This window comes from Thermobia domestica, chromosome 5 (assembly GCF_964235325.1).
Source record: "Thermobia domestica chromosome 5, izTheDome1.hap1.1, whole genome shotgun sequence".
Classification (NCBI taxonomy): domain Eukaryota; kingdom Metazoa; phylum Arthropoda; class Insecta; order Zygentoma; family Lepismatidae; genus Thermobia; species Thermobia domestica.
The window spans coordinates 88,736,400-88,880,578 of NC_137458.1; the positions used below are offsets into that span (position 1 = coordinate 88,736,400).

At 36.0% G+C, this 144,179-nt stretch overlaps 1 protein-coding gene across 1 annotated transcript; it reads right to left on the reverse strand.

Annotated features, from left to right (window-relative positions):
* Positions 1–5,764: 5,764 nt before the first annotated feature.
* Positions 5,765–57,671, reverse strand: LOC145685160 (uncharacterized). Its single transcript, XM_081757513.1, has 10 exons — positions 57,534–57,671; positions 55,521–55,566; positions 48,675–48,839; positions 34,106–34,246; positions 26,758–26,958; positions 17,802–17,909; positions 15,652–15,741; positions 12,623–12,712; positions 7,837–8,212; positions 5,765–6,201 (listed from the first exon to the last, which is right to left on the reverse strand). The coding sequence occupies exons 3-10, from the start codon at positions 48,771–48,773 to the stop codon at positions 5,765–5,767; spliced, it is 1,542 nt and encodes a 513-aa protein (XP_081613639.1). The 5' UTR covers positions 48,774–48,839; positions 55,521–55,566; positions 57,534–57,671.
* Between the last annotated feature and the right edge of the window lie 86,508 nt (positions 57,672–144,179).

A 144,179-nucleotide genomic window follows, 5' to 3' on the forward strand; every position in this document is an offset into this window, starting at 1 on the left:
GACATAAGTGATAATATTTGGGTTATGAATTATAATTACCAAAAGTTATAAAAAATTCCTTGACTGGAAGAATATATATTATTGAAATGACGATGAATGGAATAGTCAGGAAACATCACGAACACCACGTTCAGTTTTACCATCTAAGCAAAAGGAAACGTGTTTGGAAAAAGAAACATATGCGAGAATGTATAACTAGGGAAAGCAGAACGAATAAATTTAATGACAGAGGTTTGCTGGTGATAAGTTTTATTATTATTATTATTATTATTATTATTATTATTATTATTATTATTATTATTATTATTATTATTATTATTATTATTATTATTATTATTATTATTATTATACAGGAAGATTTACGGAAAACGGTAATAGTAATAATAAGAGAAGTGAGCCAAGTACTTCGAATCAAAGTAGAAAACCACCAGAACCATGAGATTATTGAAATGGGGCAATTGCAAGTGATATTAGTCGACACAGATGCCCATCTCCTCAAGAAAGAATTTTCTTCTTTCCTTTTCCGACAGGGGAGAAAAATGTTGGGATGAAAATGCAATAAATTTTGAACATGCCTGTAATAAAAATTAGAAAGGGGAAGTTTTAAAAAATGTTACTGTAACCATTGTGGTAACAAAATATTTTTATAATTTATGTCAGTTGCTGAAGATTGATAAATAAATAATCAGAGGAAATAATGGCATTCCTGTGTTGTGCAACTAATCTCAAGACTGTAAATTGTTCTGGAGTTAAATAACTTGTTAAATTTAGTAACGTAAATAGATTTAATGCAGTATTCAGAGGTACACACACGTTTTCACTGACAGAACCCTCCCTCATCAAGTGATCTTAATATTAATTTTGGTCCAAATCGATCAAGCAGTTCGTGGGAAATGAAAGTTCGATCAAGCAGTTCGTGGGAAATGAAAGTTCGATCAAGCAGTTCGTGGGAAATGAAAGTTGAGACATGAAAACTTCGCAAACAGATGAGACGACTTTATTGAAGACGTCAGTGACTGGCCTAGGACTAGGCAAACCATGTCCCTGGGAGAAATCTTTGTTTATTTGTTTGTTTAATATAATCCACCACAGTTTATTTAGTAAAATTACTCACATAAATGTGCGATTTGTTATAGAAGAAACACAATCATGGGAATTTAAAAACCTGAGATAAAAGTAGCAAAATGAACAACGAAGACTAAAATCATAAATGAATACGATGATAACAAAGCCAACATTAATATGGACAGTATTATTAAATAACGTTGCGAAATTGAAGTAAATATGAATTTAAATTATCCTTTAAAAATTGATAACCTTGCACAAACATGTAAAGATGCCACACATCCAACAAGAATGGTAACCTCAGTGTAACCAAGTATGGTACAAATGAAAGTGGGAGCAGTGATTGCCTGACTAATCATTTTTACAAAATGAAAGGGCCTTTTTTAATTACATATATGGAATATTTATAAGTTTCAGATTTTGCACTCTTCCTTGTATATATTCCATTTAAAGTTTTGCTCGTTTGCTAAGTTGCAAGCCTTAAATACATAATTTGTATTTAATTCAGGATGTTTCCTTTGTGACAGCTTTTACCGAAAATATAACGTATCCATTATTCTTTCGACTGTGGCTATTGCTTCTGTCTTGATTGAAAATTTGAAAAAGAAACTCAGCAATTTTGGGCGACTTTATTCTGTGTTTTAGGTTTTGTTGCGTCTACTTCTTGTTTTTGTCCGTAATTCCATATACACTTTACTTTACCACTCACAGAAATGAATGCAGTGTCTTGAATTGTAGTTATTTTGTCAATTCGTAGTACTATACACTGAATTCCAGTCGATACAAACTACAATAATATTTTCTGAAATATAGAACCATATTTGATTCTAAGGAAAGGAAAAGAAAACTAATTCAGAAACAATAATTTTATTTATTTATCTGCTTAATATGAAGTACAAATTCTGGTAATACTTGGTAATTGACATAATATTTTAAATCTTCTGGCTCTGATAATTGGATTAATTCTTGAATAAAAACTTAATCTAATTATATAAACTGATGTTTCGTTGCAATATAAACAAGTGAAATAATATTAATTACCGAATAACAATAGGAATACTGAAGTAATACTTGAATTTTACATCTTAAACATAAGCTACAAGTTCACTATTACAGTAATGAATCGATAGATGGACTTCTAAGAGAAGAAAAAAACAATATATTCAGATAATTTTTATTTAAATGAGGAGGAAATTCAAAACTTAAGTAGAAATAAAAGCTGTAAAATAAAGCATATATTACAATGTTTCTGTTCATACATTCATTTGTTTCTGTGAATATATATATATATATATATATATATATATATATATATATATATATATATATATATTTAAAAAATCAGTGTTGTAAATATGAAGGGTCTGTCCTGTAATTCCATTATAAGCAGCAGTTTTTGAGAGCAAAAGACTTGTATTGCAGACCAATAATTTCTAATGGAAAAGACATATGACGCGCTCAGTGCACAAGAGAATCGATTTCACTTTTGATCACTCTGAACATATTTCATCTTTAAGATCTTTAACTGAAGCTTCTTTTAGAGCTGAACAGGTTCATGTCCAGATATTATAAATAACTCTCATCAGTTAAAACACAACGTTAACTTTTCTATATACGCAAGCGTATCGTACAATCTTTATGTATTCTTTTCTCAGAACTTTGATGATTAGACCGGACTCCCTTGAGCTCTGAACACCCCTATACCACAAGTATAAATAAACCTTTATTAATAAATTTTGAAGTCGGTTTAAAATCGAAGATTTTTTTTCCTAATAGCATGCAAATGAGCGATTAAATTTTAACAGAGAACTCTCTAAATTAAAGAGAAAGTGGCCCAAGTCAAGGCATTGAGGACTAAACAAATATCGGTCACTTTATTCAGATGTTATTGATACAACAGGAAAAAAATATTATACGCAACTTTTAAATGCAACTGTATCATTGGTGGGACAGAACGTAAGTAGTTTCATGTTAAAGATATCCATTTTATGGATAAATTAATAATATCCCTGAATCAAGTATTTACTATGGAGATAAATATTCTGTTATTTTCTCATTACACTGGACATTCTTCTTTAATGGTTAACCACACATATTTAAAGTTTTTTTACCTGAGGTTAAATAAAGTTATTTAAAAATGAAAGGATAAAACTATAGTGTATATAAAAACTCTGCAAAGCAAAACTAAGCTTCAGAGCAAAAGATCTAAGTATCGTACAATAAGTGAGAAACGGACACTTTGTAAAAACTTTGTAATTTGAATAAACACGAAACGTCAGGTTTGAGAAATTATTTAGAATGTACACTCATGTCCAAAATTCTTATCGCATATCTATAAGTGTCTTCTTGTAAGAATATAATTTGATAATGATTTTGCAGGGTACTTCTAATACTGATACTATGTGTGTAATCGGGAAATGTATATTTGTGGTAAATTTCATAGGAAAAGAATTTTAAATACGAAAATTATCATGAGTAAAATAAAATGTTGCTAAATGGACAAGAAAATAGTATTTTCGTTTTATTGTTCTTATTTATTGCTCTTTTGACATGAAATTTGCCACATATATGTCTTTGCCGATTATACACATACTAACATTGTAAGAAATACCGGGCGAATTCGTTATCAAATTATATTCCTACAACATATTTATAGACATGCAACAATAATTTTGGATTTGAGTGTACATAGATGTAATGAATATAGCAATTATATTTTAAGGGTGATTATCTTAATATTGAACTGATACCGACTGAGGAGGGAGAACTGAATACAATTCATGCTTTAATATCCACATCATAAAAATAAAATAAAATAAAATAAAAATAAAACTCCCGAATAAAATTTTTCAAAAGTTGAGAGAGAACGGAATTACAGCAAAAGGACACTATTGGAAGTTGTACTTAGAAATACTGATACAAAACTTGAAATATACTAACTAAATATTATTTCATATGTTAATAAGATGTAAATATTACGGCGAATCACTAGAAAGGTAAATATATATAATTTTTTCTGTATAAATTATACAGTACTACGTACTGCTAATTATAAGAAAAAATATTGAAAATTAAGGGTTCTCAAGAGAATGTATTATAATCAAGACCAGATGAAATTCGAATACACTAATGTTAACTTTAGTTTCCACAGAATTTCATACGCGATATGATTTAGTACAAGCTTTCTAACATTAAAAATTAAATATTATATGTTAGTAACAATAAACAAGCTTTTTTCAATGTCGAGGTTAATGACCTTTTAACAAGCACTTATATATATATATATATATATATATATATATATATAGAGAGAGAGAGAGAGAGAGAGAGATATTAAAGGGAAAGTAACTTACTACCCTATATTACACATTGTTGATTGTATTACAGAATTTTTAACTTCATTAAGAGCAGAAATCACACTTTCTTCTTTCTTTGGTATATGCTTTATCATTCAAGTACTGTTGATATGTGCGATTACAAATATTAAAATATTAACATGTTTTTTTTAATAATTGTAAAAAAATATAATTCTTTAACAAACTATTCACAATTTAACAACCTGTTTTTTTATACCAACTATGATATATTTCATAGCTGGTTAACAATTATTAGTGTAATAATATTTAACATGGGGTGAAATGTCTGACTCATCGATACAATTTTAAATTGTACAAAACAACAAGTTTAATCATCTGAGGTAACTTTATATTGTTATTCAATTCATGATTTGCTTTAACGAAACTAGCACATCATGTATTATATACAACTGTAATACCAACACTTATATTAAACATTACATATATATAATTCTAAATCATCGTAGAAATACAAAAAACACTGTATTGCACAGTAAAATAAAAAATATTTCTTTCACAACAAAATTGTCTTTTTATTATAATAAAAAGCTGAAGTTCTTTTCACTATCAATAACCTTTTTTTATGTAAGTTATTTACAAGACAGTTTTATTTTATTCGTATGAGCTCGTGATTATATTTAGTACTTTTTGCTTTTATGTCGGTTAATACGTGGAGCAGTAAGTATAGCGGGAGAGTTTGATCGAATCGCATGCAGCAAAAGACCTAGCTACCATTTCAACTGCTTTCCACATCCTGTCTATTCATCTGATCTAGCTCACTTTGACTACCATGTACTCTCTAAACTCAAAACTTTCTTTGCAGGACAAAAATTTGAGACAAATAAAGGGATAATACAATAAGTAAACGAGTATTTAAACGCCTCGAAGAAACTCTTTCTCGAAGGAATCGTGAAACTGAAGAAACGTTGAACTTCGAGTGGACTATGTCTAAACAAAGTTCGTTAAAAAAAACTGAAATTGCTTTTTTTTTTAATTGCAAATCCAGATCCTTACAAAATCACTCTCGTATCGAGCCTTGATGTGTAATGTTGATATGTTTATTTCAGAGATTCTCGTACTAACAGTTATTTCTATCATAATATCTCCATGGGTGGTGGTTCATAAGACTTGAAAAAAACCATTGTATGGCTTATGCGTGTTATTTCAATATGTAGTCTAGTTGCATGTATACTGAATACACCGCCGACAGACTTTGTATATGAAATACCTAATAATATACGATTTCTTGATACGTGTCACAGTATCCGATTTGAACTGGATATATTACAGTAGAGGAGATAATAACTAAAAAAATGTGATGGTTTAGACATTGTCGGCTTAGCTTATACTTTGGAGGATGTAGTAAGATCTATCACACGAATAATTGCACTATATTCAACCTCTGAATCAGAGACATCAAAAACAGGTACCGCTCGAACTTCTTTAATTTCTTCACTTATGCTGCCATTATTATCGAGTTCATCGTTCTGGTTTTGGACAGAACTATGTACGTGAATGGGCGATTTGTTCTGGGTGGAGTTAGTAGTTTTGTTGCGCATGACAGTTGTTTCTGTATTGTCCACAGTTTTCCCATCAATAGCACGTTTCCTTGAAGTGCGGTTTTCTACATTCTCTGATTTTAGTTTAGTCTTCTTTTTCATATCATTTGGTTGATTCACATGTAAAGTTTCTTTGGCCCGTTTCCTTGATTCTGACTTGCTTAGTTTTATATAACAATCAGGACACTTCTTTAACAAATGAAAACTCTTCGTATTTAGACCTAAAAGAGGAAATATACAATTATATGTGAAAACAAAGTGAGGCAATTGCTGTTTTAAAACTAGAGTAAAATATAAACTGTAAAATATAATCCCCTAAATATAATGAAATGGATATTTACATTTCCATTTGAATGCTTGAATGCTTGATGGTTCAGCATACTTTTATGACATGCTTGATAAAATCAAACTTTAGCTATTATTATTATTATTATTATTATTATTATTATTATTATTATTATTATTATTATTATTATTAATAATAATAATAATAATAATAATAATAATAATAATAATAATAATAATAATAATAATAATAATAATTCTTGCAAAACTAACGTAGAACTTCACAGCTGAAACCTATCACACAATTTTATCTTTCAAAGCTATACATGCAACACAAGATTTGAAAAGAAAAAAAAGTCAAATATTTGCAACTTTTAACACAAAGATTTTTCGACTTGTTTACACGGCAGCACATTTATCAAAATACTTTTCTTTTAGGAAACGTTGTACAGTATATCTATTGAGATGGATCCACGAAATGCAATGAATGGTTCATTGTGAAAACTTATTTTAACCCTAACCATAAATTTAACAAATAAAATTAGAAGACACTAATTCATTAGGATGGATAGAATTTCGAAAGTTTTATTTATTTAATTTAATCTCGATGACAATTTAAAATTATGCCAGAACGTTGTACAATGAATAAAACAGTTAAGTTGATTTTAGAATACCAAGAATAAGACAACTTATTTAATAGTTTATCGTCCTACGTTTATGCACTGAGGCTAAGGGAAAAGGTAATGAACAAAATGTTGGAATGAAGGGTGATGAAAGGGGGAGAGCTGCAAGGAAACCCACGCACACGGTGTTTGTCTACCACAAAACCAATTTGGCCACACTAGGAACGAACGAAATCCCACGCGGCAGAAGTGAACGCTTTGCCATGAACCACTGCGGCCTCATAGCTAATTTAACATCGTCGATAGAATACTGAAACTACTTCTTACATCATAATTTATACTTCCTCAATATTTAGATTCTACTATTATCCTTTTCTAATACGAATAACTCTAAATTAGTAGTTATCTCCACGCTAATTACATAAAGGTTTTCAATGAAAAATAGGATAACAGTTACTCGAGATTCAACCCAAATTGTTAAAACGTCGAGGAAAAAATGGCTGTTGGGATGATTCTGGAAATTCTAAGTAAGAATTGTTTTTATTACTATTATTAAGAATAAGAATAAGAATTATTTATTGTCGTTAAACAACATGATGTTGTAATAGACAACGTCAAAATTTAAGTTTGCGTACATGTAATATTTACAATTTTAATTAATCAATACAATAGTTTCTGTAAAGCATTAAATTTGCTGAGGTATGAAAAGTTTCAAAAGTACTCCGTAAAATATAAATTAATAATAGCTACTAAATCCGTAAGTTATGGTCTGCAATGTATACGGTCGTTCTTTTATCGAATTAATATCGGCTCAGATTACTTTGGATAGCCGTGACTCTTCTTGAGTGTTCATAAAAAATAATCATAGTCAACTTTATGAAACGCATTGCAGTTGTTTCATTTAAAATTAGTATATATTGTGTGTGTTAAACATAGAATTGTACTTACCTGTATTGATAGCAAAGAGACGCTCCTCCCTCTGTTGCTTTGTAAAACAATAAATGTGAGTAAATGAGGTTTCCTTCCATTTCTTAGCAGGTTTTCGTGCCACAGGCCATTTTACTCTTTTCTTACTTTCATCATTAGTGACTTTCTTTTCATTATTACAAAAAGCGTCGTACGGGACATCTAGTAGAGATCTTGTGTGTACATTGCTTTTTCTTTGTCTGTAGAGTAATCGACCCAAAAGTGATGAGAATGGGATTTTGTTGTATTGATGTGAATACTTCTTTACATCAATAATCTTTCTACGTGATAATGATAATGACTTCTTCTTTCTGATTCCCGTGGTTTTAACCAACTCTAAACTCTTTGCAAACTCTTCCTATAGCATGGAAAGAAAAGAAAAATCATGTATGAACAAATAACACTTGACTTGACAAGTAATCAAACACAGTAATAATATAAAAAAAAAGAAAGAAAAAAAAACAATTAATTTATTCTGGAGAAGTTTCTGGAAATAAGTAAGTCAGTATTTACAAGAGTTCGATAAAAAGTAACGACAATGTTGCTATAATTCGTACGTATTGCTTTATTGCTTGCATTCGTACGTACGTATTGCTTGCAGAGAAACTCCTGTTATATTCCTATAGGACTGCTAACATCAAGAAATGTGTCATTGGACGTTCGGAAAAAATTTATTAAGACCCTGGTATGGAGCGTGGCGCTTTACGGGTCAGAGACATGCACATTGAGAAAAGCTGAAATATCCAAGCTGAAAGCATTTGAAATGTGGTATTGGAGCAGAATGCTACGCATACCATGGACCGAAAGGAAAAGGAATGAAGTCATACTAAGGGAAGCTAATGAAGGACGACAGATCATGAAACTAATAGGAAAAAGAAGAAACAGCATGCTTGACCGTTTTATTCGGCATTCCAATTGGATCACCGTGTTGATAGAGGGAAAGGCATAAGGAAAACCAGGAAGAGGAAGACCAAGGATAGGATATCTAGACGCAGTTATGAAAAAGGGACCTCATCAAAATATAAAACAGCTCTCCCAAGGGAGAGAACAGTTTTAAAATTTCCATGTTGCCCACCAACCTATAGTTGAGATGAGAAAGAAGAGGATGCAATGCAAACTCCTCCCATCTCTACCATTTTCTGATACGTGATGTCAGTATTTACACTTTTTTTACAACATATGTAAAATGCAAATATGTACTATGCATAAATCAAAGATAAAAATGAAACAATGATGCATTAAAAAAAATCCATAAGTTTTCGCTTTCTTGACTATATATCAATGATTGCAAATAATTCTCTTGCTAAAATAAAGACTAACAAACAAGTAAGTTCGTACCTATGACTCCAGAAAAAGCTGTAATATTCAGAGAGAAAGTTAATTCTATTTACAGGAATTAAATTACCGTATATAATATCCTAGCTCTTTTAATGTATGCTAGAAGTTTAATATTTTTTAAATAAAAATGTAAAAGAGCAAAGTAAAATCTTTTGAGATCGTCACCACTAGTTCTGCAGAAAAAATGTAAACAACAGTTCAACCTATGAAGCAATAATAGCATATGTTAATTTGATTTCTGCTTATTTCAAGAAACACTATCAACTAAATCACTCTAAGCCAAAGTTTCCAAGTTACAGATTTAACTATACTTGATAGCATCGTCCTATACAAAATAAGAGGAGTGTTCAGTTAAACTGAGATTTTTAATTTTACAGGTATAAAAAGGAATGACAGGTCAGCAACCAAAACCTGGAACCAGGCCAAGAATCAGAACCCTCATTTAACATAGACCACATCCCCATCCAAAAATTGAAAACTAGTCTCAAGAATTATCTTTATCTTGTCAAGATCTAATAAAACCAAAACATGCATTCCTAATTTCTTCACATCTTTTGCATTTAAGCACAATTGTTTCTGTTCTTTAGATGGAAGCTACCTCGTCCAATACAATTACATCGGAATTAAAGCAAGGAGTGTATACTACTGTGCAAGAAAAGCTGACATCTATAACACAGCAAAATTTTGGTCATGCGTACGATGATGATAGTAAAGTTAAAGATCTTGTGGGTTGTTTCCAATGAAAGAAAGTTTACACTTATACGAACAAGAGACCATGATACATCAACTATTTATTGAGTTTAGAAAGGTCTACGACTTGGTTAAAAGGGAAACATTGTATAACAGAATTTGGAATACCGAAAAAGCTAGTTAGATTAATTAAAATGTGTTGAAATGCATCCTAAAGTAAAGTCCAAGTAGGGAAATTCTTGTCCACGAGCTTTCATGTCGAGAACGGCCTGAAACAAGGAGACGCGTTGTTGCCATAATTATTCAACTTTGTTCTGGAGTACGCTATGAGAAAAATCAAAGACACCAACCAGAGCCTAGAGTTGAATGATACTCAACAGTATGCTGTTGATGTAAATATAATAGAGGATGATAGGAAACAATAGAAAGAAATGCAGGTCAAGCTATTAAACGCTTGCAGGGACGTGGGTTTGAAAGTAAATACAGAGAAAACTAAATACATGAAGTTCCTCGGAATCGTAAATTGCAAATTATGAATGCGTTAAAGTATCAAATAACACTTTTGACAAAATAGATACTTTCAAATATCTAGAATCAATCTTAACAGACCAAAACCCTATTTACGAAGAAATTAAATGTCGAGTAAAAGCAGGAAATTCGTGTTATGATTCAGTTCAGTTTCTTTGTCGTCGCAAATTCTTCGAGGAATTTGAAGCTTAAAATATAAAATGATAATGCCTGTTGTGCTGTATGGTTGCGAAACATGATCGCTTATTCTGAGGGAAGAACGCTGACTGAAAGTATTTGAAAATAAAATCCTGAGACGAATATTCGGACTCAAAAGGAACAGGAATGGGAATGACGGGAACCTTTAATGAGGAACTGCATCATTTATGCCGTTTGCCAAACATTATTAGGATCATCAGGTCTATGAGGCTCAGGTGGGAAGGTTATGTAGCCAGAATGGAAGAAAGTAGGAACACTTTCAAAATTTTAACTGGAAATCCAATCGGAAAACGATCAGTAGGAGACCTAGGTGCAGATGAGAGGACAATGTTAAGATGGAACTCGCAGAAAGAGGACTACAAAGTAGAAACTGGACAGTTACTACGTACGAGTAAAATCGACGAAAGTTCTAAAAGCGTTCCGAATGTAGTAATGTAGAAAAATAGAGAAAATTAGCTGAGCGGGATTAAAAAAAAAAAGAAAAAGAAAAAGAAAAAAGAAAGAAAAAAAAGAAAAACTAATGAGCAAGTATAAGTCAAGATAGTCTATTTAGCATATGTAGAAAAAGTTGGAAAATTCCAACGAGAAGAGGCAGAGAAACGAAGAATTCAACATTGAAGACGCAGGTTTGAGAAAGTTTTCGTGAACTGATGAGATGACAGTGCTTTCGGAGTGTGACAGTTCCGAAACTCCAATAATTCAAGTCTTCATCACTTAGTTTCCCAAGCCAGAAGCAAAGCATATGTTTCAAATGTTTTTAACTAATCTTATCTATTACCGTTGAAATAATGGGTACCTCAGTTAGTTTAAGGATATGTCGGTAAAGTCAGTTAACAGTTCGTCCCTTGAGTTAAGTATTAGCGATAAGTAGAATCAGAAGTTTACAGGTTGCATATTAATACTATCTAAAATAATTTATCTTTCTTCTATGTAAAATAAAGCTACGATTGGAGCGTGAACTGAGTGTGAAAAAAATACAGTATAAATATATTTGTCAATCACACACACAGGGAGTAAACATCTATTAAACTAGGTCTTAGCTTATGATATTTTTATATTTCGTACATTAAAGAGAATTTGGGCTTTAGAAACAGTTATAACTTGAATCATCCATGCCGAATGTTGACATCTTCATTAAAAATGCTAGTTTTTTGGTATTTCAGAAACAATTATTTCAGGAACAAGTAACTGTTACTATCGTAAAAATGTAAGTAAAATAATCCTAAATGAGATGCAAAGGTGAGATTTCGTTAAAGGTCAGACATCCTTGAAAATCTCTGTAACTTGTCCTTTTCTGTAAAACTTACAATTCATTTAAAATACTTACTTCATAAATATGCACTTAATATACAAATTTAATATGTAAACATACTTACATACTGAAAACTTAAATTTTACTACATATGGTTCTAAAATGAATTTACACTTGATATAGTAATAATTTTGTTAAAAAAGCCAAAATTGTGTCTTTAGATTGTAGTGAATATATATATTAGTTTAACATCCTACAATCAGGGCCGGATCCAGGATTTTCTGGGGGGGGTGCACCAAATAACTGCCAGTACATTTGAATTAAATTTGAGTTTTTTAAATGCCTTTACGCATCTGTAGTGTGAATGAGGAAATGCACTGGAAATGCTAAGTATTTGCTCTCGATCCTTCCACCTTCAGAAAATTGACCGAAACTATTGGTTTTGCAAAATCACTGCTAGCTTCTCACTTTAGGTAGTGTATATTTACAACGAAGGGGGGGGGTGCACGTGAACCCCCCCTAAATTCGGCCCTGCCTACAATCATGCTCTAAGGCTAAGAAAGACGGTAATGGTAATAATGAATGAAATCATGGAATGAAGAAAGTGAAAGGAAACGGGAGACGCACGCGCATGATGTTTGTCTTCAACAAAGTATAACATTTAGATATGTAATAGGTATAACATTCAAATATGTTAAAATTTGATAAATGGCACCAGGCTAAGGAATAAATATAGGATGAAATGTGTGTGAATATACATACCTGAGCAGGAGAAATTGAATGTTGGTTTTTATTTGCTTCTCGTAACGAAGAACGCAATTGTCTTTGAAAACTGCAGTTTGTTTCACGGTCCTAAAAATAAAGTTCTTTCGATTTAGAGTAGAAAATTTTAAACTTTACAATAAATTCATTTATCGCATATGTACGTTTAGAGTGAGTTATATTTTGATAAATTATGAAATAAAAGTTATTAATCACATTTCAGGTAATTTTTCCGTAAGCTATAATAAATTAATTTTTATGCTATTTCATGTTAAACTTAATTAGTTATCTTTGTAAGAATTATTTAAACATACTAAGTTTCGGATACTATTATGAGTAAGTACTTCGCCTAGAGCAGAGCTCTTTGGTGGCTAAGCGGTTAACTTACGCGCCTTTGGCGTAGGAGACCCGGTTCGATTCCCGGTGGGAGCTCATGTGGTTCGGATTCCACGTTAAGCTGGAGGTCCACGTCTCATATAGCTTCGCTAGTATGCGGGATATTAAACTAAAAACCAAATCAAAATCATATTCACCTAGGGTACCTCTTAATCAGTAGCGTCTCCTGACGTGGATGTTAGAGCGTTGGCAAGAAAGGAAAAATATATTAACCCTCACAATCATAGGCGATACTAGAGGAGAAACCCCTTTTCCCAGGAGCAAAGATGGGCCCACCTACATTTTTTTACTGATCAAAAATATTGTGATAAATTTACCTCAATTTACGCATAACTATTTTAGTGGCATTCGCATTCAGCATACGAGTATTTAATAGTGACTATACTTTGCCCACCCATCGATTTCCTGAATATAGTCTGTACCTGGAAGTTCTCGCAATTTTCGAAAATAAGGTACCATGATAGTCTGCATAATGTCCTATTTACGCCAACCTATAAATAGCAATTTACTTCTAACAATTTAGTCTGGAAATTATAAAGAGCAATCAAGGAGGATGTTATTACGTAAGGAATACATTTAATTATAATAATTATAGTATAAGTAAATATACCCTCAAAATATGAAACTGAAAATCAAAAACAAGCAATTATTTACTTACAATTACGTTAATTTCAGCTCAAGTCGTCTTTCTTTGCGTAGAAACCTCTGGATTACTGCTTTAGAAACAGTAATAGGGGCCCGAAACCGTAAATCTTGAGGATGATCCACTAACGACAAAGTAAATGAAAATTAGGGAAATAAAAAGTTAGAATGGAAAACCGTTCTATAGCTTAACGTCCAGGCTTTTCTTTTTCATTAACTGAGACTTCCAACACAACTTGGATCGAGAAAAAATGATGTTTCTTTTCACCGTACTCCTTACACGTATTTTAGGAAGAAGTCGATTGCATCATTAACTTTTGAATTGAATATGTTTAGCAATAAAAAAGTGCGTAGATCATACCCCCTCTCCCCCCAAAAAATGTTTTCCGTATTGCTATATAATATCGGTACATCCACAAATAAATCTACAGACTTGGCAACGCTTGAGAGAAGCAGAAAACTCAAAACGTTGATTTCCTAACCAACGCCTTGGATCCCACAAGCACGAGGTGAGGAATACGAAGCGCATGCACAATAGGAGTCCTCTAAAGCAATGAAAATTCAGCCAAAGCGTTGCCAACGACTTACTCGCAGAGTTGCCTCCTCAAAACATGACGGAGACCGCACAGCACTTCTCTGTTCTTTTACACTTCAACACTTGATCCTGTCTCATTGAAAATAAAATATCCCAAGTTCTGAAGATCCGTTCAATTAAATTAAAATATTCTTTTCTTCATTTTTCTTTGGGCGTTAACACACGACTTGCACACCCAGAGAAGACGATACTGCTCTTAATACATTTAGTGTATAAATTGTTTACACTTACTATGAAAAAATGTTTATATACTAAATGCTTACAAATTTTACGTATGTTAAAATATAATGAAAAGTAATAGACCGAGGTATAAGATATACGATGAAATATATATATACTGTACATATTTGAGCAAAAAAAGTTGAATGTTGGATTTTATTCTCTTTTTGTAATGAAGAACATAGTTGTCTATGGAAACTGTAGTTTGTTTCATGATACTAAAAGTAAAGTCCCTTTGATTTAGATTAGAAAATTTTAAGCTTTACGAGAATTTAAATACAATTCTAAACCTTCTTGAAAATGTGTTTAAAACTGTAAAAAAAAATCTAGTGCTAGAAAAAAATAACATTACGGTTCGCAACAACAGTAGATGCATTTGAATATCATGTTTGAACATAAGGATAACACGGCAGGGACCCTTTTTATGTTGAGAGAGGGCCCATCATAAAAGTTTTGGTGAGGCCCCTTTGTATTTCCCGTTCCAGGGCTCCGAGTGGTCTTAATCCGCCCCTGTATATTTTTAATACAGAAATCAACGGTGCTGTAAAATGTAAATTATTATTTAATTTCAAGTTATGGCATTATTTGAGATTTCAATTTAACGTAATCCTTCAATATTAGCAAAAGTATAAAGCAGAATGGGAAATCAGGAATCTTTCAAGGATTGAATTAGGAAAAATGTGAAAGGATGTTTTTGTAACAGCATGGGCTGGTAATGCTGGTCTGGGATTAACTGACTGTATTGTCGGCACTCGACGTGCTATCGTCCTTCGTTCTCTTACTCCCGTATGCGAGAAGTGCGTGACAGGTGCTTTTTTTGTTCATATACTGTTACTTACGATACGAGGTGGAGGGTCCACTAAAAAATTCACCGTCCAGGGCCCACAGGGAAATTTCCCGATTTCTCGCCTGGCCAGTATGGTCCTGTATATAAATACCTTTAGTGTGCAACCATTCTATATTCATAAAAGATGCTTACTTATTAAATATTTAAATTTTACTGCATTTAGTTTTGAAACGAATTTATATTTGAAGTACTATAATAATTTTGTTGATAAGCCCGAAACCATATCTTTAAATTGGAATATTTATATGATAAGTACAACGTTTAATATAATAAAATATAAAGAAATATACCAGACAAAAGTATAAGATATAAGATGAAATATATACATACCTGAGCAGAAGAAGTTGAATGTTGGGTTTCATTTGCTTCTTGTATTGAATAACATAACTGTCTTTGGACACTGCAGTTTGTTTCATGACTCTAGAAAAGAGTTCCTTGGATTTAGAGTGGAAAATTCTAAGCTTTATAATAAATTAATTTATTAAAAATTAACTAAAAATCTAATTCATATTTGTAAAATATGTTTGGAATTGGCTAACGATGTTGTTAGTACAAGTAAAATATAACATTATGGTAGCCAGCAACGATAAACGCATTCGGAAATCATGCTTAAACGTAACAAATTACACATGAATGCAAGAAATAGAAAGCAAAGATTGTAAAGGAAACCATGCACATGTGTATTTAGCGTGATTCTGATTAAATATGAAACAGAAGTTATTAATCAGTATTTATTACATTTTTAGGTAAAGTTTTCGTCCTATGATAAATTCATGCATGATTATTGTTTAACACTAGAAGCATCAGATATATATTTTCACTCCTCTGGAAAAGTTAATATTTCATACTTAAGAAAGTTTTCAAGATGTTGTGGTTAAATGTCACAGCATTTCATTATTTTGAAGAATTGTTACTCTTCACTTATTCGTGGAATTGAACACATTTTTGTTTAATAGATTTCTGTAAGCTTTACCTAGAAACATCACTAAAGGTCATACTGACCCATCGTAGATATAACCTTTTACGTTTTCACTCTACAGAATTTTTTATACTTTCACAATTTCAGATATAAGGTTGCCATCACTTTCAGGCCCCGAAAAAATATATGTTGTACCTAAGGGTATAACAAATTTTTAACCAAAAAGTCAGCGACGTGTCCCCCCGAAATTTTTTTCCTACATTTCAACATGCAACTGCAGCATGTTGAATCTGTTATTAATGATTCATTCTGAACATTGAGATCTGTAAGCAGAAATGCAGTTGATTTCAGAAATATAAATGCAGTATGTAGTCTGTACAGTAGTTTTGTAAGAAGTAAATTAGAAAATGGATGCATAGTTTGGGCATCCTGCTATCAATATTATATAAAAAGGATTGAATGGGTAGAAAATAAATTTTTGAGACATCTCTTTTACAAAAATATAAAATATCATCGTACCAAGAGAGAGTATCTTATAAAACTCTTTTAATGAAATTTCATTATGATAGCTTGTGTGATAGGGGAGAACTAATTGATCAGATATTCTTGTATAAAATAGTTAATAGTTTGGTTGGTAGTCAGGAAGTTTTATACTTCGCCCCCATAAAACAGGAAGGTGCTAAGCGCCAAAGTGCAAGTTTCTCAGGAGAATATAAAAACGAATGAAACACTAATTAATTCCGATTCTTTCTTTCTTATAGAATTCAGTTTTTACTGCAGACCTTTCATATTGTCTCCTGCCACTTGTCTTCTTTCTGCACAACATTAAACATGAAATGGGTAGCCAGGATATGCACTTAGTTTAGAAATCAAGGAAAGTGGCGCTTAGCACCTTTCTGCTTTCTGAGGGCGATTTATTAAATTTTAATATTAGGAAGCGCAGTCTACAAGTTCAATTACCTTTTCACTATTGTAAATCTAATACTCTCGTACATCAAAATTTGCCAATAATAAGGATAACTAGAAAGCATAATCTGTTAGTGAGAAAATGTTATGATATCGACTTTGCGATGCATATTGAATATTATATAACTATACTAAAAGAATACATTAAAAGGTAAGACAGTACTTTTGTAGCTAATGATTGCCTACTTATTTGCAACGCGATTTGGACCATGCAAATTTACAATCTACAAAACAAATACCAAGTAAATATGTAATGATATGTAGGAATAACTACGGTTTGCACTTTATTCAGATATTTATGTATCATACATTTATAACGAAACGTTGTATTTATTCTTTTACTGTGTAATGTCTGGAATGTATGTATGATTTTGTTTCATTTTTCATTTTTCTATATATATATTTGTTCCTTTCTTTTCTTTCTGTCCTTTTTTTGTTTTTGTTGTTGTAATGTCTGTTTTTGTTAGTTTTACTTGGTAGCATTACAAGAATAATGTAAAATTCACATGTAATACCTATTGTAAAGGGATCAATAACTCTGTAATAGTAATAATGATAAAAAATAAATAAATTGTTAACTTTTATATTTACTTACCTGAAGATCCTGAAGGTTGTTAAACTGGGTATCACATTTATCACATGAATAAATGACAGGTAGAGAATCTGATGTTTTGTGATGTCCATTCTTAACCTTATCATACGTCTGAAAATTTAGTAAAATACATCATAATTATATTTAATTACTTTCCATCAGTAGTATTGCGAACAAACAGTTCTTCTGAAATAAGCTTAAGCGGACAGATACTTTGAAAACTAAACAGTGAATAAGAACGCTCACCTTTGGTTGTTCATCATTATGTATATATTCATTGTCAATTATCAAAAATGAAGAAGTGAATTCCTTCTTCTAACACTACATTCTGTCCGACATTTACAGAAATCTTTAGTGAAAACTCAAATAATCTTAAGACCTCATAGTCACCAGACCTCCAATACTCAATTTTTTTCTTAGAAGCTCCCAATATAAATCCATTAATATTTGTCTACATGGCTTCCATTATTCGAAAGAACTAATTGACTGCTAGTATAGTAGTACTACTAATAGATTAATATACACTGTATTAGATTATTATTACTACTATACTACTGGATGTTATCACATTAATTATTATTATTATTATTATTATTATTATTATTATTATTATTATTAGTAGTAGTAGTAGTAGTAGTAGTAGTAGTAGTAGTAGTAGTAGTAGTATATACTATTGTAACTGTAGACCTGAGCTTCTCAAACAACGTATGAATGGTAAATATGAAGTAACTGAAATTAAAATTAAACTAGAAATTAAAAATACTAAAAGTAAGTGAAATTAAACTATCGTTCTTATATTGATGCAAGAGATAGTAGTATTGTATAAAACAATAGAAGTATTTGTTTGTTTGTTGAAGTTCAGCGTACCTTTTCTGCACCGAGGCTGTGTGAGACGTAGACCTGCAATTTAAGGTGGAATCTGAACCACTGTGATGTATTTAAATTTCTATTAAACCCGAGATCACCTAGAATTAAATCGAGACCATGTGAAGCAAAAGCACACATACCTTAGCCACTAGACCAGTGGGGAATGTTATTCCATGGAAATATATGGTACAGATAATACTGTTATCTGTACACTTATAGCTCATATAGTCTTGGTGCTGAAAATGGGACACAGTCTTAAAAATAAAGAACATTTCCAATACTTGATGGGAAATCACAAACTTGCCTACGTTTACATTATGTACAACAGATTTCAGATGAGAAGCGGCATGGCCTTGAGTTGGCTTTACGCGGCGTCCAATTGGCTTTGAGCGGTGTTGACAATTCGCGACAAGCAGTTCTGCACGCTGACTTCTCGCGCTACTGCGAATCTTGACAATAGCAGAGGCGCTTATTAGAAATATTGTATTAGCACATTAACTGCTCACTTTACGAAGTAGAGAAAAGAATTACGAACACATACGTGAAAACTACATCTTTTTATGATAACTGGTTGTCATGATACACGCTTTGAAAGGTTTCCATATAAAACAATTAGTAAAACGAGCGTTGAGTCCCGTCTAATTTCCAGTGGATTTTTCTTCGATTTGGAAATGGAACTCAACTTTTATTAAAGGATAATCAGGGGTGTAACCAACAGGTTGTTCTAGGGGAACATTACTTTCAGGGGGAGGAAAGCTTTTCACACATTAAAAACAGAACAAATGACCTCTTTCAGAATATGAAAGCATTTTAACTCACCATGTATACTATACACATATTATGTTTCCTCGATGCTACCTTAACAAAAGACGGATCTTAACAGTACTGAAGTTGAAAAGCGGATTGTAAGAGATAAATCAATAAGCTATTCATAAGAAAACAAATGCTGTTTCTAGCAGTCTGTTTATCCGACTTTGTGTTTATGTAGGTTAAAATACTAAAAGGAAAAAACTCGAAAAAATATCAACTCAGATATTATTATGCAATAATATAGTAGTGAGAGATCCTGGGGGGACTGAGGGAGCCAGGGCCCCTCATTTTATTTGTAAATGTGCAATATTAGGCATAATTTGAATGCAATTTGTCTTAAAATCATCATATATGCTTTCTGCATCTGAATGCACCCCCCCCTCAATTTACAGAGAAATCAGCGTCCTTGTAATTAGGTACAGAAACTGTATTGATGATGTTTTCTTTTTTCTTTTTTCTTTTTTTAAAAATCTTATTTTATTATAAACGTTCCTAATTTGCATTAATTATTAAATAAGTTTACTAAACATATACTAGATGAACCTCATTTCGGGGCTGGAAATAGTTTGGAAAGTCAAGGCCCGCTTTTCCCCCGTTTCTACACCCTTGAGAATAGTAAGCGATCGAATTAAATAACAAGCCTCTGCAATTTGATTCATATATATATATATATATGTATATATATATATATATATATATATATATATATATATATATATATATATATATATATATATATATATATATTCGATTCCCGGCGGGAGCTCATGTGGAAGAACAGAAGGTATGGGACATTCGTAATATTGTTTTGAAATTGCCTTCATGCAAGATTCTTCCTTATTCGACAGAAGAAACGCAGTATGATTTTTTTTTCTTCGTTTCAATACCTTACTATGTGTGGCCAATTACGTACTCCTTCTTTACTCCTCTAGCAGGGACGCAAAAGCACCAGGCGTCTGAGTGGTGTCATAAATTATTGTAACCCAAAACAAACTCGACCATATCGTGTTGCTTACGAATCAGATGGATTGTAGTTGTGAGACCTACATCAAGTATAAGAGTATGTTATTACATGGAAGCAAAGGAGCTGATTGTGTGTGTAGGAACGCAACTTCTCTTCTTCTAGCATAAACAGAATTCATCAGTGTCTAGGTTGCTTTCTTTCGTGGTAGTTCATTTGTTCTCCAAAATTATAGTTGACAATGTCTTTAAGGAAACCGAGTACAAGTGCGGAATTTTCTTTAAAAAAAAAAAAAAAAAAAAGTGCTACGAAGTGAAGCTCGAAGAATTATTTTTTGTGTTTACAATTCTTGGAACTCATAATAAAAAATTTACAAGAGTCAGATTCAGACAATGGCGAAATATTAATTGACATAGACGATAGTGAAAGTAGTGTTGAAGACGAACGTTTAGCAGTTCCACTGGAATAAGTTAATAGGTAGGTTATTCAGTTGCTATATATACTTCTAGGATACACAGCCAAAATCTTTGAGTTTGCTGGAATAGTATATTTACATTGTGAATAATGTTGCCAATGTATGTGTAATAATCTCAACTAGAGGAAGAGCGAGAAGGGAAAGGGGAGTCCGAAATCCGGCAACACCGCGCGGAATATCGCACAGCATTGGCTACTGCCCGTGATGCTTTACATCTGAAAAACACAATAGTTATTCACAACTAAAAAGCTATTCCTTATACAACGTATGTTATGTAATAAAATAACCTAGTGATGCCGCCGGAGACAAACTATCAACAACATCACATTACTATTGTCAAGTTTGGATTACATACGTTTCATATCTCTTACACTTTCCTTAATTTATTGGTATTTTATGCTCTCCTTGAATGTAGAACCAATTTCTAAAAAGGAATACAATTTCACTTATATTGTAAAGTACCCAAAATCCTAACATGTGTTTTGTAAATTTATTTTGTTTATTGTAAAACAAGGAAGCGATATTCAAACTACTTGTTTAGGAAAATAAAAACAGATAACGTAGGCATCACACCACACTTATAGCAAGTTTTCCTATACGGAAATAACAAAGTAAGGCATTTCATAAGGAGACCTAAGCTAAGCTCTACGCTACAACCAGGAAGCATCTGAGTCCCGGAAAGGGGTTGTGCTGGTTGAGTACGGAGAGTGAACTGGGGAGTTGGAATTAAGATCGCATAGTGAAAAGACATCGATTGGAGATTATCAAAGCTGAACTACCTGTGAGTATTACACGATGTTGGATAGTCATAATGGTTAAGTTTCTGTGTCATTACGCCAATGGTATAGTTAAAACCATTTCGAGTCCTGATAGCTTGTGGTGAGATGTCGAAAATATTCAAATGAAATTGATTATTTCATTTCTTATCCTAAGAAGATTAATAAAGTTCATCCTTGAGTTGTCTAAATACACGATGTTACAAATTTCAGATGAACTACGCTTTGCCTCCGAGCATAAAAAGGTTTCTTAGATACTAAGTCATTCCAGTTTGAAATTTGTAGCACACATTAATATTGTTCATTACAATAAAATTTAAGAGTATAAGAAAATGAATAAAACTGCGTTACCTTTATAAATATTGAGCAAAGAAAAGGACAAAATTTTTTTCTTTGTTCACAACTATAATTCTATTTTATATATATTCCTCAGGCTATAGGTGTAGATCATAAAATCTTTTCCATGTATGTACATTTCTGAACACAACTTAGGAACAAGTAATAACATTTTGTTTTCTAAACAGAGCATCTCATGATCAGAATGTAGGAAAGAGATATAATTCTAGAGAAAAGTTTGCTTTTATATTATGGTTACCAATATTGAATGACATACTACGAGTAAGACAAGTGGGTTTCGTTTCATAATATGAAAGTACAATAAACTTTCAAACTATGAAAATTCAATACTGCAAACGGAAGTACTAACACATCCTTGTGGTAGTAAATCCATACAAAAACTGATTCTCGCTATTTGTTACTTTCTTCACTATGGCGATAAGTGTTGAAACAGGAAATAGCAGATTTCTACCATTACCGGTTTGAATTGAAGGATAAAATCAGAATGATTCTTGGGACACTGGATTTATATCAAAAACATTTGTCGTTGTGTTTTATCATATTTGCTTTGGAGATCAATATTGAAGGTGGAAGTGTCACTTCCTGTTGAAACAGGAATCGGAATTGGTTTGGATTGGATTTGAGTTTAGTGTCTTTTTTAACAGTATGGAACATGGGCCTACAGCTGGGATCCGAATCACATGAGCTACCGCCAGGAATTGAACTCATGTCTCCCACGCTAAAGGCGTGTATGCTAACCACATAGCCACGAAGGAGCCGAAAATAAAGTCGGAAATAGAACCTGTCCATGCAGTACTAAATCCATATTTAAAATCTGCTTCTCACTATCTACTATATTTCTTCACTATGGCGATCAATGTTGAAACTGAAAACTATATAAAATTGAGGTATAAAGATAAAAATGAAACTTATTCTTGGGACGCTGAAAAACATACCGAAAAGCCATCGCCATCTCTTACTGTTTTTGCTCTGCGGAAATGAATATTGAACTCAGAAATCATAAATACAGAGATAATGGTGTAACTATAATTTGTTCGTGGAACGCTGTATTAATTTCTATACCGTTTTGCTCTATGACGATCGACGTTAAAACCGAACAAAAGTCTATATCTACTAAGTCTGGTTTGAATAGATGGTTAACGGAATAGATGAAACTTATTCTGGGGGCTGAACTCATATAAAAAGAAGTAATTTTCTCTCTACTTCTTTCCATTTTTGTTCTATTAGTGAAACCGGAAGTTGTAGTGCATTTCTAACACTTGGATTTAGTAGAGATATAAGAGTGAACAGAACCTTATGGAACACTTGGAACACTGAATGGACTGCAGAAAACCATTTTTTGTTATCTAATTCCGTCTTCTTTATGATGATCAGCCTTGAAACCGGGAATGATATATTCCTATCCCTTCCGATTTGAATAGAAGGTTAAGGAAAGAGGTGGAATCTATTTTCGGAACACTGAATAGATTCTGAAAAACTGCTTTGCGCTATTCCTTACCATTTTGCTCTGATATCTGTGAACAAACGGACGGTCACAGCTGTTCTATAGGACTTCCCATACTTATGCAGAGCATAGTTTGAAAGTCAAATATTATGGCGAAAGAATGTCAAAGTCTGAGTAGATATTAAGAGAGGGGAAAGTACTAGATAAGAGTTGGACAGCCTACAGAAAATCACTAAAGAGCAATCTATTATAACACTAATGTGTGTCGTACTGTACTTTTAAAATTTCTTTCTTTCTTGTTAATTTTAATATAACAATTTATTGAAAAATAGTACTGAGTACGGAAATAATAAAATACGAAGGAAAAGCCTGGAAAATACGAAGTTAAAGAAAGCGATGCTATTGTGTAGATGAAGAAAGTTGTGGTGGGAAATGGAGAAATAATAATAATAATCAGGGCCGGATTTAGGGGGTGCAGCGGTGCACATGCACCCATTTCGTTGTAAATATATATTATCTAGAATGAGAAGCTAGCAGTGAAAATAGCAATACTTTCCGAAACTTTCTGCCTTCATGTTTCCGTTTGGGGCTTATTAGAAAGAGGAGTTTTGCAAAAGCAATTGTTAAGTCGATTTTCTGAAGGTTCAAGGAAAAGGGTTCACCAAGCAAAGCAATATACCATTTGTCAAGTAGGAAAGAAACAGAAGCCATGAAGAGAGAAGAATAATTTTTTCTGCACATCACTTGCGACCCTCTTTAATCCCCCCCCCCTCCGTTCCATGTATCAGCGTCGTCAGGTGTAAAGAATATTGTCACTTGTCATTTTGAAGAGCTTCAATGAGACTGGTTATTTTGGTAATTTATTTATTTATTATTTAAAATGGAGGAGTTAAGGCATAACCTTTTCTTCCACCCCTCAGAAAATCCTGGATCCGACCCTTATAATAATAATAATAATAATAATAATAATAATAATAATAATAATAATAATAATAATAATAATAATAATAATAATAATAATAATAATAATAATAATAATAATAAAGTAACAGTTATTTAATATATTTCATAAACTCAATTCAATATATTAAATATGATATATGAGGAAAATAATCGATTGTATATTACACCAATTCCTTTATAGGTATGAATTCAGTGATACAGTAAGTGAAAAAATGAACGACTGGATCGGGAAGAAGTTGTGAGACAGTGCATTTAATTTGAGTGACTGAGTACCGACTTCAGGAATGATAGAATGTATGGTTGTTCAGGGAGCAGCCTAAATAGCGTAGTAGTAAATGTTTCCGCACGGTAAGCCACAGATCTACGCTCGATTCTCGGTCCAGTCATGCATTTTTAACTCTTTGTAGATAATTTAAGATACTTTATGAATGACATATAAAGGGTAAAAGAATCCTAGAGATATAGAATCTATTACTTTCATTTGTCATATACTTTACTAAGGATTATAACTAGACTATAGAATGTCATCGTCGCTGTTCAGTCAGTCGAAGAAAATTATAACGTCGTAGTATAATTACGTCGTAAATTATTATGCCAGGGTATACAGTACCGCTTACAAATTCAGATGCTACATATAGGCGTTTAGGTGCTTGTTGGAGATCAAGATTTAGAGTTTATCATTGTCAAAATGTTGGTAATTTTTCACTCGTATAAACAGCAAGAAGAATCTGAATGCAGAGAGATATTCTGACAGCAATTTTCTAGTAACAATATTCCGGAGTTCCTATTGATTTCTAAAGTCGTTGCGGTTAGTACAGGGAAGTTCGCCAATAATCAATAAAAGTATATGAATTCATCAGCAATCGAATCTTAGAGTCTTGTGGGTAGTAACTTAGAAGATTTTTTTCACGTATGTCGCTGGCACATTAGGATCTATATTTTGTCTACTTCTTCAAGAAAGAAAACATGTCATGGAGCTGTATGGAGCTAAGAAAAAAAAACACTTTTAATATCCTTATTTTATCTCCTGTCGGCCCAAGATACATTTCAAGTTTTAATTGTTTTTGAGATTTTAGTTCTATGGTACGACTTCACTTACTTCAAAGGACTCGTCACTTTGCACTTTTCCCTTAATCTACATCAGTTTGAAATCATATGCTCAATAGTTTTAAAGGTATGCTAATTTGAATACTAATCTCCCGCTACAAATCCCAAGTTGTAATGAATGAGCCATTTTGTAATTTGATAACGAATCTAAATAAACATTTCGAAAGTTTCTCCTGCTGTACTGAAGGGGTTTCCTTACTTCCTATATATCTTTTACACAAGCTCTTCCAACGTGCAATATCTTTATTAATTAATTTTTGTGCAAGATTAGCATACATTGCTATCCGGTTGATATTGATATTTCGAAAACTGCTTAGATAAGTATCACATCCAATTATCGTGAGTAGTTTTCAGATCATAATCTCATTTACAGCAATTTGATATCTCAAACTGTTCAGACGATATAATAAACATGGGTAAATTTAAAATTGTGGAATTGTGAGAACTTGTAATTACAAGTAACAGAATCTATTGTTGTAATGTTAGAGAAACAAATGATTGTTTTATAAATTTCCGACAAATACGTTATTTTATGCAGTATAGCAATTTCTAACCATGTTTCTCATAGCTCCCGAACAGTTTGAGACATGTAACCGCTGTAAACAGTATTATAATTCCAACATCTATTGAAAACCATATACGTGATTAGATGATACTTATTTAAGCAGTGTTCCGAAATAAAACCTTCTGAAAAACAGTAAAATTTTCAATCCATTTTTACATTTCATTTAAAATAAGTCACATGATGGTCACAGTATTCGACACTAAGGTGCTTTGGATGTGCTCTCATTTGCGTTATTACTGTTGTAGATATTTTTTATTGTTTGTGATGCTGTAGCGTCGTTAGTTTGCAACACTAAATAATAAATGTGGTATTGTAAGTTTTCGTATAACATGTAGATTTAAAATATGCATTAATTTGACTTATCATTTGAAAAATATACGATTTGATGTTGGGTTGGCAACATTGTTAATCTAATGGTATTGCAGAGTATGTCATACAATTTCCCCTTCTTGTATGCATCGTACAATATTTCAGCGTTTTTTTTCTTTCTTTTGTCTTCGTTTATAAGTTACAACGAAGTTTCAAGATAAAAGGTCTACTTGTGAATTCATGAAAGTTGGTATGAAATGATGCGTTCCAATTACTTAATAATCGCATAACGTATCAGCGCACTATAGATATAAAAGAAACTTACGATGGTCTTCTTATCGACAGATACAATCAAGGTCCCTGTTCTCTGAAGAAAAATTGACACGGTTCCATTTTTATTGTCAAGGAGTCTGAGTTCTGTTGGTGTTAACCTTTCCAGTTCGCTAGATATATGTAGCAGATAACTACAGCCGTAGTGCTCATAACAACGACGAACTACATCCTTCAAGCAAACTGACCAGAATCTCTGCAGAAATGTCAAATTGAAATTATTACATATGGAATAAAATGAATGGTTTAAACAATTAGCTTAATTACGAATATTTTCTCTAAGAATATAGAGATATATGTGAAATGTTTAGTTTCCTACTCAAAATTTTTATTAACATGTCAACAATTCACCTCACACAGTCAAGGTACATAATCAAGACAGAAAATGTTTTACAACTGATTAATAAAATTTAAATCAAATTTAGTGGACTTTTCAGACTAGATATTTTTGAATTTGCAGTAACATGAAGCTAAATAAAATAAACTCACAGTAATAATTTAAAATTTCATATATATTCATCATATTTTACAGATAAATAGGAATGAAATTTTTAAACTCTACACTAATATACAATAATTGATAAAGAATTTCTTTTAAAAGTATTATACAGGTATAGAGAACATTTCTTTTTAAATATCGTTTATAAAATTTAAATTAATCATGTCATGTTTAACTGCATTTACTGTGTAAAACGAACAATATAAAAAGTATACAGGATATTCCAAAATGATTTCTCCAACTTTGATCGCGTATAATTCAGAAATGGAGATAGATAGAAAGGTGCGTTTTATGGCATAATGTTCACACACACCTAAAGTTTTATCAGCCGTTTAACAGAGTTCAATGTGTGTGCTATCAGTAGCACGTAAGATATTTAAGCGATATGCCAGTTCCACCCACGTCTGGCCTAGCATGTCTTCTGTAACATGTTTACGTGCTGCGCCGATTCGAGCTCGTAGTTCCCGCAATTCCTGCAATAGGATCTTGTAAACTACATCCTTCACACAACCTCAAAGAGAAACATCTAATGGGATGATGTTTGGAGACATTGGGGTCCAGGGAATGGTTCCTCCTTGACCAATCTAGCGACCTTGAAATGTGTCGTCCAAAGCCCTCCTTACGATCGCGGCCCAGTGAGGAGGGGCACTACCTTACTGCAGGAGGATGCCAGGTTGCAGGCGTTCGATCTGTGGAAATGCAAATTGTTCCAACATGTTTAGATAAATAGTCGTGATGATTGACGCCTCTGCAAAGATAAACGGTCCCACCACATGGTCGTAAAGCATACCACACCACATGTTTACCTTTGGACTGTCGCGCACAATTTCTCGAGTCCCATATCCGTACATTGTGTCGGTTTACCATCCTGGACATATGAAAGCACGCTTCATCCGAGAACATCACCTTTGCCAGAAACTCTGATTCGTGGATGCGCGATTCAGAATCTCAACTGCAAATACTTTGCGCTTTGACCTACCGTCAGGTTGAAGCACATGCAGCAACTCAATTTGTAGGCATGCAGCTTCAGTCGCTTATGTAGCACCCTGTGCATATGATCGGTGGAAGCCACAACTATCGAGACGTTTGACAGACTGATTTGGTTGGGCTTCGGAGAAATGCTTATTGCACATGTTCCACACCTGCTTCACTCGTGCTTGGACGTTCAGAACTCGTCCTCTTCATGACACTTCTAGTTTCCTTAAAGGAGCAGTTCGACTTAGAAATGCATTTTTTACAATTTATTTCCATTTGTAGAGTTGGAAATTCTAAAAGGAATGGTGTTTGTTTGATCGCGATACGTTCAGTCGTTAGCGAGTAACAGAGGAAGAAAGATTTTGTGATGACGTCATAGGTGGGCAAAGAGCGAGAGCAGGCTTACAATACATACTACACAGCGCCAAGCATATCGTTTGTGAGAGGTGCGGTGGCACGTTCTAAGTGCGGTTTCCTTTCCCAGAACTGATTGCAAAGACTTACAAATATCATCTGCATGTAGAAAATATCTGATGGTGGGCTGTACAAATGTTTTTATAATATTATAAAACGTATCCTATAAAGCATGAGTTCAGCGTTTCAAAAAAAAAAAAAAAAATCGAAACCAATATGTAAATAGATGGCGGACGAGATTGCTGCAACACCTAAGTACCTTTTCTTTAATCATTCTTCCGATTCCCAAACATAAGTATGTTCATTTTCACGTTTTGTTGCAATTTTTAACGCTGACCCTATAATTTTGTGCTTCAAGGTATGTACAGGAGCGCAACATATGAGGCAAAAATGAAATAACATCTGTAAAGTTTGCCAGAATACGAAAAACACTTCACCGGTTAAATTTCTTTTATTCTCATAGCTGTCCGCGGAACAACTCTCATCACCCATTTCATCATCATTGTCACATGATACAGAGAAATTAAACGATGAATCAATGTCTTGAGGAACAATCATCGTCACTGATTCCTTCTACAAGCCGATATATTTCACTCCCTAATTCACATTGTATAGCTTATTTCTAAAGTAGTATCTTCAGAATCATGAGTGACATTGTCTCTATTACCCTCTAATGCCTCGTCTTGACTACAACCGTCAATTGCGTCTTGTACGATATTTGTACGTTTGTAACTGGACATAGATCGGTGCTTGTTCAATGGCTCGGATTTTAAACCTTTCAATAATATACTTGGAACAGCATTCTTTCTCAGTTTGCGTGTAAATAATTCTCCTGTCATTAGCATAAGTGGATCTAGACGGTAAAAACTCAGGGGGGGGGGAGTCAGAACCCAGACTATGATATGTATATCATGTTTACTAAAAACTTTCAAAAATATCTAAATAATAGCTTAAATCAATTTTGTCACTCAAAAACTGGGGGGCCTAGGCCCCCGTCCCCAGTCTAGATCCGCCACTGGCATTAACTTTTCTTTCAGTAAACTTCACTTCTTGAAGGAGGCTCTTCAAGATGTTTGGAACACGAGTTAATATATTTGGTACATTTTTCCCATTGATTTTCTTGAGCCATAATTGATATCGATCTGGTGATTTTTCACGACTTAGAAACGTAAGAAAAGATGCTTTAGTCCTCAGCTTCAATTGCACAAGAATTACAACCGAAAACACAGCAAGTGTTAGGCATTTCTATTTCACTTCACAGATACAGCACGCGCTGTACTAACACGTGTTTTCTACTTCACACTAGTGTTCCTTTCAGAAAAAAAATCCGGGGGGAGGGGAAGGGACACTTAGTATTCGGAGAGGCACATTATTTTTACACAGTACTATTATATTTATTACATTATAGACGTATTTTGGTCTCCTCCGGGGGAATCTCTCAGAGCTCCGGGAGACAGTGCCACCATAAAAACATGTCTGGAAGAAACACTGTTTCGCACAACAAACGTAATTACTGCTCTCTCTCTCTCTCTACTCTTTTTTTTATACTAATGCTATAGGAAAAACAACTAACAGAAACTTCCCTCAAGAATTCAACACAGAGCAACTAACAAGTCCAAAACACAATCTATTAAATCCAATGCACTATTAAAGGTTTATCAGCTGCGTACAAAGGAGTGGTTGCTGACTCACATTGAGTTTCTCGCGTATCCCACCAATGACGTAAGCAGTTACGATTCATCAAAAACAAATGTCTGTAGAAGCTGAACGAGACGGCCTATCAAGATATAAAAAAATACGGGTCTCTTATTTTTTGTTACTCTTTCTATTACACCAAACTTGTTTTTAACTCGAACTGCTCCTTTAAACTTCGTGTACCACTGCCGGGTGATCGGACGTGATAGGGGTGTACGTCTGCAACGCGTTCGGAAGTTTCGCTAGACCTGGGTGGCAGATTTGCTCTCAATTCGCCATTCCATACTGTTCCACCTCCTAGGGACGGGGCATTTTCGTCAATATCTCAAAAGCAAAAACGAAACCAATAGAAATTAGAGAAGAGAGATTTGTTGGCAGTTGGTATAGGACAAACTTTAGATTGTGTGAACATTATGCCGCAAAGTTTGAAAGATCATTTTGGAACACCTTGTACATACAATATACGATGTCATATTTATTAGCCCCAAGCTTCCCCATTGACGTCGGTGTTTATAGATTATTTCTATATGTGGTAGTGCTACTATATGAGATCTGGTTAATTGAACTATAAGCTATTATAATATACAAATAGCGAAAGTGATTTCTTTGTCAATAATTCTTAAGTACTATATATTATAATGGAATCTACTTTTATATTATTTTATTTTTAACCCTTCAGTGACTTTTCGAAAATAAATATCTTTGCTCTATTATTTATCACTCGAAAACTTTAGTTATTAGTTTACGTGCAACATATGTAGTGGTTATACTGTTTTTGTGGGTGTTTTCGGGATACTTCTGTTTACTCGGCCTTTGTCATTGCCATTTACTCTTACTCAGAGAAGAAATTAATAGAGAATATTTCAGAGCTATAGAAACACCTGGTTTCAGGATACCCGTTGACTTAAGTTAAAAATCTTTGATTTTGTGAACCCTCACAAGATCGTCCGTAAACACTTTCTCCAGCATCGAGATCTTGTCGAATCAAAATAAATTTTTCAAAAGTCGACATTAAATCATTTTTGCTTAAGATAAGACGTAATTAAATCTGACTAAAATTTGAATTAAAGTTAGTATTTAACTAAAAACTTAGTACTGTAAAATTAAAGGAAAAATTTTGCTGCTTGTTAGAAGCAACCTTCTCTCGCTTTCTGAGATTTATAAGCTGTTGCCTTAGACTGCACCTTCATGAGGTCCCTGATAAAGTTAATGATATGATGCGGAAACTGTAACATAGGTTATGAATATAAATGTTTGCTTTTATTTAATTCGTTGTACCCCAAAGCAGAAGATTCACCCCACTTGACTTAAATTGTGAGGCAAAATTCTTGCGCTTCTCAAGAATGAATAAACCCAAAGTCAACTCTAAACGAGATGTCTCAAGGTTGGACTAAGTTAATTCCTTATTTTAGATCTGAACATGACAAATTACCACTATTGCGTGGAAATCATTAGTCTTTCCCTTCCCCAAATGAAAATTTTTGATCTTAAATTACTTTTGTCAAGCTTACGAGCCTGTTAAATTGTTCTTCCATACCTGAACACGGTAGATTTTTCCGTTCGACGAAAATCATTAAACATCATCCCTAACTTCCTTTCGAAATATATTTTTCCAAAATATATTCCTGTTCCTACACTTGAAATCTACTTAAATTGCTTTCTTCCACGAGTTAACGGTAGATTCACATCATAACACAGAAATCTCAGAGAAACTCTTTAGTTTCCTCCGAAATGAACTTCCATACATTACTTCCGTAAATGAGATTTCTCAAAGTGTAGAACGTTCTCACTTCGTGGCAATGAATTTTAGCTTTGAAATATTTCTTTCTTCAGCTCTTTGTAAGTCTTGTTTATATAGAAAAAAATAATTAAATGAAATCGTATTGCTATATGGAGAACAAAGCTATAACAAACAATAATTCAAATAATATTTTGTAAGATATTCGTGTGTAATGAAGAAAGAACAGTTTATATATATATATATATATATATATGAACAGAAGGCAACTCATCCAACAACAACTGAATTTATAGAAGCTCTAAGAGACACTTATATAGAAAGAGAAAAATGCATTGGTACTTTCTTCCCTTAAAGAAAAATGTGAAATTGCTTATCGAAATCTTTGTCTTTAAAAAATTTAGATGAAGGGATAAAAAGGTAATTCGAAGCAACTACACAACTTCACATCGCTAGTGTTCTGTGATATGAGGCTATGTAGTTGCTTTGAATTACCTTTTTATCCCTTCGCTTTTTTCAGATTTTTTTAACCATTTTAAAAGTTTCTTTTCAAACTCAAAAATAAGCTAATAATGAGAATTGTGGTTCTCGGAAACCTTTTTAAGTTTTCATAATCGTTGCGCTAAGTATGAAGACTTTTCTTTTGCTTACTATTGTGACTATCATCACTGCTTGCAATCTATAATTTTGCATGAGAAATCTTTGTTTGTTGAATATTGAACTTGCTTTAAAACAACTAACAAGACGGTTAAATAACAGTTGACCAGTCATGAATTTGTACAATTTTAAATAAAAACAACTTCACAGATAAACATCCTTTTAGTCAAACAGAGAAGACACAAAGTACTCTTAGTGGTAAGTTTTCATGATGTAGAAATCAGATAGAATGATCAGGTATAGTAAGAAGAAGGTAAAATTTGCTATACTACGCTATGAAGGTGGCTACAAAACTTCCTAAATAAACAAGCAGTCCCTAATTTTGTAGAATTATGTTTGAGAAAATTCATTCTGATAGTGAAAACATATTTAAGATAAAAAGAAGCTAGAAGAATACTTAATAATAGCAAACCTGAAAAACCCCATGTAAAAATTAAGTTACGGAAAAATCCAATATCTGTCACATAGTTTGAAATTTTACTTCACACACAAGATCAAACTAAGATTCATACGATAAATGGTACAGTTCAGCCATGACACTAGAATTAAGAATGATTTTCACTTAAATGAATATAGCTGTGTACAAAAGTACATTAATGTATTCGCATAAACCTTTATACAACTTAGCACTTAACAATCTTAAAAGCATACAACACAGAAAGTTTTAATAAAAATATGTTAGTAGAATGTTCTGAAAATTTTTCTACTTAGTGAATGCGATGATGAAGAAACCACTTGTAAAAACACTCATGTAAAAAAAAAAGTATTCAAAAATGCTGTGAATCTTTTATACACCTACATGTATTTATGTACAGTTCGTATTGCTTTTCGTAAACATGAACATTTCCGATATCATGTAAGAATCCCAAGGATGTAATAAAATACTATCGCTTCTACGATTACAATATCATTATGAGTAAACAATCTACAAAATGTATTCATTTGATCATCAATAAGCAATACTTTGTCCTTTCTTTGGTGTGTCGTTGCAGAGTAAAGACTTCCCATGTAGGAAGAAATGGCTTATCCAAACTTCGGACATCTTTGGAGCATTTTAATCGTTAATATATATGTTCATAGGTATCAAAACACGTCTTGAGATTAGATACGCCATAGATACAAAACCAAAAAAGAATAAGATGAAAATAGAAGCAAAATAACTTACTATTTTTATTACATTTTCCTTGAGATAATAAGATTAAATTTCATTTTTTTTCTAAGAGTTATGTTTGTCGTTAAACTACAGTTTTATGGGTAAACTATGGGAAGAGGAGAAGATTGTATTGTATTGTAATGTATTGTAAATTTCCTATACCTCTGTTTATGTTGCTACATTATCAATGACATTGAAAAAAATAATAATACCGGTAATATGTCCTTAGGTACTTCCAATGTCTGACTGTATGGGACTCCGGAAGGCCACCATTCTTGTATTTCCTTTCTTCCACCTGCTTGAGAGTTACAGACATTTTCAATCATAAATGGAATGAAAGTTCTCAGCTGATCCTGTAAGTACACATAAAAATCAATAATGTATGTAAAATAATATCAAATAAAGATTACTTTACTAATTTCTGGTGCGTATTAATTATATATATATGTCAATAATTTCAACTTCTGCATTTCTGAAGTCTTCATAGTTACACTAACCTAGAAGTTATCTAGGTTGTTAGCACACTAGTTTCTGGGTTTCTACCTACGAATACTTCATGAGAACAAGGGAATTTGAACTAAGCTAGGATAGTGGTATACTTGATAACCAATAAAATTATATTATTAAGTTTAGAAAAAAAAATCTAATTACTAAATTATTATTTCGGATTTTTGCATACTTTTTCAGAAATCTTCCATGTTATGCAGGAATTAGGTATATATAGGGATTGACAACAATGAAACAAAGGCGACCAGAAATGAATAATAATAATAATAAAGTGGATTTCGTTAGAAATTTATACATCGAATTTATTCGTACGATAAAGCGGAAGTATGAAGAAAGATTTCCACCTGCAGTGAATTTCATATACTAGAATTTTTAAGGTCAAGAATAGGACTTATTAGTGCTTTTAGGGGGGATATTAAGATTATAGTGTATATTAATGGAAGAAAGAAGAATTAGGAAATATAATCACACAGCAACTTGGTTTGAAACTTCTAGGAAACTTCTCTTTCCATGAAGAAGACTTCGAAAATGCCAAAGTTGAAATTATTGACGTACAAATAAATAACACGCATCAGAAAAAGGTAAAGTGATCTTTATTTTATATTATTTTACATATATTATTAAATAAGCCCACATAAACTAATAATGAAAACCTTAAGATCAAAATTAAGTTTAAAATCAGAAAAACGTATACTTGTGATTTATAAACCAAATATTGTAAGTTATAAAATAGCTAAATTTGATGTAGGATGTTAACGACATAATGGAAATACAATACACGCCCGATATGATGCGGTTTCAGGATGATATGTTTTAATTTTATGTTATAGCTGTATCACAATATATCGAAATGTGACTATAGAAGTGAGAAAAATCTATCCCGTGCAGGTGAAGAAGGGTAACATTCGTGCACTCATAAATTAGAATATTATACAGTAAATTACAATATTATAAAGCGAATCTACCGGCAAAATTGTATTGCAGAACCGCTCTTAGAGAATGTTTACTGGTTAACTTGAGTTGCAAAATAAAAATTTTATTTAAAAAGCTATATATATATATATATATATATATATATATATATATATTTTTTAAACTGGGGGACGTACTTTCCCTGTATTACATTCGAGCTCTCAGTATTTCGAACCTCACTATTTCAGGCTTCTACTGTATCTAAAACAATGAGAGAAGATTACGAAAAATTATTTACTATATTTTTAATTAAATTATTATCTTTCCAATGCAGAATTTTATAGCAGAAACCACTTTTTTCTTTACAATAATCACATCATTTGCTCATTAAATATCAATCGAAAATTCAGAAAGTGTAAAGAGGTAAGAATATTCTTTTACAAATTGTGTAACTTTTGAACTATAAGCGATAAATCACGAATATTGTACTGGTTATTAGTTTTGTATACTCAGATATTTTGAAAACACTAATAAATGATACGGCTCTTTGTTTTGATGTTTAAATGAGAGAAACAGTTTAAAATTTTCTTTTTAGAAAAAGACGGAAAAAGAAACTAAGAATATTATGAAAATGTGGGATTGACTTCTATAATTTTCATGCAGAGGGGTAGGGTAGATTGTAAAATCGTATTGAAAAGGAAACGATACAATTTTAATCATTGCTTACTATTTATTGCCTTACTAACGATGTACACATGTTTTTGGAAAATTATGAAGTCCGCTGGGAATATTGCCAGTTTCGAGGAGCACAACGTAAGTATATCATGAACATATTCGGTATTTAAGTATTATGAAAAAATAAATTAAAAAAATAAATGGAAATTTATCGTAAAAAAGAACAAGTAAGAAAGTTCACTACTGACGTTTATTTTTGAATTTATTCGTATGATGAAGCGGAAGTATGAAGAGTGATTTCCAAATGCAGATGTCTGTACCTATAAATCCTGTAATAAACCTTCATCATTATGTGAAACAAGATCAGTGGGTAACATAGAATGCAGAGAATGGGAAGAAGCTATTGTTTCACACACAACGCTATAGAAGATTAAAGAGTGAACACAATCTTTCTCTATTAAGAATATCCATAATTTTACATCAAAGTTCACACACATCTGCAAGTAAACAGCATACATCTTGAAAAATGTATTTGTATAAAATTCATGTGCAAAAGCTAAGATTTTGTTCAACATGACATCAAGAATCTGATATTGCCATTGGTTTAAATAAATTATTAGGAATACAGGGGTGAAAGGATTGATTAAGAAGAAAACGCCACATCAAATGGTTCAATACTGTAATTGCTTTAAAGAAGTTATTAAGGACACAGCTTTGATTTTGTGTGTGTGTGTGTGAATAGAATTCACCACATTGTTTCAGTGATAAGTTGCGTAAACATCATTACTATTCACAGAAGAGTGTATTTCACAGTACCATATCGTTTCACAATACCATATTTTAAATACAGCTATTAAGAGTTCAGTATAAATTACACAGTCCAATACCCTGTTGTATTTAGATGTGCAGAATTGGTTACAACAGGAAAGGTAAAGTATCACATGTCTTATAAAACGTTAGATATATGAAGAGAATTCCTTGATGATCGTTTAATATTACAAAATATGTGGCTATTTTGGTAGCAGGGAATAGCATCCAATTTTCTCTCGGATATTTGAAGGACAAGTGTGTAAGAAAAACCTAGGAACTTTGGGCAACTGGAAAGAATAACTTAAAAGTCGATAGAGGGTACTAGCAACCCAACTTTTCGTCACGTTTCTAGAAATGTAATGAAATGTGCACATTTGTCTTTGGACAAAGTGCAGAGCACCATAAACATTTAGTGTTAGGTACTCATATTTTAAAATCGGTTAGGTACTCATATTCAAAAATACATAACATTTGCCTTTAGTTCTTTGTGATTGTAACATCCGTTTTTTTTTTTTTTTTTTTTTTTTTGGAGGGGTCAAGACGAAATGTTATGTATTTTTGTCATGTTTATCTGAATGAGTTTAGTTTTCAAGTAGTTTAATTTTGGTTGCTTTGGGTTTGTTTTTTTCTTGGCCTATCAAAATTTTATTAAAAAAAAAAATTGTAATGTATTTCGCAGTTTTGTGCTCCTCGTAGCGGAGAAATTCCTTTCAGTTAGTTTATATTTTTGCTACTTATTTTGCTTTCTTGCTTTTATGTTGCATTTTACTTTCGTTCGTTAGTTTGTTTACCAATAAGAATGTTATAAGTTTGAAATCATGTTCTGGCAACAATGGCTGGTTTACTAAGATGTTTTAAATATAACCGCAGCCGCGTGTGGTAGTCTGTGGCACAAGAGTATGAAGAGATACACAATTCAAGAACGCATAAAAATTATTCGAACTTATCACCAAAAACATGAATTTACCAAAAAACGGTTCAAAACAAGACGAGTTTGTAGAGAATTAGTGATGCGAACTGCCCCAGATCATGTGATCAATCCCCTCTGGATTGTTTTCCATGGTGTTATCTCAAGTTTCAGGCCCATGAGAATAAGCCATAAATAATTCGTGAACTGAACGAGAATAATGACGCACGATTGCGAATGTCCTGCGCAATATGTGTGTGTGTAAAAGTGGTGCTAAATTAGATCCTCAAAATCCCTTCCATCGACCAAAGATAAGAGAGAACATTTGAACAATATTATCTTCAAAATATAATGTCATTGATTGTTCTTCACGACAAAATAAAAATTATTTTATTACCATTTATAGCTCTCATTCTAGCTCATTTCTTAACGTTCTGATGTTCTTATAGGTAAACTCTATATTTGTCTCTTGAATGAGGGCGTTAGTCGTTTCTTTTTTACGCGCTTATTTTTTCAATCGTGTTTTATTTTCTTTCTTTTCAGGACTGTTGTTGACTTCCTAGTTCATGGTTTATTATAACTTACACTAAAATACAAATGCTGAGCAAAGCAACGTTTTATTATAAAATAATAATATAATAAATGTCACAGTTTCGGATATCTAACATATCCTTCTTCAGACACTATCGAAAATAAATGAAAATTCATATATATATATATATATATATATATATATATATATATATATATATATATATATATATGTGTGTGTGTGTGTGTGTGTGTGTGTAGTCATTGTTAAGAATTTTTAAAACTCCTTTGACAGACATATATAACAGAAACACGGAAAACTCTGACCTCTGATTGGCTGATCAATAAAGAATCACCCAATCATATTGGAAAGTCTTAATTTGTAGCTTAGTTTCTACTGGACCAGGGAGGATCTAGGTGTTTAGTTTCAATTTGATCAACTTCTATTATGATTGGATGATTCTTTATTGATCAGCCAATCAGAGTTCAGAATCTTCCGTGTTTCTGTTATATATATCTGTTAAAGGAATTTTAAAAATTCTTATCAATGACTATATATATATATATATATATATATATATATATATATATATATATATTAAAAGAAATTAAATTCTTTCTTAACAATGAATATATGTCTGTTAAAGAATTTTAAAATTGTCATAACAATGACTATATATATATATATATGACTATATATATCTATATATATATATATATATATATATATATATATATTATCGTGGTAACGAAAATTCACCTTTGGTTTTTTAATGGTCTCAGGGTCAAATTTTATTTCTTTTTATCTCAAATGTTTACTACAAAAATTTTGAAACAATATTTAGTGGTCGCTCAACGCATCCATAAATTCTCTTAAAACCACTAAAATGTGAAAATGCACATATAAATACTGTCAAATTCAAAAGTACGTTATGAAACATCCTTTAGTTATATTAATGCTGTACGAATATATATTTTTTTCAGTATTTAAGTTTGTGAAAATATATTCAACACAGCAACCAAAAAATGCTTTGACTGAGAATGAATTTACTTGGGTTGAGAAAATTTCTTTTTGTGCTGTTCTACAACTTGGATAAGAAATTGGGCCCGATCTTCCTGATTGGCCAGTTTTCCATTGAAGTTTGGAATCAACACAACTCATTCTGCCAGATTATTTATAACATTTAGAGCTTTCGCACGCTCTTGAGTCTGAAGGGAAGTGCCGTTCGTTTTCCATGTTTCAGGGTTTTGTAATAAAACAAATCCGTAGAGATATTCAGTGCTTGAAACAACTTCCTGGTGGTCCTGGAAACAAAGTCACTAAGAGCTTTATCCTTCGTGGTCTCCTCATATCTTAAGCGCACGAGTTCTTTTCCTTCACTTCCATCCCTAAATAACGCTGTAACCATGCCCTTCTTCACTGCTGCGGGGACTTCAGGATCAAAGAAACTGAGACCGATAAGTGATTCACTCAAATACTACAGATGTCGTGAGAAAGTGTGAATTCATGTTTCTGCAATTTTTGCATTAACATTCTTGTAGGAATGAATGCGTCTTAAGAGATTTAGGTCATTTCTTGGAGCTAGAACCGCAAGTGAGGAACACCATGCCTTCAAATACACTGCAACGACAAATGTTGAAGTCGCGAAGCCCGTTCAGCTCACGAGATGTAAGGTGAAACTGTGACCGGAAAAGATATATCTTCAGGCAATAAATAAATTTCGCACGATAATAGGCTTCAGAAACGTAGGATTGATACCTTCTGGAAGAATTGCGCTAAGAAATAGAGGGCAAGTTGTAAAAGTTCTGTATAATCATCTCTGGGTTGATAATGCGTAAGTTGCTGCTTGAAGAAAGATATCAGTTCATACTTTACTGACGTCAAAACTTCTCTGACAACTTGGTCCTGGATTCCGGTGTCGAACTTCAGCTTGTGATTTGAGTTCCATGCCTCAGACAAACGTTGAAATAGTTTTATGTGTGGACCCATTGAAGCACCGAAAACCATGTCGAACACTCTCGCCATAATTAGTTCCATTATGTGACGCCTGCAAGGGACTCCGATCAGATCCTTCTGCATTTTCTGTTCCAGCAGGGTATATGCTCCGTTTTGTGATCCCGTGTTATATGATGTTGTGCACACATGTGGTAAAGTTAGAATCATTCAGCGATTTCAAAACAGCTTCCGACTGGAAGGCAACACTTCCATTTGGAATAGCAGGCACTTCTAATAGTTTTGAGTAATAGTTCCCAGAAATGAGAACCACTATGCGATTAACTGATTCCTTAGAAGTGAGAGCAGGTAAAAATTTCTCATCCCGATGCACTGTAAGTGGACGTGAGAGACCCGGGTTCGATTCCCGGCAGGAGCTTATGTGGTTCGGATTCTATGTTAATCAGTGGGTCCTGTCTCATATAGCCTCGCTGCTGAAAGGGACATTAAACTCAAAATCAACTCAACTCAACGACTGTAAATGGACCACCAGGTGTAAAAGACGAACAAACTTTACTAGCGGTTCCTTTTGCGTGCTCTTCTAATAGATTCCTTATTCCACAGATTTCTCGTGAGCTGTAGCCCAAAGCTTCCGCTTTAGCAGTTAGAACATGAATGGCATTTTTGTCGCTGATTTTTGCACGATTCAGTGCTGAAGACAGCTCTGACGTGATGATGTTGGTTGAATGACACAACATTCGCTTCTTTGTAACGTACAGCCTTTGGGAAGTAAGACCTGCATAATCCGAGTCATCGCGATTTTCGGCAGCCTCGTATAAATTGTTACTATCATCATTGTTGATTGAGGTATTTACTGAAAGCCTATCCATTTCCTTTCTCTTCCTGGTCTCCTCTTTCTTATCTCTTTCTTTTCTTCTTTCTTTTCACCTTGTCAATTTAATATCCACTCCGGCAGTAATATCCACTCCGTCGCAAGTGCCCAATGTAATATACTTGCCACCCACCCTATACACGAGACCTCTAAACATATCATCACCAAACTTTACAATATGTTATGACTACATTTGGAGGTAATATACTGTAAGTGTGAAAATTGTACCTTAAAGAGAAAAAGTTGAGCTGATCCAAGTTAAGACATCCAGTTTCGCATGTAATGCGTAAGTAACGTAAAAGTAGCTATAAGTTTGCGCGCGTTGAGCGACCAAAATACTTTCATGAAATTTTGCACGCATGCTTAAGTAACCAAAAGGAATAAATTTAGGGGGTGAGACTCTGTTAAAATAAATTTCAAAATTTTCCCATATAACTGGCTGCCACCCTAAGATATGGTATATATGAATTTTCATTTATTTTCGATAGTGTCTGAAGAAGGATATGTTAGATATCCGAAACTGTGACATTTATTATATTATTATTTTATAATAAAACATTGCTTTGCTCAGCATTTGTATTTTAGTGTAAGTTATTGAATATAGCAAAGCAGTATGAATCAGTTAGTTAATGGTTTATCAGTATATTTCCTTTTATTTGTTACTAGTTTTATTCATAATAGAATTCTTTCACTTCACTGATTCTTTTAGATTTCAATTTTATTAGTTTTGTTGGTTCAATTTGCGCTTAATTTCTGTTGTGTTTTCTTGTACATGATTTTTCTTTTCTTTTCTCATACCTCTATCTTAACGACTTTTTCTTGTTTTATTCTATTTGCATTTCATAGTTTGTTTAGTATGTAAGGAAAAGTGTTGCTTATTTCCTTTCCATTACTGCTCTTTCTTTTCTGGAGAAAAATATCCCTTATGCGTATAGAAGCTCTTTACTTTGATTTCCATTAGCTCCTTTCTGCAGCCTTCTTCTTCTTCTTCTTCTTCTTCTTATTATTATTATTATTATTATTATTATTATTATTATTATTATTATTATTATTATTATTATTATTATTATTATTATTATTATTATTATTATTATTATTATTATTCAAAGATAAGGGATTCTGATGAGATTTGTTTAAATTTGCTGTATCTGTACGAACTTAAGCTTTGGTTTTTCATTAATGTTGTTTTTTTTTTCTTTTTTCCCTGTTCGTATGTGTGCTTCTCTATGCTTTTACGAATTTGTTGATATGTAAGCTGGCTGTCGTTTTTATTGTTTATTCTTTTATTTGTGAGTGGTAGGATATTATTGTTGCATTCAAGTTGGTTTCAAAGGGTGTACGTTTGTACACTTCAGTTCCTTGAAGATAATGATGCTTGGTTAGAGTTTATAGAGTAGAATAGTATATTAACTTCGTCTATAGAGGCCAAAACTTCAGACCATTAACGTTTACTAGTGAAGTTTTGTCTCTAACTACATCTTAATTGTTTTTCATTAGAGGGGCCGCGGTGGCTGAGTGGTAGAGCGTTCACCTCTGGTGCTTGGGGTCCCGGGTTCGATCCCAGCCCCCGCCAAGTGAACCTTGTGGTGGACAAACACCGTGTGCGTGGGTTTTCCCGGGATTCTCCCGTTTCCTCCCACTTTCTTCATTCCACCATTTCATTCATCATCACCGTCTCCTTTAGCCTAACCGGCATAACCGTGGGACGTAAAACTCAAAGATTTCATTTCATTTTTTGGTAGGTAGAAAAATGGTAGAAAAATAAAAAAGAAAAAAAATACAATCTGGCATCTAATATTTTTTTTTTTTAAATACATATTGTAAAGTTTTCTGTCTATAGGGTAGAGCTAAAAGATGGTACACGGGGGTTTGGACTTTCCCATCCCCTTTTTATTATAAAAGTTTTCCTCTTGAATACAAAATATTACAAATAAGTACAAGTTCCTCTAGTTATTTGGAGGTTTAAAGGAGTCCAGTGACCATGCGTTTTAGGGCGTATTGGATAAGTCCCTCCCAATGACCGGACGTCTCAGAGAAGGGAGTTGGAATTCTCAATGACCGTGCGTCTTAGAGAATTTGGTGCCTCTTAATGTCCAGGCGTCTTAAATGTATAGGAATGGTAGCTCTCAATGACCAAGGCGTCTTAGAGAGTTAGTGGTTTGATCAACTGGGCGAGATTGATGTCTTTTGTGGTGTGCTCTTCTCTTTTATCCTAAAATGTCGGATACGTTCGTTGATCTCCGTCATTTGCCGACCGTTGGCGATGGATGAATGATGTCCTCTTCGTGGACATCGTCTGTGAAGTGTCTACCTTTGGCACATGGTATAGAAACACACGGTTGCATTTAGCATGGTGTGAAAACACGTGGAACCTTACAATATACAGTACATAAATAAGTAAATAAACAATATATTCAAACAGAATAATAACTATCACTTATTATTAGGAACTAACAACATGGAACTTAGCCTCAAACATCTCAGTTCTGTTGAGTTCGATGTAATCTTCGATTTATATATGTCTCATCTTCGTACACTATTATAGTGAAACGAAAATTAAAGTTAAGGAATAATCATATCATTTTTAACTGTATCTCATTTACCATCCTGTTCACTTTTGTCTTACTAGTGTCATAATGAAAAGCTTGATGAGGGTAAACTTTAGCATCAGTTTCAATTTAATAGGTGGGCATGAGTATCGTATAGTATCAACTTTTAGGTTTATAAAAGAAAAGTTTTTTTTTTCCGATTTTCTCGAGGATTTACGCTCACCCATATCACTCTGTTCAGCTCAACGAGATCGATCGATTGGTATATTTCTCATCTTCGGAATTTTTCCCATTAAATGCTAATAATATTGAAGACATTTTTTTATATCAGAGGCGGCTCGTGAGGAAAATCACATCGTTATTTTTTTTTCACTTGAAAGTAAAAGACAATAATTTTCTCACTATACTAATTGTTTAAAATTTTTAATGTACTAACAATTAATGCGTTAGACAAACTTTCTTCTCTTAGTTTCAAGCGATAACATTTCAATTTTTTTCAGTATGACTTCGCTCACGAGCTGTCTCTGCACAATAGTAAAATTATTGTTATCTTACTTTCATAAAAGTTTATTTCTGCATTCGTCTTTGATTATTATGCTGAATATATTACCTCTACCTTTAATTAGTCCCATTAACGCACTGCTAATAATTCGTTGATTCTTAAACAGTGTTCTTAAAGTGGTTTACAGTAATGAAATAGATGATCAGAAAAGAGGTTCTTACTATATTGATTACTGATTCCGGTACTGAGAAGTAATAAATTATATTGAGGGCGAAAATAGTAGGAAATCGTATCTGTTTAGGTGAATATGAAAACGACGAACTATAAATTTATCGAAACGCTTTCCCAATGTAGATGTCAGTTGATTGGAACGATATAAATGTAGCTGTATTATCGTTTTTTTTTTTAAAATTTTATTTCGGAAACATAAGAACTTTCTAGAGTTTCTAGGATATAAGGAGTCTCCGGTTCGTTATAAGGATTAGTGAGGGCTTGCAACACGAGGAAAGGAGATTCCTTGATATGTGATGTTATCAAATCCAGACACAACATTCTTTTAGTTGTAAACTGCGTCTGTGATTTCATGTAACGTTAGAGAAGCAAAGTAAATAAAAAATTGTTCCTAAAAAGTTCCCCTAAATACGGCATTTTAGGCAATATATCAAATTTTACCATTTTTCATATCTTTCAAATGATTTAAGTTATCAAATTGCGGTAAATGGCATTATGATTCTTATATTTATCGAAAATCATTTATGCAATTTAATGAGATACTTATCTAAACATTTTTTCGAAATGAAGTTCTTTGTAAAAAGTCAAATTTTCAATTACCTGTAACTTTGTTTCTACTTGTTTGAAATACGTCATATGGTGACCGTAGTATTTGACGTTAAGGTACTTTAGATGTGCATTACCCCGTCCGTGTCACTTGCGTTATTACTATTGTAGAATTCTCCAAAATTTGGTTGTTACTCAATGTTTGCGATACTATAGCATCCTTAGTTTGCAACACTGCATAACAAATGTGGTATCATAAGTTTTCGTTTAATATGTAGGTTTGAAATATGTAACAATCTGGCGTAGTGCTATTTGAACAAATAAAACTTTATGTTGGGTTGCAACACTGTCAACTTTGTGGTACTACAAAATATACCGAACAATATATCCCTACTGATATTTGCGTGGCACAAAATTTCAGCATTTTTTGTCAATTGGTTTAAAAGTTACAAGGGCGTATCAAGATAAATGGTCCACCCTGTATATATATCAGCATTTTCTAAGCGGTACCACATCGCAGTTTTGGTTCACAAAGTCACAGAATGTGCATCACAAACTGCAATGAATCTATGATTTTTGTTTGTTTGGTTACCGAATTTAGGTATTATTACAAGAAAACCGCCAAATATAGGATTTTTTTTTTTTTTTTGACATTTCCCTTTAGCTGTCCCTTTGGTTCTCAATAATACTTACCAATCCACTGTAGTAGGACTAGATACCGCATTACTGGAGAGTGACCGTAGAATTGACAACAAAGACATCATGAGTACTGCGACGTATTATGGGATATAAAAATAAAATGCCTCGTTGGGCTTTCGAAATACGTGACCTCAGTTTATTTTCGGAAATTAGATAACTAGATAGAACATGATACTATAGAAATGAATCAATGAATCTTTCAATTTTACGTCCCACAATTATTCCGTATAAGCTAAGGGAGACAATGATGGTGACAATGAATGAAAATGGTAGTACAAAGAAAGTGGGAGGAAACGGGAAAAGCTCGAAAAAACTTACGGACACGGTGTTTGTCCACCATAAAGCCCACTTGGCGCGAGTTGGGACCTAACCAGGAACCCCACATGCCAGTAGTCAACGCTCTACCACTAAGCACCTGCGACCCCATGGTAGTTTAGAAGTACTCCTTTATCTGTCCTTCTCTTGATTCAAGCTTTGAGATAAGGAGTTCATAAATGTCTCAGCAGTATAGTTATTTCATAGATTAGCCTAGAAATATGTCTTCTTGCTTATCACTGAAATGACGAAAGAAAAATAGTGTTCGGTTTACAAACTTAGAAAAATGAAAAACCAAACTTAGTCTGGCCATAATTTAGCTAGAATATGAACTACAGAATTAGCACTTGTGTAAAATTAAGTAATTGTACTTTTGCCATAAAAATATAGGCCTATTCCCCATTTATTCCATAACGCCGAAAAATCTGTGAGTTTTACGTCCCACGGTTATGCCGGTTAGGCTAAAGGAGACGGTGATTATGTGTAATGAATGAAATGGTGGAATGAAGAAAGTGGAAGGAAACGGGAGAACCCCATACACGGTGTTTGTCCACTACAAAGTTCACTTGGCGGGGTCGTAATGCCGATTTCCGGTTCCTTGACACAATATGGATTGTGCACTTAATAAAAGCTCCGTGGACTCATTGAAAACCAGATAGTATTTTTAGGAAATTTGTAGAATGACACCGTTAGTACTTAAAAGGAAAAAAAAAATATAATTGTCTTTACTCTTTTTCCCTTTTTCTTATCGTACGTGTTTGTTATATACAAAATTGTTTACTTTTACAATTTACTAACCTAAAACAGTAAAATAAATAAACAATATACATTTCCACTGCTCCCGAACATGTGATACAAAAATTATATAGCAATGGAAAATTAAATTTGGTTTGTAAATTAGTACGCAAAGAGCAAAATTGGTTCAGTTTTCCGCATCGTTCGTTGCATCAATCTAAAGATACTGTACCTGGGTGGTCTACTTCACTAGAATACTACGTGGAAAACTGGATCAATTTTGCCAGTAGCTATATGTATCGTTATTCATGATCCTGGGAGATTAGTCGCAGTCATCATCATCATCATAGGTATTCTGCCTTTATTGGCAGATCACTTGCCGCAGCTGAGAAGCTTCCATGCTCCACGGTCCTCCGCTAACTTCTTCGTCCTCGCGTATGATCTTTCTGTTTTTATATCATCCATTAATTGTAGTCTCCTTCGCCCCCTCCCTCTCTTTCCCGACACCATACCCTCTAGGACGTCCCTCATGATACAATCTCTTCTTAGGCAATGTCCCAACCAATTTCTCTTCCTCCTCCTAATAATATCTAAAAGTGTTCTTTTCTCACCCACCATTTCTAACACTCTCTCATTCGTTTTCCGCTCGACCCAACTAATTCTATCCATTCTTCTCCACACCCACATTTCGAAGGCTTCCAGTCGATTTTCATCACCTTTACGTAATGTCCACGTTTCCGACCCATACAGTACAACACTCCACACGAAGCATTTTATGAGTCTTTTTCTCAACTCTTTATTTAAGGTCACACAAAACAGACTTTTCTTCCTCCTAAAGGCTTCTTTCGCCATTCCTATCCTTGCTTTTATTTCACATTCGCACTTCATGTTATTACTAAGAATACTATCCACATATCGAAAACTATTCACTTGTTCTATTTTCTCCCCTCCTACTTTTATATTTGACACCGACCCCTTCGTTCCAATCACCATGGCTTTTGTCTTTCTAACATTTATTTTCATCCCATATTCTTCAAAGTCCTTTCTCATTTTTTCTAACATTTTATTGATTTTCTTTTGAGATTCTGCAACAAGCGCCATGTCGTCTGCAAATCTTATGCATCTAATCATTCTACCTCCTACCGAAATGCCATCATCATCATGTAAACTCTTTTTCACTATCTCTTCTAGATAGACATTAAATAGTGTTGGCGAGAGGCAGCATCCTTGTCGAACTCCCCTTCCAATTGCACTCTCTTCCCTCAGTTCTTCCTCTATCCTAACACTTACTTGTTGGTTCATGTATAAGTTTCTTATGAGTCTTCTATCTTTCCATTCCAACCCTATCTTCGTTAGAACTCCCAACATTAGTTAGTCGCAGTAAGCTTGTGTTTTTCTTTGCATTTAATGAACTAGCAGCGTTCACCCCGCTTCGCTGGGGTCACCCCGGAACGCAATAAACTTTGTAACTTAGATAATTTTTACTTTTTCGCTTTCAAGTGATATGATAAAAACCATAGAAGATTGCAGTAAATGTTAACATTATATCGCCTGTCATTTATGTTAACCCGCCGAGTGACACGGTCATGTGGGTTGCATATAAATACGGTTAGATTTAGCTATGATGAGCTAACAAAGGATTTCTACGTTATGGACACTTGAATGGTCAATTATCTCAAGACACTGGTAATTGAAAATTAAAGTGATATGATAAAAACCATCTAGGGTCCAAATCTTAATAACCCCCCAAAAATGAAAGAAATTGGTTCAGCCGTATTAGCGTGATGAGCTAACAAAGGATTTGTACGTTCTCTTTTATATATATAGATATGTATTATACAACAGTATTTTAAATTTTAAAATGAATTATATGAGAAATAGATAAACAAAATATACTTTATTAGTTCAAAGAAAACAGATCTAAAACAGGTTAGTATTTGATCTATTATTGTACATGTAATCTGAATTATTGTACATCAAATTCCCATATTTCAGTTCGCAAAAGGTCCAAAACAAATGAAAAACAACATTACTTACGATAGTTATAGTTTCTAGACTAACTGCATGACCGCCAGCAAACAACAAAGGAAGATTCGAGGTTAAAATAGAGCGCTTCTTCCCGTTTTCAGCCATCATTTAACACTACATGAAAATGTACACCACTTTACAAATATGTCACTTTTCAGCAGCAGATATGTTACTCTGAAAAATAAATAGAAAAATTAAATAGTGTACAAGAGATCAATTAGTGATTGTGTAAAATACAATAGGCTAAACATATTTATTAACTGATTTGAGATTTTTACAGAACATTTAGGATTTATTCAATAGATTCATACTAAAGAAAAGCACAAAATATTAACAGGACAGAAAAAGATATAATCGATAATTTTCGCCCAACATTTTCATTAGTTCAGTGAGGACGTAAATTATAATGCCTTTTTCCTGTTGACCACAAATAGTTAATGCAGTAACAAGCTTGATACTGTGTATCATGCTGTGCTGTTTTTATCTTTCCTTTGAGCATAATTTAATTTTTATAACTTTTAGACTCCCAGAAGTCGTTAGTATTTGATCTATTATTGAGAGAAATTCTGTTCAGACTTTCAAATTTCCTAGAAATTTATAGTGTGACGTTTCAATTACACTAGCCCATAAACCAGTTTAAAATGAATATATATATATATATATATATATATATATATATATATATATATATATATATATATATATATAGATAGATAGATAGATAGATAGATAGATAACACTAAAGACTAGAAGCCTATCATGATAATGTATGAATATTCATGTAATCTGGATTACTGTACATAGGTGAAAAAGATATTCTATGTTGAAACAATAAGTACATCATATAGAGAATTAGTACTCTGTTAAATTCTCTATATACAGCCAACTTACTACGTATATATCCTTACAAGTTGGGAAGTTCTTTCGAATTTAGTTTCAGCATATAATTTACTCTTGATGTTAGCAATTGATTTCAAAATGCAGTAAAGTGTGTGTATTTTCCCTGAATCATATGAGCTCACAAATCATAGGAACACTTTAACCGAAATAATCGATATTTCGTTTTGATTATGCCGTTTTAGGAAACTTTGTTCCGAAACATTCCACTTAATAAGTTTGTCTAAAATCGCTGTCTCGAATGAACTTTTTTTTTTTTTTTTTTTTTTTTTTTTTTTTTTTACAGTACTAGGAATCCAGTGAATATAGTTTACCTCCATATTAAAAATTAAGAGGTTTTTCTTGTAGTGAATTGCTTTAATAATATTCCGTCTACTTCGGTCTATAGCTTCATACGTTATAGTTTATAGTAATATACCAAATATAAGAGAAATGTTTGTTGGCCAAGGACAAGATTTATCTATTAAATGATCTAAATGAATAATACTAGGTATACTAGGAATACTAGGTAATACTAGGTAAATGATCTAAATATGTATACTAGGTAAGCCAATGCTTATGTGATGGATGTTGAATGTTTATGCTTATTTGTTAATGTTTATAGTATTTACCGAAAAAAGTTGACGAACATTTTTTTATTGATGTAGAATGTTGGTATTACCGTTAGATTCATTAGTTAATAATATTTATTCGTCGAAATCTAGATAATAATTTGGTTTGATATTGAGTTGAGTTGAATTTCAGTTTAGCGGCCCTTTTCAGCAGCGAGGCTATATGAGATGTGGACCTACTGATTAACGTGGAATCCGAACCACATGAGCTCCCGCCGGGAATCAAACCCGGGTCTCCCGCGCCAAAGGCGCGTACACTAACCGCTTAGCCACAGAGGAGCTCTGGTTTGATATTGAATGCATCACATTGAATTAATTTGAATGACGTTCATTCTAGCTTTGGAACTGTGTTGCCTTAAAAAAAAAAAAAAAAAAAAAAAACAGTAAAATCAAACCAAAGCAAATCAAAAGTATTAATAAATAAAAGTATTACAGTTTCGGAAATGTAACATTGCCTTCATCAGACATGAATTAACCTGTAGCTATCATCACATTTTTCACACGATCTGTGCACCTGTATAACATATTTTGTTTCCATACTACTGTGTATTCCAAAGTGTCATTACGTAGCGAGTTATTTAATATGTCATAAATTAGCAGTAAGCTCAGTCCTACAGACTTTTAGTGTTTACTATGTATAATATGAAATATTGTCTAGAGCTGGAGTAATGCTTAATTTAATCGATTTTTTCTGTTCGATTATGTTTAACGTTAACCTTAAAATGGTAATATTTGTAAAAGTATAATAACTAGGTGTACCTGGGAATGATTCATATTGGAAATTTATATTCAAACCTTTATAAAACACTTTTAAATACTTCAGAAACTTTTGTTGATTCTTTTACGAATATGTCATAAAGAGTTGTTTGTGTTAGAACTTATCATAAGATTTCTACAAAAAATATTCCAAAACATTTATCTATTTTTATAAATGCTACAATAAAACTTACTGTGTTTCTCGTGTCATTATATACGTATCGTTATTAGTTAGATACTAACAATAAAGGGCTTTTAATTCCCTGTTCATCCTTGGAACCAGTAATCTCATTGGTTTTACTGGCAAAAATAATCTACTTCCTTACTGCAATGATATGCTTAGTAAGACAACTTCTGTATTCCATTTTTATAAAAGGTATCTGTATTTCTTTCTGGTCGTCTGCAAACAGAATTGCCGCTGTTTCAACCTTTAGAAGTTCCATAAACTTTGTACGCCTCCGGTCAGACATTCGAGTTACGAAGTATCAAAATAATTTTCTTGTGCATCAATATAATAAGACAAGAACAACATAGATGTGTTCATTCTTTAATTGGCAGAATCTACAAATAAATAATGAGACTTGTCACATCACACACAACTTGATAAAACAATGACCACATGAAGCCTAGATAAACATACCACTATGAAGTGGAAGTACAGTAGATAGCATTAGTAAATTGTGTATGGTGCGTCTTTTTGTGAAACTTGCTCGTCGTGTGCACGGAAGTGGAAAAGATCATTTTTGACAACTATGTGCGATGAAGTTTTGTGTAAAAGTCGGAGAAAACGCTATTCACACATTTGAACAACAGACAGATATAGGAGAGGATGTCTTGTCGAGGTTGTAAATATTTACGTGGCAAAAGATATTTTCAGAGATTCCATTAGTAGATGTACTATTTTTTGGAAATCTTACGTTTCGAAACTTGAAACCAATGTGTAAAATGTGTGATCCCTTGAGCGATGTAGTGAAAATATAGGTTATTCCACGGTGCATCAAATTTTAGCATAGAATTGAACATGAACAAAATATTCGCCAAGGTGATTCCCAAAATCTTACAATCGAACAGGACACCCAGAAAGCAACGTGTTACGTAATTTTCTGGAACGCATTCAAAGTCAGAGAAATTACTTAAATAAAGTTCTTATGCATAATAAATCATGGGTCTTTCAGTATAATCTCTATACAAAACGCCAAGGATAGGAATGGCCCACATCCTCCTCACTAGATCTAAAACAGGTGTGAATTAGCAAATTCAAGATCAAATCCATACTCATCTGCCTTTCTTGACAGTCTGGAGTTTGTCCATCTGAGCTTTATAAATTGTTAATCAGTTTTACTTGTACTTGAAAGATTAGGAAAAAAAGAAAAGAAAGAAAGAAAGAAAAAAATTAAATAATTGATTGTGTTAATCCAAACATTGCAGACACTTGTATGCTACATGACAATATTTCTTGTTACACGGGGATCTCTATGACTGAGTTGGCTCAAGAGTGCACTTCTGTGATTTCTCAGTCTCTATTCTGACATGAATTCTTGATTTTTTTTTTAATTCTTTGCTTTGACCAGAACTAAGGATTTACCTCAAAGGAACTGTGAGAAACATATGGAAGTTATACCCAATCAACTAACTTCGAGCGCTGCTGCAAAGAGTAGAAGCAATGTCTAGCAGTATGTAGCTTTCCAAGAAGACTACTTTGAAGAAAATAAAATTGATTTATAATTTAAAAATATATACAGAGTTCTATTGAATTGCTAATTATTTTATTTATAGATCTTGTTATACGTTTCATTATCTCAAAAGTAACATTAGCCTTAATAAATATATTAAATTTATTATAGAAAATATTAAGATCAAGGCGAATCATAAATAATGCAGATACACAGAACGAGATATCAGCTTTTACAGTAATACTCCTTGTTTCATTGAACTAGACTGATTTCTCAGTCTCATAGTTTTACAACATTCATGTGTACTTCTAAGGTTATAGCTTGAAGCAATGATTTAAGTGTTTTCATTTATATTGATGTTTTTTTATTATAAACCAAATATAGAAATACTTCTGCTGACACACATAAAGTTGTAAAAAGGAGTATTTCAGACTCTTGAAAAACGCTAGTTTCAAAATAAACTTGCGAGTATATGGCATATGGATACATTAATATACATGACGAGCCTTAATAAGATTCTACCCAGGTCACCAATTATCGAGTATATGGTATACAAAGGATATATTAATAAATGTGACGATCCTTAATAAGATTCTACCCAGTTATCGAGTATATGGTGTATAAAGGATATATTAACAGATGTGGCGAACCTTATTAAGATTCTACCAAAGTCACTAGTTATCGAGTATATGGTATATAAAGGATATATTAATAGATGTGACGAGCCTTAATAAGATTCTACCCAGGTCACTAGTTATCGACTATATGATATATAAAGATTATATTAATAGACGTGACGAGCCTTAATAAGATTCCACTCAGATCACTAGTCATCAAGTATATGGTATATAAAGGGTATATTAACAGATGTGGCGAACCTTAATAAGATTCTACCAAAGTCACTAGCTATCGAGTATATGGTATATAAAGGATATATTAATAGATGTGACGAGCCTTAATAAGATTCTACCCAGGTCACTAGTTATCGACTATATGATATATAAAGGCTATATTAATAGATGTGACGAGCTTTAATAAGATTCCATTCAGGTCACTAGTTATCGAGTATATGGTGTATAAAGGATATACTAACAGATGTGGCGAACCTTAATAAGATTCTAGCAAGGTCACTAATTATCGACTATATGATATATAAAGATTATATTAATAGATGTGACGAGCCTTAATAAGATTCCACTCAGGTCACTAGTTATCGAGTATATGGTGTATAAAGGATATATTAACAGATGTGGCGAACCTTAATAAGATTCTAGCAAGGTCACTAGTTATCGAGTATATGGTATATAAAGGATATATTCATAGATGTGACGAGCCTTAATAAGATTCTACCAAAGTCACTAGTTATCGGCTATAAGGTATATAAAGGATATATTAATAGATGTGACGAACCTTAATAAGATTCTAGCCAGGTCACTAGTTATCTTTAGTTTTAATCTCTTGATGGTATCCACTATGTTTACCATTTGTGGTTTTCTCGATAGTAAGTACGCTTTGCCTTTCAACTTTCTTTTCGTCACCTCATAAAAGGACTATAATTTGTTTATATTAATTCAAAATATTATATAGTAGCATTTGTATTTCTTTTATTTGAATGTAATCTTATTTTCATTGTAAAGGCATAGTCTTATTTTGTAAAAATAAAAATATCTTATTCATTTTCCATAACGTAAATATTGAGAAATTTATGTATTATCATTTTTCATCTTCGGAATATTTCATGGTCTTCAAATTTTATTAAAGCAATAATCCTTTTGTGAAACCAAAAAAGAATTCTTACTGATACAGCTTTCGTCTTTTGTATGATCTAACTTTATCAAATGATACTACATAAACAAATATATAAAATTACACCGCTTCTGAAACCTTATCACAATATTCTAAACAAGAGATTAAAAATTGCAGAATATTTTATGTAAGTATAACTTAAAATATAAATACATAAGACAGTAATTCGCTTTTATTTAAGAACGTTTTGAAGCAAGTTAACATTAAGTATGGTGTCTATTTTTATTTTTACTTTCGAGCGACAGTAGTAGAGAAAAAAAATATGACAATCGTGAAAAAAAAATCGAATTGAACATTTCAATGAATTTACACGTTTAATAGCTCCTATACTGAAAAAATAACTTTAGAACATTTGTTTGTCCTTCCTGATACAAGGGAGTTCTGATACAGATTAAGTCTTACCAAGAAAAATTGAGCTAGAAAGCTGAAACTAGCAGGGTATATAGGGCAGGATTTGTATAGACTACGTTGCAAAGTGCAATGTTCTATGATATTAACATCCTTTTCTTTTTCATTTCAGAAGCGAACATGGCTGCACCTCCAGCAAGCTTCAGCCCAGAGCCTAAAGACAACATTGAACGTTTCTGAACCAAATTTTTAAATTAAAAGTTTTTGTGAGATTCTCCACGATTTTTTTTTACAAGTTTCTTACTACATCCGAAAATAAGGATACTTTACTGGAGGATGAAGATATATATATACGCAAATTTCTCGGAAGCGGTTCTAACGGTTTCGTTTGCGTTTTATAAATTATTATTTCCATAATAACCCTATAGTGTGATAAAAGAAATTCTTCGAAAAAAAAAATCGGAACGGGTAATTTATTCTTGGTACTAACTTCTTTTCGTACAATTTTCTCAAAAGCTACTCAGGTGATTCTGTTCGTATCTTATAAATGTTTTATTAACAATCCTAAAGTATGGTATATATCATTTCTCCAGGGGAAAAAGCACGGTGCATCAGCATAACAATATTTAAGAAATGAGTGTGAAAAAGTTCAGTGCGATAGCCCAGACTGTTTTAATAGATTGTAACTCGCAGAAACTTAGAAAGTGTGCACTTTAATTTAGTTTACCTTTTATATTAAACAAATTATATTTTGAGTCACAAACCTTTAATATTATATTTCCGTTTGGAGCATCTTCTTCTTAGGTCAATCTGTAAAGAAAAATACACTGTATTTACCTGAAGAAGATATATACATTTTAAAAATAAAATATACTTGTATATTCCATTGTATATTGTCTTTCACACACATATGTTCTAATTTTGATATTAATGCTAATAAATTATGTTAATAAATACGCTCTTTCCTTTCTCGTTAGTTGTTCTATTGCGTTAGTGAAAAAAAAAAAAGAGTTTGAAAATGTTTATTCTGTTAATGAATACGTAAACCTTTAATATTCACAAAAATTACAACAATTATATTATTTTAATGAGTATTGGTAACGTTTCTCTTTAAATCTTGAAATTAACTCTAACTAAAGTTTTATGAACATTTTGATAATACCTATACTATGTAGCCACAACTAAAGACAACTCTTCTTGCTGTCTCATTATTATATATGAAAAGAAAATATACACTGATTATTATACCTTATATGCCACAGTGAAGGGGCCGCAGTGGCTCAGTGGTAGAGCGTTCACCTCTGGTGCTTGGGGTCCCGGGTTCGATCCCAGCCCCCGCCAGGTGAACTTTGTGGTGGACAAACACCGTGTGCGTGGGTTTCCTCGGGGTTCTCCTGTTTCCTCCCACTTTCTTCATTCCACCATTTCATTCATTACTCATCATCACCGTCTCCTTTAGCCTAACCAGCATAAACGTGGGACATAAAACTCAAAGATTTATGCCACAGTGAAATGTTCTATGTCAACACAAATAAATTACAAATTAGGCAGTTAGGTTACGGTACCTAAGGATTAGTGGGAGATTTTCCGTATATCGTAATTATTTTTTTATATTTTACTGTATCAAATGCATCTCAACTTAATATTTAACGTGAAAGGTATGTGCAACCTGGAAAAGAAATAAAGTTTTGCTAACAAACGCATGATCATTGTAATGTCTAAGTTAATACACAAGTACAAGAAAAAAGGAAATGTCGTAGCCATAGGCTTTAGCTAATTAGTGTTTAGTTCTATTTAAATGAGTAGCTTAAATAATAAGACACACTTAAAGAGGCACATGTAACAGCATATTATATATTTCGTTCAATTACATTGTCTGATCTCCTTTGATATACCAATTATAATCCTTGTACATCATCTCTATAGGCCGATAAATTAATTATAAATTGTGTTCTATTTGTATAATTTGTAACTTAATTTCAAGTTATACAATAATTTTGTACTACCTAACACCAAACATCATAGATACATTGTACTACACATTGACCTATCTCATTCATATATCAATCGAACACCCTAATCTATAATTGTACCTTACATTTGTATTTATGGATCCACAGAAATTTTATCGGTACCGTGTTACTTGTATCTATTGAAAATAAAACAATTAAAAGTTATGAATTAGTTCTACATTATTCTGAAAAAAAAAAAAAAACAGCAAATTTTTTATGGTAACGGTACTATCTAAAATTTTGTATCTGTATTGGTGAATATAAATGTACCGGTGTTCTAATTTACTATACAGAATATATAATACTATAATTACTATACAGAATATATACTATAAATATTATACAGAATATGTACCGGTAATACTATACTATACAGAATATGTTTAGATGAAGGGGGCTAAAAGTAGGTAAAAAATACATTTACAGGAGAAATGAGTTGAAGTAAGGGAAGTGTAATTGATTTATGTTCCACTTAATAGAATAGAAGTACATTTTGTAGAAATGAGAAATCCGAAATACTGTAGAGACTACATGTACTTACCGGAAGCGCACATAAGAAAATATGAATACAATGATGCAAATAGTTAGCCCTAACCTAACTTAATATTAACAGAAATGAGCGAAATTGTAACTTTTTCCTTTCAAAAGAAAAAAAGGTGTCCCCTTTCAACTAAACATTGCCCAATTAAGAGTTTCATGGACTTTGTGCATGTTTATGAATTAACTAACACTGTTTCTAAAAGTGTAATTATTGGCTATACTTACTAATAAATATTAGGATAAATATTAGGATGTTTACTTTGAACACTAGAAATACCGGTAATTAATTTCTAGAGCCCAAAGTATCTGCAAATTAAATAATTCTTAAAGCACTACTACTTCAAAGCAATTCTTGTAGCGTATTGGTGGAAACAAATCACGTAATGAAACCTTTGATTGGTTGTTAAGCTCAGTGACGCCAATATATTTCCTTTAAAAAATGAAGTTTCAAATAAAATTGTTTACATGTATTTTAATATTTGATACAAAAATATAAATTTAATATATTATTCCAAAAACTTAATCAGCATTCTTGTTTCTAACATTGAAAGTGAAATAGTTGCGCATGCGTTTTGGTTTATACTAAAAAGAGGTGATTCCAAAGCAACGTTGCCATATGTTCAAATAAATTAGATCAGAATTATAAGTCCACTTATTATTTTAGGCGTTGTTTTGGTCCGATTGGTATATGGAATTTATGTAAACATTATACGATGAATTTAGCGAAAATATTTTTGATATTATTTATAAAATGGAGAAAGCATTCTTGTCAGTTTCGAAATTATAATTGCATAGAGAGTATTGTAATTACATTGAGAGTCAGTGTCTTTTCTAGGTATGCGTAAGGGGGACTTTGTTCCTCGAAGCTAAGATAAATTAAATTGCTATTATATGTCACTCCTGAGCAGAGTAGGTCCTTTAGTATGTAATCATATATAGGGTGGAGCATCTATTTTGAAACCCTTTTGTAACTTTAAAACTAATTCATAAAAATCGGCAAAATTTTTTAACATGCAAATATAACATGGGGGTATTGCTTGGATAGTCCACAAGACCATTCGGTTAACAGTGAGAGAAGCCTAACGTGAAGTTGCAGCTTTAAAATGGCACAATGCCATATTATTATATACACTGCTCTCCATTAAAATTGCAACATCCAGAAGGAGATGAGAGAAATGCGAAACTTGGCAAACAGAGACGTAATAATAAGAGACGAAAATGATAACACATATGACGAAAATGATCTGTTGTGTGACATGTGACATGCGTAGCAGGGTTGCAGAATATCCAGGAGCTAGTAGCGTATAGACCCTGCACGGACAGATAGAACTGCTGCAACAGGGTGAGGCATGGAGAGAATAAGCCTATCGATGTCTGCTTGAGGTATGGCGTCCCAAGCAGCTTCCACTCGGCGCCAAAGCTCCTCAACATTAGGTGGAGGAAACCTGTGTTGAGCCAGCCGGTGACCCACCATGGACCAGACGTGCTCGATCGGCTGGAGATCTGGAAAACGTGCGAGCCACGGAAGCAGAGGTACGTGGTTAGCTTCCAGGAACGTGAGGACATTTCTTCCAACATGGGGTCGCGCGCTATCTTGTTGGAAAAAGATGTTCTGCAATCCATGGATTAATGGGACAGCAATACGGATGAGCACCTCTGAGATTTACCGTTGTTGTTCAATGTCCCTTGAATGCATACAGGACACGAACGAACGCCTAAGGAGACGGCACCCCAACCGTGAGTCCAGATGAAGGGCCTGTGTGACGATGCATTATGCAGGTGTCATGAAGCCTAGTGCCACGATGCCGCCAGACAACGTATACGTCCATCATGGTGCTGGAGACAGAAGCGGGATTCATCGGAGAAGAGTACGGCATTGCATTCCTCGATCCATGCATGATGGTGTTCGCACCATTTCTGGCGCGCATGCCTATGTTGTACCCGCAGAGGAATCCGCAGCAATGGGCAGCGAGAAGAAATTCCCCGCTCCGCCAAAGGATGAAGTACGGTTCGTGGGGACACGAGACGTCGTAAAAACGCCCCTAGTTTCTGCGCTAGCCATCTTGATGTGGTCGTACGGTCTGTTAGAGCCATGCGTACCAGATGTCTGTCCTCATGGTTCGTCGTCTGACGCTGACGTTGGTAACCTCTACGTCGTTCTACTGTGTCTTCCTGTATCCACTGGTTCCACACATGTGCCACGGTAGATGCATTCCGTCCTACTCTGGCACCGATTTCTCTTTACGATAAACCGCAATTACGATATGCAACAATTCTTCCCCGAATGAACTGCTAAATCTACTCTTTTGTCCACACTAGACTTACGACCACGCACATTCTACGCTCTTCTGCACCTAGACAGTGTGCAAATTTCGTGCTCTTCCGATAACTCCTACTGTGTGTTGCAAATTTAATAGCGAGCAGTTTATTTCAAATGTAATTTACATGTTAAGCGAAACTTACAATATTATTCAGTTTTACAAACTGAGGACACTACGAATATCACAATCATTTATAAACATCCAAATTTTGGAGGCCTCTGTTAGGGACGTACGCAGGAATTTATTTCGGGAGGGGTCTAAAGCGTTTCGGGGGGTCCAAATACAATTTGAGACTAAATTATGTGAAAATTTCTAAAATTGCCCCTAAAAGTAGACTACATTTACAAAAAGTCGGGATTTCGGGGAAGGTCCGGATCCCCAGGTCCCACCCCCTGCGTACGCCCTTGGCCTCTACAAAAGTAATAACGCAAGAGCATCAGGGGTTTCATGTATTACTTCTTAGCAAATTCCATCAGTATGTAAATACCGTTCAACTTAAGGAAACTGAAAAGCATTTAAGTTCTTTCTTATCCTTCTCATCTGCAATTTGCCTCACCTCTACGTACTGAAATAAAATACTCAACTTCTTGTCACGAAAGTCATAAAGGGATTAGAATTAGGAATTAGATTTCTGAGCTTTCGGCATCTGTGACCATGTTAGCCCGTCACACATATGAGGGATGACGTCCCTCAACGATCACACTACCCGGGGAAATTGGAGAGGAAACAAGGAATGGGGAAGGAAGGAAACGGAACTATTATGTTAAGTACCATCCCGGTATTTGCCTGGTATGAACGAAAAAAAAAAAAAAAAAACAGAAAAATCTCTCAGCATATCTGGCCTTTAAAAGTTGTTACACATTTTCGATCGAGCGTTCCCACCAGGAATCCAACTCGGAACCCAAAAGACTTTACCATATGCTCTGCATTAAAGCCGGTGATACCACATATTATTTGGTGTATGTGCATTTATTTGTGTAAATGCATTTCTTCGTTACGACAATTATTAGATTCTCCATGACATTTCTAGCTAGACCACAGATCAGTATTGCACTAATTATTGCATTTGAGAAGTCTGTAATCAGGGTCGGCTCTACCATATATGCAACACTGACTTGCGGCATTTGCGGGGCGGCAAGTTTCGAGGGGCGGAAAAATCTGTCATAATTTTATTATGTAAAATAAATATTTCTTGTTGGAAACAGACTTCATGATGTTGGTAATTAAATTTACTAAGTTGACCTATTTTAATTCTACATTCATAAATCATGTTTAGATCGCATTAATTTAAGGTCACATGGACAGTGCTAAAGCAAATGGTCAAACAAATCCAAGGATGAATTGCTTGATTGTTGTCAAATACAAAACTTAATTTTCAAACAGTACTGAACATCTCTTCCATTTAGTTACTTATCGCAGTTTTGATATGAAAACTACTCTTATCTCTGTCACAAACAAGTTCCTTATCATTGAAGATGAAAATAAGTTTTTTAGAATTTTTTTAACAGATGTAGTAGGAAAATCAAGAAATAAAGATAAAAGAGCTAGTTGCACTGGAATTGCAAATTGATATATTGAAATTGAAGCTCGATATTGAATTCTATAACAAGGATTATCATCTTTCCTTTGGAGGTGTGTTTCCCTTATCTTTCACTAATGTAATAGATTACTATTGTGCTGCCAAAATGTCTTGAGCCGTGGCAAAAATGCGAACTAAAGCTCACACCCTCACACACCCACGCGTTGAGCCAATAAGGGTTCAGCTGTTGCTAAGCGAGAGAAAGCGAGTGGAATACCTTCAGCCGATAGCAGCGCTTGGAACGGAACACTAGGGATCAAGTCAATGTGGTATATTTATATTAAACAGACAGAAAAAACAGACACAGCGAGATTATATTTTCAGTGTTTGGTACTTTCTAAGTGCAAATGCACTTTCCCTCCCCTTCGTTATTCATGATAGGGTACCACACTTTTAAGATTTGTTCTTTCTGAAGAAAAGGGGCGCGGCAAATTGCCTAGGCCCGGCGGTGTTCGTAATTATTATGTGCTGACGTTGCAGTGTGCTATTCAACATTTTTTCCTCACGTACCCCTAGACACAATTCGCCATTCAATTGTGTACCCTTGAAGTTGTTTAAAAGAAAGTAAATTGAAGTTAACTTACTAAACTTAATACATATGTTCTGTGGATTAAAAAGGGGGACAAACAGAATCCCAACAAAAGGACACTCAGTCTGCCAATCAAAAGACTATTTATAGGGGGTAAAGTGCACATCCGAAAAAAAATTAACATGAGAAATTTCAAAACATATAGGAGACATCCAGTTCTACTGAGGGAGATTTTCCCCTCATCCTTCCTGACAATTCGCACACTGAGAACAATGTTAAAAATTCAAAAATTAAAAGTAACTTTATACACAAGGTGCGGAAATGTCTTGTTTACCCGTTATGTATAATATCTATACCAAGCAGAGACCGGGTGAGGCTGTGCGGAATTATTCACCAAAAACGCCAGAAAAAGGGTGAAAATGAAAAATGTGTGCAGGTAACCTGAAACCTACGGGAGGGGACACGTGACCAAGAACATGGCAGTAGTGTCACACAAGCAGTGTTGCCATCTCAATACAAACTTATATTTTTTCAAATAGAATGTACCGGTATACCATTTTATGACATTAAAACAATTGGCATAAAACGTGAAGGAAAACAAACAAAAGGTGGGCTATCCGTGTTGCCAGATAAGAGAGATATGGGTTGTAAAGTTGAAAAATTATGGAGTCCGTACAGAGAAACGAACAAATGTATTATAACAACAAGACACGAGAAGGAACAAATGTTCAGTACGGAGTAAACTCCAGCATGCAGAGCATTCAGTGACTAATGGGTTATATATATTATTCACCTCCCAAAGGGCATAAAGGGTGTTAGAGTGGTCATAGAAGGAAGTCCTATGTGACAATGCGGAAATGTGAACAGCAAGTCTTCCTGTAGAGCAGCAATTTCAATTGCGTTTGTGTGGAATCAATATTTCGAACCGTTTCCGAGAGCAATGAAACGAACTGTTTTGAGGTTGTAACAATGCATAAAATCCTGCATGCCTTCCAAACCACAGAAATGACGGCGTAACACCTAAAACGAGTACAGAAAAGCTGCACAGGAAAGGTAAGAAATTTGTGAAAAGACAGTACACCAGAATCAATTCTCAAAAAATAATGACCTGTGATAAGTGTCAGTCGAGAGTATAGGAAACATTAGCATGTGGGACAACGATGGAGACAAAATACACTGCATTTAGGTTACTAGTAATATACATGCGCAAAATATTTTAACATAATACATCAATATATACAACAGAAAATCAAATAAATAGTATGGTAAAATACATATATTTCTCACCCTAGCCGCACATTCAATTTGACATATTGATGTATCAAGCCGTTAGTTACTGGATGCTGTGCATGCTGTAGTTTACTTCGTACTGTGCATTTGTTCCTTCTTGTGTCTTGTTGTACATTTGTTCTTTTCATTCTACGGAACCCATGATTTCTCAACTTTTAAAGCCTCATATCTCCCTTATTTGGAAACACTGATAGCACAGCTTTTGCTTATTTTCTTTCACGTTTTGTGCCAATTGTTTTAATGTCATAAAATGGTATACATTCTATTTGAAAAAAAAACTGTAAGTTTGTGTTGGACTCGCAACGCTGCTTGTGTGACACTACTGCCGTGTTCTTGGTCACGTACCCCCTCCCGTAGGTATCAGGTTACCTGCACAGATTTTTCATTTTCTGCTCTTTCCCGGCGTTTTTGGGGTATAACTCGGCACAGCCTCACTCGGTCATGCTAAGTATTATACATAGCAGGTAAAAAAGGGATTTCCGTATCGAGTGACTATCGCCACGATGATTAGCGATTCACAATTAGTCAGGGCACTAATTTTCATAAATATCTAGCTGTCACGGTTCGCATACCTCCCTTGTTAGCATATGAGCTTCCGATTAAAACTAACTGAACTTGTGTTTCAGCATTTTTAGAAAGTTCCACTCTTAAACAGAGAAAAGGAGCCAATTTCTACCTTACAAATGAGGATTCACTCAAGTCAGAAGGGGGAAAATTGGTATTTAAACTCTTAATTAAAAATAAGAGGATACATGTTTCGACAATTCAGCTTCTAATGAGGAAAGGGAACAATTTCTATAATATTCAAATTTCTCATTCTTTATACAGAAGAACTTTAAGTGAGTATTTGTTTAAATTAGAGGTAAGAAGCTTGGCATATAAATTTCTAATTGCCAGGGTTGAAAAAAAACATGATTTAAAAAAAAAAACAAAAAGAACGTTTTTTATGTTTAAAACATGTTTTTTTTGTTTAAAACGTTTTAAACGTTTAAAACAAAGTACTTTGTTTTAAACAAAAAAACATGTTTTAAATGTTTATTTTGTTTAAAACAATAATCTAAATAGGCATATACATGGGCGGCGATTGGGGGAGGGCAAGAGGGGGCAGTTTTGAAGTGCCCTAATTTATATAATTTCATTTGGAAATGTAAACAGAGTGTCCACACAATTTGGAGAAAAGATCTCTGACTTTTCCCTGACTTTCCATGACAAAAGTTGCAGATGTCCCTGACCCCTCAATAACTTAAAAATATAGAAAAAAGAAACCCCAGCCTCCACATTCCCCATAGTTGTCCTTGTTCTATTCCACTTCTGTTTCTTTCTTTTTCAATTTTATTTCCAAAAGAATGTAAATTTACGAATATGTGCATTAGGCCATTATTGATTAGGCCTACATATTACACAAAATGTAAAGTTACAAACGAAAGTGTGCTGTATACAGAACACTTAAGATATGAAAAAAAAATACACATTATAATACCAATTACACAGCATTATAATATTGCCTATAGCAATAAACAGTTCATACATGATTTTACTGATTATTAAAAAAAAGAACATACACACATTATGTAACACATACTTTTGCTGGTGCAGTTGTTAAATGCAACACATTTAGAAATTTGTTTTCATATTTTCTCGCATAGTTTTCTTCTCATTGATCTGAATGTCCTAGTCTTCGCAGGTTAATTTTCTTTTCTTTTTCCAGCTCCTTTAGTTGTTGGTGAATCTTCCGTTTATCTCTCCTCTTTTCGTCTCCAGCATTTATTTATCTTTTCTTTTCCAAATACACCTGATATTCTCTCATTGAATTTCTCACTGAATTTATCATACCTCTTGCAATTATTAATCCTGATGATCCACCGATTCTCATCACAGAATCATATATGATCCGTTGAGCCACCAGAGATTCTTCTTGTAAGTTCTCAACAATGAGAATTTTATTTATTGTGAAACCACTTTCAAATAATGCGTTTCCGTGAAAGAAGATAAAACACATTTCATAACTGACCATAAGTCAAAGAAGTTCTTCCCATTTCCTAAGACTAAGTAAAAAGTCATCAAGTCCAATACCATCTCTATCATTGGCTATGAATTCACTCGAGTGTTCCTTAAATTCTTCAGTCTGAGCTTTCACTGTGAGCTGGAGATACTATTTCTTCGTGTTCTCAGACACTTGTCCAGATATCCTCTTGGCACCATGCAGATGCTGAACACTACATTTTGCATCCAGTAACAGTAAAGAAATCAACCCTATTTCATAAATCAATAATTGAACAATGGACCTAAATCGATTTTCCCCTGACTTTCCCTGACCAATCTGCCATTTCCCTGACTTCACCTGATACATTTTTACTTCCCTGACCTTTCCCTGACTTGCACTTATTTTCCAGAATGTGGACACCCTGGTAAAGGTTTTGTATGTATTACTGTTTCATAGAAAAAATGGTGCCATTTGATATTTGCCGTTGCGTGAGTACATATTGGTTATTTGTCTTCCCATGGAGTTAAGAAAGCTACAGGAATTGCGTTTTAATTGCAATTCAAAGCAATTAATATTGCAATTGCATATTTCTTTAAATGTCATAGCATATGCTTGCAGTACTTACTGTATTTCATTTTCTAAGACTAAAAACATTCATTTAATGGCATGTGTGGAATTAAAAGTATAAATTTTTCATTAATTCCCAGTTTCAATATAACTTGTGCAAAACAAGGTCATTATTCATTACTATTATGATTAATATTATACCTTCTATTTATTTATTTTGCAAATTTATTAAATAATCTGATCACACAATTTTCCAGACAGAATTTTAAGATGTTCATGAGCAAGAACTCAAATCTCTTCTTACACTTTCGTTGTTTAAGGGTATAAAGGGCTAGTACCTACCTGTATTGCTCTTATGAATTTACTTAAAATAGAAATACGATATACGGCATTTTAAGTGAAAAAAGATAGTATCCTATTAGTTATACAATCTTTCATGAAACATTGTTAGAAACAATCAGGAAATCTAACATTGATATACAATTGTTCAGATCATGTCTTGCCCCCCAATTCTAACGTCCAAACGCCGCCACTGGGCATATATATTACTTTTTTACACTCGTAGGTATTGCTTGCCATCTATATTCAACCGCTAGATCAAATTTCGGGAACTTCCCTAATCTCGATCCTCCCAAATGTTCAATTCCGGAGAAAGAAATCTGGATTTTCCCGATCTCCGTTCACGGAATATGTAGCTTAGTTTCTTTGTGTTACGTTCTACTGGTCGTCTGCATTCTTAATCTTTAGACGCCCATTGACGCAACTGCTGTGTCAGGGCTTTAAACCTCAATGGCTCAGTCTTAAACCTCAAATTAAGGCTGGAAGATGGTTATGGTATTCCTGAAAGATGCAGCTTTGCTGGTGTGCATTTTATGTATATGGGAGGAGGGTAAATATCGTGTCTTTTTTGTTTTTTAACAGTTTTTTTTGGGGGGGGGGCATACCCCTCTTGTGGGATACATTCATAAAAATTGTTACGTGAAGCAATGAAGTAGGCTACTACATGATAATATTGTGTATTTGTACTTCTTTCTTATATGGAGTAGCAGGGAGGGGGCAAAGTTACCCAATTTTTGGAGTTTAAGTTTTTTGACGTAAATTACATTTATTTTTACAACAAACATCAATAGCTCAGCCTCTAATTAAGCTAGAAAGATGATTTGGTACCAAAGTATTTTTGAGGGATAAAGCTTTCCGTCAGTTGCATTTTATGTATATAGGGGGTACGTATGTACAGGCGAGAAAGGGGGATGAAGTTTGTTTTTGAATTTTTCATCAATTTTTTTTATCAGGTTTTGGCGGGTATCCCTCCCCCCTTTGTGGTATATCCATAAAAATTGTTATGTGAAGCAATGAGGTAGTCCCCTACATGATAGTAACCTGTAAGTGTACTTGTTGTTTATAGAGGAAGAGGGGGTCAAATTTGGTTAATTTACATTTATTTTCGGGACGGTCCCATATAACACAAGATATATTTCACTAAAGTGGTCTAGAATCATAATTCTTGTTCGTATACATGATGTGTGCAGCAAAAATGATTTGCATATGGACTTTGTAGTATAGTGGAGGACGGGAGAGAATGTCTAATTCCATGAATGTTTTCTGCTCATATATATATATATATTTCTTTTTTTTTGAAAATATTTCCTACATAAAACGAATTCATTACGCAATGGCTGCAATGACTACCATTTCTTATATTGTCACAAGTATGTGGCCTACACATTCATCATTTTGTCAGCGTAGGGTGACTGCAAGGGTTGCCAGGGCCCCGCAAAGTCAATATTTTCATATTTTTAATGATTTTTATGTCTGTTCTTTTTCTACGAATACGGCGGGAATTTCACGAATGTTACCTCATTGGAATTTGTGGTCTATAAGCTTTCCAATGGTGTATAACTCATGACTCTGTGATAATTAGGGGGGTCACCAGAGCCCCGAACGTAAGAGTCTACCATTTTGTTAAAATCCCTGGCGGGCGCCTATGTGTTGTTATGCCGTAGACATTAATCATTATTAGCTAACCATGTTGCAGATAGAGATGTATCTTGAAAACTGTTTAGTTAAAATATGTCATTTGCTCCTTGTAGGCTAGTCACTGCTCTTTTCTATGAGTTGTATTGTCCGGTATTTGTCAGAGCATTTCTTCTAGCTTATGATGTGAGAACTCTTCATTATTATGGAAATGATAGTGATCAAAAAATACCCAAGTTTTGAATTTGTGAATTTGGATCTTAGAATAGTGTATAGTGTGTTTAACCTCGGTTATTCTTGGAAATTAAGAAATGTTGAAATACTTCATTCGAATTTCTGTTGGTTTAGTTATACGCACATTGATGTGCAGAATTTCGTTCAGTAATTGCTGTTATAATAATAATATAACTCTGCTTGTAATTTACTCCATGCACAAATCCTGCGAAGGATGGGTTGTTTGTTAGAAAATTAAATTAACTTACTCAATCTGATATTTTAGTTGTTTTAAACATGTTCAACCACCATAAAAAAAAAACACGTTTTAAACAATTTGTTTAAAACGTTTAAAACAAACTGAATAAAACAACAGCCCTCGTTTTAAACATGTTTTAAACACTTGTTTTAAACATTTTCTTTTAAACATATCAACCCTGCTAATTGCAAATAATCAAAAATATGTTTCAGCCTTTTCAAAACTTAGGCTCCTAAAGGGAACAATTTCTTGTATTAAAATTTCCGATTCTTTATTCAGAAACTGCTTAATGTGAGTATTCGCTTAAGTTGGAGGCGTGAAATTCGATACATAAACATATATATATATATATATATATATATATATATATATATATATATATATATATATATATATATATATATATATATATATTGTTTATGTATCGAATTTCACGCCTCCAACTTAAGCGAATACTCACATATATATGAGTAAACATGTGTTGTAGCGTTTTCGACAATTCCACTTTGAAAAGGAGAAAGAGGGACAATTTTTACAATATTCAAATTTCCGGTTTTATATGCATTTAAACCTTATTCTTCCCATGTGAAGAATTATCATTTCTATTTGTTCTATTATAGGCATCCATCTGCTTAAGTAAACATGTAAATCAACACCTAATAATCGAACTCCATTTGGGGGAGACGAGCAGGAAGCCTTTTGGGGAACTATGCCTTCATTTATCCTTCCGTGGGTACACTTCTGGTCATGTAACACGAAAACCCACATATATGACGTTACTTCTATGTGGCCATATCTCGATTACCATTATGCGTAGTGACTTACAGTTTCACATAAACACAAATATGTAATGTTCTGTAACAAAGTAATCAGTGTTTCTTCCAGGTATAGGGACTTTCGAGAGGTTTTGACCTCCCTTCCGGGTTAAGATAATTGCAACTAGAGGTAGATTTACATAATGTCCCTGTTAGCCCCCTCACATTTTGATTCTACAGAAGAGAGCAGAAAGATGTACAGGAAGTTACACAATGTGTTACGAAGGGAAATGGAAGAGTTTTACAAAAGAAAATGCGAGGATATAGAAGAATTACAAATACGGAAGAAATATGAGGAAATGTACAAGGAGGTGATATCTATAGAATTTCGGAGGAAACAAGGTATTACGATGGCAGTAGAAAATAAGAATGGGAAGATATAGGGAGAGAAATACTCAGCGGGTGGAAAGAATATGTTGAGGACATATGACAGTAGAAAAAGATCGTATGTACTAGACGTTGAAGTACGCAAGGATGACAAAGGGTTTAGTATTCTTAGAGATGAGTTTGAAAAAGCTATCGAGCTTAGGAATGGAAAGGCAACCACGGTAGATAATATATTAATTGAATTCATTAAGAATATAGGAGACAACGGCGAGTTCTGACTCTGTAATGGAATATATGAAACAGGAGAATGGCCAAAACACTTCCTGAATACTAATACCAATGGCTAAGAAATCGAACCCAGAGGGATGTGAAGATTATAGAACTATTAGTCTCATATAGTATGCAGCAAAAAATTACCTTCAATTTCTGAACAGAACACTGTATGGAAGAACAAATGAGAAAGTTGAAGAGGAACAATTCGGGTTCAGGAGAGGTAAAGGCACAAGAGATACCATGGGATTATTAACAGTGATTGGTGAAAGGTTTATAGAAAAAGGGAAAGAGGTGTATGTTGTATTTATTGGTCTAGAAAAGGTTTTGACCACGTGAACTGAGAATTGCGGTTGGAAGTTCTAAAGAAAGTTGGGTTGGAATGGAAAGATCGAAGACACATAAGAAACTTATATACGAACCAACAACTAAATGTTAGAATAGGGAACGGAAATGACAGAGGAGAATGCAATTGGAAGGAGCGAAAGGTATACTATCTCTCGCCAACATTATTATATCTAGAAGAGATAATAAAAAAGAGCCTACATAACGAAGACGGCATTTTGATAGGAGGTACAATGATTAAATGTACAACGGTTTGCAGATGATTTGGCGCTTTCTGTGGAATCTGAAAAGAAAATCAATAGGATGTTGGAAAACTTGAGAAAGGACTGTGAAGAAAATAGGATGAAAATAAATGTTAGAAAGACAAAATACATGGTGATTGCAACGAAACGGTCAGGGTCAAGTAGACCCAGAAGTAGGAGGGGAGAAAATAGAACAGGTGACTAGTTTTCGATACTTGGGTAGTATGATATAAAGTGCGAACGTGAAACAAAATCAAGTATAGGAATGGTGAAAGATGCCTTTAGGAGAAAGAAAAGACTATTTTGTGGGACCTTGAACAAAAAGTTGAGAAAAAGACTCATAAAATGTCTCGTGTGGAGTATTGTAGTGTATGGGGCAGAAACATGAACATTACGAAAAATGATGAAAAACGACTGGAAGCTTTCGAAATATGGGTGTGGAGAAGAATGGGTAGAATTAGCTGGGTCGAGCGGAAGACGAAAGAGAGGGTGTTAGAAATGGTGGGGAAGAAAAGAACAATTTACATGTTATTAAGGGGAGAGAGAAAGTGGTTGGAATATTGGCTAAGAAGGAAGTGCATGATGAGGGACATGCTAGAGGGTATAGTGGCAGGAAAGAGAGGGAGCGGTCGAAGGAGGATACAGGTAATAGACGATATCAAAACAGAAAAATCGTACATGAAGACGAAAAGGTTAGCGGAAGACCATGGAACATGGAAGCTTCTCAGTTGCAGCAAGTGACCTGTGGATGATGGCAGAACAATTATGATGATGATGGACTTCAAAAGTTTCAAGAATAATTTTGTTCATAAGTATTAGTTTCAAAATATGAAACCTGTATAAAATAACATAGAAAATGCCTGCAATATTATAAAGTTATCATTAAAAGATAACATTTAGTAGAAAGGATACCTTGGGGTTCACCTAAGATAAAAATACATCAATATTATTCACAAGCAACTGCTGCATTAAAATTTACTTAACACATATAAACAAATTTGACTTTGTATCTAGGCTAACCGTAAAAATATGATTTTCTGAACAAATCGATTACGCTGATCACAAACATATTGTCACTGATCTCCATCATGCAACCTGCAATCATGATCATCACCACCATCAAACAAGCAAGAAATACAAAGAAGACACTGGCACAGATACAGGATGGCCACTTACAAAGTGACTATTCGTTGGGGAGTGTTTTCTGTCGTCAAAATGTGAAAAAAGTACCAGTGAATATGGGTGGAAAATCGCAATAATTTTTGACGTTATAACGAAGCATACTAGATAATTAAAGTGACTAGACTTTCTGGTTTTCGCAGTATAGTTTTTTTTTTCTAAAAAGCGATCCTGCATGATGGGAAGTCATAAATGACATTGGGAAATGTCCCTTTTGAAACTATCGGAACTGTTAAGCGTGCCAGACATCGATTCTCACTCTCTGCCTCACACCTCAAGACCACTCCAGTATCCACGCAGGATTATGCTCTGACTGGTCAACAAGTCGCGAAGTAGTTCATTACGAGTTCCTAACATCAGATCACACCATCACTGCAGACCTGTACTCCCAACAGTTGCAACCGGGGCCACATGTATGATGCACACCAATGATGCAAACCAATGCAAGACCCAAACGGCAATAGAGACCAGGGATACAATTCAGCGACCTGGCTGGGAGACACTGCTATCCACTATTCTCACTGGACTTAGCGTCCACAGATAATATAACCTGCACCTTTCTCTGGACAATTACCTCCTTGGAAAATCCTTCGACTATGAGGGGAACTAGTGGCACGCACTCACGGCAGAGATGGAATGGGTCAAATTTTCTGAGTGGGCCAGTGGGTCGTGGATCAACAGCATGTCACCCACTGCGACCAACCACCCATCGTGACCCACTGTGACCTACTACCCGCCATGACCCACTGCGACCTACCGACTCACTCTGATCTACCGACCCACTCTGCTTACTGCATTCTAGACAGTTTCTTCTGAACATGGTGAATGTGTCTACGTTTTAATTTCAAGGCCTCCATTTCCCTTTCTTTTCCATTTGTTTCTGTCTACTTCCCTGATATGAATATATCTAAGTGAAAAAAGAACTTCAGGCACTTTTGGATATTAATATTTGTAGTTGTAATAATAGGAATAGGACTTATACCACTACTTGGCTTTCGAGGCACACAGCCTGAGGGTTCTTAAAGGAGCTAACTAATGGAAAAAATACATTTTTGAATCACTGTAATATATAAATTATTATATTTAAATATAAAAAATCGAACTATGTGTGCCTGATCATCACGGCGAAATTGTAAAGTCAAATGAAATGACTTTTGGTATATAGTTACTTCTTAATCCAAAGTGGGATGTTATCATATCGCTTTCATTATAATACATATCCTAAGGGGGTAGCGGGGATCTGAATTTTTGCGAAAAAAATTGAGTATCTCGAAAGCCGTTAAACTTACGAAGCTGAAACTCAGTATATTAACTCTTTATTGAAAATAAAGAGAATGTGTCCAAACATTTTTTAAGTTCTTCTTTATGGGGGGAGGAGCACTTTCTATATATGGAAAATTAGTAGTGAGTTGGTTTGTAAAAATAATCGAAAGTGACCGATATTAGCTGAGAAGAAAATCAGAAATAATTATTAATTCAGAAACAAAAAATACAATTCTTCGCTTCATATATCCATTGCTTGCTACTATAAAAATTCCTGAAGCTTGTGTTTATTATATGGAGCGCTTAGAGCACAGGACAATTAACCCATAAAGTTCTGAGAAAAATAGACATAAAATTTATACCGTAAGCTTAATTACACGGAAATTTTAAGTTTGGACTGTACGCATAATTACATGGAAAATTTTACACTTTTTTCCTTGACGTTGGTCTACTTATCTTAATTTGGGAATTTCAAATTTCATCCTTTTTCCACTGAAAAATATCGATAATTCAACAAGGAAATAATTATACTATGATAATTTAATTGAAATTAATCGTAATCTGGCCCATGACAAACACTTTACCATTTTATATCGTAAAGGTCAGATCCACCGTTATTGTCACAGAGAGGTGCTTGAGCGATTGACCGTAGAAATCCAAACTCTGATTAGTGATAAATTCACAGCCTTATTTTATTACAAGTGTAAACTCCTTAGTCAGTGAAGAGGAGAGCATGGATCATGTGTCAGAGTTGACGACGATGGATTGTGGTGGGTCAGACTAGGTAACAATGGGTGAGAGTGATTCATGGTGGGTGGTGGGTCGGAGTGGGTCATGGTGGGTGGTGGGTCAGAATGGATCACGGTGGGTGGTGGGTCATGGTGGGTCATGGGTCAGAGTGGGACACGGTGGGTGTGGGTCACAATGGGTGGTGGGTCAGGAGGTCGCGGATCAAGTTTTAATTCGCGGACAAATGCCAACTCTGTCTCACGGACTCTTTAGCGCTCAAGAACTCCGAGTTTTATCGCTAGGGTTTTACAAAGTTACAAGAAGATTGACAGATTGAAAAGAGAAAACTTTGCGGCCAGCTTTCAGCAGGAGCTGCTAGTACTATATATTGCATAGTTGTACAACCGGATACTTTTTTAACATTACATATATTTTTTAAAGTACCTAGGTATTAAAGTAGAGTTTCAGCAAAAAATAAACCTTTGCTCTTGAGTGCTAGACACTATTGATATATTTCTTAAAAAATCAGTTAAGAAACTGAAAGGAAGAGAGAGATGTACATTTCCAGTTGCAACGAGAGTTGCCAATGGATTCAGTAACATTGAGCATATGACAAGAGAGCTCCTATTTCTTAACACTGGAGACCACATTTGTATAACCACGAGCAAAACTGCATTCACACTTCCAATTTTTCACATCCTGCAAACTTAGACAACCAACAATACAGTTAAGGCTGCCTGGCTGAGAACTAAGTAAGGCGTTCTACAAATGCTCTAGTTTGTTCGTGAAATGTCAGTGTACCAAACAGCAAAAATAGAAAATTGTCCATGCCTCTGCATAATAAAAAATCAGGTAAAAGACACTAGTATCTAGAAAGTGATTGATATCACGAAATATTCACAGAGATCTTATTTAACCTTAGACATGCCAAGGAAAAATCAATGTTGGTCAAACATTCATTTTATTTTACAGGTTACAGTATTGTGTAAAATTTCTGAATGTTTTACATTATTCTTGTAAACATTACCTTCACTCTTGTTATTTTTCAGGAACTTTAAGAAAAATATATAATGTCGTGCGGGATGATTTGACTCTCATAAAATCATCCTAGTTTTCAATGTTTAAAAATTTATTATTATTATTATTATTATTATTATTATTATTATTATTATTATTATTACTATTATTATTATTATTATTATGTGATATATAAAGCTAACAAGAATATTTTCCAATGTTATATTATTGGTTTCCACTGTGTTTGGAAAACTAAATCGAAAAAAAGCAAAAGGACAATTTAAGAAAGTAAAAACAAGAGGTGCAGTGTGTGTGAAGTATATTTGTGAAAACTATTGCGTCAGTAGAAAACGTCATAAGTTTCAAATATGACAAATACTAAATATATATTTATATATATATATGACATCCCTTGTTGACAGGAGCAGCGTAACTTTAGGGCCAGCAATGCAAACGGGCTCATCATGGCTTAATGGCCCGCAGATTCCGTCCTTTTCTGGTTAAGAGACGCCAGATTATTATGTATGACTATGGTTTTACATAGTCCTAACACACATGGGATAAAACAGAGGAAGGATGCAAACGCCGTCCATATAGACAGCCAGTGAGACAGTACTGCGCAGTGGGTTGCATATATCGCGCAACGGGAACAACGTTGAGCTGGATGTTGGAATCGAAAATGTGTGTAGGCAGCAGTAACACAAAAACAAAAATGTTACTATTACTGTTATGTTGTACGCGTATTTTCATAGTGATGTAATGTTGATACTTATGCATGGTACTTATATTACTGTTGCTGTTTATCTTACATGTGGACCAGCTGCTATTACATTCCACTGTGCTATGCATTTTTGTTCCCATTACGCCATATATGCAACCCACTGCGCAGTATTGTCTCGCTGGCTGTCTATACGAACGGCGTTTTTATCCTCACTGCGTGTACCATCTTCGTACATTGAGATGAATCTGCGTCTCTTTCGCATACGTGTGACATATGCACCCAAAGCAAAAACACTTTTTTCAATTTTCGTTTCTTCTTTCTTCCTACTCCTTACCACCCTTTTCGTCCATTTCCGTAACATGGTGATAATGTACACGTGATTGGTCAATTTCCGGATGTTCTGTTTCCTTCGCATCGGTGTGCTCTACCTCATTGCATTGCGTCGATTATGAGTAGTATTTCGTATATTTAACCTTTTCCGATATCTCTTTTCGTTCTCGCTATATTCCACATAATCTCATTTTAACCCCATTTTTATGCCCATATTTGACTCTTTTAATGCGCTTGATGGCCAATATTAAAAAATACGTGTCGCTCCTTTTTCGATGTTCTTTATGTGTGTGCAATCTTATCACAATCGGTGTGTTACACCGGGGTACCCTGCCTTGTAAGATAAAATACCAAATAGTTAATAAAACCTGCTTTTCTTAACGATATGAGCAAGTTTGGCAGAACATGAAATTGTCAACTGTTCATGAAAGGTTTGTATTGTAGTAGGTACTATACTCTCGCCCTATATGATATATTAGTAGGTAGCATTAGCACTGATTGAGATAAGAAAGGAAGGATTGGGAGGATCATTAGATCATTCCATATGATCTTTGATGTCAGTAGACTTCAGTTCTTGAAAATAAATAGTTCTTGCGTTATTTGAAATACAACGACCTAAGTCCCATTTTTCGCATCGGAAGTAACAGGCGTAAGCGTGTTTTACTATTGTTAAAGTTAACACCCTAACAGCACAATCACATAGCAGGGATATACCTATCATGTCCCCTCAGGTATATAGGTATGTGTCCAGTATGTGCCTTATTTACCTCTGAGAAAGAAATCACATGGATGGCAAGTGATAGTCACAGTCTATTTCCGCCCCTAAGCACATGCCTGACATGAACCTGGGGAACCTAGTATGTTCTAAGTATGTTCCCCATGCCGTAAGCGTCAATGAACCACAAAATTACACCCCAAATATGTTAAATCGCCTATATGCGTAATATGTTTACATTAAGGTGAGTAAAAAAACACTTTAAAAAGTAAAAAAAAGAGAAAAACAAGTACCCGGGGTGGGCGCTAACCACCAACCTTTGGATTACTAGCCGCGTACTCTACGGACTGGGCCACGGAGGCGATGAAGACAATGTCGCTTGTAGAGGGATAAATTGTTGAGATCTTTTGAATTTGGCTAATCAGAGTGCTCCTTTAATCGCATATATTCGGCGATAACCGTTTGGGATCAGATAAAATTTACTCGCCATGTAAATTTATAACAAAGTGACGAGTGTCTATTTACTTTATTTCATGGTTCTTCCATATTCACTTTCAAATGATCGGCGACAGTTGCCATCTAATTAATTTGATGCGTTTGTTGCTTCTAGTACACAATCGCTTAGAAAAAGAAGCAACAAATGCATCAAATGTGGGAGATGAATTTAGGACACCTAAATGTAGCATGCCTGGCACATCTTGTGCTGTTAGAGTATCTGAAACAGTATGTACCTAAAGGACGTACCTAGAACATGACAGATATATGTACCAAGTGACATGAAAACAAGTGACTGTTAGAGTGCGGAACTGAGCCAGGTATATAAATGCTATATTTGAGTACATAGTTGCAAATATCAATTATATGTAACAAGTACGTAAAACTATAGGTAGCTGAAGTACATACTTAGCACATGAATATCATATGTGCCAAGTGTCGGGTACCTAAAAGTAGCTGGGACACCTAAATGGCACACGCCTAGCACATCCTGTGCTGCTAAGGCACACCTTTAACTAAATTGAAGTCAGTTAGAGGGTGAGATTCAGAAAGCGTAATTTAGAGGGATCAGGGAGGAACAGTTGTCCCCTCACCCTCGGTTTGAGATTTATATAGATTTTTATCAATAGAATAGTAGTATATCAGTGAAAGATTGCTATTGAAGGTAACGAAGATCCTACTGAATATTTCGTGCACTAAGTTATTGATGTGTATGCAGCGAAGAAGCCAAGGCGAATAGGCTTGATTTAGAATCAGAAGTGTGAGAAAGAATAAGAACTTTTTAAAAATATTTCTATGTATGTTTGTTTTAGGAAAATTAAAATATTTGAGTTATTTTAAATCTTCTTTTATCGAACTTTTTCATTGATAACAAGCAGTAACTACTGTAAACAAGAAATATTAAAAATAACTACTGTAAATAGCAATTAAAGTTTAGTCTAAAAGTATATTTTTTGCCAGTCTTTATAATTATATAATGTTTTAGATGAAATTAATTCCTTTTTAAAATTATAATCTTAATTGAATATTTCTCCGCAATTAGTCTCAATATTAGGTAAGATATGCATAGGAATGGAGTTGTTAAATATGCTGCTTTCTTGCAAAAATATGGAAAAACACCCCTCCTCCCGAAGAGTTCACATTACCCAGGGTGAAAATGTCTGAATTCAACACTGTGTAGGACGTTTCGATGTAGGGCGTTTTGGTGTAGGACGTTTGGATATAAGGACATTATGCGTGATGCTGGTTCGATATAAAGTTTTCCATCTTTACACTGAAACGTCCAGTCTTTCTAACGAATGTTTTTCAATAGGAAGAAATAAGCGTAACGCAAGTTATTCATTAGGAAGAAATAAATTCATGAAATAAAATAAAAGTTAATGCTTTCTTAATGTTGATACCAATAGAAGCTGGAAATTAGACTAGAACTGGACTAGAAACTTAATATAAGTATTCTTATGTATAACGTGTATTAGCGGAACTGTCAAATCAAAAACAAGAAGCAAGATTTGGTTTATGTTTGGAAGGGAAGGACGACGAAACTCGAGGTACGCGCATCGGGAATTCGAGTTGAATGTAGATGCTTCGCAGCTCTCATTATGGAAGTTCTTAAATGTTTTTCTAACAAGGTACATTTGCGAAGTATCCCCTCGAGATTCGTGTAAAATTTATTCAAAAGCAAAGTTCTCCTCGGCCCATGTGTATTGTACTAATTTTAACGGCCCCTATGGCTAATTTGCATATTTATGAACCTTCATATAACATTTTTCCGGAATTCAGTCATACACTACCATAACGCTCGTACACAAAATTGCTTTTAGTTTTTTTTTAGATGTAACTGAATATGAATATGAGCATATGCGAAACAAATTGGATCAAATACTGCTTCTCTGACACATGTTATTCACCCCGGACGCCATCTTGGATCTGCCATGTTGGATTGAACTTTTGATTTTTTAAATGGGAATAGGTGCAAGCGATACATCAAATTCATGCACAATTTTCTCGAAAATTCACTGGTGTAGTGAATTTTACCGTAGCTTTTACCGTTTGGAAGGTATTGCATGTTAAATCCCTCCAGGCATTTCGCGAATAGACAGAGTAATATCAGTTACGCTTACGTTTTTGATTTTGACAAATCAAAACAATTTCTAGCTTTAAAAAAAATGTGACATAAACAAACTCTTTGAACATTGGTGTCATAATCTTATTACATTTATGTGAGTGATTGTTATTACCTCCATGTTATACTATAACAAGGAAGTATTGTATTACTGTCAAAATGCCTAACGTAAATCCGGATACGATCAGATTTGAGCGAAGAACTACCATTTCAGTATTGACGACTGTGTGTCTGTGTGTATATACGTTCAGAAAATATTTCGTCAATGGTAAATAATGTAAAAGATTACATATACACACGGGGTCCTGCACAACTTTTTTTGGTTCAATATTCGTGAAGTGCCTGTCATTAACATTCAATACCTTGCAAACGGTACAAGCTACTGTAAAACTCACTACACCAATTAATTTCCTAGAAAATGGTACATGAATTTAATGTATCATTTGCACCTATTCCCATTTGAAAAACCAAAAGTTGAATCCAATATGTTGGATAAAAGATGGCACAGAAGCAGTACTTCATTCAATTTGTTTTGCATATGGACACGTTCATGTCCAATTACACCTAAAGGAACTAAATGCAATTTTGTGTATGAGCATTATAATAGTGCATGATTGAATTCCGGCCCATAAATATGCAAATTACCCGAATGGGCAGCTAAAATTAGTACAATACACATTGGGCCGCGGAGAACTTTGCATTTGAATCAATTTTACACGAATTCCGGCGGGACACTTCGTGAATGTACCTTTGTAAAAGAGGAATCACTGCGACTAAAATGGAACGAATCACTGGTGGACATAAAGTCGAAAAAAATTGCCGGCGTTAGAAAGAGGCTGAGCAACATTTGTACAAATACAAACTTAATGATATAATTACTTTGTTAAAGGAAGTTATGTACAATTTTAAATTCTAAATTTGGTGATTATGAGGAAACTGAAGTTGTTAAGATTTTCATCAACAAAATTCCTATGAGACAGACACATACACAGGAATTTATTTTAGGAGGGTGAAAATTCAATATGAGGATAAATTGTATAAAAATTTGTAAAATCGTCCCTAATATTAGCCTAAATTTACACAAAAGTCAGGATTTCGGGAGTCAACCCGAAGACCCACCCCGTCCTGAGATTCAGTCTGTAAATGGATTTCTCAGGAACGCTGTGCTATAGACTTATTTGTTGACGCTGAATACTTTGAAACAAATTTGAACTATATTTGAATTTTATTCATGTTATTATTATTATTCCGTTAAAAGTTGAATATATTATCATGAACACATTTCATTCTATCATGAACGCACTCCAATATCATTCTGTACTTGGCTCAATAATATTTTAACTAGTTTACGCTATGACACGGTAACTACATTACGGCACTTCGAGTATAAAATCACAAAATTTGAAGTACTTCTTTTTTCTTGAAAAAAAATATCGTTTTATTTTCTATGTGAATTAATTCTCTCATTTCATTATTACGAGTATATAATTAATGCTCTCAATTATTATTATTATTTTTTTTTACATCGAAACATCCCTCATAAGCCAAACGCCCTCACACCGTAACGTCCTGCAATGAAACGTCCTAGACCAATTTGTAGTATGTTGTAATAGAATCGGTACGTATAAACAAACAAACAAAAAAAAAAAAAGAAAAGAAAGAAAAGAAAGAAAAATCATATATCGCTAGATTACTAATACAACACATAAAACATGGAGAAACCAACACACTCAGGGATGTAGCCAGCAAGTTGTTCTGTGGGAACGTGACTCAATGTGTTACTAACGAAGAAAGAATGTTACATTTCAACTCTGAGTAACTTGAAAAATATTATTGGACAACTCCTAAGCAAACAAACTTACATCAAAGAAAACAAACAAACAAACAAACAAAAAAAATACAAGTTCCATTTCAATATCGTGAACAGGCATTCCATCAGAGATAAAGATATGTTTACATTTTCCAATTTTGGCCAATCACACACAAGCATTTGTTTTCATCTTGGATACTTTTATTTACCATTGAGAAGTATGATTTTTCTCAATGGTAAAACACCACATATAGATCAATAACACTTAAATTCCACACAACTGAAGAGTTTTTATATACAGCGCCTTATTGTGTCTATAGTAATAATTGTTATTTAGGCTACGAACAGAGATCAGTAAATAAGCTTACAGTAAAAAATAGTTGTCCGTAATTGCTTATATAATATGCAACCTAATCTGTTATGTTCTATTGTTCCAATTTATATATTTATGTTACTATTATTCTTAATGTTTCAACTTTTGTACAAAAAAATGTTGACTGAATTACCTTAATAGTAAAAGTCATTTAAAAAAGAATACAAATTTTCCTACTATTATTTTAAAGAATTTTCTGTCACGAGAGAGAATCAATCCACGTTATATGTCTTTAATTATGTTACTGTTCAGGTAGTTGCAAGCTCGCAACCAGAACAATAAGATCTCGAAGTTGTATACATCGGTGAAGTTGTAGACGATCAACTGATATCGCATAGATACATTCGTAGTAAAATAATGGTGGTGTATGATTGCTAATTTAATTTCAGAGAAGCTGAAATGATATATGAAAATCAAGAGGTCTTGAAAGCAACTGCAATTGTCGGTAAAATAATTAGTATTAAATTTTCCTTAAATTTAAATCTCTCTTTCTCTGAAGACGAGGCAGAAAGAGATAAAGAATGCTGGAGGGTCATTAGGCAGAGCAGGAAGACACTTTTATTTATATTATTTCTCTTGTCGGTTCTGAGTTGATTAATGTTTGGTGATTAACGTAGGGCTAGTACACTTTCAAAAGATTATATCGAGAAAGTACTGTGCATTGTGTTTTCCGAGGTCCACAAGGAAAAGAATCATATAAGAAAACGTTTTAAGAGTTCATATCTTTGTTATGTTTCGTCCATGTAGATTGATTTCCCTTATATTGCTTAATTCACTGGAACAGAATATTGTGTTTATTACTCGTTATGACATATCACAAACATTCATTATTAGATGACACGGTTGATCAATAGTGGATCGCTCATCTCTAGTGTGAGGGGTCCCTGGTTCGAATACAGGCCATATGTGTTTATGGTGAACAACATAGTGTCCGTGGGTTTTCTCACGGTTCTGACGTTTCCTCCTACATGACCATTCCATCGTTTTTTTTAAAAAGATAATCATTCACTCTTGCATTAATCATCCGTCTCCCTTTACTTACAAGGCATGTTCGTCGAACATAAAAGTAGAACTTTCATTTAATTTTATTCAGTAATCAGCCAATTGTAACTAGTTTGTTATCATTACTGTGTTACCATATCTGTTTTGTTTGTTTGTTTGTTTTGAATGTTAACTCACGCGTTCATAACACTTCAATCGATCTGTAAATGTTCCCATGGATTAATATAAACAATTACGAGTATATTCCGTGGGCTAAAGAAAACTACGGTAAGCACGAAGATATTATGGTGAAATAATATTGTTAATGTGTAAAACAGTTCGATAATACTACTGGTAAATTCTCATGGGCATTATTATCATATTAAGTTTGAGCGTGCTTGTGTTGAACTCATTAAAGAATTTAGGTTATTTTTACTTGGAGAAATGTTTTCTCATGTGTTAATTTCCTTGGACTCTCTCCTGAACGCATAACTATCGAATCCACGATGAACTTAAATACCAAAAATTAGCATGCAATATCAATTCTCTTTACTTTTATATTGTTGATTTTTCTTAAGAATGAATAAAATTCGTTTCGTAAGGTCGGTCGGTGACCCAAACATGAGAACATTAATTAGTTTATTAACTCAGAATGCAATGTCAATAATATTATAAATTAGTACAAACAACTTTGTTTTTAGATATTCAAACATAATCAAATACTGGTAATAAATACATAGACAAATAGTTTACTTTTTAAAGAAGCTTTAAATTCTGTTACTTTCCTTATTCTTTGTTTTATTAGCAACGTCATACATATTTGAAAAACGTGCATCATATCTTTCGCTAAGCTCCTTCTTTAGTGAACGACGCAGACAGTTTGCCGTAACCGACATATTTACTTTTGCGCAATAAAAGTAAATAAATAAATAAAAATAAAAATAAGTGGAAATGTCCATTTTGCTTATTGGTTGGTTAATTCGAAATACTGTAGAAACATAGCGGTGAGCGGTGATCGTTTAAGGCGCACATGTAGCAGCTCGGAATTCAATCGCAAATTCCGACTAGTTAGAATCATCACATGAGCGAAAGGAAGTGTTCTCCGTAATCAGATGGCACTGGTTTTCTATAGCGCAATAAAAGTAAATAAATAAATAAAAATAAAAATAAGTGGAAATGTCCATTTTGCTTATTGGTTGGTTAATTCGAAATACTGTAGAAACATAGCGGTGAGCGGTGATCGTTTAAGGCGCACATGTAGCAGCTCGGAATTCAATCGCAAATTCCGACTAGTTAGAATCATCACATGAGCGAAAGGAAGTGTTCTCCGTAATCAGATGGCACTGGTTTTCTATAGCGCAATAAAAGTAAATAAATAAATAAAAATAAAAATAAGTGGAAATGTCCATTTTGCTTATTGGTTGGTTAATTCGAAATACTGTAGAAACATAGCGGTGAGCGGTGATCGTTTAAGGCGCACATGTAGCAGCTCGGAATTCAATCGCAAATTCCGACTAGTTAGAATCATCACATGAGCGAAAGGAAGTGTTCTCCGTAATCAGATGGCACTGGTTTTCTATAGCGCAATAAAAGTAAATAAATAAATAAAAATAAAAATAAGTGGAAATGTCCATTTTGCTTATTGGTTGGTTAATTCGAAATTAGAAAATAACAAAAATTGTATATAATAGGCAGGGGTAAAAGTGGATGTCAAAAGGTAGAGGGACGGATGACATCTTTGCCCATTATAAGTTTTTAGGAAATGGGGGACACCATAGATATATTTTGGAAGTGGGGTAACGGCGTCCTCCCGCATTCCCCCTCACTTTTACCCCTGGTAGTAGGTTCTACTTGTAAAAGTAACGCTCGAATCTTTTTTTTTTTTTTTTTTGTTTTAATGAGGAATAGTATTCGACTTGAGATCGAAGGAAATAATGAAATACGTTAGCCAGTTGGTCACTAAGAGGTATCTTACCTGTAAATTTTACTTTAAGCAATAGAAATTATTCGTAAGACTAAAGAACAAGACATGGAGTTTAATTAAAAGTGATATTACAAATCGCACAGTGAAACATATCCATCCATTCGGTATCTATCTTCTATATACATATATAAAAATGAAAGTGACTATGTTTGTGACTTAATAACTCTTGAACAACCCGACCAATCTCCATCAGATTTTCAACATAGTTGAGGTTCGGGTCTGCGATGGCTTTCATCATTTCAATTGGACGGTGCAACTTAGGGTTGGGGGAGTGAGGAAATATATAAAAATGATCGATATTAGTGTCGAATCCATAGCTTTCGGGGTCACTCAGATGAACAGTGACACTTCTGATGCCATTTAAATCAAAATTCAGCTGACAATAGTAATATTTCATTTTTATTTATATATGTTGCTTATAAGATTTTATTTATAATAGACTGATTTATTATTTTCTGATTTTTTTTATTCTATCGATTTGAGAGGGCTTCAGTAAAAGTAAAAAGAGACTGACTAACGGAACCATTACTAATTTTTCTTATTTTAAGTTAGTGAAACGGGTAATGAGCGCTAGTAAAGGTATATGTACAGTATATAGGAACAGGGGCGGATCCAGGGAGCGATTGCCCCCCCAGAATAGGGTATTTTCTTATTTTATATATAAATAAACCCATCCATAAAAAATTTGGAGCTCTTAAAAGTAGCTCTATGTAGCAGTATTACTACCGACCGTCCCCCCCCAGAAGTCCGTCCTGGATCCGCCCCTGCATTAGGAATAGGATACATATATCCTACACATCAAGTGGTCTAAAAGTCGCGCCCATGCTCAGCGGGGTTCATTCCTTACATCAAATCAAAGAAAAAGTTCTAATAAATGTACGTCGCACGCCTCTTTTCAGAGTTATAAAGCACCGAAAACGCAAAATATCACGGTTTAAAACGAGCTAATTTGAAAAATATGGGCTTAAGAGCAAGCGGTTCAAGGGGTTATATAGGAACTTGTATGTGCTCTATCTGAATATGTATGTTTTAGAATCCTCTGCTACCGGCGAAACAAATTGTATAAAGGAAGTTATGGTATGGGGGATACACTTTTAAGTACTAATTGAGCATTTTCTTTGCCAATACCGGAGAATTCCAAAATATTGATGTCTAGATAGAGCGCGTGCTATTTCCTATGTACCTCCTTAAACCGCTTGAGACAGTTTTCAAGCCAGGGCGTTTTAGAATCTGACTTTCGGTGCTAATGACTCTGAAAGGAGGGCGTTTACCAACCAATGTTTACTCGTTTTTTTTCTTTTTTTAACCTTTCATTTCATATTAGGAAATCACCTCCCACTGATCATGGGCGCGAGGTTTAGATCACCCGACATACCTATACCCTACTCCATTTATAGGTCTATACACTCTAGCAGCATATTTGGTAGGCCCTACATAGTCTATTAGCATGATACTAATTTATAATTTTAACAATTGCAAAAATAAAACTGTAAAATACAGTGGCCCAACGTAATTTAAAAAGATGTTAGGTAACCAACAATTTGTCGTCATTTATCCACCGGTTTTGACTTTGCACTCAGGGCAGGCTCTTCCACACGTGTCACACGTGCATTTGCACGAGGCGGCAAAATGTCATAACTATATTTTTGGAAACAGGCTTCATGATGATGGTAGTTAAATTTACTAAGCTGACCTTCTATTCGAATACTTAATTTTAAACCATGTTTAGGTAGCATTAGTCACATGGGCAGTGCTAAAGCAAATGCTCAAACAAATCCCAATGTGAATTGCTTGATTGCTGTCAAATACAAAACTCAATTCTCGAACAGTAGCGAACACTAGTTCCATTTTGTTAGCTATCAGTTTTGATATGAAAACTAGTCTTTGTCACAAACAAGTTCCTTGTCATTGAAGGTGGAAACAAGTATATTTTTTATTAACAGGTTTAAAGGGAAAATCAAGAAATAAAGATAAAAGAGCTAGTTGCACTGGAATTGCAAACGGATATATTGATATTGAAGCTTGATATAGAATTCTGTAAAAAGGATTACCATCTCTCCTCTGCAAGTGTGTTTGCTTTATCTTTCACTAACGTAATAGATCACTATTTAAGGAAAAAAACAGACACGACGAAGTTGCACTTGTAGTGTTTAGGCATTTCTGAGTGCGAGTACACTTTTCCTCCCTTTCGTTGTTCATGATGGCATAGTGTACTTAAAATCGTGATTTTTAAGATATTAAGGAAAGGGGGCGGCAAATGATGCTATTACATGGGGCGTCAAATTGCCTAGGGCCGGCCCTATTTGCACTTACCAATATTTTTTTCTATATCATATTGAAGTAAGTATGGGCAAGTGTATTCAAGACTATCAGTGTGTTAGGTGTAACGAGAGCAACAGTGATCAGAATTATGACCCAGAACACGTGGCACCAAATCATCACACTAGAGAAATAATGGAAGAAAACGATATCTACGTGAGAGGGATCGTCACAAAATTTGAAGAGGATTGTCACGAAAATCTATAGAGCAAATACTTTACAATTGCTTGTTGAGGGAAAAAAAAGGCAGGAGTAACAAGTGTTATAGGAGGATGGCTACATATCGAAATACTTTGAAGTTAGGGACATGACATTTCGTATTTAGACTTTTCATTTCAAATGATTAAAGACGTGTTTCAGCACTTTTAGATATTTCCCGTAGAAGGAACCAAAGACGGTAGGAAGAAAGAAAAAAAAGGATAGGTGTTACAATTGTTGTAATAAGATAATCATATTTCGAAATCTCTTAGGTCAGAGACATGCTATGAATACTAAACTTGGTATATAGCTAGACCTAAATTCCTTATTCTAAACAAGTGGGAATATGCTTTCCATAAATCCCGCTTTTAACGAGAGAAGGGAGGCAGTTTATGTATTTTTCTCAATCTATAAAAATGACTTCGAGTTTGTCAGACTCATCAGAACGGGTAAACAGGTGAACAGTTTGAAATAATTTTTTGAATACAGTTGACACTTGGCCAATATGGGTTTTTATAGTTTAGCTTTGATTGAAATGCTTATTCTAAAGGGGAAATGGGTTAAATGTTTTCGCAAAAACTATCATAAACGTATTCTTGCCGAGCGAAGAACGGAAGGAGATGGAGTAATATGAAGTGTGAAGCTGTAGGCCAAGCAAACGCGGAGTACTTGGGACGAAATCCCCAGCTAGCCAAAGGCTAGTATCTATATATAAAATAAGATATCCTGAGTAATTGACTGACTGACATCAATATTCAGGCCAAACCGCTTAAACTAGAAACTTCAATTTTTGATTGTACACTTCAAGAAATAAATATTTCCCATCTCAAAATACGTTTGGGAACATTGCACTCACTTAAGGGTAAGAGCTTCAGAGGATATTACAAGATAAGTGAGGTATTGGTTTTGGCTTTATGTATTTGCCTTCCAGGTAGGCTATATATACAACAAGTTGTGTGTGTCTTTTGGATCTTTTCCTCTCTGCTCCTGACTGTGTTTGCGAAAATATTGTTGTTTGTATTGGATTTGTCATATTGAATTACCAAGAAAAAAAAAAAAAAAAAAACAGTTTCTTCAAATGGTTATAAAGTACACTATGTTGCCATTCACCAACAGACACCCCTCAAAAAATGCTTGGCATCGTCTGTACGTGTCATGCAATCTATAAAAGGCGTTCCTGGTTGAGAATACACTCACATCAGCTACAACAGTCAACATGGACACACGACGCGAACTTAGTGAGGCAGAAAGAGTGATGATCATTGGAGCTCAGAGGTTTGGATATTCGACCTGTGAGACTAACAACAAATTTCAGATACCCCAGTCGAGAGTAAGTGTTGTTATCGTGAAGTGAAAGTGAGAAGTGGTTATGACATACCGAGCCAGGTCCATTAAAGGGAAAATATTAACAAACCATGATCGTCGATGCTTGAAACGTGTGATGAACTCAAACCGGAAAGTGTCATTAGAGGTGGTGATACAGGAGTTTCGATCGATTTCCAATAATGCTGCAAGTGATCGTACCGTCCGCCGTGAGATCGCCCCACTTGGTTTTCGTGGTCGAGTAGCAGTTCACAAGCCACATATCACACCACGCAATACGAGTCGTCGTTAACAGTGGCGCAAGGAACGCTGTCATTGGACTCTCAAACAACGGAAATCCGTCCTATGAAGTGATGAATCGCGCAATCAGATGTGGCGATCCGATGGACGTGTGCGGATGTGATGTATGCATAGAGAACGCTGTTTACAGGATTGTATTGTACCCACAATGAAATTCAGCGGAGGTGGCATCTTGGTGTGGTCCTGCTTTTCGTGGTATGGTCTTGGCCCTCTTCTTTTAGTTCGGAGAAACACGAATGCCGAAGCATACCAAACAATTCTAGACATTTCTGTGCTACTTACTTTATGGGCACAATTGGGTATTGGCCCATACCTGTTTCAGCACGACAATGCTTCATGTCATAAATATGTGGTTCGAGGACATGGGTGTTGAAAAAGTTGATTGGCCAGTCCAATGTCTAAATCTCAACCTCATTGAACATCTTTGGGATGGGCTGGAACACCTCTTGGAAGCCAGACCATGTCGCCCAGAAAAACATCACTGAGCTTTTTTGTCACTTTGCTGGATGAATTGGCCAAGATTCTCGTGGTGGTCCAAATTGGTGGAAACACTTCCTCGAAAGGTTGCGGACATCATTGATGCAAAAGCTATCCCTATAAGATAATGATATGGTGCTGAGAGATTGAATTAACGTACTGGTATGAGTGTACGGTGGCGAATGGTAACATAGTATATGTCAATACAAGATAGTATGTCTAGTTAACGAATGATATGAAGTAGTCTTCTTGTATGACTAAAGAGGTAGATGCTTCCTAGTTTCGTATTTTTATAATTCTGGATGTAATCTTCGTTAAATATTTTGATTTACTTTCCTCTAAAATTTCTCTTTCTTATTCACATAAGGCGAATAATGATATTAACCAAAGTTAGTTAATCAACCAGAATGTATGTTGTTTACTTTTACTATGTCCCGGTAACATATACACATAGAAAACATCGACATTTTGGAGCTTTTGCTGCATTTGCCAGGAAGACGATGTTCCTGTGTCGTAAATAAATAACTACAGCTCTCGTTTGGAAGTGGAAGACTCATCTTCGAGTGAAGGCAACAGGTCATGTTAAAACCTTACTACAAATTAGAGTCTATGTCTCATATATTCATTGAAATGTTTCTATTTTGTGGATGAAATAGATAAATGCTATTCATAGGCATCTGATGGTCTGAAAGCCTTTAAACTTACAATTTACCCTAATTGAAAAGATTAACTATATATGTAACAGACATATTTCATCTTAAGAAAGGATGAATAATATAAATAAAACACAAACCCAACGTTTACGATATAGACACGGAAATATTTTCAGAATGTTAAAACTGACCTACGATCTCATGTCTAGACAATCGTTTATGTGCACTGGCTATAGATAATTGTAATCAATTTATCATTGAAAAAGAACATTTTTCGAAATTTTAGAACATTTAGTTATATTAATAGATCCTCTCTCTTTCTTTGTCCTAATGACACACACACACACACAGACACATGCGCGTGCGCGTAGTGCTGTTGTTGGTGCTAGTATGTTAGGGCAATCTCCGTATTATGTAAGGAGGAGTAGCATCTCAGCGTGCGGTGAGCAGACGGTGATCTTTCTAGTTTCCAAGGTCACCTGGTAGATCTAGAAACCCCTTTTACATTTGCGTTCCAGTCGATGTCCTGACCACATATCACTCAATTAAAAGCAATTTCGTAGGCCTAAGAAACCCATAACAAACGCATTTGGATCAATTTGCTGACCACGCATAATTGTAGGCCTAGAATAGAAATCAATAATGGCGTTGGGGATCGATGTGGTGACACCACGTATCACGTAACTATAAGCATTTGTTAGGCTCAGAAATCCAGTAACAATGTGCTGACAACACATCACTCAACTAAAAGCCGTCAGATAAGCCTAGAAAGATCAGCAACAATTGCTTTGGAGTTGTTGTGTTAATTACACTTTACTCAAATGAAAGCCATTTGCTAGGTTTAGAAATCCAGTGACAATCGCATTGGAATCAATTTGCTGATCATTAGGGCAACCCAAAAGCATAAAAAGCATAACAGTAATTTACACACATGGTTGTTACCTTGAACATTTTTGTGGTTGTCTAAGGGCCCAAAAGAAACCAGTTTTAAAAGCATAATAAAGCATAATTTAAAATACATAACACAATTCTTGAAAAATTCTATTAGAACAATTCTTGGAAAATTCTGTTTAACTGCAAGTTTAGCATACTGTAATCAAATGTTTTGAAACCAAGTGGTATTGTACAGTGGACCACAGAAATTCTTGATGTACAAAGTCCGCGAGATAGGCAACCCAACTAACGCCTGCTCCAAGATTAATTACGCCTGGTAGTAGCTAGCACAGGAGCATGAACTTGTCCCAAACTGTTAAAAGAACAAATCGTAAAGAGTACTTTTGTGCAGAAGTGGAGCAAAACGCTGGCTGACGAAATGACAAAAGGGAGTCTCTGGATACTTGTGCTCACAATAATTCTTGTTTCTATGATACACACGTAAAATTATACACAGCCACTTGAAAAAATATACGGATACCAAAGGCACCGATGAGTAGACAACAGTCGAGGAACTTAGTTAAACTTATACTGTAATTAACTCAAATGAGGGATTATATAAACAAGTTTACTTAGTTCAAATAACTATACATATCGGCGTATCAAATAATATACGAATAGATTATGCGGTATATATGGTAGGTAGGGTTATTTTTTAAGTAACTCAAAACTTTGAGCTGAGTTTTGAAACTGTTAACAGTGGTCCTAACTGCAAATGAATTAAAAATATGGATGGAAGAACCCAACCACCAATAAAAATTTTTGGGGTCTAGCAGGCACTGATTGATACGTAATAATACTTCGGAAGAAGATTGTCCGATTTCAATATTCGTTAAATGAGTTTTGAAAAATGCTAAATATTGGTATGCAGTAATTTATTTGTAAATATTGAAGTGCAAAATTCAACACTCAAACGAGTTGGAGAACTTATCCGTATTAACATATTTCCCTTTAGGTTGCAAATATAACTGAGGGTTCCTGATTTATACAATTTTTTGAGAAAATTTACACATTGAGATACAAAGAGAAAGAGGGAGAATATAGTGTCAATAAACAACAATTTAAAAATGCACGAAATTAACCGGTAACATCAAATATAGAACCATTGACAGAATTAAATTTCCAACTCGTTTTCTCCATCCATTTTTCTTCCTTTATTCTCAGAATTATATCATCACTGAATTTCTCCACTAGAGAGTATCTTTCACTTAGGAGCATCTAACTGGAGCTCAGCCTTGTAAATGAAACATAGTAAAAAGTGTAAAGGTCGAGGAGCAGAATCGAACTCGAACGGCGAGATTAGGAAAGCACAACTCTAACCACTCATCCACAGCATTACTTATTCTAACTTGCCTAAATAAAGAGCCTTTTTCAGTTCTTTCAAAATAGTTGCTTGATAATAGTCAAATTGATTGGCAAAAAGAAGTATGTAATGGACATTTCCTTTTTGACAAATGGTTGTAATTTAAAGACACCATCGTGTACAACTAGTCTTCAATGTACCACATACCAAAAATCTCTGAAAAATATTTCTTCGTTACAGAGATATAATGCTTCGAACAATGGAAAAATGAGCTACTTACGTCACGGCAACACAGACAAGGGTTTTGGCGTGACATCACAGGTCCGTAAGCGCGCTGTGAGTGGCATTGGAAGCTTCAAGGAATTTTTCATATTGCAGTTTCTCATTGGAAACAACAAATAAATTTAGTAGAATAGTGAAAGGAAAAATGGCAAAATAAGTAATTTACTTACTGTATATAAACGTAAAGTGTTATTAAGACCTATTTTCCTAGCTTGAAATACATAATTGGCCATTTGTAATGTTCTATAATTACAAATATTTTAGATACTTATACACTTCTCTCTCTCTCTCTATGGCCTATGGAACCCGGAGGTTCAGTGCCGCGTTCACAAAAGCTCTCCACTGACTTCTATCCTTAGCTAATTGGATCCAGTTTGTACTTTGTATTCCTATCTCTGCGAGATCCATCTTAATATTATCCTCCCATCTGCGCCTAGGTCTTCCTAATGGTCGTTTTCCTATGGGTCTACCAGTCAAGACTTTGAAAGCGTTTCTACTTTCTTCCATTCTAGCTACATGACCTGCCCACCTAAGCCTCCTAGACTTGACGACCCTAACAATGTTGGGTAAACCGTATAAATTATGTAGTTCCTCGTTATGAAGCTTCCGCCATTCCCCATTCTCGTTCCTCTTGGGTCCGAATATTCTTCTCAGGATCCTGTTCTCAAATACTTTCAGTCTATGTTCTTCCCTCAGAGTAAGCGACCATGTTTCGCAACCATACAGAACAACAGGCATGATTATCGTTTTATATATTTTAAGCTTCAAATTCCTCGACAGAACTCGCGACGACAAGAGATTTTGAACCGAATAGTAACACGAATTCCCTGCTTTTAGTCGACATTTAATTTCTTCGTGAATATGATTTTCGTCTGTTAATATTGATCCTAAATATTTGAAAGTATCCACTTTATCAAAAGTATTATTTAATATTTTAACGACTCCACAATTTGCCGTATTACGGTCCCGACGCACTTCCATGTATTTAGTTTTCTCTGCATTTACTTCTAAACCCATGTCCCTGCAAGCGTTTAATAATATCTCTGCATTTATTTCTACTGTTCTCCTATCATCCCCTATTAAATTTACATCATCAGCATATGCCATAACCTGGTGAATGCCGTTCAACTCTAGGCCCTGGTTGCTATCTTTGATTTTCCTTATGGCGTATTCCAGCACAAAGTTAAATAATAATGGCGACAACGCATCTCCTTGTTTCAGGCCATTTTCGACGTGGAAGCTCGCGGACAAAAATTTTCCTACCCGGACTTTACTTTGGGATTCACTTAAACATATCTTAATTAATCTAATTAGCTTTCTCGGTATTCCAAGCTCTGTAAGAACGTTGTATAATGTTTCTCTCCTAACCGAGTCGTAAGCCTTTCTAAAATCAATAAATAGTTGATGTACCGGGGTATTGTATTCCCACTTCTTTTCGAGTATTTGGCGAATGGTAAATATTTGGTCGATAGTTGATCGATTTCGTCTAAATCCGCACTGATAATCTCCAATAATTTCATCTGCGTATGGGGTCAATCTTGCTAACAGAATATTTGAAAGGATTTTATAGGATGTTGACAGAAGAGAAATGCCTCGATAATTATTACAGTCAGTTTTGTCGCCTTTCTTGTGAATTGGAACAATGATTGACTCTTTCCACTCTTGTGGCAATTCTTCCTTGTTCCAGATAAGGAGAATGAGTTTGTGTATCTTGTTCCACAATTTTTCGCCTCCAGCTAAAATTAACTCAGCCGGAATTTCATCTACACCCGGAGATTTGTGTTTCTTTAATTTCTTTATAGCGGCTTCCACTTCTATTCGATTGGGTTCTGGAATATACGGTTCTGCGGTGTGTATCTCCTTTTCTCCACGCACATTAGTTTTTGGCTGCGTGTTCAGCAAATCGTCAAAGAAATCTTTCCATCTATTTAAGAGGCTATCCGTATCAGTGAGAACTGTTCCGTCAGATTTCTTTAATATATAAGCACGAGGTTGATAGCCTTTCTTAAATTCGCTGATCCCCTTATACATGTCCCGAATATTTTTATTTTTACTATTATCTTCAAGTTCCTTAATTTTAGCTTTCAAAAAATCCCGTTTCTTTGTTCTAAAAGTTTTGGAAGTTTCCCGCCTGATATCTGCGAAATTTTGTGTAGTTATTTCATTCGGATTTTGTAGCCACCGTAATTTTGCCTGTTTTCTCTTCTCTACTAGTTTAATGCATTCTTGGTCGAACCATGGTTTGTTCCTACGTATTTCCGCGTGTCCCAATTTTTCTATTGCTGAACTTTTAATGCTATCTCTAATTTCAATCCAAGTATCCTCAACACTAGTGCACTCCGAGTCTTGTAAAACCGAGAATCTATTCGAAACTTCAATCTGGTATTCCTCTCTTACCTGGCTCTCTTCTAATTTCTTTAAATTAAATCTCTCCGTTTTCGGACATTGAGTATTACATTTATTCAACGATAATCTCTCCCGTATTATCGCTGCTACCAGGTAGTGATCAGTGTCACAATCAGCCCCTCTAAACGACCGGACGTCAATTATGCTAGACTGTCTTCTTCTATCTACTAAAACGTGATCAATTTGATTATGTGTTTTTCCGTCTGGTGATGTCCAAGTGTATTTATGAACGTCGCGATGTGGGAATTTTGTACTCTTCACGATTAGGTTTTTGGATGTTGCAAAGTTCACGAGTCTAATACCGTTGTCATTACTTTCCTTATGCAAACTTTCGTTCCCTATAATCGGTTTGAAAATATCCTCTCGTCCTACCTTCGCATTGAAATCCCCTAATAGAATCTTCATATGGTATCGCGGGAGTTGGTCAAATATCCGTTCCACTTCTTCGTAAAAAGTATCTTTTATATCGTCACCCTTATCTTCAGTTGGAGCATGTACATTTAAAACAATAATATCACACCACCGTCCCTTAAGAGTAATAAAAGAAAGTCTGTCAGTAACAAATTCAACCCGTTTAATTGCTGATAATATTCGTTTGTGAACGAAAAACCCTGTTCCTAACTGGTGATTTTATTTCCTTCCCCGTAAAAGAACGTAAAATTTCCGGAATTCTCAGATCCATTTCCTTCCCACCTAACTTCCTGAACTCCTACTAAGTCCATCCTGTATTTCTCTAACTCACTCGTTACAGATTTTAACGCGCCTGCCCTATAAAGACTTCTAATATTCCATGTTCCAAATCTCATGTCCATTTTCTTTTGCTGATGTCGTGCCAAGTTATCAGTCCTTGTCCGAGGCTTTTGTGAATGTTTCTGAACAAGTACCTTTTTTACAGGATGAGGGTGTTAGCCTTACCCAAACCCCCAAGCTGGAGGACCACTCCTAGTCGTCTGTCCGCGACTGCTTATTCAGTATATTCGCAGCTAACCTCTATATCTAGAGGCCTTCTCCTCGATCCGCAACCTGAGGACGCGCCATGCCGTGGTGACAGGAACCCACGTTAGATACTTATACACTTAAGGAGGATTACTATTGTATTACCTCAAAAACATTAGAGCCTAAGCACTATATCAGTTCATGCACAGATTGAGAATATCTAGGCCATCATATAGCTTTCCTTTATTTTGAAGATTTGTCGTTAATTTTCATGCTATTATGCCACGGCTACAAATAAGCACTTTATGCACCAAAAAGTTCTTAATCCCTTGAAAAATATTCATATTCTATTACATCCTTTCATTCCATCCATATTCCATTTTTCTACTATTTACTCTGGATATTAGCAATCGGTCACCCCACACCATTGCTACGGCTATTCTTATCTTAATGCTACAAGAATCGTATTGTATAGCGCTTTACTTTCATATATTTCTACAAGAGAAATGCTTTTGTGGTCACCGCGGTGGTTTGAAGCTGAAAGTAGCTGTAGCGAATAGATGCAGGCAGATGGTTTGGCTGCCGAAAGACCATCATAAACAAGATAAGTGCTCGAGAATTTTTCTTCTGACCTAGACGCCGGTTCTCAAACCTAGGCACCATAATAATACAAATTCATACATGGGTCTTCATAATTTTATTTTTGATTTAATTTATTTATGAGCCAGTCTCCTATTTCCAATCGGCTTGACTAACTGGCGTCCAGGATTTTTCGAGCCTGAACAAGAGTAATATTGACAGAAATTCATTGTGTTACGTATGTTGTTACCTTACAACTTCAGCTTTTTCTTTTCAATAACCTCACACGAAATAGTGTTCAAGGTATACAAACATAAGTTAATTTATATTCTTCTTCCCTTCAGATAGGCCAGTATCCCCGGTAGGCTGCCCCCCTAAATTTTTACTGTCCCCTAAGCTTTTCAAGGTAGGCTTGCAAATAAACCATAATATGGCGATGAACTATAATATGGTTGGATTAACCCCCCTAACATCTACAGGCCCCCCTACATCTTTTGAGTGGCTATAAGCCTGCCCTCAGCTCTGAGATGATTAATGTTTGGTATATGGTAATACATTTGCAAAAGGTTATATCGTGAAAGTATTGTGTTTTGTGTCCTGAGGTCCACAAGTAAAAAAAAAACACATAAAAACAAACGTTTTAAGCGTTCAGCCTTTGTTAAGTTTCGTCCAGTAGATTGACTTCTCTTATATTGTTTCACTCACTGGAAAGAATATTGCGTTCATTATTCGTCATGATATAAATCACAAGATTCATTACCAAAGGACACAGTGGATCAATAGCGGAGTGCTCACCTCTAGTGTGATTGGCACCTGGTTCGAATTCAAGCCATATGAATTTGTGATGGACAACATTGTGTTCGTGGGTTCTCTCCCAATTCAGACTTTTCCTCCCACATAACCATTCCACCGATTCTTTTATAATCATTCACTCTCATTAATCATCCGCCTTCATTTGCCTACAGGACATATTCGTGGAACATAAAAGTAGAAACTTCATTTTATTTTATTCAGTAATAAGCCACTATAACTAGTTTGTTATCATTACTGTGAGACCACATCTGTTCATGTGTTGGTTTAAATGCAAACTCATGTGCTCAAAACACTTCAGCCAATTTGTAAATGTTCACATGGACTAATATAAACAATTTACGAGTATGTTCCATTTCTAAAGAAAACGACAAATAAGCGCGAATATATTATGATGAAATAATATTGCTAGTGTGTAAAGTAGTTCGATAATAGCACTGGTAAATTATCAGAATGCTCATGAACACATTAATGTGACGAAACCAAAGGGAATAATAATTTTTAGTTTTCTTAATTGCGTTTGTCTGTACTGCATAAAGAACTCTAGAATAACGTTTCGCAAACACATTTTTTTAATCACTACACCCGCAGTTATAATATGAGTTATTCATGTCTCGAATTACAATAAGATCATTAAATTCTTGTACAGTTGTTGTTTAAAGTGTTTAATATAAGGAAGTACTGGAGGGAATTTTCTGAAAGTTTACACTAAAAATTCCCTCTTTTGAATTATTGGTGTTATAGAGAGGCAACACTGCATGGAAATAAGATCAAAATATTGTAAATAGTCACTGATAGACTTTAAACTTAATTTTGGATGTTTCCAGTCTGTCCAGAAACAATTAGAGTGTTCATAATATTGTCGAGCTGTCACACTACCATAATAGAAGAGAGAAGAAATGAAATGGCGATCAAGACGACTTTAGGCCTAATTTAATTTTTTTCAAAAGTTTGGAAGGTTTTTTTGTGCCTCTTTTTTTTTGTTTGCTTAACAAGTTAAGAAGGCATGGTAGATAGATTGGTACTTTTACATAAGGTAGAGTTGACTACACTTTTTTTCATACTAAAAATGTCGGAAAGTTGTTGAAAGCTGTTGTGAACGTCTTTGAAATACTGGATATTTTAAGGTATTTTGTTTGTCAATATCATTTTAAAGAGTATATATAACATTATTATATTAACTTTCCATCAATATATAGTAATACGTCTATAACTTGAATTGTTTTGTTAGTGATCGAGACATTACATGTTACAAAGAATTTTTATCTGAAAAAATTTTATCTGGCTGCCTGCACCTGTGAGGTGAAATTTATTAGGTTTGCATCTAAATCATTGTAGTGTTACCAACTAAGTTTTCTCTTCCTAAGCTGAGGAACGAAAGTAAATAAGTGAGAAGAATAATTGAACATCAAACATACTTTGAACTTCATAATTATGTATTTATAGTTTATCAAGCTTGTTTAGCTACCCATTCATTGTTAATAATGACTGTGATGTGAAAGTTTTGCAAAATGAACGAGGATACATGTATTTTTTGTGATGATAATTTAAATAAGGGACGCATTGAAGTTGTAACTAAAGGTATAGCCACCATCATAGAAACAAGCAAAATAGTGAAAGATGGGATTTGGGAAAAGATTGCACATCTTCATGAACTGAAAGTACATAAGACTTGTAGGAATTATTACACTAAGCCAAGTACCATTAGGGTTCGGAAAAGGAAGCTCGATATCGAAGAGAATGAACAATCAAGTTCCACAAAATCGTTAACGAGAACGTCTTCACCTAAGTTTAACCACAAAACCTGTTGTCTTTTTGCGAAGTTTTATTACCTGAAGCCAAATTACTTAAAAATAGAAGAAAACGCGTGTCAATTGTGCAGACAATTGAAATTAAAAATGAAATTTTGAGTTTATGTGATAAGCGAAATGATAATTTAAGTGAAGTCGTGAGAATAGGGTGCAATTTGCTGACTTACCAGCTGCGGAAGCCAGATACCATCATAATTGCTATATCAACTTCAGGAATGCGGCAACAGGAAAAATTGGTAGACCAAGCAAATGTAACGAAGACGAAATTGTTAATATTTTGTGTGAGTACATAGAAAGAGAAGATGAATGTCAGCACTCTTTACTTGAACATGCGATGAAACATGGATTTTCCAATATGACCCCGAGAGTAAGCGTCAATCCATGCACTGGAAGTCTCCCACATCGCGAAGAATGAAAAAGCACGAATGAGCAAGTCAAAAGTGAAGGCAATGCTTATCGTTTTCTTTCATATCAGGGGTATCATCATGACTGAATGGATGCCTCAGGGTCAAACTGTGAATCAGACCTACTACAAAGAAGTCGTAATCAAGCTGAGGGAAAGAATAAGGACGAGAACGGATTTGTGGAAGAATGATGCATGGATCTTCCACCAAGACAATGCACCTGCCCATAATGCCCTTTCCGTGAAGCAGTTCTAGCGGTCAAGCGCGTTCCTGTGCTCGATCATCTTCCGTATTCTCAGACCTGGCTCCATGTGACTTTTATTTATTCCCAAAAGTGAAAAATGCATTGAAGGAAACACATTTTCAGTTTGTGGAAGAGGTGAAACGAAAAACGGCAGAGTTGTTGAACAGGGTGACGTCTGATGACCTACAGCATTGCTTTGAACAATGGAAATAACGTATGCAGCGGTGTATAGATAAGGAAGAGAAGTATATTGATGCGGATAACAGTCAATTGTAACTTTCTTTGCAATACATCACATGTATGACATCAGCCTCATATTTTATTGCCACACCTCGTACATATGACATAGGTTGTTACAGATTCAGGTTAGAAAATAACTTATAATTTGTTTAACTTCTCCTATTCCTATCTCATAATTTGAAAGTATATTCGGCGGCTGCAATATAAAAAAATCCTTTGTTCTTATGTTTGACAATATCCATACAATTGAGGAGTTTGATACAATAAGGGCGTAGGTCTGAAACATGCAGTTGGAGAAAAACGATGTTGAAAATTTAAGTAGTGTTTTTCTTACATAAAACAAAGTAATGTGCATTTTATTCCGATTGAATTGAATTGTTACCAGGAAGCGAAACAAGCATGGAAAGAACCACAAATGCGTTTGATGCAAAAAGGGTGTAAACTCGCTTCCGCCCTTATTACATCAAACTCCAAAATTCATTTTTCGATCGACAAATGGTTGACTTAAGGTTTTAGTTTATTCTTTCTTTCGTATTAGTTAGGTAAAATTTCATTATTCTAGTTCTTTTATTTAGTGATACATCCATTATCGTATTTTAATGTTTCTTCCTCTCTCTTTTAGGTTTAACGTAGGTTCCACATAAAGCATAATTTTGGAAACCAATTTAACTGACACGGGAGGATCCCACAAGTTGTCGCTAAAATCTGATTGCCACATAGCACATCTGATAGAACATCATGAGAAATGAAAATGAGCAAAATTTAAGGTGCTATGGACGAGAAGAATAGGGGCTACGGGGATTCAAAATTTGAATATCCAAAAATTATATCATGGAATTATGTACGTTTAAAGTAAATATCTTAAAAAAACCGTTAAAGCAATCAAAACAAAAGTTGCACAAGATGATGAGAACACAATTGCCTATCGAAAACCGCAAACAGTGTTGCCATAGGTGAAGGTCATAGGTGAAGGCCATAGGTTGCCAACTCAGCATAAAATATTTTGTTTAAAATAGCACTATATAAAAGTGTGCACAGATTTGAAATGGACTATTATCACTAAACATAACCGTGAAGTATAGTGGTACAGTGTTGCACACTATTGGAGTACGTGTGCCGAAAATATACAATAGAGAAGTCTGATATGTGGCAACAGTTGGTAATAAAGAAAGGCAGTAGAAACAAGTGAGGATTTTGCATTATACTTCTACAAAATCACCGATGAATAAGTAGACAACTCGCGAAAACAAAATGATACACGCGAGGAAAGAAACACGTGTTTTCTAATACTGTAAACTGGTTTTCGATTATCTTACCAATATTTGGAAGAGTTCTCGGTTCCTGTCTTTCGTGATAAGTGACATATTCTTTTACTTCCTCTGCTACATATCATATGATTATGTTCATACACTGTAATATTACCATATTCACATTGGAAATATAATTATTTTATTACTACCTCATTTCGTTTCTAGTCGGCCAGGATAGCCGTGTGGTCTAGAAGGCTAGACAACCAACACATTAGGCATCGCGGGTTCCAATCCCGCCTCGAACATTTTTTGTTGTACTTTTCACCTTACATTTCATTGTAATCTTTCTCTTTCATAGTGATTCGGATCCCACTTTACACTCCTACATAGATTCGGAGCTGACACAGGACGTAAAAATGGCATTACTCAATTCCGTTTTTCAAGTGCATCAATATTTTGTGACACTGCTGACATTTTGCTATGTTATACTATCTGTATTGTGCATTTGAACTAAATTCGTAATATGAGAACCAGATCCCTTTATTACCATCTGTTGCCATATATCATACTTCTCCATTGTACATTTTCAGCACACGTAGCTCCAATTGTGTGCAACACTGTACCACTACACTTCACTGTTTTGTTTAGTGATAATAGTGCATTTTAAATGTGTGCACACTTGTATATAGTGCTATTTCAAACAAAATATTTAATGCTAAGTTGGCAACACTGTTAATGGTTTTCGATAGGGCATTGTATTCTCATTATATTGTGCAACTTTTGTTTTGATTGGTTTAACGGTTTTCAAGATATTTACTTTAAACGTACATAATTCCATGATATAATTTTTGGATATTCAAATTTTGAATCCCCGTAGCTCCTATCCTTCTCGTCCATAGCACCTTAAATTTTGCTCATTTTCATTTCTCATGATGTTCTATCAGATGTGCTATGTGGCAATCAGATTTTAGCGACAACTTGTGAGACCCTCCCGTGTGTGTGGTAAGTACAATTTTGCTACTTCATAATTAATATACATTTCTTTTATGTTAATATTTCATATTTTTCTCTATTCATATTAACTTTATTTTTCCATATATATATATATATATATATATATATATATATATATATATATATATATATATATATATATATATATATATAACATTTTTGAAAAAGAATCCCGAACTGATTTTTAAATTCAATGATGTAATCATATAACTGAAATAACAGTGAATTCAAATATTTAATGTTTTTCTTTCGTAAATTAAAACAAGTATGTGAATTCAATATTGTTATTATTATTATGATAGGATTTTGTTTTAAAATTTAACATTAATTATTTAATGTTTTTTTTCGAAATAAAAATGGCATATCATACATAAGACAGAGTTCTATAATAACGAATTCAAATATGAACGTTTTCTTTTATTTAACAAACAATTCAAGTATGTGAATTCATTATTATAAATAATACTTATAGTATACAAGGAAAATATGATAGGATTTTCTTTGCATAAAAACATTAGTACACTAATAAAAAATCCTATTACACTCAAGTGTATTAAACGAACACAAAACACATTTTTCTAATTAGAACATTTCAACTTCACTATATTTTTATTACTAAATGCACTAAATTTATTACTACATTATTCAGTTTAAATTAAAAAACAAATCAATTTTCTTTATGAACATAAGTCCATCTCATCGATATCCTCGAAAGGTTGAATATCAGTTTCTTCCACCATGGCTATGTTTTTACACTATCAAATAATTCAGCCATGATTGAAACTATGAGGTTTTGTCTGCAAAATACTTTCATTTCCAATTTTAATCCTTCACCATCAATGTTCATATCACTGTTCTGAATAAGAAATACACTTGGAAAACCGATGTTCATTCCATTAATAATACTCTGTTCATCCACACGTGTATGAATTCCGGCAAGTCCTCTACATGTAAGACATTGCGATTGTACATGATCGCGAATACTATCTGTACACAAGTCAAAATATTCACGTAGCACAACACTGAAAGCTTTACTGTTTTTCACAACATGTTCAATACACGGTAATATTTCCAAGAAATAAAGAAATTCACTTGAAATTAGATACACAGTGTTTCGAGCAGCATGAAGTTTTCCTTTCTTCTCTAATAACACTAATTTTTCACCCATTAGTTTTCGCACCAAGAGTTCATTATTCCGTCCAACAGAATTTATAAATATAATTTCCACTTGAGAATTTAAGTCGTCCGAAACAAATGGGGTCAAATGTACAAGTTTCTCTCACTCTGCCAAATTTAACTTCACTCGAAACACAAGCCCTTTACCAACACGAATCACTGGTTCAAATATATCAATATCCAGTCCAATAAGAATTAACTTAGTTTTCATTGATATAAGACCATATTCAACATTTAACAAGTATTCTTTCTCAGTATCCAAACGTGATGCACAAGCATTCATCGACATGTTACTCCAGTATTTGATCAACACAGAATAACGGCACTATGCATACAGATGTCTGTGTATGCATGAGGAAAGGAAGAACAGGAAAATGAGGAAAAATCATTTTTCATCTTGTTTATACATGTCCCATACACTTACGATGAAGTGTTAAGATACAAATTTTGGGCTCTATGCTTTCAGGATACGGCCCCGTCTTGATTTGTAACCGGGCATCAAACACACGTATCCCAGATAAGTGAAGCTGAGAGAGACACAAATGATGAACATTAATATAGAATGCAGGCGAAAATCGTCGCTGAGTTTAGCACCCGAAGGGCGAACAGATAAGAAATTTACTTCTTTTTAAGTTTAAACAGTGTTTAAACAGAAAAGAATAACTAAAAAATAAAAATTTAAAACATGATAATAATTCGATAATGTGGATAAATTTTATGTTCATCTTAAAACCTCAGCGACAACATGATGGAAAAACAGCGCTTTTCTGCTGGGTTGGAATAGGAATGAGAAGCGTCCTGCTTTGACTCCCAGTCGAACTCGGTACACATTAAAAGTTTGTGAAATCAAACAATAGGAGGACGAACTATAACACTAACTGAGTTACACTTGGCTGAACGCAACAGGAATCTTGGCCGACGGTATGCATGATCATACCGAATGTGTAAAAGTTCTATTCTAGGTTCAAATTAAATCACTGAAAGGTCGTAAACTAACTTTGAACCGGTCGGAACCTGGATTCCTGGCTTTTGCGTTAGGGGTGTAATGAACGCAATACAATAGATAAATAGAGGACGTGTTAGGTAAGAAAAAAGATTGGTGTGTGAGTGATGGCAAGCAGAATTAACGGCGATCTCCGATGTTTAACACAGATAAGAAGAAAAAACGCTGTTGTAAACGATCAGTACCTGATCTGGACGATATGGAGAATATTCTCTCCCATTAAATTTACTTTAATGAATTCTGCTAAATCGTTGTTCTCTTCAACAAATTCCATCTCTTTTCCCATATAAACCTTTGTGTTGATAAAAAAAATGGGTTTTGCAGGAATTCATGAAAAGATGCAATTTCCGGTATTCAGACAAATACGGAAATAATATCCTCTCTCTCTATTGTTGTGTCTTCTTTCATCTCACTCTAAAGAGGCGTGTCCAAGGTTACAGAAATTCTATCCCTCCTTTTGTGGGCCGAGCCAAGGTTATATTTATCTTACTTTCCGAATATATAAACGCGAGTTCAGAGCCCCGCGGGGTCGTTCAGGAGCTCTCTCGCAGTGTCTGTTGTTCGCGTACGCGTTGTTCGCATTGTTAGGAGAATATTCCGTGATAGAACTCACAAGGTGAGTCGAACACTAGCAAATATGTAAGGAAAATAATTAGCGCGCGGATGTTAAAGACAGTAAGGTAGTAGACATACACTCATGTCCGCCAACTTAGGAACAAGACCGAGAGTAAGCAACCTCCTCCTCCGTCCAAAAGCGTGAGTTCTAAGGTGAATTTTGCCCAAGTTAGGAACTTTTACCAATTAAGCGATTCTAAGAGTGAACTTAGTCTCTGCTTGCCCATGGCAGGCTAAAGAAATCGAAAGTTCTTCCCTATTATTTTTAGCCGTCTTGGTCGGTTGTGTCAGCAAGCAATAACAGAACCCAGCCCAGCTGGGCACAATATGGAAGTCTATGTACTGTAAACAGAAATAGTCTGGCTTAATGCTAGAGTAAAGGAGTCATAATGCGGAAAATCTAGCTAAATCACAGTTCTAACCCCAGTTCAGCGTAATGTGATTGTAATTTGATTTCTAGAAAACTCAAGAGTTTAAGAATAATTTTAACAACTTTATAGATTTTCATTATGTTTTAGTGAGATAGTCTCGGAATGAGCTGAACCGTACTCGTCTTTTGCTGAAAGCTTGAAATTAAAACTATTAGCACCAATATTAATAATGTTCGCCGAGTGTGTAATTTTCCCGTTGTTCCGAGCAAATTTTGTGCATTTTGAGATTTATTTCAATTTTTCCAGCTTTCTTAAATCTTAGTTTTGGGCAACTATTGGGAACATAAACAACCAACAATGATTGTTAATATTTCTCTAAAATTTTCTCAATGCTTTCTGAACCTTGGCCCGAGATCGATGGAAAGGCTGAACAGCTTGTTCTATGATTATTTCTAGTGTTCCAAAGAAATTCATGACAGGCACGAAGGTTATGTGAAAAACTAACCATAGTTGGACTGAACATTTAGAATCGAGAGTATCATTCTCGGCCTTAGCTGAGTGGTATGTTGTTAACACATTTTTGTATTTTTTAAAGATATTTCTTTAATAAATCTACTTAATCGAGGGGATGAATTTAATTTCTAGAGAAGCCCTTAGGAAACGATACGTAGCAAAGAGGTCAATTTCTTTCCTATGTTGGAAAACATGCTGTATGAAGGTGCAATCTTCAAATTCCAGTGTTTCGATAGTCCACCTCTCGTAGGTGCAAAGCTTAGTGATTAACTTCAATGTTCTACCATTTCTGGGTCTCGACGGTACATGATGGACGCCGGGCTCAATAAAGAATCCCTTACACTTCGGGTTCACCCGAAGTTCGATTCGACCGGTTGAGTTCAACCAAGCTTTCGGCTGAAATCGAGATGTACTAGGAGTGTCTTGACCCAGGCACTATTCAAGCTACGCCATGTATCAAAACCCCAACCCACCATACATTAATGCTTATCTTATATGTTACGGACCTCCGTAATATAATTGGTGGAGGCGCCGGGTATTTGAGTTGTCTTGCGCCAACTGCGTTACTGTACTTTTACCGCCTCTTGCCTCAAATGTATGATCCCCTATATACAACTGATATTTGTGTTTTGTATTTTGTTTGGTGTTAAGTGAAAAAGAGACGTATTCGTTCCCTGATTTATAATAGAAAGAATAGTGTCAAGTTATGGTAAAACGAAAGAAATTAATATGTGGTATGTGTAGTCTATCCAAGTGCTGAGAATTTAACCGATGTTTACGTTCAAAATGGATTCTTCATTTCTCACGTAAGTACCATATGTTTTAGGTATTGTTTTAGGTATGTGTGCTTAGTATTTCGCGCACCAGCAGTAGTTTAGTGTTAGGCGCTATCTTACAGTTATAAATTTTTTCCCTGTGTGTTCGTTAGCAGGGAATAATCATGAATTTCCGGGAAACGTTACGCAAAATAGAAAGGAAATTTATTCCGAAATTATGGTACGAAATTAATCATGAGCATCTTTTTGTATCGATGAATTTGGTAATGTTTACTGCACAAAAGCGACCTGTAATCAGATTTGGAAGAGAGGAACTCGCGACGCTCAATGGAGAAGATGGAAATTTGATAAGAAACACAAAAAGTTTAATGATACATGGGCAGAACACGGCTTCCCCATCGAGGCACAATCTCCGGCACCGCGCGCGATGACTGAGATAGAGACAGAAGGTTCCGAACTTACTCTGATAGCTTCCTGGAGTCCGGTCGACGATGCCCAGTCTTCGGTTACTGCTATGTCAGTAAAAGAAAGAAAAGCCTGTCCCCGCTCATCGAAAATTTCTCGGGTTTACAGGCAGTGGAGACGAAGAATTAGAATCGTTTAAAGAGAAAATTGAGACCCCGCAGATAACCTGGGAGTTAGATACGGAGTCTCATTCAGTGCAATCACCTGGCGATGCAAAGCTGGAAGAAAAAATCACCAGCTCAACTAATGGAGAAAGGTCAAAGTAACGCACTTCTGTTCGAAGACGCAGACACGATAATAGAAAACCGGGAAACGGAGGGACCGAGTAGAAGCACGAAGGATGCCGACACACCGGTTTCAGCCGGCCCGACCATGACGGCCTACTCTGTCGTCCACATTCTTAGTGATACCTCCCGTCTTCCTAGTTTGGGAGGTATCCCAAGTATGTCTTTCAGTCTTCAGCGTCCACTGGCATACATGACCCCAATCCTTCTTCGGATACGGAGTCGCTGCTGAATGAAACAATTCATCGAGAAGTGACAGAGGAAATTACTCCTCCATCCAGAATGCGACACAAGACTTAACTAATTTAACCACAATTCTAGAACGAACTGAAGAGAAGATAAAGGGAATGAAACTAGAAACATGTTACACGGTCAATACAAACCGACTATGTAGCAGGCAGTTCCCCGATAGCCGACGACCATAGGTGCGTTGATAGAGAAGATCTTGAATTAGCGTTACGAGGCTTGGACACTAATGCTAAAAATCTGAACAACTAGTGCGGCCGCCTGCCGTGGAGAGGAACAATTACCAGTGTTTGTATCGGTAAGTGCGCAGACGATTCCGGTATGGATTTTAAAACGGTATTTGGATAGCGACGTTACTGAAGAATAACATGCTGGCAATGGTACGGGAAACGTGGCTTCTAGTGCTACTTTGCCACATCAGGAGAGCCCTGAATGCTCCACCTGGGCATTGCACATTCAGCAGATGTTAAACTACCTGTAGACAATATGCAAATAACGCAAGGGTAAAATGGATAATCAATCGCTCAGTTTAACTTCTTTCGCTGGCGCGCCTCTGTTCCCTGAAGTTCATATTAAGCTTTCATAGACCTCCGATATCGGTCCTTTGTCAGGTGGTCCCGCAAAACCTCTGGTGGTACCTCAGCCGGATGAAAGTACGCAGATCGTATGGATCAGCCCGGCAAATCAGACAATGAGCTTCAATATTATTAAATTACCAGCGAATAACGAAACTTCTAATCCAAAAATGGAAAGTAATAATCAACCTCCAGTTGCGAATAATGATGATACCTTGTCTAACCTGCCGGACACGCAGGACAAATCTCGATGAATATCACGAAAAAAGAGGCCACCCATCCCAAGTCCTCCACCGCATCCAGATTCCCCTATCTGTTCGGAAATTGAATCTGAGGGAGATTTTCCGCGTGTTTGTCCCGAATTGAAGCTAGCAAAATTTAGTGGTTCACCCTTGGAGAGTGCGGATCGGTTCCTAGAAGAATATTCTATTGTAGCCCGTATATATAGCTGAGATGACGAATGTAAAATACCTTACGTAATCGCATATCTGAGCGGACCGGTACTAGACTGGTATTCGTTAGAAATAGAACCGTTAGAATCTATCAGTTACGATGAGTTTCAAAGACTTTTAAAGAACGCGTTTCCATCTTTTGAGTACAAGGCGCGTTTAGAGCAAAGTGTAAATATGAGACAAGTAAATGTAGAATGCAGTTAAGCGTTTATTTACCGGTTAATTAGAGATTTCCGTAGACTATGAAGAACATCAACGGACCTCGAGGTAAACTATAGAATTTTAGCCGGTCGGCGTCCGTATTTGTTATCCCAGTTGTTACAAAACGTGGACGAAAAAACATCTAGTTGGAGAGACTGGACCTCTTTTGGAGAAATTCGGAAAAGTTGAAACTCTCAGTCAGTTGCGAGAACGTGGTTTTTGGATGTCCCCTAGAATTAAGGGAGAGAGGGTAGGACTCGTCCCTCAGATGGAAGACGAGATTGAGCAAGAAGTGTCACGGAAGGAGCAGTTCAAAGCCATGTCTTCACCGAGGGGAAAATGGTACCCTATTTGAACTTAGAACGAAAGGAGTAGGAATTGGATTGTGGATAGGAGGTGTTACCTACGTTTGGAAACGAATCGGGGGCCGAACGAGCATTGCCTTAGTAGATAGTGGGGCAAGATCCTGAAACCAGCCTTCTTACCGAAAATCTTCCCGAAGCAGGGTTATTTCAAAGGTCACAGTACTAGATGTTGGCCCACATTTGTCCGATCAGCTACCTCTGATACAAGTGTTATTCTACTTAAAAGACCGACCAGGACCAGCAATACGCAGGTTCATTAACATGGCTTTGTTAGATACGAAGTCTCCATATGATGTGATTCTGGGAGCAGACTTTTGAATTTATATGCTAGTTCTCTTTGGAAAGATCATATTGAAACCATACATAAAAAGGGAAATATTCAAAGCAGGGTATATTTCGAACCTCCGCTTGCTAGTGAGATTCCACCCGAAAAACGAGTGGATCTGTCCCATATGGTCTTGGAATCCCCATAATAGACGTAGGAGGGAAGTGCAACAGTTCCGCCAACGATGTCCCGTATCCGAGGAGTACAGCTCCTGGCGAACACAGCACAGACGAAATAGTACAAGGGTTTTCTGGAATTCTGGTTTTGTAAAACAAGGTCCACTGACTAATATAGAAAACCCCATCGCAACTGCACCCACGAAATATAATGAAGCTGTGGTTGGGTCAGTGCCCAGCACCAGTCAAGAATCGTACGCTGTGAAAAACTCGAAGGAAAGACATAAGCCACTATCACGTCGATGTGAGGCCACGACACCAAGACAGAGTACACAAGATGAAGTTCAAACACAAGGTTCTCATACTCAATCTGACACGCTAACCCAGGGTTCAGACCAACAAGGTGCTGCTAAGCCGACGGAGGAACGGACAGACGTCCAGACTGGCGAGCAGAATCAACCACCCAATCAAGTCGAAGTGAATTCAGTGTTCTCTCCGTCCCCAGCTACTCCCACTCGATTATCAAACAATACAACAAAAGCCGAAACGTCTGATGCGGAACACACGGAGAAAGTAGTCGAACCATCCTGCAGTAGCGAGAAGCTTGCAGAAAGTGATTACCTTGGAACTCCCAGTACGAGTCAGCAATCTGTGACTGAGATTTCTCTCAGAGAAGAAGAGAACGTATAGGAGAGAGATTTGTATAGGGTGATAGAGCCCAATGTCCCTCGAGTGAAGATGAGGAAGTAACGTATAATACTTTTGCACCACGGACTATGCGCATTCCGCCCCGATCTTAGCGGAATGTGATATCTTTGACCCCCAAACGCGACACTTATATGTGGGAGTTCACCCCTTCTCTAGAGTTACGATCAGGATCTCGAAAATTTTCGGCGTGTCCGATTGTATATAACGATAATGGAGGAATTACAATAACGTTGTTCAACAATTTGGATCAAGCGGAAATATTGAAAAGAGGGTTGTGGCCCTCAACCCTCTCCCATCGCCCCGATTTGGAGTCCATCCCCATAACCGCAATGTTTGTTAAACATGTTCTTTTGCGTTGCGACTTCTGGAAGAAAAACCGACAAAATAAATGGGCAATCGCGTAGAGACTAAAACTAAAACTCCGCCAGAGGACCCAGACCCCAGTGATGAGGAAGTCACAGCAGTGGCCAAACTGCTAGGACCGCTAGTCGATGAGGACGATGATAATGACATCTCATCAGGATCGGAGATGGTAGTGGAGTCGGATATTAATCCGGAAGGGTACGATGACGATTGGAGCAGAGAAAGTGAATCTGAAATTTATTACACCGAATATGACAAAGGTGGTGTGGAACTACGGATAAGGGACGGAAAAGCCGTGGAATGTGTCCGAAAGGCCCAGGCATTAGTCGATAAATACACCGAAGAAAGAAAAAGAAAAGACTAAATTCATGCGACCTCCTTGGAAAGGGCGCTAGGCGCCAGCATAAGAAAGAGGCCCCCTAAGTTACCGTCAGAGCTAGTTAATATGTACAATAAATGCAATCGAGATAGACGGAAACACTAGGAAGGGAAAAGAGGGGAAGAATGATGCAGGTGCTCTTAATGCGGGAGGATAAAAAGGTTGGGAAACATAATAACATGGAGTGTTCAGTGTAGCGTGTGAGTTAAGGTAGAAGGAAGAATAGGGCAATGACATTAAAACTGGAGTGAGAAATGACAATGGGTTACCGAAAGAGGGGAGCATAAACTGGAAATGCCGACATGTAGAAAGAAAGATGCGATTGTCTTAATAACAATAATAATCAACGGTATACCGACTAACATCATTAAACAGTAAGAAGACGCATCCCTCTTTCTCTGAGGTTTGAAGAAAGAAACAGAGCGCTGTACAATTTAACACAAGTAATTCCCGATGAAAGAGGTTAGGATATGTAAAGAAAAGATTCGTACTACCCCCTCTCAAATTAATGTTAAAAAGATGGATGAAGAGACATAAATCGAAGTTAGAAATATTCTTGCACTTCTGTAATGTTCTACGGAACGGCCCGTACTACTCTAAATTTCACTAACTGTAATACTCAATGATTGGGATAGGCGAACACCACCCCTTTGGTATGCAGTGCGAGACATAGTACAAGAGATTGAAAATGTAAGAAAGCTGTTATAAAGAGAAGCATAATTCTTCATGGTGGCATTCAAAACGGGGTAGAATCCACTGTATTGAATAATTTATACTTAAATATATTTTGGGGCTGGCCCGCCACTATAATAATATTATGCGTTAAATAATTAAAATGGAATGTAATTACTGGAAATGTTTAATCTCTTGGTATGTGCTCGCAATCAACCACTAGCTCGTTCTGTTTACATTGCAAGTGCCTCTGTCCTCAGATCGAAACACCCAACGAGTTACGAAGCATACGTCACCTAAAACAAAATGGTTTCCCTCCGTTCAACCAAAACACTGGCTTATCAACAAGATAACACTGCTTTCCTTTTTATTTTTGTTGCGACGAAAAATAAAGCTCACATCAGAACGTGTTAATGACGTAACACTAATTTCCAAGAACATATAATAGTATGATTAAGATATTGTTCAATGGAAATAGGGAATGTCACAATGAAAGTTGTAGGTTCGATGCCGTAAGAGGAACTCTGGGTGTTGTTCTGTTGAATATTCCATCCAAATCGTATAATACTATTAAAAGCCAACTGCATGCATTGGAACAATGTTGAAAAGTGTACACTGCAGTGCGATTATAGGCAAATAGGAGAAAATGGTGTGGGGACATGTAACCCCGCGAAGTATTCCGAACTCGTTTTTCTTCCCTAGTGTACAATATGGAAACTCGCATTCGAAACGAATTAACGTGTCATATGGTGTGATTCAATGGAGACTACTAATTATTAATAACTTTAAATATTCATTCCTGTGTAGCGCTTAGCCGCGGAATTCCTACTCGGAATGAATGGTGGGATGATGCCTTAGCCTGACATAAAAGGAAGGGAAAGGCTTATGAAATAATGTCATGCTCCAATTGCAAGTTCTTAGAAATCCATCCCCGTACATGAAGGTGATTTCCTTAAAGAACGGAGGAAATGACGGGATGGTGCCGTAAGGTCAAAAGAAAATATTTGACAGTAAGCACACTGCCGAAGACAATCATAAACCATACTCCACGGAATTAGTAATTTTAGTTGAGTAAAATTGATAGTATTCGTCATATACTGTAGATGGCTGTAATTAATTAATTCTCATAGTTAATAGGAATAAGATAGTATAGTTGGGTACAGTAATGATAAAAGGATGTAAATCTATGTATAGATATCATTTTGTAATAACGCATATAAATATACTGACCAGTATGGGTAGAAAAACGAAAATGTAGTTATTCACAGACGGACAGACGGACACTCATAGCTTTGGAAAAGTAGGATTCCGCTAGTGTTAAGCGGTGAAATATTCATGTATGATAGTCTCAAGTTATGTAATATTACAATGACACATGCAATCAGCTATGCAATGTTCATTAAACAGACTACAAACCCAGCGGAAGTGATAACGTAATTTTGCTCTTACCAACTCAGATTAGAACTTCCGTAAATAGCAGTCATAGACCTTGTAATATTTCTTCAGTAAGTACGATCGGTTGCTCTTCTAGTAAATCGTGACGTAGCTGTAGAGGACCAGTACAGGAAATAAAGATCCAAAGACCCGTTTGTCAGCGGTTACGGGCATCCACTAATACACTTTGTGACCTATATTGTTCCCCTTGCATAAACAGTACATGGACTTAGGGAGTAAAAGAGAAAAAAAAGACGGTACGAGACACTGCACTAAACTTCTGTATTACGAATTTCCTAAACTGTGTAAACCGTAGCCATTACTGAATTATATGGTCAGGAAATACAAACAAATTAATTTACACCTGGAAATTTTGAATGTCCGAAAGCCATTCCTCAAGAATAAACTACTCCTTACCTATTTTATTAGGAATGTTTGCGGAAAATGGATACAATTGTTAGGGTTATTCTAGACAAAATCGCGTATTTCAACCTTCAGCAAATTGCCTTTGGTATTGGGAGTAAGAATACAAAGTGAAGACACCCCCGGAGGAGTACTATGAAAACCTTATGGAAACCTCGGGTCAAATACGTTAAACCAGATAGCTGCTCGACCAATGCGCAGGTAACTGTAGTATACAGACAGATGGGCGAATAGACGGACTGTAGAAGGCAGTGAACAACAAAAATGGAATGGAATGTGAAAATACAGTGAAACCTACTCGGAGTTGACTACGAAACAAGGCATGTTCCACGATTGGCATTTGGTGGAGAGCCGTTCCCCATCATAATGTTTCGTCTCCCATAGGCCGAAAGTCGAAAATTACATCACGCACTCCATATGGTGATCGATAACGTAAGGAAACCCGAAATCATTTCCCCCAAATTATTTTAAGAAATCCCAAAACTAGTGCATGTCACTTATAGCCTGGGAGCTGAAATTCAGAGACGAAAAATTTCTTCCGAGTGCATCCGCTGTAAGCACACAAAATCCGAAGAAGGAAGACTAAGACAACTCAGAATCTTGAGAACTTCTTTTATAGCAATGAATCACAAACCGGAAACCACATCCGTTTATTCACAAAAGAATCTTTCCTTGTGCATGTTTTAGGCCTCTAAATAAAAACATTGTAAAGGTTTGGTAAACAAACATCACAAAACAAAATTATTTTGGTCTCGTCAGGAAGAGTGACTTTAGAGGCATACCGTATAATGTCACTCCAAAGCACTAAACGTAATGTTTAAGAAGTGGATTGTTCGATTAATTAATCGATAACTTTGTGAAGGAATAATAGCTAAATTATGAAACAACCTTTCTTATCTGGCAACTCACGGAAAAATGATCAAGGTGACAACTAGTAACCATATATGATATAATTTACCGGAAATAAGAGGCGTATAACGGATAACGGACAAGACAATAAACGAGTAAGAATACAACAAATCCAAATAGAGAAAACCAGAATAAATATAAAATATTAATTTTGGTCGTTACAAAAAGAAATATATATCAGTGCATCCCTTAATTAAAACATAGTGGCAGATCTAGTACGAAGGCAAGAGGCCTAACCTCCCCTTCCAATTTTGTTAGGTGACAAAAATAATTGACGCTTACATTTATATATAGTTGGAAGTTTATAATAAGCACTGCCTCCTCAGAAATATTCTCCTTTCAGGAATATTCTGTTAGTATTAATCTCCAGTAATTAAGTTCTTCCATACTGGTGCGATTGTAGGTAATATGTTGGTATATCATGTCTATGTTTGTCCTGAGAATTTCTTTCTAGATTCATCCTAGCCATGTCCGAGCAGCAAAGTCCACAGCAAAAAATATGGAAGGAAGGGTTACAACCTATGATGGAGAAAGAAGAGCAAGAAGGAAACCAAAAAGAGTATTGAGCAGAAGCAGTAAACACGAAGTATAATAAAACGTTCTTCAAAGTACTTGTATATTCAGGAGTCAGCACATTAATAATCACTTATCATACAAACAAATATTAGAATCATAGCCAGTAGTATACAATCAAAATTGTGCAAGAGGTGAGGACTAGACACGTCTTATATCATGTACATCTAATGTAGATCATGTCTCATTTCACATAGTCGATGGATCAATTACGTCCAATTTCAAATTTATATGTTAATCACGGTAATAATAATAATAATAATAATAATAATAATAATAATAATAATAATAATAATAGGATCCCGAATCAACCATATTAGAAAAAGAAAACGTTGTCTCGTCTTGAGACTAGAGTGTCTCGTCTCATCTCAAGCACAGCATACCTGAATGTAAACCATCAGTAGTGAAATCAGAAAAAAGACAACCTATAATGTAAGTAATTTGATCTTGAAAATGAGATAATTTCATAAAATATACTAAAATATATAGATAACCAACTCTAGTATCCAGAATAATAATAGTAGTTGAACTCGATTTTAGATCCTGGATGGCAAGTAATGGCAGACAACTGTAAAACAAACCATCTCCACTATTCAATTAATCATTTTTCTTTCTGTTCACTTACCATTTTCATCATTTTTATTGACCTAGATTTGAAACGCAATGCATACGAAAGGCCATCAGACGAAATGTACCTTTGCTGATTTTTTATTTACCATAGTCCAGAAATTCTAGTTTGGAATAACTGAGGAAAGAATTGAAATTATTTTTTAAAAATGTTAAATAATGTAATTTTATACGGTATAATTTCCCACAAGTATTTTTTGTCTCCCACAGAGATGAGAGGCGAGCGATGTCCACCTATGCATCCCAGACAACCTGTCAAGGATGATAAAGACCCAACCGGTAAACCCTTCTTAGATCCCAACGCCCGTGGGTAGGAGGCTACGATTTGGATATCCAGGAATAAATGAACGAAATTCTAGAAGGCTACGTGTCTCATTCCCCGTCTTCTATGCTCTGAGTCGCTATGACGGAACAGAAGTTAGCACATCCCCATCTGAGGCAATGCTTTCTTCAAAATCCACTAATCAGCCTTCCACTACTTAAGCTGGAAGACAGCTATCGTCTTATAATCTACAAGTACCAGAAGAAAACAGGAGAAATGCCAGAGCATCCACTCTGAACGAAACAAAAGGAGACAACCTAAGAGAGACGTACCATCACACTAGTACACATCAAGTTTCTTTAATCTAGTATCTATACTTCAAATATAAGCTAATGCTCTACGGACCAGCATTTCATTATAATACCAGAGGCACAGTTACGCCTTCCATCTGTTTTTGTGGCTGAATCTCGTATAACTTTGAAAGCCCCTATCACTGGAGCTGAATTTCTTATAATCTTAGAGGCAGTATGCGTCACCCCACGCTGAAAATTACAGAATGTTATCTATCCAAATTCAAAGGGAAAGACAGGCCATCAAATTGGAGCAAGGAAGCTGAGGGAAAGGTCTCATCCCTAAGCACACACGGCCTTCCCCAGCATCTATACTTCCCATTTAAGCCAACCTGGTCTACGGATCGGAAGCCTTTTCGGGATCTTATGGTACAATTTGTACCATTCGGGTGTTTCATGGTACATTGCGTTATAACTCTCCTATTTGAGCTTTTCGACCGGTTTTTTTGTTTTTCAAGTCCAGAGGCATTGTAGAAGACGTATGGTTTCACACCTTCCTGCGTCAAGACCTAGGTGGTGATGACGACATAACTTTAAACAATATGTTTTCTTTTATTAAGCCTATGTTCATTATTTTGTGGCGGGCTTATTTTTGCACGTAGAGGATTGAAATTTTGCACAAACACTCAGTCCACCGAGTAGTATTTACGGGATTTTTTTTCAGATTTCTGCGTCAGCAGAAGGGGTCCAGGGGGCAAAAAGGTAAAAATAAAAAACAGATTTTTCTAACTAAAAAATCCGTTTATCACTATTTTACGCCTCAGATACATGATGGAGACACGTAAATGGTACCGTTTGAAAGGCAGTTGTATTCTAAAGAGAATGATGTGCAAACTATGATCCTAGGGTAATTAGAGATGTCTCAGGGAATTTTTACAAAATATCCTTCTGTATACGGGAATATGGGACATTGTCGGTATATTTTTGGCGGTTTTACTTTTGCACCTAGAAGATTGAAATTGTGTGCAAACATCCAGTCCACCTAGTATTTATAAGATTTTTTCAGATCTCTGCGTTAAAACAGGAGGGGTCCAGAGCGTCAAAAGGTTGGAAAAAGTGATATTTTAACCCCAAAAAATCCCTTCTTGATTTTCCCGCTAAAGATACATGGTGGAGAAATGTGAATGGTACCGAATGAAAGGCAGTTGTATTCTGAAGAGAATGATTGGCGGATTATAATCCTAGAGTAAATAGAGATGTCTCAGGAAATTTTTTACCTAAGATCAGAGTCTTTTGCGGTAATTTGGGGCATTTTGATGATTCTTGATAAAATTTCTCCCGCTATTACTATTCAAGATAGAAACTTGAAATTTGGCACACACATTCAGTCTACCGAGTAGCATTTATCAGATTTTTTGAGATCTCTACGTTCACACAGGACCGTTCCAGAGGGGCCCAAAATGTGAAAAAATGTTTCCTCCTCGAAATTATACATTTGACATCACTTTTCCATCTCCTGGTATATGGTATGAGCATGTAAGTGATACCATTTGAAAGCCCGCTCCTTTCTGAAGAGAATGAGGTATGAACCATGATTCTAGGATAAATAGTAATGATGCAGTAGCTGCTTGACTGAAAGTCTAAAAAATACCCCAAAAACCCAAGATCCGGAAAGGGATAATCTAGTGACGTATGATTAAAATCATGAAGTAGCATACTAGTGAGTGTAATCATGAAGAAATATACTAGCGAGTGTGTGAACTGATCACGTTAAAAAAACGGAAAGAACCTAGGAAAGGAAATAGTAAAAGAATGATATACGAAATATACAAATTGTAAAAGAAATAGCAAGTAGAACAATGTAATATAAACAAGGCAAGAATAATAAAATGTATGGAATTATACATAAAATAGATTGTAGACATAACAAACAGCTGAAGCGGATGAACCAATATAACAAAATTAATACAAGAAAATGGGCTAAAGTACTATAGAAATGTTCAGAAAAGTAAGAGTTTCACAAAGAGGTCATGAGTTTCCCACGAATACTAATTAACCATGAGGAGTATTAATAAGTTTCTACTGAGTGTAAGAAGCATAGGTAAATTGGAGTCTAAACTAAACTTAATCAGTTAATAGTAGTATACTGAGTAATACTATTGGTAGTAATTCATCAAAAACATAGTGAGTTGTAAGGAAACTAGGTGAACATAAATTGATTTTTCTTTTTTTCCCCTAAACTTACGTGTTCAAAGCGTAACACAACCCCCCAGTATATCGTGGCCGAGGGCGCCCAATATACTGAAGGTCATATAGTGACCTTCAGTTCCAACGGGTAGAGGAGGATGTTAAGATACAAATTTTGGGTCCCTATACTTTCAGGATACGGCCCTGTCTCGATTTGTAACCGGGCAACAAACACACGTACCCCAGATAATTGAAGTTGAGAGAGGCACAAATGATGAGCATTACTATAGAATGTTGCCGGAACTCGTCGCCGAGTTTAGCACCGGAAGCGCGAACAGATAAGAAATTTACTTCTTTTTAAGTTTAAACAGTGTTTAAACAGAAAAGAATAATTAAAAAATAAAAATTTAAAACATGATAATAATTCGATAATGTGGATAAATTTTATATTCACCTTAAAACCTCAGCGACAACATGATGGAAAAACAGCGTTTTTCTGCTGGGTTGGAACAGGAATGAGAGGTTTCCTGGTTCGACTCCCAGTCGAGCTCGGTACACATTAAAAGTTTGTGAAATGAAACAATAGGAGGACGAACTATGACACTAACTGAGTTGTACTTGGCTGAACGCAACAAGAATCTTGGTCAATTGTATGCATGATCATACCGAATGTGTAAAAGTTCTATTCTAGGTTCAAATTAAATTACTGACGAAGCCGTGAAAGACCGTAAAGTAGCTTTGAACCGGTCGGAACCTGGATTCCTGGCTTTTGCGTTAGGGGTGTAATGAACGCAATGCAATAGATAAATAGAGGACGTGTTAGGTAAGAAAGAAAGATTGGTATGTGAGTGATGGCAAGCAGAATTAACGGCGATCTCCGATGTTTAACAGAGATAAGGAGGAAAAACGCTGTTGTAAACGATCAGTACCTGATCTGGACGATATGGAGAATATTCTCTCCCATTAAATTTACTTTAATAAATTCTGCTAAATCGTTGTTCTCTTCAACAAATTCCATCTCTTTGCTCATATAAACCTTTGTGTTGATAAAAAATTGGGATTTTGCAGAAATTCATGTAAAGATGCAATTTCCGTATTCAGACAAATACGGAAATAATATCCTCTCTCTCTCTATTGTTGTGTCTTCTTTCATCTCACTCTAAAGAGGCGTGTCCAAAGTTACAGAAATCCCATCCCTCCTTTTGTGGGCCGACCCAAGGTTATGTTTACCTTACTTTCCGAGTATATAAACGCGAGTTCAGAGCCCCGCGGGGTCGTTCAGGAGCTCTCTCGCAGTGTCTGTTGTTCGCGTACGCGTTGTTCGCATTGTTAGGAGAATATTCCATGATAGAACTCACAAGGTGAGTCGAACACTAGCAAATATGTAAGGAAAATAATTAGCGCGCGGATGTTAAAGACAGTAAGGTAGTAGACATACACTCATGTCCGCCAACTTAGGAACAAGACCGAGAGTAAGCAACCTCCTACTCCGTCCCAAAAACCGGAATTCTAAGGTGAATTTTGCCCAAGTTAGCAATTTTTACCAGTTAAGCGATTTTAAGAGTTAACTTAGTCTCTGCTTGCCCATGGCAGACCAAAGAAATCGAACCTAGACCCGAGATCAATGGAAAGGCTGAACAGCTTGTTCTGTGATTATTTCTAGTTTTCCAGGGAAACTCATGATCAGCACGAAAGTTATGTGAAAAACTAACCATAGTTGGACTGAACATTTAGAATCGAGAGTACCATTCTCAGCCGTAGCTGAGTGGTATGTTGTTAACACATTTTTGTATTTTTTAAAGATATTTCTTTAATAAATCTACTTAATCGAGGGGATGAATTTAATTTCTATAGAAGCATTAGGAAATGATACGTAGCAAGGAGGTCAATTTCTTTCCTATGTTGGAAGACATGCTGTATGAAGGTAGAATCCTCAAATACCAGTATTTCGATTGTTCACCTCTCGTAGGTGGAAAGCTTAGTGATTAACTTCAATTTTGTACTATTTCTATCTCGACGGTACATGATGGATGCCGGGCTCAATAAAGAATCCCTTACACTTCGGGTTCACCCGAAGTTCGATTCGACCGGTTGAGTTCAACCAAGCTTTTGGCTGAAATCGAGATGTACTAGGAGTGTCTTGACCCAGGCACTATTCAAGCTACGCCATGTGTCAAAACCCCAATCCACCATACATTAATGTTTATCCTATTTGTTGCGGACCTTCGTAACAGAAGGTACCAATTCAGTAAATTCAAGATCGTGCATGCTATGTCGAGATACATTAATCTTCTTTCCTTTATATGTTAAACATACATTTCCACTTTGCAAATACGTTAATAATGCAACATTATCTGCTTCCAATTTTTTCATTACAGAGTCCTTCAAATGTCACACACCTCCTTCAAATGTCACACATGCCTTCCTACCATATATCGTTGCAATATCTCATAGTTTACAATACGATATGATACGCCAATCTCCAAATCTCACATTTTTGTAATGGGTTCCAATGATGGCATATTAAGCTTATCTAATAAATTCATTGATGTAGCCATTTTTAACTTCACGTTTCTTGCTTCGTAACAGCTGCTAATGGAATGATCTACACAAACGCATGCGTGTACGCTTTACGTTCTTTTCACGGCATCATCATCTTTTCATTCCTTACTTTTCATCACGTGATCCTCAGCTATTCACTCAAGACCTGGGAAACCATTGCACATAGCAACGACCAGTAAGTCATGTATCGTCTTGTTTATACAGGCGTTTTAGGGGAATAAGACCAAGGCTAAATTTCGATGATACTGCTGCAGTTCTTCCAATAATAACTTTCACGTGGAACCCAAGGCCATTTCAATGCCTATGGGGGAACTTGAATATACGAATTCTCATCCTACGTTTCCAAAAAAAAATCATGAAATGCGATATTCACCTTAGCAATTAAGACCAATTCGATCAAAGGACAAATTTCATATAGTCTGCTAACAAATCCTGTTCCCATGGACTATCACGCTCTTTGACGGAGGGGCGGGGTCTAAAATAACTACCCAATACACGTCGACGCTCACATATACCTAACAACAACCAACATTCACGTGAAGAGGAGGAGGAAACAATCATGTTTCATCTTGTTTCTATATATCCAGAAATCCGTCCAAGAACATGAACACGCCTATGGCTACATACTCCTAGTAACAGTCCAATTTTCCCATCAGAATTTTTCCCATGCGCATCCCAAGCAAAATTCTCCTACTGTAACGTAAAAACTTCGATGTAACTTATTTTTTAGATCATAAATTTCTATTGACGAAACATTATAAAATAGATTGTTTCAATTACTACTTAGCTGATAACCTAAAATGTATCAATCACGAAACAAGAATTTAAACTTTCATCCCTACTCGATATTCAGTGTTATATCTTTTTGTAACTTCATTTTGTGCTGACGGTTATTCGACATGCATGAGTTTCAGAATGTTGTTCGAGTTCGACGTAAATATAAAATTAATTTTTGTAATAATTATAATTTACATTTCAAAATATTTCGTTTTATGGTGGCAGATGATTTAGGGAGAGAGAAAGTTTCTCCCGACCTAGAATTTGAAATTAACCTTAGGAACACCAAGGGGGAGGGACTCTGAGGCCCACAAATTATTTTTGTTACATTTTGTAACATTTCTAATTGCATAAAAATTCTGAAAAAAATTATATTGTCAAGCTTGACCTCATTCATCATAAAACGTACTTGCTTAGCTTTTAGTGTTTTGTTTTTTCCATTTATAAATAAAGTTCTGTGGGCCTCAGAGGCCCTTCCCCTTGGTAGTACTAAGGGATCATTCATCGCATATGCTAACTCTTAAGTTCCAATGTTTTTCCTTTTTGCTTTTTCTTTCCATTTGAAAGAATTTTGGTGTTACAACATGCAGGGACACACTGAGAGAATATTCTGGTAGTGTTGCCAACTGCAGATTATAAAAATTTAATATATTCATTTTTTCTGATTATTTTTTCTTGGTACCTCAATATTTAATTTTTTATTAGTTTATTCCTTCAAACCTGCTAACACCTAAATACGTCACTTTATATTATAATCACACACACACCTACCCACCCACGCAGACGCACACCGACACCCCCCCCCCCATATATATATATATATATATATATATATATATATATATATATATATATATATATATATATATATATATATGTGTGTGTGTGCTCACGGGAAAGAACTATGCTGCTGCACCTCTTTGTTATCAAGTATTTTTAATCATAGAATCTTCAAGCAGCAGCTTGCAACACTGACTGAAGACGCATATTTCGTAGGAAGACGCATAACGAATATTCAGTTCGTTATTCTGTGACTGTGACTGTAAGTGACAATTTGCAGCAGCATTGGAACAATGGCAAATCTTGCTCTTCGCCAAAGTTCAAAAATAACTTAAATAACTTTGAAATGAATCTGACATAGAAGGTAGTGAGCTCGAATATAGTAAGGTACAAATAACCCTGTCAGATTTTGATGCAAAAGACAGTGATTTGAACATTTCATTTGATAATGCAAATGGAACAAATGGAAGCAGTGCTACGTTTCTTGCAATCTATTCATTGTAATATTCATGATGTTGCAGTGGTGTTAGTTTACAAAACTGAAAGACAAGTCGTATCTTGTTTGCTAACGTTTTACATATTCATACCATAGGTGCAAAAACCTGACGTCGTGCTACTAGAAAAAATGTAACTTATCTTGTGTTGGCAACACTGCTTCTCTGGTGACATCCTCTATAGTGCCCAATGAACGTCCCTCACACTGTCTATTTTTCGCAGAAACAAAATTTGAAAGAATTTCGGCATTCCAAGGGTAACCGGGATGGAATTATAAAAGATTGATCCTGAATTCATTAGAATACTGAAGTATATCCCACTCTTCCCCATTCTACCTCACTTTACTGCACCACCATCAAAATGCTTTTAGAAGCCGCCTTTGTACTCATACTACACTCTACTAACTTGCTATTGATCTGTTTGATAGTTTTTCTACACAAACAAATAAAATAAATAGGTCATAGTTGCTGACATAAATGAAAAATGGTAACTTAAACAATTACACACATATAATTGGCAACACTGTACTTAGAAACCTAAATATATGATGTCTTAGACACCCCAAGTTCATATCAGACAAGACAAATTATTTTCCGTGAGAAATAATGACCTTTATGTTGTGGGCTCCGTTGGTGTTCCAAGTAACGCGAAAATACTTTGGTGTTCCTATGGTTAATGCTCCATAATTATTTATCGTTTTTCTGCCAGAAAACAAATAATTACCTGTTAACGTTTTCTTCAAAATCATCTTTTGACAGATTACATCCTGCAGGAATTCACAGGAAATTATTAAACTAACCTGTTTATACGCTCTTTAGATTACAAATCAACTTTTAAAATCAATAGGCCTTATGCAGAGTCGTTCTGACGCGTGATTAGAGCCATACTAAGGAGTTCGATTAACATATGTTTCCTTCAGAAATTAGGTATTTAGTCTGACGCTAATCATACGTCATAACGACTCTGCATAAGACGGAATAAGTTTTAGGGGAAAACGGGGTAATGGCATGCTGTGTATAATTGCACGCATCCCTGTTTACACAGAAGCAGAAGAAGGAGAAGGTCTGCATGGTGCTCAACCCTACCAACAATGCGGAATATGACCACATATTGAAAATCTTTGTTTTTCTTCAAAAATTTCACAAGTTTTCTTTATTGGTTAAGTTCAAACTTACTTCTGGGGTACGGTATTTTTGTAGTCAACATGTATGAATAGTCAATTTAGAATAAATATAGGGTTAGTATTTTGTTATAATACTTACACATGCCAGTCAAGAACAAAAAGATCAAGATGACCTGACTTGGGGTAATAGCATGCATGAACACAAGAGTGCGTGTGATTAAAAATGCCTCATTAGGCTTTGAAAAGTGTGGTACGTTTCCCATGAATCCAGAAGTTTTTATAGATGCTGATTTTGTTGCAAGTGATTATAGTTCTGCCAAAATGTCTTGAGCCGTGGCAAAACTGCGAACTTAAGCTCACTCCCTCGACACACCCACGCGTTGAACCAATAAGGATTCAACTGTTGCTAAGCGAGAGAGCCTTACCGAAAGAGAGTGGAATTCCTTCTGCCGATAGCAGCGCTTGGAACGGAAAAGCGGTGTCAAGTCAATGTGGTATATCTATAGTGCTGTAGTCAGACTGAGGAGAATATGGAAACATATTTTTCTCATGATGCAATATACTCGACGAAACAAAAATTTAGTGACTTTTCTGAACTGTCAGTCATTGGACCATTAAGGGAAGTCGCAAATTCCGAAAAATTCTCCGCAATAGTCTCGTTAACAGCAATTTCTCCAATTTCTAGGCAAAAATCATCGTCAGTGTACCAAAACTCAGAAATTCTAACAGCGTAAGGCTCTGCTGCAGTACAAAGAGCGAAGAAAGCAAATACGTTTAGGGAATATCATCATATGGAAGTTTAAAAACGAATTTAATTAAGAACTCAACTGCTGCGTGCTATTACCCTCAACTGCAGGGTAATTGCACGCAGTGTAAGGTTTCAGATTTCTGTCTGCTATCTTATAACGGAGAGTAACTACGTAATAGTTCCGAGTTATTTCATAGTAAACACGTGTAGGTATATATAGCACTATTCATTGGATTCCATGGTTCTCTCTCATTGCTGTTCTGGGCAATTTAAGAAAACCGCGTGTCATTACCCCCTTTCCCCTATTTATAATTATATCAAATCGAAACTTTTCTTCTTTTGATTGAAATCTTGAGATACCGAACAAAGCACTTGTCACCTGCATCAATAAATTTTTCCAAACTTTCGAAAATTTATATTTAGTATAGAATAAATTACGTTAGTAGTAGAAAGCTAATTAAATTAACATAATATCTTGAAATGTGCTAGGGTGCAATTACAAAAAAATATCGCAATGAATATACGGGTTGTTCTCGGATAATCAGCCAGGTGAATTCTGTCGTTCAACGTTTCGAGAACTGACAATATTGTTCTCGTCTTCGGGATAAAGTATTCATCATCCTTTACTCGAGAACAGCGGATACTTTACTCTGAGGACGAGAACATTACTATCGGGTTTCGAAACCTTGAATGACACGGAATTTAACTGGCTGATTGCCCGAGAGCAACTGTATTCATCACGAGACCATAAAAGCTTCAGTTTTTATTACAAAAAGCTTGTGTAATTCGCTATGGCACAAGAATAGAATAGCGGCGCATCACATAGTTTTCAAAATTAAATGCATGAACGGTTATTCTGAATATAGTTTTAAAATCATTATTCACAGAATTCCTTCTTTCTTTATTGTCAAAATTTTTGAAATAAAAGAATGTGAATAATGTTTTAAATTTCTTTCACTCGAATTTTAGCGACTTCAATAAATGTTGCATATGGATATAATAGAGGCTTAATTCGTTCATTAGAATTATTGACAATTTTGTTCCACGAAATCTGCTACATTTTCAGAGCAATTATTGGTACTATTATTAAACTTTTTACCTGGTCGTTGAACGCCAATCTAGCTGGTCTGTAAACAATTCATTCGATCTAGAAAACTCACTGCGTCCATCGATTTGTATTTTTTCTGTCCTTTTGAATGACTGATTTTCTCGGTTCTTGAATGTTTTCAGGATTTTTCTGTTTTGAATGCAGTAATTACTTTTTCTGTTATATTGGGAAAACCACGGTGCAACATATTGTTATCGATTCCGTGCAATTTCGCACGGTGCAGTTTCACATGGTGCTCATTATCGAGCAATTTCGCACTGTCTTCCTTATCGGATTAATCATTCGGCAGGTGTGGTGCATTTTTACACTGTCCACCAGTAATTACGTGATACATCATGAAACCGCTTTCATTATAGAGGGTGGGAGAACAGAACAAATGTCAATTAAGTAAGAAGATAAACAGAGCAAACACAAGTTAAAATAAATATGAGCAGGTGAATTATTCACTAGCTTCAACTAGCTTCAAGTATTTTCCCAATTGTACACCATAGATGCAGATACAGGAACCACACCGTGTATATATTGATGTCAGATAAATAGAACGAACATACAAGATACTGTTTACATTTCTTACAATGTGGTCTGGTCAGAACGAATCTCGAGTGGTGAAAGTGGATTTTGAGCTTGCTGCAATCAATGCATTGCGTGCGGTGTTGTTTAATTCACATGTTTCTGGCTGCTATTACTATTTTAATCACAGCACCTTGTGGAAGTTTTAAGTCTCGTCGAAGGATACCTCCACAATCAAGATGTACGTCATTATGTTCGTATGTGTAATGCCTTAGCATTAATATCAAGCAGGATCGATGAAGATTGCTCATCGTCATGAGGACTGTCCGGCTGGTCAGCAAATCGAAGAGTTAAACGATGATCAAAGACACAAAATACACAATCCCGGGGAAAATTGCTGCAATTTGTTAAACCGCAGCATATCTAAGAGAACACCACGTATCTTGAAGCTTACAAGTGTACTAAAAACAGATGCGACGTCTAGTTTTCATGCTTTTGCGATATAGTGTTTAAAAGTTGCAATCCGGAGAAGCGTAGAAAATCAACTTACATCCACCTTGACCACAGACTGAAATTAGTCCTAGAGAAACTAGGTAATGGCGTGGACTTTAACCCTATATGACCGCGTGTTAACTTGAGGCAATATTCTCTTTTCACTTGTGATTCGACGTTCGTAACGTTTCCTTTTCCTACGCCAAGGACTTTTCTCTCTTAAGGCTGCAGACTACTAAATATTTTTGAAAAACTAATAATTTTTCTTTTGCCAGTTTTTCGTAAGTGGAAAGAGGTAATAAAATTTAACTTACCACGATAATAGACAATGTTATTCTACACCCGAAAATACGAATCGGAAGAATTTTCAGTGTTGCCATCTATATAAATTACAGTGTGACCAGAATTTGAATTACTCAAAAATCTAGGTAAAGGCAGCGACTACAAAAATGAACTCGACGGTAATTGATGACTTATCATGCTGTCTATGTTCCTTGTTTACTACTTTTTTTCGCCGGAAATGGAAACATAACTCAGGTCATATAGGGTTAAACAAATGCTTGAGAAGTTTGAGCTTAATGGTGGACACGAGTCGAGCTAAAACTCGACTTGAATTTAGGCCGAGTTTGGAGTCGAGTCATAGATAATTATCTCGAGTCGAGTTTGATAGATAACTTGCTCTCTCAGTTCGTTTTAACTCGTTGTGAAATTATGACCTGATTTGACTGGAAAGTGAAACCATGATATTTGAAGCAGTAATGTCGAATACTTTCAGTGTTGTTCACGAAAGGGGACACTCCTCGCATCTCGTCTCGTCGTAATAACGAGACGACAACAGATTTTTATAACGAGACAGCCTCAAATGTCGTGAGCACCATTATAACTATATATTGTAGTTCTTACCATCAAAGCTGAGATCTGCACGATCGAAATGTTGAGCCCAAGCAGAAGTCCAATCCGGGTAGTGATGTCAACCGGCTCTGCTCGGTTCAATTGAGCGAACAACTCGAGTCGATTTGGTTGGGATGAACCATCGGCTCGGCTTAATTGAGCCGATGGCTTGTACAGACTGGGTTGAAACGAGTCCATCGACTCGGTTTGACTCGGCTCAACTAAGTCCATGGCTAGAGCTGGCTCGGTTGGGTGAGCCATCAACTCAGTTCGTTTCGACTCAGGTGAGTCATCGGATGGACTCGTTTCAACTGAGCCGACAGCTCGAGACAGTTCGGTTGGATGAGTTGTAAGCTCGGCTAACTTTTCAGTTCTGCTCGATAATGAATGATCTGTGACCCAAACTGCCCGAGCCGTTGACAACTCTAAACCCCAGCCGAACAGTTTTGAACATGTTTGCCCGGCGCCCTATAACTTTTAACAATTTTTGGTTCGAGCCCGAATACTTGCTCCTCCGTAACTCAAACCGAGAACCTCGTAAACAATGTCCTTGCCTCCTAGACTTCACGACTGTCGGGGTCGGCAGTGAACTAATTTTTCGTATTCAGATACAGACCGCCTGTCTTTCCTGTTTATACGCTGTGTTTTAATAATAATAATAATAATAATAATAATAATAATAATAATAATAATAATAATAATAATAATAATAATAATAATAATAATAATAACTTGTGGCCGTAGTAATATCATTGATAATAATTATATTGTCTATGTAGGATATAAACACCGTGTGCGTGGGTTTTCTCGGGGTTCTCCCGTTTTCTCTCACTTTCTTCATTCCACCATTTCATTCATTACTCATCATCACCGTCTCCTTTAGCCTAACCGGCATAACCGTGGGACGTAAAACTCAAAGATTTCATTTTCATTTCTATCTACAGGGTTTGTCCGGAAAGTAATAAGACTGAGTCGATTTTAAAAAAAATATTGAGCCAATCGTTACAATTCTTTAAAAACTTTCAAAATAGGCTCCTTCTGCATCGATGCAGCGCTGCCAGCGCGATTTCCAAGCATTGAAGGCGTCACGGAAGTCATTCTCCGGAATAGCCTTGAGAGCCGCGGTGCAAGCTGCTTGGATCCCCTCTGTCGTCTCAAAATGCTTGCCTTTCATCGGGCGTTTCAGGCGAGGAAACAAAAAGAAGTCCAGGGGGCCAGATCTGGGCTGTAGGGCGGCTGCGGAAGCGTTGGGATGCCGGCCTTGGCCAGATAGCTGTTCACAAGAAAGGCGGTGTGAGCCGAGGCGTTGTCGTGGTGCAGCTTCCAGTCAGCTCCGGTGTCTGTTCGGACCCGATTGACCCCTTCGTTTGAGTCTCTTGAGCACTTCCACGTAAAACTTGGCGTTGACGGTTTGTCCAGGAGGAACAAATTCATGGTGGACGATGCCTTTGATGTCAAAAAAGACAATGAGCATCGTTTTCACTTTGGATTTGCTCATTCTTCCCTTTTTTGGGCGAGGAGACGCCGGCGTGTGCCACTTGGAAGATTGCCTCTTTGTCTCGGGATCATACTCAAAGATCCATGATTCGTCGATTGATCTGTGATTACGTTATTCAAAAATTGGGGGTCACTTTCACACATGTTCAAATTTTCTTGGCACAATTCCACTCCCCGCAATTTCTGGTCGTCAGTGAGCACTTTTGGGACAATCTTCGCGCACACCTTGCGCATGTTCAAATGCTCCGTCACAATTTCATGAACCACAGTTTTTGGTAAATTTAACATCTGGGCAATTAAACGAATACTTAGTCGACGGTCTGAGTTCAAAACTTCGCGCACACAAGTCACATTGTCGGTGTTCGTCGAAGTCGACGGTCTTCCAGCACGGTCTTCATCGGCGACCTCTTCCCGGCCGTCCGAAAAGGCCTTGTGCCACCGAAACACACCACTTCTTGCTAAAGGATCATCTGGGTAAGCCTGCTTGATCATATCAAACGTCTCTGTCGCAGATTTACCGAGTTTAACACAGAATTTAATCGTGTACCTCTGCTCTAACGAACGCTGCATTTTCGGCTTGCACCACTCACAGAAACACGTCGCGCGAAAAAGCCTGTCCTTACTCTCCGTGTGCTCGGAGATAGCTGACCAGCCGCTCGTTCGTGAGCTAGGAACGCCCTCTATTGGATCCAGTCGGTGCGCGCACGCTTCGAAGTACAGTCATGGCGGAATAAAATCAGTCCTATTACTTCCCGGACAAACCCTGTAGGATACTTGAAGAGAGTTCTTGAAACAACACACAGGATTTGGCTCGATTTGGCTTGATTCAAAACTTGACGTGAATTCGACTCTAGTTGGAGAAAATTTTTCGAGATGAGTTTTCGAGTGGAGCTCAAAGATGTCTGTTTCGAGTTGAGTCAAGTTTCAAAAAAACTCACTCGAACTTGCTCCTGCCCATCTCCAAAAGCGAGAATAATGAACTATGAATTGTACAAAATGGATTGACGATGTACAGAAGTATGAAAGTTCCTCCTTAACGATATGTTGTTCGCTCAGAAAATAATAAGACGACAAGGTTCTTCTCCAAACCGCCTTGGAGTATGGAGCTAATATTTTGTGTTTCACTAATCACAGCGTTTTCTTATGTTCTGGACCGGGCACATTCTTTTTATCGATTTTTGAACTTCCTGACTGAATTCTCTTATGTGCTGCTTATTTTATTATTTATTTATTTTAATTTGTGATTGTCTTACCTTATAATTACTAATGATAATTTTTAAATGTTAATTTTCTGTTGTTGTTTATTTTCAATTGTTATTTTTTGTTTTTATCTATTTCAATTTGATGTAGTTTTTGTTATTATTTTTCTTATTTATTTCAATTTCATATTGTTTGTGTTATTATTTTCTCTCCTTCTTTACTGTAACTTTTGTTTTCTTATCTTTTATTCTGCCCTTTTCTAGTTATTTTAATTTCCGGTTATTTCGATTATTCTTTCTGTGCAAGTGAAACATTTCCTAAGCTCTCCTCTTCTACTATTAATTGCAATTGTTCGTATTTATTTTAACTTTTATTTGCTATTTTTTCTGTTCTTACTTAGCTGGCACTTGTTCTGTGTCCTCCCTCCTTCTAGGGTAAAGTGTTATCAGGATGAATCAAATATTTGACAGGTGGACCGTCTGAAAGTACACGACACCTTGTTATCTCTCAACTAAAATTGAAATATTTTAAAGAGTCCAAAATTTGCCGGTGTGCTGCACACCGTCACTCGTGCACATCCGCAAAGTACGATTTTCGTGCACATCGGCACGGTATTTTTATCTTTACTTATTATCACGCTAATCCGGACGCTCCCTGAGGCGAGGCATGCAGAGAGGTTGAGACCTGTTTACATAGAAAAGGGAATTGACTATAAGAAACTGGCTACAAAGTTATAAAATATGAAAATAAAACGAAACCATTACAACATTACTCACATTCATGCAAAACTTAATAACCACATACAATTGGCTACAAACTTATGAAATATTAAAATTAAACCACATCAATACAGAGTTACCCATATTCAAGCAACACTTCACAGCTACAAAATTTAATTTGGATACAAACTTATGCAAAACATAAAAATACATGTTGGTACATCTGGACGACCTATAACATGCCGCTCAAGAGCATGGGAAAAATCAATGACTACATAATTACATGGCATTAATTCCACACCCCTAGGCGACTCCGATAGGAGTCTTTCGAGTATATCCGTACTAACTGCACCTCGTCGTAAACAATACATGACTACAAACTTATGAATATTTACACATTACAATATCTAGCCTATTCGAGTTTATGCACGTACCTCAATCTCCTGAAACATCTCAAGTCACAATCTTCTCCAAAATTTTCCAGTATTTGATTTATCCTGTCATCCAACTTCATATATGTCAACCTTCTCCTCTTCTGGCTGTTGCCAAACACTTCCTGTCTGTTAAGGACATGAAAACTGTGACATCTGCTTTCAACCCTTTATAAGACAGAAGAGATGCGGTGAATTTCTTGATATGGTGCTGTTCAATCGATGATGCCAACCTTCAACGACGTTATTCGTCCTGTGCCTTTGCCCACTGCAGTTCCACATTTTTCTAGGCACTGTACGTTAGCATTCTCCAGCCATTGTTCAATAAAATATTCATTGAACGCCTCAACCTTTTCTCCTGTTGGACAGTCCTCCATGAAGACCAACAACCATCGTTAACGCACTCCAGAGGCACAAGTACCAGAGAAGCATATAGTTGCGTATATTGTCGGTTTTTGTGTACTCCTCCACCATGCCGAGAGCCTGTACCTTCCGCCAAATTGCTTGGTTAAAGTGATAGTTGCACCCTGAGATCTGAGCAGCGGGGAATACAGCCTTCAGAGCATTCACAGCTGCTGCTTCGAAGTCGACTTTCAGCAATTTTGGGTTAGCTCCACACCATGATTTTACGAATGAAAACAGATGTTTGTACGTGACGTCACGTTTGTCGGGCTGCAATGCATAAAGAACGGGCACGACCGATGTACTGCTATGTACTTCCAATATCAGCATGTAAGGTATATAGTTGTGCAAAATGTTTACAGGAACTCTTAAACCTTCCATCCAAGAACCATTCCTCACTGTTTTTCAGTGCTTGTCTTAAACCTCATAACCGAAACACAAAATCCTTTTGTCTTTTCCAATCTGTCGTATTGCAAGAATGAGGATCCATCATCAAATAGGAGAATATTGTAAGGGAAGAAGATTTTGTTAGGCGTTGGTATGTCCTGTTTCAAGCCGAGAGTTTTTCTCCTTGCTTTTTTCAAATAGCCCTTCTTGTCGCTGTACATTGGAATTTTTGCCACCAAATCTCAACATTGATTTACTGGTACTGCCATTTCGTCTTTGAAGGTTTGACTTACCAGTGTAAATATTTCTTCCTCTGCTCTTCTCTTACAATTTGTGAGTCGTTTTCTTATCTCGCAAGCAGCGACGTCTGGCATACATGTGTGATCTCTCTCTACAACTGCTTTTCCCTCCACCAACTTCACTTTACGGGGAAAGTTCGACCTCCTTCTTTTCACACACAAGTGAAAGAAAGATGCAGATTTGATTAATTACCTTTTACTTCATAAATTTACCTAATAATAATAATAATAATAATAATAATAATAATAATAATAATAATAATAATAATAATAATAATACATATGGAAACACTCTTCTTCCACAATCTGGTAAAGCTGTTAGGCTTTCCGGGAGAGTAAACCCAAATAATAATAATAATGATACATATGGATTTGATTAATAAAGTTTTCCAAAATAAGTGTAATTACAACTTTCAGGCATACTATAAACTCTCAAGCCTTCTGTTTAGAACTTCCAAAATTGGCTTATGTAAATATTAACGATTTTCACTTACCCATGTTGTAGAATCTCTATTCTTTCTCTGGAAATGATACTGATATCCTTCATGCAGTAACAGTTCTTTGCTCATAGCGGTCCTTGTGAACTCCATTGCAGATAAATGTGGTACTGTAATCCCAATATCATGTTTTGGTCTTTTATAGTTTTCTTCACCCACACCCCCAGCGCCAAGGCCACGGAATCAGGTGTACACACCTGGCCTCTGGGAACGTCGAGATGACAACAAGGCTTCCACGGCCAACCCTCAAGGCACGAAGCCAGGTGTCCGCACTTGGCAGCTGGTAGTGCGGTGATTGCTGGTGAATTTATAGGAACCCAATGACCATGTGCCTTACGGAGGTAGGAACCAAGTCACTTGCGCCCAACGTATAGGTATATGCTTCACAATGACCAGGCGTCTTAGACAGGGGGATAAGGGGCTCTCAATGGACAGGCATCTTAGAAAGGGGAATAAGTGGCTCTCAATGAACAGGCGTCTTAGACACTGGGATAAGCAGTCTCTCAATGAACAGACGTCTTAGAGAGAGGGATAAGCGATGTGTCAATAAGCAGGCGTTTCAGAGAGAGGGATAAACATTCCCTCAATGAACAGGCGTCTTAGAGAGGGGAGAAGGGGCTCTCAATGAACAAGCGTCTTAGAGAGGGGAATAAGGGGCTCTCAATGAACAGGCGTTTTAGAGAGGGGGATAAGGGGCTCTCAATGAACATGCGTCTCAGAGAGGGGGAGAAGGGGCTCTCAATGAACAGCCGTCTTAGAGAGGGAGACAAGGGGCTCTCAATGGACAGGCATCTCAGAGAGGGGAATAAGAGGCCCTCAATGAACAGGTGGTTTAGAGAGGAGGATAAGGGCTCTCAAGGAACAGGCGTCATGGAAAGGGTGATAAGCAGTCTCTCAATGAGCAGGTGTCTGATTGAGGGGGATAAGAAGTCTCTCAATGAACAGGCGACACAGAGAGGAGGATAAGGAACTCTCAATGAATAGGCGTCATTGAAAGGGGGATAAGGAGTCTCTCAATGAACAGGCGTCATTGAAAGGGGGATAAGCAGTCTCTCAATGAACAGGCGTCTTATAGAAGGAGATAAGTCTCTCAATAAACAGGCGTCCTAGAGAGAGGGATAAGGGGCTCTCAATAAATAGGCGTCTTAGAGAGGGGGATAAGGAGTATCTGAATGAACAGGCATCTTAGAGAGAGGGATAAGAAGTCTCTCAATGAACAGGCGTTTTAGATGGATTGATAAGGGGCTTTCAATCAACAGGCGTGTTATAGAGGGTGATAAGAAGTCTCTCAATGAACAGGGGTCTTAGAGAGGGGGATAAGCAGTCTCTCAATAAACAGGCGTCTTAGAGAGGGGGATAAGCAGTCTCTCAATGAACAGGCGACTTAGAGAGAGTGATAAGGGGCTCTCAATGAACAGGCGTCTTAGAGAGGGGAATAAGGGACTCTCAATGAACAGGCGTCTTAGAGAGGGGAAAAGGGTCTATCAATGAACAGGCGTCTTAGAGAGGGGGATAAGGGACTCTCAATGACCTGGCCTCTTAGAGTGGGAGGATAAGGTGTCTCTCAATGAACAGGCGTCTCAGAGAGGGGAAAAGGGGGCCATCAATGAACAGGCGTCTTAGAGAGGAGGATAAGCACTCTCTCAATGAACAGGCGTCTTAGAGAGGGGTATAAGGGGCTATCAATGAACAGGCGTCTTAGAGAGTGGTGTATGATTCATGAATGGAGGTCTTAGAGGGGGGGATAAGCAGTCTCTCAATAAACAGGCGTGTTAGAGAGGGGGATAAGCAGTCTCTCAATGAACAGGCATCTTAGAGAGAGTCATAAGGGGCTCTCAATGAACAGGCGACTTAGAAAGGGGAATCAGGGACTCTCAATGAACAGGCATCTCAGAGAGGGGAAAGGGGGGCTATCAATGAACAGGCGTCTTAGAGAGGGGGATAAGCACTCTCTCAATGAACAGGCGTCTTAGAGAGGGGAAAAGGGGCTATCAATGAACAGGCGTCTTAGAGAGGGGTATAAGGGCTCTCAGTGAATAGGCGTCTTAGAGAGGGGGGATAAGGAGTATCTGAACGAACAGGCATCTTAGAGAGGGGGATAAGATGTCTCTCAATGAACAGGCGTTTTGGATGGATTGATAAGGGGCTTTCAATCAACAGGCGTGTTATAGAGGGTGCTAAGAAGTCTCTCAATGAACAAGGGTCTTAGAGAGGGGGATAAGCAGTCTCTCAATAAACAGGCGTCTTAGAGAGGTGGATAAGAGGCTCTCAATGAACAGGCGTCTTAGAAAGGGGAATAAGGGACACTCAATGAACAGGCGTCTTAGAGAGGGGAAAAGGGGCTATCAATGAGCAGGCGTCTTAAAGAGGGGGATAAGGGACTCTCAATGACCTGGCCTCTTAGAGTGGGAGGATAAGGTGTCTCTCAATGAACAGGCATCTCAGAGAGGGGAAAAGGGGGCTATCAATGAACAGGCGTCTTAGAGAGGGGCATAAGCACTCTCTCAATGAACAGGCGTCTTAGAGAGGGGTATAAGGGGCTATCAATGAACAGGCGTCTTAGAGAGTGGTGTATGATTCATGAATGGAGGTCTTAGAGAGGGGGATAAGCAGTCTCTCAATAAACAGGCGTCTTAGAGAGGGGGATAAGCAGTCTCTCAATGAACAGGCGTCTTAGAGAGAGTGATAAGGGGCTCTCAATGAACAGGCGTCTTAGAAAGGGGAACAAGGGGCTCTCAATGAACAGGCGTTTTAGAGAGGGGGATATGGGGCTCTCAATGAACATGCGTCTCAGAGAGGGGGAGAAGGGACTCTTAATGAACAGGCGTCTTAGAGAGGGGGACAAGGGGCTCTCAATGAACAGGCGTCTTAGAAAGGGGAATAAGGGACTCTCAATGAACAGACGTCTTAGAGAGGGGAGAAGGGGGCTATCAATGAACAGGCGTCTTAGAGGGGGGATAAGCACTCTCTCAATGAACAGGCGTCTTAGAGAGGGGTATAAGGGGCTATCAATGAACAGGCGTCTTAGAGAGTGGTGTATGATTCATGAATGGAGATTGATGTCTTCTGCTGTGTCTTGTCTGCTTTATGCAAAAATGTGCTGACTGTTTAAATCTTCGTCACTTGTCGATCGTTGGCGATAGCTGACGACGTCTTTCTTGTGACTGTCATCTGAAGTGTGTTTGCAAACAGAACGTGGTGTTGGAAGCACGTGGAACTTTGCAATAGTGACACTCTCGATGACGCTTATAAGTCCAAATTCATCTTCCATTGATATGAGGGTGTCGAGCTTGGAGTAGAAAGGGAGTGACATTACGGAATTTTTATTCACACTTTCATTGGAATGCTTATCCGAAGGGGGAAGAGGTGTGGGTGGGCCAGGGTTGCGTTATCGTCGGGCCCGGTATAAAAACTGGCAAACTATACCTCATATATTTACTAGTTACATTATACTAATTACATTAAATACATATACTAATTACATTATTAGAGTTACACTTCGTAATTTACAAAACAGCCTTTCTTGCTTTCTTCCTAGCAATTGTATCTACGATATCAGTAAAGTTTAGTTGACAGGCCAAAATAGACTTCAATGTAAGAGTTTCCAAGTCGGATAATCTTTGTTGAGCCATCGATGATTGAAGGACATTCCGTACTCTTGCAAGTACACTAAACGATCTTTCAGCCTCCGCCACAAACACTGGTAGAGTACAGCACATTGAATTGCTTGAACTATTTTATTAATGATATCGTTAGTTTTGCAAGCGGCATTTCTGTTGTATATTGTGCTACTACTTCCTCTTTCTTCTCAGAAGGAAAAAATTTCTTTTGATAGACGAAGTGATTTAAAGTATCTTTTTTCTGTGTTTTGTGCACACATAAAGCAAAAGAATCAAGAACTAATAAACAACCTAAGAATCAAAGTAAATAAACAAACATTAAACGATATTGAGGTAAACATGTTTTTAAAAATACCGAAAATATTTGTAGCAATTTTCTCTTTAAGACAAGGGTTATAACATTTTCTGTATTCGCCGGGTCCCTAAGCACTACGTACCCCGGAGGAAAGGCCCCGGCTCCCCCACCCTTTCATCGGGCCTGAGCGTTTACATACTTCAAAAAATTTTTGGGTAGGTCCGTGTCTACCTACTAAAGCCCCCACTGCACATCTAGAATTCAAGAAGAAATTAAACTTTGTGTGTGTGTGTGTGTGTGTGTGTGTGTGTAGTCCTCTTCCCAAAAATACAACTTTGCATTAACTTATCAGTTGATAAAAGTTATTTGCCTAGTTTGGCTGCAAGAAGTAATCACATTGGAGAGACGTAGATTGGGAATTATTCAATTCATAGGAACCAAAGGGTTCGATCCAGAGGAAGGATCGAATTGGAATTTGTTCAGGGGAATCGGATTGGAAAACCAAGAAACTCGGAATCATACAACTTGCTGCCGGGTTGACTGCCGCAGATGGCGGCCCCGAAATACAAAATTTACGAAGAAATTAACAGAATCAGTTTAGCCGTTATAAAATTTCCCCTTTCCTTCTGTAAATTACGCTGCACGCTTTGCGAAAAATAAAATTTGACGTTGCAAGTCTCGGAGAGTTAATTACTTGTTTTAAAATTAAAATTGGCTTTTTTCTTACATTTTTCTCGTGATGTCTTTCAATTGTTTCCTATGTTTTTTCACATAATTCTGCTCATGCTCCAGAGATGGCAGCATAAATATCAGTGCACCACGTGAAAATAGTTGCAAGCATTTTGCATCCAAGCATAACACATTTTCATGTAAATGAAAGGAAAATAATTTACTTTTCACAAATGGAAGGTAATCCTTTAATGTTTCATATCTGTAGGAAAATTATATTGCCATTTCCTAACCCATAGTGGATAAAGTAAGTGCGTGTAATAAATAAACTGATGAAGGAAAAAATCCATAACTGGCCACCTGGAGCTCTAACCAGGTTAAAAATAGGGTATCCGTAGCTGGCGGAGAAAAATAAGCGAGTCATTTAGGCGTTCCATCCCCATTGATTGAATTTATTCACGGACATCTTATATACGGTTGGATTACTTACCTCATCGAGGTGAAGGAAACAACCCTCGAACTATTTTTAAACCTCCACGGAGCTTGGCACACGAAAATGATATTATCTTTGGACGACCTTGCTATTTCTTTTGGCTTAACGATTTATTATGATATTCTCCTCTTCGGAGGGTAGCTTATATTTACGAAATATCATCATCATCTCAGCTCCTATGATGGCTACGTCCAACCCAGTCATCTCGAAAAAGAAGACTAAGATACCAACGAAGAAAGACAGCAGATCTCAATACCGGCCTGAGGACTTTCTTGTCCCGCTGAGGGGGCCCAACACCTCCGGCGCTACTGCCGAGCCACGACCATCCTGACTAACCTGTCAGCGACTGACGTCCCATCCCTTGCTCCACCGCAGGACGACAATGCCATGGACTTTACCCTGGTTATTACACCAAAGCGACGTCGCTTGTCCTTGGAGTCCACACTGGGCCAACAACCTTGGACAGACTTCCCTTCTTTACCAATGAGCAACAGATTTGAGCCTCTCTCTACTCTCACAGCTGACGGGTCTCCTCTGATAGAGCCACGATCCAAACCCATCACAGAGATTAAACCACCTCCTATTTACATTTACGGCATCCAAAACACCTACAACTTTACCAAAAGCCTTTCCAAGACCATCAGAGAATTAATCGCCTCAGGTTCGGCATAACAAAAAACGTATCGTGATTCAGGTATTTTCTAGGGACGTCTTCACAACTATAAAAAACTACTGCGAACAGACGAAAACCGAATACGCTACTGGCATCGCCAAAAGTGAACGACCCCTAAAGGTTGTTGTTCGCAAATTACCCATAGATACAGACGTCGTTGATCTTCAGTCTGAACTAATCACCTTAGGCTTTAAGCCACTCACGATTTATCAAATGTCTCGTCGGGGCCCCACTGGTGGAGATAGGGTTCTCATGCCCCTATTTCTCATCTCCCTCGAGAAAACTCCAAATATACAGGAGATCTACAACATAACAGCATTGCTTCATTATAAAGTTACATTTGAGCCGTATTGGCCGCCGAGTGTTCTGTAATGTTACCCCTGCCAACGTCTTGGTCATTCACAAGACACTTGCAAAGCTCAACCTAAGTGTGTCAAGTGTGGGCAAAGTCATTTTACGAAAGACTGTGGCAAAACAGATGCATCCACGCCAGCAACCTGTGTAAACTGCGGAGGGGACCATCCAGCCAATTATCGCGGTTGCCCCTCTTTCGCTCCTACTCAGATGCTCTCAAGAAATCTACCCCTCTTGGCCGTAGCTCCGGTCCTAATGTAACAACTTCACTGGCTGATAAAGCACCCCGCAGCGACTGTCCTCCACCACCAAATCAGGATGCTCCCTCTACGTCCAGCACACCAGATAGTGCGTCTACACCATCCTCCAACGACTTAAATCTCCATTCACTCCTCCTCAAAACCTTTAACTTTGGCCGCATTATCTCTCATCTCAAGAAAGCATTTACTAGACTTCGGGAAGCCACGGATCTTCCGTTCAAGGCTGCTGCCGTCATAGAGACATTTGCTGACATGATTGCTGATGGCCGCTTCTAAACAAGCACTCATTCACCACACTATAACTATTGTAACCTGGAATGCAGATGGTCTTACCGACCAGAAGCGTTTCCTAATTCGTTTTCTAGCTGATCATCAGGTAGACATCATGCTTATACAGGAAACTCACTTCACTGCCCAGGTTTCACACTGGAGTCTGTCCAACTACCAATTATTTCGCCTTGATCGAGTTCAACGACGGAAAGGAGGATTACTGATTGCCCTGAAACGAAGTTTCAAGACTAGACAACTCATTTTACCCCCGTTACACACACTAGAAGCCCTTGCTATAGAAGTCTTCCTCCCCGAGATTCCTCTCATATTGGTCACGCGCTACCGTTCTCCAGCACATGACTTAGATCCCAATGATTTCGACGCCATTTCTACTTTGGGCCCCAAAATCATATTGACAGGGGACGTCAATGCAAAACATGGGGAATGGCACTCTAGGCGTTCCAACGAAAACGGACGAATATTACACCGGTATCTGCACACATCTCTGTTCATCGCCTATGGGCCACCTGATCCAACTCACCATCCTAAAGCAGGCGGAGAACCAGATGTGCTGCACATAGTCCTAACAAAGATACCATCTTAGCTACACATCCTTACGTGATCTCAGCACTGGACTCAGATCATGATCCGGTCCTTTTCAAAATTTCTCATCGTCATATCTCCCGTCCATAACCCGCTCGTATCTCCCGAACTACGAGCTGGGATGTCTATAATCAGGAATTAAATTCTTTACTCGACATAGCCACTCACCCAAACTCTCCTGCGGAAATTGATCAAGCGGTCGCCCATCTTACGCTTGCTCTACATACGGCTGACTCCCTCAGCACATCAATAATTCTTGACTCATAGTCCGATCCACACTGTGACTCTCCATTACTTCGTCTTTATATCCATCTCAAACGCTGGGCTCGAAGTACTTGGCAGCGTACCAGACATCCAACTACAAAACGCTATGGAACGCCTTAAGCCGCAAAATCAAGACCATCACTCGACGACAAACCCAGCAGTACTGGGAGACATTTTTTCGTGGGGTCACACTTAATGACACTAAAATTTGGCAGTATTCCCGCCTTTTCCAGCGCCGCGAGACTTCTCGTCATACTCAAATACTACAAGGTCCGCACGGAGTCATACATGACGACCAAGGGCAAGCAGACTTATTTGCTGCATCTCTAGCACACCAAATGCGACTCCTGTCGTTCCTCACATTCGGCAGGACGTTCGGACCACTATGCGCATGCTCCATTTTCAACCAATACTTCCCCTGCTTGAGGTCGTAACACCAAGGGAAGTTGAGCGTCAGATTTGTCACTTGCCCAACAACAAAGCGCCTGGAGTTGATCAGATGCGCCGGGAACTACTGAAACATGGGACACTGAAGCTACTCCTCTATCTTGCTGCTTTATTTACAGGCATCCTTCAGGTTTGCTACTTTCCCCGTGCTTGGAAAGAAGCGAAAGTCATTCTTCTTCCTAAACCAGGTAAAAATCCGACTCTCCCAGAAAACTATAGACCAATTAGCCTGTTATCACATGTGAGCAAACTTCGAATGAGTGCTTCTCGCCCGACTTCACGAACACTTCACCACTTATGATATACTCCCCCACCATCAATTTGGTTTTCGTGCTAACCACAGCACAACAAACCAATTAGTGAGGGTAGTCGACCACCTGACCACCTTACCTTGATATCTCGAAGGTGGTTGATAAATTGTGGTTACCAGGCATCATTTATAAACTTCGCTTACAAGGCTTCTCTTTATCTTATCTCAAACTCCTCACTTCATACCTCCTTCATCGCTTTTTCCATGTCTCTGTGAGACAGGCCAAGCCTGCTCCCAAATCAATTCAAGCTGGTGTACCTCAAGGCGCGGTTCTTTCATCTCTGCTTTACACCTTATATACCGCTGACTTACCCACTGTGCCACACTGTTTTCCTGCAACATACGCCGATGACACTACTTTCTTGACGAACAGCAGCAATCTTCGTTTCTCCTACCACTACATGCAGCGCCAACTCAATGTCTTTCAACGTTGGGCTACCATCTGGCGCCTAAAAATGAACGCGGATAAGAGCGTTGCAGTCTGTTATAGGAAAAGACGCAGCAGAGTCATCCATCGTTTATACTATGACAACATTGAACTTCCACACCGTCTGCATGCAAAATACTTGGAAGTTATCTTAGATCGAGGCCTTACTTTTGGTCTTCATGTCAGGGACATTAAACACCGAGACCTTCGAAAATCGTCTGCCCTCTATACTATTCTGCGTTGCAGTGCCTTAAGTCAAGAAACAAGACTTCACGTCTTTAAAATGGTAATTTTGTTCACAATCACCTACGCATGTCCAGCATGGCAACATGCGGCACTCAGTCACTTGCGCACGGTCGAGTGTGTGCAAACCAGGGCAGCTCGTATCATAACAGGCCATGACCGATATACGCGTAACAGTCAACTTTTAGAGGACTTAAACATATATCCTATCCGGGACGTGTTACGTCAAAACCATACTCGTTTTTGGGCCAACCTCCCCCGCCACTTCAACCCCGTTATTGCAGCCATTGGCACAGCGCATAAACACCAACGAACTTACAGGACGCCAATGTTGTAGCATGTCTTTACCCACACTCTCCTCCCTCACTGCGACAGTTGCAGCTGAAGGCCACATGACGTCGTCGTATCTCATATTCTAACTCATCCCCCCAAAGGTCTAATCATCTTTTCTATAGCTGTCATCGAGTCAGGGACTTTTGTCCGATACTCGACACAAAACCACACTTTCAAGCTCAGCTGAAGCTGAGCTGAAAAAATCCATACTTCACCCAGAAACCTAACAGCTCTTGTGCCAGTTATTATGCCAGCGAGGACCAAGTATAGCAATACGTACTTGCGAGCATAGCACACTTACAGCACTTAGGGGATTGACGAAACTTTTCACTTTCGGAAGGTGTCTTGGTTTTTGAACTTAATCAGACATCTTTTTCATCTTATTCATCTTCATTTGGGTTTCAGCCCTCGGCTGATCCATCACGATTAGACTTTATCAAGGATACCGGAAATTCGAATTTCGGTCAGGATTTAGGATTACTACCTCTCAACATCAGGCCTAACGGTTGTCAGAAAACACAGCCACGCATTATTACAAGAACATCTCGTTCGGACCGTAACACTATTCCTTCTTCTATCTATGCTGACTGCGTAACTAAAGGACATCGAATTCGTTCTCGATCTCTCTCTCTGCCGGAGAACAAACCCTAGATCCAAAGAAGCAACGAATTACTCCCAACGTTAGTCAGACTACACCTCAAGCTGCCAGTCATACTATGGATTGGGCATCCACTTCTGCCAATAATCAACAGCGGCAATATTAACCAGATCCCGAGTACAACTTCTTACTAACTGACTATGATCCGAAGTATGACACTGTTCGTGCTGTTTTTCAGCAATTAGTCAAGTATGTCCCTCGTTCTGAGATTCGTGAAATTCTTAAGACACGCCGTGGCATCATTTTGAAATCCAGTAATCCGAATTTCGCTACGCATATTCGTAACAAGACAACTTATGTAATTTTTGGAACGAAGGCAAAGATTTTTACTTTGCAACCGAGTACACGCAAAACTCCTCCTCCACCACGGCGACCTCCTATGTTGTCCGTAGTTATTTGTGATGTAGAACCTGATCTTACTGATGATCAAATTCTTGCTGAACTTAATCAGGAGGGGCTACCTATAAAGCGTTGTATTAGGATCAAGAACAACCAGGGGCCAACCTATCTCGTACGAGTGCTAACTGATCAACAGAAACTTCTATCTAAGGGTGCATATATATATTGTCGCCGATATACGGTCGAGCCATCTTGCACACCAGCACCACTGTCTGTTCGATGCGAGAAGTGTCAACAGTATAACTCACCCAACAGCAGAATGCACAAACAACTTCAAATGTGGTTATTGTTCCCGCGAACATCCTACTAAAAGCTGTCCAAACCTTCAAGAACCAACATACAGCTATAAATATAAAGCTAAGCCTCAACCTTATCCAGCTAAGCCTTAACTTGATCCTATACGTTCGGTCGATGCACCAACACCACCAGCAAATATGTTACCTCATGCGGTTACTGCAGAAGATATTCTCTGTTTTCTCACTATTTCATTACAGAACATTAATCAATTTCTTCGCAACCATATTCTAACTCAAATCATGCACGCAGCCAAACTATTGTTTTATTTACAACTTCAGGCAACTTACTCCGGACCAACAGTGCATTTCCAAGTCCAACCACTTAAAGTTTGTTTAATATGGATCATTCAACTTATTCACTTATATTCTTTTTCATTATGAGTTACAACTTACTGTTTCTTAACATATGATCTCTGTTGACGCATCAAGTACTCTTCACACAGCTTCTCCAGGAAGAATAAATTGCCGCATTTGCACTAAATGAAACTTACCTTGCACCATGTTTAACGTGTTATATACCAAAGTATCACCTACTTCGTCACGACGCTCCAACAAGTCCACGTCTCTACGGAGACACAGATGTTGGTATCCGGCACAATCTTCCTTATCGTGTAGTTACGGTTCCACCTACACTTCACCTTCCCGAACATAACATCACGACGGTCTATTTTCGAGGCCGTACAGTTACCCTTGTCACCATTTACTATCGTCCAGGACGAGCTATCGACTATGATTTCTTCCGCCACATTGATTCCATTACTTATCATAGCCGACCTAAATTTTCATACGCGAACATGACAAGGACAACTTTTTATATTTTGTTCAGAATGAAACAGGAGCTGAATTCCATAATATACCGAAACCTACACGTCCTATCAGTAGCACTACTCCTGACGTAGTCATAATCTCATCTTCTCTCTCTCAGTCCATCCATATATCTGTATTAGACTCCATTGGTAGCGACCATGTTCCCATCAAAGTCGAACTTCACTTTTCTCCTAGCACTCAGCCTAAGCCCTCTCCTCAGAAGTTCTACTGCTACCAAAGGGCAAATTTGGACCAATATCGTTCCCACTTAGACGCTGCCGTAACTTCGACCACTATGCCTAGTAC

Coding starts and splice junctions, on each gene's coding strand:
- LOC145685160 (XM_081757513.1), bottom strand. CDS start 48,773: ATGATGGCTGAAAACGGGAAGAAGCGCTCTATTTTAACCTCGAATCTT. Junction 8,213..12,622: donor ATTCAATTTCTCCTGCTCAG/GTATGTATATTC, acceptor TCCATGCTATAG/GAAGAGTTTGCAAAGAGTTT. Junction 6,202..7,836: donor TCTCTTTGCTATCAATACAG/GTAAGTACAATT, acceptor TTCCTCTTTTAG/GTCTAAATACGAAGAGTTTT.